At 48.0% G+C, this 143,012-nt stretch overlaps 3 protein-coding genes and 1 long non-coding RNA gene across 5 annotated transcripts; all 4 read right to left on the reverse strand.

The window, feature by feature from the left end:
* Positions 1 to 31,998: 31,998 nt before the first annotated feature.
* Positions 31,999 to 39,596, reverse strand: PSMA4 (proteasome 20S subunit alpha 4). The gene is made up of 9 exons (XM_047101122.1): positions 39,505 to 39,596; positions 38,152 to 38,177; positions 37,867 to 37,909; positions 37,308 to 37,470; positions 35,727 to 35,804; positions 34,898 to 34,986; positions 34,325 to 34,455; positions 33,479 to 33,602; positions 31,999 to 32,392 (listed from the first exon to the last, which is right to left on the reverse strand). The coding sequence occupies exons 2-9, from the start codon at positions 38,152 to 38,154 to the stop codon at positions 32,238 to 32,240; spliced, it is 786 nt and encodes a 261-aa protein (XP_046957078.1). The 5' UTR covers positions 38,155 to 38,177; positions 39,505 to 39,596; the 3' UTR covers positions 31,999 to 32,237.
* Positions 39,597 to 43,215: 3,619 nt separating this feature from the next.
* HYKK (hydroxylysine kinase) lies at positions 43,216 to 55,175 on the reverse strand. Its single transcript, XM_047101123.1, has 4 exons — positions 54,830 to 55,175; positions 53,649 to 53,788; positions 48,371 to 48,554; positions 43,216 to 44,622 (listed from the first exon to the last, which is right to left on the reverse strand). The coding sequence occupies exons 1-4, from the start codon at positions 55,173 to 55,175 to the stop codon at positions 44,162 to 44,164; spliced, it is 1,131 nt and encodes a 376-aa protein (XP_046957079.1). The 3' UTR covers positions 43,216 to 44,161.
* Positions 55,176 to 61,489: 6,314 nt separating this feature from the next.
* IREB2 (iron responsive element binding protein 2) lies at positions 61,490 to 109,802 on the reverse strand. 2 transcript variants are annotated; one of them, XM_047101107.1, is made up of 22 exons: positions 109,673 to 109,799; positions 108,366 to 108,455; positions 95,391 to 95,556; positions 92,981 to 93,118; positions 91,590 to 91,808; positions 88,448 to 88,517; positions 87,823 to 88,006; positions 86,955 to 87,094; positions 83,078 to 83,249; positions 81,155 to 81,255; positions 77,567 to 77,683; positions 76,348 to 76,507; positions 74,964 to 75,099; positions 73,753 to 73,837; positions 73,223 to 73,379; positions 72,430 to 72,554; positions 71,302 to 71,406; positions 71,065 to 71,207; positions 67,978 to 68,125; positions 67,770 to 67,892; positions 65,622 to 65,807; positions 61,490 to 64,515 (listed from the first exon to the last, which is right to left on the reverse strand). In XM_047101107.1, the coding sequence occupies exons 1-22, from the start codon at positions 109,689 to 109,691 to the stop codon at positions 64,405 to 64,407; spliced, it is 2,895 nt and encodes a 964-aa protein (XP_046957063.1). In that variant the 5' UTR covers positions 109,692 to 109,799; the 3' UTR covers positions 61,490 to 64,404. The 2 variants fall into 2 exon arrangements, 1 of the variants encoding a protein (XP_046957063.1); XR_006966011.1 differs by lacking the exons at positions 61,490 to 64,515; positions 65,622 to 65,807; positions 67,770 to 67,892; ... (7 more) ...; positions 76,348 to 76,507; positions 83,078 to 83,249 and having other exon boundaries at positions 77,598 to 77,683; positions 109,673 to 109,802.
* Positions 109,803 to 115,693: 5,891 nt separating this feature from the next.
* On the reverse strand, positions 115,694 to 134,287 carry LOC124527862 (uncharacterized). Its single transcript, XR_006966015.1, has 3 exons — positions 132,164 to 134,287; positions 131,074 to 131,604; positions 115,694 to 116,001 (listed from the first exon to the last, which is right to left on the reverse strand). It is a non-coding gene; the product is annotated as an uncharacterized LOC124527862 (long non-coding RNA).
* Between the last annotated feature and the right edge of the window lie 8,725 nt (positions 134,288 to 143,012).

The raw sequence follows: 143,012 nt of genomic DNA on the forward strand, positions 1-143,012 counted from the left end.
CCAGATGAGAATCATTGGTCAAACACAACTAGCAGGGGTAGAACTAGGACCCAGTTTGTTTTCGATTTTCTCAAAATAGTACTTTAATTACAAAAGTAATATATGATCATTGTCAAGATTCAAACCTGAAGCACATAACAAGTAGAAATTCTCATCCTCCTCCCCATATCCCTTCTTCCCAGGGTAAACACTGTTAAGTTTGATGTGTACACTTTAAAAAAAATTTGTAATATTTTTGAGAGAGAATGAGAAAGAGAGAGGGGAAGAGAGAGAGAGAGAGAGACAGTATGAGTGGAGGAGGGGCAAACAGAGCAGGAGACACAGATTCCAAAGCAGACTCCAGGTTCTGAGTTGTTAGCACAGAACCTGGCACGGGGCTCGAACTCACAAACCTAGAGACCATGACCTGAGCCAAAGTCGCACACCCAACCGTGTGAGCCACCCAGGCGCCCCCATGTACACACATTTTTAAATACACACGCCAAAGAGCAAATGTTTTCCTCTTTTTAAGTCCTGTGACTTCCTGTTTTCATCCAGTATTATACATCAATATAATCCTTCTCCACTCTTCCTTCTCCACTCCACTCTTCTCCACTCTTCTCCACTCTTCCTTCATAAGCCGCAAAGCAGTGTGCATTGTTAAGCTTTCACCATTGATGGGCATCTATGTAGTCTTCAATTTCCGGTTATTTCTAATAACACTCCAATGGGAAAAATGCTGTGTTGGCATCCTTGTACATCTATTTTTCCACACTTATACAAGGGTTTCTATGGCATTGACTTCTTAGAAGCAGAAGTGCTGAGTCAGGGGTATAACACATTTTAAATTTTGCAGAGTACTGCCAACGGCATCCCTTTCTTCTTCACAGGCAGCCACAAGAATGAAATACGATAATGCCCCTAAAGAGGCTTATAGAAGTGACGTACAATGTATTTACACATCCCTAGTTCATGGTTAAACCATTGCTGGGGCAGTTAATCCACTTTTCCAGGCTCCTTGTATTGTTTAACTTAACAAAAAGTAACTTGTATTCCTTTAAAAAAAAAAAAACAATAAACCTCTTTACAGCAGTCCTAGGAGGGTTATTTTAAGCAATAGCAAGATAAAGCAGTGAACATAATCAATCATTTTGTAAATGAGAAGAAATGTGTGCTGTATCCAACATTCTCAATGTGACAAGTAAGTATGCTTACCAATCACTATTTTAAGGATTACAGATGAAATGCAGAGGATTTTTTTCACTCCAGGAATTTCATTACATTTTCTATTGATTCTTATAACAGAATTATAGGATAAAGTTTCTCTGTAACTGGTAAGCTTTAATAAACCTAATTTAACATATTTCCCTGACTCTCGGAAAACCTGCAGTAAGAAAATGCCCTTAGACAGTGTTAAATTTAGGTCCAATCAATAGTTCTCAAGGAGAGAACACACTTTCACACAAAAAAGAAAGTTCGAACATCATCAGATCAAGTAAACGCAGAGTTCACTGTCTTAATTTGATACCCTAAACCTCTCAACAGGCAAAGATGTGTATTATGAGCTAGTGTGTTTACAGTATTATAAATTATAGCACCTGGTGGTATATGAGTTGCCTCAGTTTGCTACAGTCTAGATGACCTTGACTTCATTCTTGCAAATCTCCTCCTCAGAGCTCTCTAATTGTGAATGAACATTGAGGGCTAGAAGGAAACAGGGAAAAGTGAAGGCAGCTGCTATTTGTTAGGATGGAGGGATAGTGCTTGTTTTCTTGGCTTCCATTGGTCTTATGTTGTTTGGGCTATAGTTTACTCTAAATTTACTATTTCCATAATTATTGTCATCGGATCCTCTTGAAAATTCACTCAATTGAGATGAATGGAAAGCTATCTGCGAGCTTGCTAATCGGTGTGGAAATCTGACCAGCAGCACCACATCCCCTGAGTGCTCGTTAGAGATGCGAATCTCGGGCCTGCCTCCACCTACCGAACCAGCATCTGCATTCTCTCTTTTTTTGTTTGTTTTTGTTTCAGTTTTTATTTAAATTCTAGTTAGTTAATATATGGTGTAATATTGGTTTCAGGAGTAGAACTTAGTGATTCATCACTTACATACAACACCCAGTGCTCATCCCAACAGTGCCCTCCTTATTGCCCATCTCCCACCTAGCCCATCCCCCACCCATCTCTCTCCCTCAACCCTCAGTTTGTTCTCTATTGTTAGAGTCTCTTACGGTTTGCTTCCCTATTTTTAGTTTCTTCCCCTATGTTCACCTGTTTTGTTTCTTAAATTCCATGAGTGAAATTACATAGTATGTCTTTAACTTATTTCACTTAGCATAATACACTCTAGTTCCATCCATTTCATTGCAAATGGCAAGCTTTCACTCTTTTTTATGGAGATATATATATACGTTTATATACATATACATACACACACACACACACACACACACACACACACACACATATATATATATATAATCACATCTTCTTTAACCATTCATCAGTCAGTGGACATAGGGGATTCCAGTGCACATTGTTTGGGAAGCCATAGTCTGTAAGACTTACAGCAGTGATTCTCAAAGGGTAGGGGTGAGGTGAACAATTTTGTCCCTTAAGGCACATTTAACTATATCTGGAGACATTTTTTGGTGGGTGCTACAAGCATCTTGTGGATAGAGGCCAGAAACGCCACCTCACAATTTACAATGCACAGGATTATCTCCCATAAAAAAGAGTCTCTGACTTAAGAAAAAAAAAGTTTTGCCCAATTCCATATGTACACTGTTGATCATAAAATAAAGAGAAATAAAAATATCAAGGGTTCATACTGTGAGGTTCCAGTTCACGATAGTGATGTAGGAAGATCCTGCACTCACCTCCTCCCACAGACACACTGAGTCTACAGCTGGATATGGGACAATTTCTTCCCAAATAAACCTAAAGGCTGGCTGAGTTATGACTATACATAACGCAAATGAGAAGAAAACCACATCCAAGAAGGCAAGACAGCCTGGGACACGATCTTGCCATCAACCCCAACCCTGCAGAGCAACCCATAACCAGGAGAAAACTCAAAACCCAGAGCTTCCCCACAAGGAGCAAAGGATTCAAATCCCACATCGAGCACCTTAACATTTAGACCCTGCAACTGAGAAATGAGCCCCCAAACATCTAACTGAAAACCAAGAGGCCTCACACGCTGGACCCACAAGACTGTAACAATTTGGAAGACAGCTCTCATCAGGACCTGTGCAAGCAGACTCACCCAGTGCAGGGAGCAGCTCAGAGGCAGCCCATTGCCCAGACTTAAAGTGAAGGAGCCTCACTGGCTTAAAGCACTGTTCTGATGGGTAGGCATCTGATGTAACACACGCACCCGGAGTCTACTGGAATAGTCTCCAGGGATGCAGACTGCCGGGGGCCATCTTTGAGCTCTCCTGTTGTCGTGATGCAGAGCAACAGTACTCTCGTGCATGCACGCATCTGGTCTCTGTGGCTGCCACCCAGGGGACGCTTCTTGACTGCCTGGCTCTAAAGGCCAGTGGAGCCTGCTCTCCTGGTCCCGTGGGGCTGTGACAATTGGTGCCACCCAAAAAGTAGTTCATACTCCTGTCTGATAACCCTGATTTTTGCAGCTACTGACAAGGGACATCTGTTCATCACCTGGCTCTGGTGGCCAGTGGGGCTTGTGCTGGTGGGTCCTGCAGGACTGTAACCGCTTGAAAAAGAGTTCTCAAACAGCTACGACCCCCAAGCCATAGCAAGAGGCGACAGAACCGTGAGCTTAGTCTTCCTGTGAAAGAGGCCTACTAGCTAACCACCACGGCTATGGCCTGAGAGGCAGATTTCTCATTAAACACTCATCTAAGGGCTGACTGTGAACTCTTCCAGAGACCTCAGAGGGGAGGCACTATCTTTGCTCTCTCCCTCTGTTGCACTCCAGAGGACCAGTGTCTCATCTCCTGGAAGGAAGCTCTACATATGGCCGGTGACCTTTTACAGCTGGTGCCCAGTTTTTGCAGCTGCTGCCCAGAGGATGCCCCATGATCACCTGGCTCTGGGCAAGGGAAGAGGTGAAGAGTGTTGCATTCCTGGGTCTCATGGGACCATGGCAATGGAAGAGACAGTTCTTGGCAGACCACCACCCCTAGGGCACTGCCCAGACAGCAGACAGACAGAAAGACAACATGTTCCCCCAGTCTTTCTGTGAAGGAGGCCTCTTTGCCTCTCCCAGAGCTTTACCGTAAAAGACAGGCTTCAGGCTTAGCATACACCTAGTGGACTATGGATGCTCTTAAGGAACACTGGCTATGTACAACATCTTGGTTCTCTCCCTCTGCCTTGCTCCAGATGGCCAACATCTCCCAGAAAAGAGCTGGTACACTCATATGGAGCCCTGGTTTTTACAACTGTCACCCAGGGGATACTGCCAGATCACCTGGCTAAAGGGGCTAACTCTTGTGGTCCCACAGGACTATATATATTAGCATGCTTTTAAAAGCTGCTACCTGAGAGGCACTTGGCTGGCTCAATTGGTAGAGCCTGTGACTCTTGATCATGAGTTCAAACCCCACAATGGGCATATAGCTTACTTTAAATAACTGAATAAACAGATTAGTTAAATAATTAAATTAAATTAAATTAAATTAAATTAAATTAAATTAAATTCTGCTACCTGAGGGTCTGGCTACCAAACACTCTGAATGCAGGTACTAAGATCCTCCCCTTAGGTATGCTGACAGGTCTTGGGCACATCTTCACCTACTGGAAGCTATTAAAAATATAACAGGCTGCTGGGGCACCTGGGTGGCTCAGTCAGTTAAGTGTCCAACTCTCGATCTTGGCTCAGGTCTTGATCTCAGGGTCGTGAGTTCAAGCCCCATGTTGGGCTCCCCACTGGGCATGAAGCCTACTGAAAAATAAAAAACAGTGGCTGTAAACTCCCCTGACCTGGGGAAGGAAACAGACATCCCAATCCAGGAAGCCCAGAGAGTCCCAAACAAGCTCCAGCAGATTTTTCAGCAGAAACTTTGCAGGCCAGAAGGGAATGGCATGATATATTCCAAGTGCTGAAAGGGAAAAATTTCCAACCAAGAATATGCTACCCAGGAGATTTATCATTCAGAATTAAAGGAGAGAGAAAGAGTTTTCCTGACAAGCAAAAGCTAAAGAAGTTCATGACCACTATATCAGCCTTACAAGAAATGTTAAAGGGACCTCTTTAAGCTGAAAAGAAAGAGCACTAATTAGTAACAAAAAAATATATGGAAGAATAAATCTCACTGGAAAGATAAATATGTAGTAAAAATAGTGGATTAATTACTTACAAAGCTAGTATGAAAGTTACAAGACAAAAATAGTAAAAATAGCAATGTTTACAATAACTAATTAAGGGAAACCCAACATAAAAAATTGCAAAATGTAAAACATGGGCCAGGGAAAGAGTGAAAATATTGAGCTTTGGAATGGGATCAAACTTAAGTTGTTATCAATTTAAAATAGACTGTTATACACATAAGTTGTTTTATGTAAGCCTCATGGTAACCACAAAGCAAAAACCTATTATAAATATACAAATGGTAAAGAGAAAGGAATATAATATACCACTAAAGAAAATCATCAAACCACAGAGGAAGATAGCAAAAACAGAGAGGAACTACAAAACAATCAAATACGATTGTTACCTAATGATAAAGAGTACAATCCAAAAAAGGATGTATTAATATTTATTCACCCAACTTTGGAGGACCTAAATATATAAAGCTAATATTAACAGATCTAAAGGGAGAAATAGATAGCAACACAATAATAGTAAGAGATTTTAATATCCCACTTACATAAATGGATACATCATCTAGACATAAACCAAGAAAATATCAGCATTAAAGGATTCATTAGATCAGATTGACTTAGATATGTACAGAACATTCCATCCAGAGCAACAGAATACATATTCTTCTCAAATGCACATGGAACATTTTCCAGGATAGATCATATGGTAGACCACAAATCAAGTCTTAATAAATTTAAGAGGATTAAAATCACCTCAAGCATCTTTACCAATACAACAGCATGAAACTGGAAATTAATTACATGAGCAAAACTGGAAAATTCAGATATGCAGATATTAAACAGCATGCTACCAAAAAGCCAACGAGTCAAAGAAGCAATCAAAAGAGAAATCAAAAAATATCCTGAGACAAATGAAAATGGAAATATAAATATCAAAATTTATGGGATGCAGCAAAAACAGTTTTAAAAGGGAAGTTCATAGCTATAAACGTCTACCTCAAGAAACAAGAAAAGTCTAAAAAACACAACCTAACTTTACACTTCAAGGAGCTAGACAGGGTGCCTAGTTGGCTCAGTCAGTTGAGCATCAATCAGACTCTTGACTTCCTCTCAGGTCATGAAATCAGGGTTGTGGCATCAAGCCCTGCATTGGGCTCCATGCTGAGCATGGAACCTGTTTAAGATTCTCCCTCTCTTTCTCTGTCTCTCTCTCTGTCTCTCTCTCTCTCTCTCTCTCTCTCTCCCTCTGCCCCTCTCCCCTGTTTGTGCTCTATCTCTCTAAAATAAAAAATTAAAATTAAAAATTAAAAAAATGAGCTAGAAAAGATGAACAAAGCCCAATAATGAAGCTTAGAGAAGAAATAAATGAAATAATAAAACTAAAAAATAAAACAAAGACCAATGAAACTAAGAGCTGATTCTCTGTAAGATAAAACTGACAAACTCTTAGCTAGACTCACCAAGAAAAAAAAGGGAACCCAAATGAATAAAATCAGAATTAAACAAGAGATGTTACAAATGATACCACAGAAATACAAAGGATCACAAAAGACTGTTTTGAACAGTTATATGCCAACAAATTGGACAACCTAGAATAGATAAATTCCTACCAACATACAATTTACCAAGACTGAATCATGATGAAATAGAAAATCTGAGCTGACTGATAACTAGTAAGGAGATTGAATCAGTAATTAAGAGCTTCCCAAAGAAGAAAAACCCAGAACCAGATGGCTTCACTGGTGAATTCTACCAAATATTCAAAGAAGAATTAATACTAATTGTTCTCAAACTCTTCAAAAAAAAAAAATAGAAGGAGAAGGAACACTTTCAAATTCATCCTATGAGGCCAGTATTACCCCAATACCAAAACCATACAAGGATGCCATAGAAAGGAAAATTACAGGCCAATATTCCTAATAAACATAGATGCAGTAACCCTCAACAAAATATGTGAGCAAACTGAATCACTAACACCTTAAAAGGATCACTCAACATGATCAAGTGGGATTTATTCCATGGGTGCAAGGATAGTTTAAAATCCACAAACCAGGGGTGCCTGGGTGGCTCAGTCAGTTAAGCATCCAGCTCTTGATTTCAGTTCAGGTCATGATCTAGTGGTTTTCAAGATTGACCCCCATCAGGCTCTGTGCTGATGGCGTGGAGCCTGCTTGGGATTCATTCTCATTCTCTCTCTCTCTCTCTCTCTCTCTCTCTCTCTGCCTCTCCCCTGCTCATGCTCTCTCACTCAAAATAAATAAATAAACTGTTTTTAAAAACCCACAATCCAGTAAGGGTGCCTGGGTGGCTCAGTTGGTTGAGCATCCAACTTCAGCATAGGTCATGACATCATTGTTCATGGGTTCGAGCCCCACATCGGGTTCTGCACTGTTGGTGCAGAGCCTGCTTGGGATTCTCGCTCTCTTCTCTCTCTGACCTTCCCCCACTAGTGCTTTCTCTCTCTCTCTCAAAATAAATTTTAAAAAAATCCACAATCTAGTCAACGTGATATACCACATTAACAAATTAAAGGATAAAAATCACATGATCATCTGAATACAGAAAAGCACTTGACAAAATTCAATGTTCATTTATGATAAAAACTTTTACAAAGTGGACACTGAGAAAATCTACCTCAACATCATAAAGGCCATATATGACAAGCCCATAGCTAACACAAAACTCAATAATGAAAAGCTGAAAGCTTTTCCTAAGATCAAGAACAAGACAAGGATGCCCACTCTCACCACTTTTATTCAACATAGTATTGAAAGTCCTAGCCAGAGCAATAAAGCAAGAATAAGAAATAATGGGCGCCTAGGTGGCTCAGTCAGTTAAGCACTGAACTTCGGCTCAGGACATGATCTCACAGTTTATGAGTTCAAGCCCCACATCGGATGAGTTTGAGCCCTGCATCGGGTGAGCTTAAGCCCCACACTGGGTGAGCATAAGCCCTGATGCGGGTGAGCCCCACTTCTCCCTCTCTCTCTACCCCTCACTCATTTGTTCTCTCTCTCTCTCTCTCTCTCTCTCTCTCAAAAAAAAAAAAAAAAAGAATAAGAAATAAAAGGTATCCACATTGGTAAGGAAGAAGTAAAACTGTCACTATTTGCAGATGACATGTTATATATAAAGACTCCACCAAAAAAAACATAAAGTTAAGATTTAAAATCAGTTAGGTTTAGTTAAGCTGCAGGATACAAAATCAACACACACAAAAACATGTGCTGCATTTCTACATACTAACAGCAAACTATCAGAAAGAGAATTTTTTTTAAAAAGTCTCATTTACAACTGCATCAAAAAGAATAAAATACCCAGGAATAGATTTAACCAAGGAGATGAAACACCCATATTGAAAACTACATGACATTAAAGAAATTCAAGACAATAGAAATAAATGAAAAGATATTCCATGCTCATGGATTGAACACATTGTCAAAATGTCTATACTACCCAAAACAACACAATCCCTATCAAAATTCTAATGGCATTTTTCAAAGAAATAGAACAAATAATACTAAAAAAACATAAAAAAAAAACCCCGAATAGCCAACGCAACCTTGAGAAAGAAGAACAAAGCTGGAGTCATCATGTTCCCTGGATTCAAACTATATTACAAATCTATAGTAATTAAAACAGTATGGAATTGCCATAAAAACAGACACACAGATCAATGGAACAGAATAAAGAGTTCAAAAATAAACTCATGCTTACATGGTCAATTAATTTATGAGAAAAAAAGCCAAGAATATACAAGGAGGAAAGGACAGTCTAATAAATGATGTTGGTAACGGGCACCTGGGTGTCTCAGTCTGTTGAGTGTCTGACTCTTGATTTCCACTCAGGTCATGCTCCCAGGTTCTTGCGATCCAGCCCCATGTCAGGCTCTACACAGAGAGCGTAGAGCCTGCTTAAGATTCTCTTTCTCCCTCTGTCTCTGCCCTTCTCCCATGCCTATGTTCATGCATGTGCTTGCTCGCTCTCTCTCTCTCTCTCTCTCAAAATACATAAACATCTGGGGGGTGGGAGGGGGTGTGGGTGATGGGTACTGAGGAGGGCACCTGTTGGGATAAGCACTGTGTGTTGTATAGAAACCAATTTGACAATAAATTTCATTAAAAAAAAAATAAACATCTAAAAATAAATAAATAAATGGTGTTGGGAAAACTAGACAGCTAGATGCAAAGGAATGAAACTGGACCACTTCCTTATACCATGCACAAAAACTACCTCAAAATGGTTTAAAGACTTGAACGTAAAAGCTGAAAACCATGGGGCGCCTGGGTGGCTCGGTCGGTTAAGCGTGCGACTTCAGCTCAGGTCATGATCTCACAGCTCGTGGGTTTCAGCCCCACATCACGCTCTGTGCTCACAGCTCAGAGCCTGGAGCCTGCTTTGGATTCTGTGTCTCCCTCTCTCTCTCTGCCCCTCCCCTGCTCACGTTCTGTCTCTCTCTCTCAAAAATAAATAAATGTTAAAAAAAATTTTTAAGTAAATGTTAAGAAAAAAAATTGCGGGGAATCCAGGTGGTTCAGTTGGTTAAGCCTCCAACTTCAGCTCAGGTTATGATCTCACAGCTCGTGGGTTCGAGCCCCACGTCGGGCTCTGTGTTGACAGCTCAGAGTCTGGAGCCTGCTTCGGATTCTGTGTCTCCCTCCCTCTCTGCCCCTCTCCCATTCGTGCTCTGTCTCTCTCTCTCAAAAATAAATAAACATTAAAAATAATTTTTTTTAATCTGAAACCACAAAACTCCTAGAAGTAAATGTTGGCGGTAAGCTCCCTGACACAGGTCTTGGTGATAATTTTCTGAATCTGACACCAAAAGCAAAATTAACATAAGCAAAAATACGTAGAGCTACACAATACTTGAAAGCTTGTGCACAGCAAAGGGAACCACACATGCATAGAGAAAAATATGAATGGACTAATACCAAATTGTTAGCAGTTACTAGCTGGCACTTGCAGGTGTTGGTGTACGAGGGCAAACTTTCCAATTTCTTTTTTTTTGCATTAAACATGTTAAACTCCTTGGGAACGCAAGCTGGTGCAGCCATTCTGGAAAACAGTATGGAGGTTCCTCAAAAAACTAAACATAGAACTACCCTACGACCCAGCAACTGCACGACTAGGTATTTATCCAAGGGATACAGGTGTGCTGTTTCAAAGGGACACATGCCCCCCAATGTTTATAGCAGCACTATCAACAATAGCCAAAGTATGGAAAGAGCCCAATGTCCATCGATGGTTGAATGGATAAAGATGTGGTGTGTGTGTGTGTGTGTGTGTGTACACACACACACACACACACACACACAATGGAATATTACCCGGCGATCAAAAAGAACGAAATCTTGCCATCTGCAACTACGTGGATGGAACTAGAGGGCATTATGCGAAGTGAAATTAGTCAGAGAAAAACAAATATCATATGACTTCACTCACATGAGGACTTTAAGATACAAAAGAGACGAACATAAGGGAAAAAAATAATATAAAAACAGGGAAGGGGACAAAACAGAAGAGACTCATAAATATGGAGAACAAACAGAGGGTTACTGGAGGGGGTGTGGGAGGGGGGAGGGGCTAAATGGGGAAGGGGCATTAAGGAATCTACTCCTGAAATCATTGTTGTACTATATGCTAACTAATTTGGATGTAAATTTTTAAAAAGAAAATTAAAAAAATAAAATAATATAAAAGGTTGTTTGGAATCAAAATGTAAAATGAACTGTAGCATGCTTTGGATTTATCCTATAGACATGAACTTTAAATAAACAAAAAGAAGAAGGGGAAGAAAGGGAAGAAGACAAAGACAAAGAAGAAGAAAAGGAAAAGGAGGAGGAGGAGGAGGGGAGAGGGAGGAGGAGGGGGAGGAGAAAGAGCAGAAGGAGGAGAAAAAGAAGGAGAAGAAACAGAAGAAGAGATAAAAGGAGAAGGGGAGGAGGAGGAGGAGGAGGAGGATGACAACAAGAAAAAACAGAAGAAGAAGGAAGGAAGAAGGAAAGAACACTAAGGGTTCTGCTAATATTGTTAGAACTATTAAGTACTAATTTCAAAGAGGTTTGAAAATTCGCAATTTATCATTTTAATTCTGTTCACTTGAATATTTCATGTGTATTTGAGATTTTATGTTGTATAAATTTGTATTTTCAAATTCAAAAACTTTCACACTTTCTATGTTATATGTTCTGGTTCTAAAATAAGTCAATGCTGATTCAAAGAATAAAAAGTCCATACTATGCCTTAGGAAAAAAAAAAAAAAAACATGTAAACTCCTACTACAAAAGAATACTCTTTTCAAAAGTGAGAAAAACAAAAGGTAATGGTGTGGATGTAGCAATAGAGTACTAGCATACCCACATTCCAGGCTCCACCATATATAAAAATGGGGCAAAAAGCAGCATTTGAGAGGGCTACAGAGAAGTCTGTTTGAGGTGAGCCAGGCTGCTAAGACCTAGAGGTGGAGACAATGTTTTGTAGAATCCTGACCTCACTTTCCTTTGAGACTGTTATGCCTGGCATGTTTTTCTACTAAAGCCCCTACCACACTTTGGTGCAAATGTTTGTTTATGTAACTGTCAAAACATATTAGATTACACTCTTCAAAAAAAAAGTCCACGCTATGCTTTTTGTCAAAATTCAAATATTCATATTTAATTCCTATTTTTACTGGTAAAAGGCTTTATTTTATAATTCTACTTAAGAAAAAAAGAGTATACATTTTCTGAATTAAACACAGGAGAGATAAGATCATGCTTCCCTAAAATGGAAACTGACCATTTAAATTAAAATTTTAGTTAAAGACAGAAAAGGATCATTAAAATAACCTCTTCTATCCTACTGTCATTATAAAACTATACCTATCCTATTCTGGGGAGCAAACTTCTAATCAAACAAGTTATAAGCTTTTTTTTTCAAAAACTATTCCAATATTTACCAACTCACATTGTCAAGACATGCTTATTTACTATTAAATTTAAAATTACATCTGAAAAAATTAATTTCAATTCTTAAGGGAGAAGAATAATATTATTAGAAGAAAAATGTTCTGTCCTAAAATTACTATACTAAAAACCCATATCCTAATTATAAAAAATTACCTGCTAGATCTAATTTGTAGATTATAAATGGAAAAAAGCCCATTCTGACAAATGACTGAAAACCTTTCAAAGCAACATTAATAGACTACATTAATAAACTCAGCCACATCAGGAAATGTACAGACAACCCTACCTTCCAGGTGTTGGCACTCTAGCTCATAGAGCATGTTCAGTATTTGCAAGGAAACCAAAATAATTTTTAATTATAAATAGTATGAAAAGTTTGCCTAACGACCTGAGGCACCTAGAGACTCTTTTGGATGTAATCACAAAAGTAGAGATGACAGCCACTATGTGTGTTTCTGTTAGCTTCTGAAAATATTAATGAAAATAACTACAGATGAGAAGAAAAAAAATCTTTCATAGCTCTCATTTTCTACTAAATAGTTATTTTAGTTCCCTCTTAATGACAGAACTCAGTTACCATACACACTAAAAATAAAGTTTCAACCATTTAAAATGTCACACAGCTAAGAAATATAACTAATGACTATTTTCCATAAATCATTGTCCCAACCATGGTCAGGTCAGTTTAAAAGGCTTGTATTACCTTAATGCATAATTATTCTTTTTTTTTTTTTAAGTTTTTTTATTTTTAGTAATCTCTACTCCCAAAATGGGGGGCTCGAACTCATGACCCCAAAAGCAAGAGTTGCATGCTCTTCTGACTGAGCCAGCCAGGCGCCCCACTAATTATTCTTTAATATAGACAAAATTGCCTCTTGAGCCACTTTCAAACTCTGCAATCTTCCATTACCCATGTAAGTATGGCTGCTGGCAGACAAGACATTTTTTTTCCCCGAGGACTGGCTCACATAAAACCGTAAGAGTGACTACTAAAACTCTAAGATAAATATAAAAACAACAAAATGTAATTATAAAACTAATTATGACTGAAAGGACATAAGCGTCAACTACCACCTTCTCATTTTAAAGAGGGAGAAATAAAAAAATCAGCAAGGTCAAGTTACCTGCCCAAGGAAACAGCAAGCTAGTGGGCAGGTCTCCAGATAGTACTTTCTGCCACCCTACATTCAAAGGCGGTTACACACACATCCTATCAACATTTAGGAGCAAGTGTGCAATTCCATCATCCACTTAATATCACTGTGTCCACAAATGATCACTGACTAAGAGCACACAGAATCTTGGAACGTTAGAGCTAGTGCTGGGGAGCCATTAATGATCCCTCATCTTACACATGAGTAAACTAATACCCAGAGAGAGATTTTTACTGCTGCGTTTTCATCCACAAGCATTTACGGGACTCCTACAACAAGCCAGCTCTTGGAGACACGAAGATAAACAGGGTAAGATCCCAGTTCGCACTCTTAACTATAGAGAACAAACTGATGGTGACCAGAGGGAGGTGGGGGGAACAGGTGAAATAGGGGAAGGGGACTAAGGGTATACTTATGATGAGCACCGACTAACGTACATAATTCTTGAATCACTCTATTGTGCATCTGAAGCTAATGTAGTGTGTTACGTCAACTATACTGGAATTAAAACTGAAAAAGAAAGATCCCAGCTCTTAAGGAGCTCGTGTGGGGAAAAGGGAAAAGAGAACATAAAAGTAATACGGCATGAAAGCTACTTTAAAAGAGACATTTGCTAAGTAGAGTGCGGGCAGAAAGGAGGGCTTAATCAGCCCTGATTGTTTGACAATAGCACTGAACACCAGGCAGGAACACAGAGCTACTGGCCCTGGCTAATGCTTGGCTGCAATGTTTTATATTAAAACAGGTAAGGGGCGCCTGGGCAGTTCAGCCGGTTAAGCGTGGGACTTCGGCTCAGGTCATGATCTCGTGGTTCCTGGGTTCCAGCCCCGCATCGGGCTCTGTGCTGACAGCTCGGAGTCTGGGGCCTGCTTTGGGTTCTGTGTCTCCCTCTCTCGCTGCCCCTCCCCTGCTCGAGCTCTGTCTCTCAAAAATAAAAATAAATAAACATTATTTAAAAAAAAAAAAAACATAGGAAAAGTTCCACTTTCACCAAAAGATGCAGGGAAGCACCATTTTCTGGAACTGTCAGGCACAGCACCCGGCATTTCACACATATTACTTAATTCTGAAGATGACTCAGAGGTAAGCGATATTATCCCCATTTTTTGCAAAGGAAGCCAACCAAAACAAACAATACACCGGTCATAATCTGAGCCCAGGTCTGTCTGGCTCCAAAATTTTTGTATTTTTTTTTTAATGTTTATTTATTTATTTGGAGGGACAGCCTGGGCAAGCAGGGGAGGGGCAGAGAGAGAGAGAGAGAGAGAGAGAGAGAGAGAGAGAGAGAATCCCAAGCAGGCTCCGCACTGTCCGCGCAGCGCCCAACGCGGCCAAACCTACAAACGGGAGACGGTGACTGATCTGAAACCAAGAGCCAGACGCTTAACGCCCTGAGCCCCGCAGGCGCCCCAGCCCAGGGGTTTCTCCAAATGGTTCAATCACCTCCACGTTCTCTCTCGTCAGTCTAGGGAGGCAGTACATCCTGCAACAAATAATTCTCATCTTCCAGATCATTACTTCCTAGAACCAGAAATCAGCTTAAAAAGCTTAAGACAGGGGTGCCTGGGTGGCTCAGTCGGTTAAGCGGCCGACTTCGGCTCAGGTCATGATCTCTCGGTCCGTGAGTTCGAGCCCCGCGTCGGGCTCTGTGCTAACAGCTCAGAGTCTGGAGCCTGTTTCCGATTCTGTGTCTCCCTCTCTCTGCCCCTCCCCCGTTCATGCTCTGTCTCTCTCTGTCCCAAAAATAAATAAATGTTGAAAAAAAATTAAAAAATAAATAAACGCTAAAAAAAAAAAAAAAGCTTAAGACAAGAAAAGCCTCTCCCCATACCCAAATAACGTCTCCTCCAAGAAACTAACGCCTAAAAACCGAAACACTGATGTGAACGTCGGCGTTCATCTCCCCCAGGAGATCCTTACCTTTCCTGCGTTTAGACCACATCACAGGCGCTGCATCAACGGTCGTATTTTTCTCCAAGACACTGAGAGGACCCTGAAATGTTCTAAAGCACTTGGAGTCTGAACAAGTATTTGCTTTTGTCGTTTCTACCGTCCAAAGGGTCTGAACACGCACGACGCTCCGAGGGGCTAACAAGACCTCAGGGTGCGGGGGAGTGGGGGCGGCGGGGGCCGGCCGCCCCGCCTTCCACAACTGACCCCCGCCACCCTCGTGCGAGCTGCCGGGACGAGCGCGGGAGGAGGACGGCGGCGAGGGGAAGAAGACCAAATCTCAACGCCTGGGGCCAACCCGCAGACCTGCCGTGGACAAAGTCACAACGTGGGAAGCCCGGCCGAAAGCCCGAGGGGAACGATGGCATCTGTCCCTGAGAAAGTTGTACCGAGGTGTACGCTATGCACCCCGCAGTCCGCCGTGATGCGGGTCAGGGAACAAAACCCAAAGTGGCCTTCTCGGCATCTAAGTGGACGCATCTGGCCATTTAAACGGAAACTTCACTCAAGCCCCAGGAGAAAACCGCGCTCTGCGACCACGTCTTTCGGCCCCGAGCCGCCCCGCGACCCCCGGCCGCCCCCGGGACCCTGCTCTGAGGGCCGCCCTCCCGACGCCCAGGCTCACCTCCAGGCGCGCCGCCCCCCGCGCCGGCCGGGCCCCAGCGCCCCGCGACCAGCTGAAACAGGAGGAGGAGGCGGAGCGGGCGGGACGCGAGACCCAGGACCGCGGGCGATGAGCCCCACGCCGACATCGCCGGGACCCACGCGGGAACGCGGGCACACGCCTCACGACGGCCGCGCGGGAAAGGAACGCGGGCTCCGGAGGGTCGGAGCCGGGAGGCGGGCGGGAGCCAAGGGAGAGCGGACGCCGCCGAGGAGGGGCCGCTCGGCTCCTCAGACCCCGGCCGGCGAGGCCACCTCAGCGGCGAAGATTCCGGCGGGCTCGGGCCGCGTGAGGAGGCTCGCGCGCCTGGCCCCGCCCCTTCGCCCTGGCCCCGCCCCGTCTGCTCGGAGTCCCGCCTCCCTCCTCCCGGTCCCGCCTTTGGCCTCGCTCAGCTTCGAGCTAGAGCCCGCCTTTTCCGCCCCTGGCCCCGCCCCTGGCTGGCGCCGCCCCCGGGCCCGAAAGCCCGCCGAGAGGGTCCTGCGTTCAGGCCCGGGAAACAGAAGACGAGAGGACCGTGCAGCTGGTGGGCCGGCCGGTGAGACGTCTGGCCTCCGGGGACCCGGGCAGGCCCCCGCCTCCCTGTGTTCACCACCATCAACTAACGTCTGCGTTGTGCTCACCACCCGGGGAAAGCAAAAGAACAGACTGCGCCCAGCGGACTGGAGGAAGTTTCTGCCCCAGAACAGAGCTCTTGGCTGAAGCTCGGGAGGGGCGGGGGGGGGGGGCTCTCCCCCTGCCCGCTCCCTCGTCTCTGAAGCGAGGCGGGGGGACCAGAGGGCCCAGCCCAGACCCTCCTTCAGACGTCCCAAAAAATGAAGTGCAGCTCCTCAGCACAGACCGTGCCCACCATCCCCACCCCCGTGTAGCTAGCAGTGAACATCTGTAACCATAGCCCCACCCCCATGTGGCCAGCAGTGAACATCTGTAACCAGTGCTCCCCACCCATGTCGCCAGCAGTGAACATCTGTAACCAGTGCTCCCCACCCGTGTCGCCAGCAGTGAACATCTGTAACCATTGCCCGCCCCCCAGCCCCCGCAGTGTGGCCAGCAGTGAAGGTCTATAAAGATTGGTGGCTCCATCCACCAAACACGAAGCCACTTGGAAGGTGATTGGGGCTGACGGCTGGAGGACTGTCTCTAATCTCTGCAGACCCAACGTTTCATACCCTCTGTTCGTAATTGATTCGAAAGCTTCATTTGGCTGAAGAGATTCAGGCAAATTAACTTTAAACTTCCGTGGCAGAGCATTTCACTGATTCTTCACAGAAAGCTTTATGAAGCTGACACCTCTAACACTCCTTGTGAGCAGGAATTTGACACCAAGCTCCAGACTCAGTAAATCTGTTTAAAAACCTGGTTGTAAAGAATGCAAATGATAAAATTTAGGTAGGACTTTTTTCCTATGTCTAAGTACAACCAGGAACATGGAAACCATATCCAATGAAGCAACTCTGCCTAAGCCAAAGGGGCCACAGAAAAGGGATCCATAAGATGATAAGCAGGTTAGTCATTAATTACACTCCTGCATAGGAAGGAAGTCGTCGTCCCCTCACTGCAACTTTCTCTTTTGCTATGAACAATATATGGGGCATACAGACACTTATGCAATTCATCCTAACAGTGTTTGAGAAAGTCAAGTGTTATTCTACTTTTACAGCTGGGGGACTTGAAACAGAGTGGTTGGATAATGGCTGAAGGTCACAGTACCTGTCAGTGGAAAAACCAGAATTAAAAGGCTGTCAGCTCAGCCACAGCAAGCATTAATTGCAACTCCCGGACCTCCCTGGGGTATCCTATCAATAACCACAAGAACAATGGTTATTTACATAATCTGTGAAAAGGACTACTAGTTGTGAAAGCAAAGTGAGTAATCTATGGGGCGCTTTAAAATCCAAGCAAATAATTATGGAATATAAAGTATGCTTTTTGGATGGCTTTTTCTAGAAGGATATGCCAATTACCCCCAGTTGCCGGACGCAGTGGCTGCACCTGACTCGGATGAGAGGCATCTTCACACTGCTAGGAGACGTGGCTGACAAAAGGCATTAATACCGCAGCTACTGCAGCCACTAAGTCCCCTGACGTGGCATCTGTCTGCCAGATTTCTGAGCTTTGACCCAAGGGACTGCTGCACGGTCATCGCAGTGCACCTGCCTCCCAGACACACTTCCTCTGATTTGTGTGGGATTTGTATTACACTTCCCTGCCTTCGTCCATCCTCCTCCTCCCCTTCTCTGAACATCCACACCCACCCTTTCTTCCAGACCCGCCTCAAACGCCGCTCACCCCGTGAAGCACAGCCGGGTCCCCCAGCCACAGCCACGCCCGTCAAGTCCCTGAACACTTCGCTTTTATTTCTCTGACAACACTTCCTACTTCCCATCTTCTTCTCTATTTCTCCATAAATCTTCTGTCCTCTACTAGGTAATGAGCTCCTGGGACTAGAATCTAGGTTTATTCACGGTTACAATATGCACTACCAGTCAGTGCCTTGCCATAGAAAGTGGAGCTTAATCATTGTCCTATTAACCTCGCCAAGCAGCAGGGAAATGTAATAATTGAAGCACTTTTTAAATACACTTGCGCACTCGTTCTCAGGCAGGACAACAAGGGCAGTGTGTGTATTACCCTTGTCTGCCCTCTCCTCAGTCCTCTTAGCAGGCTCCCTCTCTTTCACTGCATGCTGGGAACTCCACACTCGCGCATCTGGGACCAATTTTCTTGTGTGCACACCCCACTCCCTGTGATCTTATGCATGTAGATATCTTCCACATGCTGACAATAACCAGATGCACAGGTGCTGATCTCACCGCTGAGCTCCAGCATGTCCCGCTGGGTATGGGACGAACATGTCACTTAGTATGTCCCAAACCATTCTCTCTTCTTTGTCTTGCTATCTCACTCAGTGCCATCACCATCCAACTAGTGACTCAAGCTGAAAACCTGGACAGCATCCTTGGTTCACGGCCCTGCTTCACTCAGCACGTCTAATCCCCTTTCCTTTCGTGCTGCTCACCTTGGCTACACCTTGACTCACGCCCGACTCCTCCTTCCTACTACTGTGGTAATGTCCATGCTTGATCTCCAGCTAAGACTGCTGCCCTGCACTCTCTAGCACATTCTGCAGATGGCGGCCTGAGTGATCGTCCCAACACAGAAGCCAAAGCCCAAATCCGTGCCAGGGTCCCCGAGTAGCCCCCGCTGCCCTCACCAGCTCCACACCATGCTCCTCCCCCTTGCAGGAACCACCCAGCAGTGTCCCCTCAAGGCCCTTCCCATAACTGCTCTCTCTGCCTGCCCTTCTCTCCCTACCGCCCACCTCCCCTGCTCTGCCTAATTCCTACTCCTCCAAGAGTGAGCAGAACTGTCACCACTTGAGAGACAAAAGCAGCCTATGTAAATTGGGTCCCCCACTCCCTCTGCCTGTTACTCTCTACACTTCCCCTCAGCACCCAGCACAGTTTGTAATTACACACCCTTCACTATGCGATTCCTCCAATAGAAAGTTAGTTCCCAAAGGGCAGCGGCTGTGTCTGTGGTGTTCACTAGTGTGTGCCCCGTACATGGAGCACACATAGATGCTCAAGATGTTTACTGGTTTAATAAATGATTGTTGGGTAGTTTGCCCAAGATCTCAGAGCAGGGACTCAAGCCCAGGCGACTGGCTTCAGAGACAACCATTCTACATGAAATTTCTCTTTCTGGGCCCCACCTTTTAAGCGGTGCCTTAAAACCTGGAGGCAGAAGAGGAAGCCTGTAGGGGCTCAGCCACTGGCCCAGTGTCCAGTAGCTGGCAGCCGTTACCTTTTATGGGGCAATTATTCTCTGATGTGCTTTTGCACTCACAAAACCCTTAAGCAAAGGGCTGTTGGTGCTTTGCAGGGCAAAAAGAGCACCTAGGAAGGGAACCAGGAGTCAGACAGGCCTTGTCATCTGCAAGTGGACTGACCCGATGAGTCGTCTTGCACACCGATGTTGTTGTTGACTTCCTTTCTTATAATGGGGTCAACTGAGCTAAATGCAAGGCCAGGCAGATTCTCTAAATCTCCCATTCAGCATTTCCACTGCAGTTTGGTGATAAATTCTGCTATGAGCCTTTAAGATGAAAGCCAAACTGAAAAGTTAATTAAAGATAAAAATGGATGCTGTCAATTTTCCTGCTGAAATTAAATGTTTTCACAGATTAAAGCAAAAAAAGCAAGTATTGATAGGGTATTAATATTCAATCCTTCAAAAGAAATGATACAAAAATAAAAGTTCCTTTTCAGGGGCTATTTCAATGGCTGTAATCAAAATGTAAAAGGGCAGACATATTTTAATATATGGAGCTTTAAGAAAGAAAAGTAATTGGCCATATTTTATTAGATTGTAATAGCTGAATAGTAGTGCATAAAATCACATATCACAAAAATATAAACCATATATATAACTGAGCTGTCTCAATAGACTTTAATAATAGCGCACGCGCGCGCGCACACACACACACACACACACACACACATTAAGGTACCCTGGACAAATATCAGCTCTTGTTACAAATAAAGATACTGTTTTCCACCTAAAGAAAGTGCAGTACAATTACCCATGCCCCCTAAATGTCATAACTTTTACATGTGGGAGTGATGAATCACATCATGAAAGAATTTTTCATTTAAAACAAACATAAACAAGGGGCGCCTGGGGGGCTCAGTCGGTTGAGTGTCTGACTTCGGCTCAGGTCATGATCTCACGGTTCGTGAGTTCAAGCCCTGCATCAGGCTCTGTGCTGACAGCTCAGAGCCTGGGTCATGCTTGGGATTCTGTGTCTCCCTCTCTCTCTCTGCCCTTCCTTGCTTGTACTCTGTCTCTGTCTCTCTCTTTCAGACATAAATAAACATTTTAAAAAATTTAAAAACATAAATACAAAAGGATATATCTTAATTAAATCCTCTCAACACACACAATGGTAACCATGTAGAGGTTCTAGATACGTTACTTAGCTTCATCGTGGTGATCATTTCACAATGTATATATTTATTAAACATCAAGTTGGGTGCCATAGATACTATTATTATATGTCAATGCTATGTCAATAAAGCTGCTAAAAAATAAAAATTTCTACAGTGAAAAAATACAAATATGGATTTCTGTAGATAAATTTCTTCAGCAGATTTGCAATTACTTAAATATACCTAAGCTCAACATTTGTATACTAAATAAGCACAACCCATTATATATAAATATTTATTGCATTAAGTGACCTCTTCTTCATAGGTGGCATATTAGTATAAATTTATAAAATAAAAAAAGTAAATTTATAAATATATAAAATTTATATATAAGTAAATTTATAAAATAAATAAATTTATGCCCTATTTTATTTTTATTTTTTAGGACAGTGTCTTTATTTTTTTTTGTTAAAAAAAATTTTTTTTAACATTTATTTATTTTTGAGACAGAGAGAGACAGACCATGAACAGGGGAGGAGCAGAGAGAGAGGGAGACACAGAATCTGAAACAGGCTCCAGGCTCTGCACAGAGCCCGACACGGGGCTCGAACTCACGGACCGTGAGATCATGACCTGAGCCGAAGTTGGACGCTTAACCGACCAAGCCACCCAGGCGCCCCTGTCTTTATTTTTTTTAATGTTTACTTATTTTTGAGAGAGAGAGAGCAAGTGGGGGAGGGGCAGAGGTAAAGGGGGAGAGAGAGAGAGAGAGAGAGAGAGAGAGAGAGAGAGAGAGAGAGAGAGAATCCCAAGCAGGCTTCCTACTGTCAGCGCAGAGTTGACGCGGAGCTCAAACCCACGAACTGTGAGATCATGACCTGAGCCGAAATCAAGAGTCGGACGCTCAACTGGACTGAGCCACCCAGGTGCCCCTATGCCCCTATTTTTTTTTTTAATTTTTTTTTCAACGTTTATTTATTTTTGGGACAGAGAGAGACAGAGCATGAACGGGGGAGGGGCAGAGAGAGAGGGAGACACAGAATCAGAAACAGGCTCCAGGCTCTGAGCCATCAGCCCAGAGCCCGACGCGGGGCTCGAACTCCCGGACCGGGAGATCGTGACCTGGCTGAAGTCGGACGCTTAACCGACTGCGCCACCCAGGCGCCCCCCTATGCCCCTATTTTAATGTCTGCAAGATACAATTGTAAATGTTCAATTCTGTGCAAAAGGTAGAATTTAACTATTCTTACCAAACATACAACCTGTATGTCACTCACTTTCTATTCAGGAACTGAGAGATCTTTATAGACACTGCTACATATATCAAAAATAAGTTCACAGGACAAATTATACTGCAGGTATAGACCACAGATGCTCCAGAAAATTGTGGCTACAACACCAACCAGGAGAACTGCCATCTTAGAATTTAGTTTAATGCTTGCCAATTTAATTGTTCCAGATTATTCCCACTCCAATCAAGGGATATTATGACATTCTGAAACTCAAAAGCACACAAAAAATTCAAAATTAAATAGATTTCACTTTCATTTGTAATTTGCAAACTGCCATATCAGGCTTTTAGGGAAATGAGGATGAAAGGAAACCAAAATGGAGCAGTTTCTAGAATATGTTTGGGGATCTGCTCTAATTATGCACCCATATTTATTTAGCAAGGGTGGACTTTCCCATCCAGCTTCACTTCCCAGACAATGCCAACTGATGTCAAGTTTTTGTATATGGAGGAGAAGCAAGACCAGATGAGCATCTTTCGGCAATTCAAAAAGCTCCCTCTGAAGGTTAGAGTAATGTATGACATGATTGTCCCAGAGAATTGATTATCTTTAACCTAATTCTAAGCCACCTGATCCAAGTCTCCGACAATCGGTTATCGTTTGGTAACTTCCAGTTCCACAGCTGTCTCACCTGAGATGCAATCTTTCCTTGTTCTTCTAGAACATGCCTGATTAATTTTAGGTGTTTTCAATTTTTTGAAAACTAAAGAAGACTTGAAGCCACCTGCATGCCAAAGGAAATTTGGATCCTTGATTACATATGATCTTCTCAGTCACTCCCCAGTGCTCTGGGATAACAGACAGGAAACACAGAAAAATGGTGGCGTATTGGGAAGTGCACAGCCTTTGGTCTTTGATATCAAACAAACATGAGTTTGGATTCTCGCTCTGTCACTTCCTAGCTATTTTTTCAACAGATATTTGGGAATCAACCACATGCCCAGTTTTGGGGATGATGTAGTGAACAAGACAGATACGTCCCTGCTTTCAGGGAACTTACTGCTTAGGGGAGGAAGGCAGAAAATAAAATAATTTCAGAATTTGCTAAGAATTCTTGAGGGAATAAATAGAAAGTGATGGGGTTGGGATGAGCGTTCTGGGGAGGTGGCCTCAGCTAGGAGACAGAGAAAACATCAGTCATGTCCGGTGCGTGTTGGGCGGGGGGGCATTCCAGATAGAGGGGCAGCTTGGGCGAGGCCCTAAGGTAGAAGAGAACTTGGTGTGAGGGCAGGACAGAGGTGAATCATCAAGATGGGGGAGTGAGGAGAGGTCAGAATGAAGAGAATGGGTTTCCTTCTTGGGACAACGGAGAGCAGTGGTGACTCAGGTTCATACTGAAAATGATCATATTGTTTGGGTGGGAGTCCTCTTAAAGCAAAAGAATACAATAGTATAAATATAAACTTGGGCACGAAATTGGATATTTAATTAGAATTTTAAAAGACTCAATAAACTACACATCTTTAAAAAGTTGGCGAATATTGCAGTGCCTAGAAAGCTACTGGGTTTGATGAACTGACACACCTATATTGTAATTTTTCTCCTGTTTTGCATTGAGAACTGAATCCTCAGCCTATAGTTCTGCACATCTGAACACTGGAAGAGTTTGCCATGCACTAGATTCTGACGCCAGCCGTCCAGCCTTGTTTCTCTCCCCCCGTCCAGACACTTCCAATGACGGCCATCACAGAAGAGGCTGTTCATGTGGCGACATCTTCCCGTCATGATGCTGAGTAGGCTGGCATAGAGGTTGGAAGGAAATGCCCTGGAGCTGTTTCTACACTGGGATGATTAGCAAAAGTGAGAATACATAGATTCCTTTATGGCCTTGACCACTGCAAAGACTGCAAAAAGGAGGGGACGTTTGGAAACAGACAGTGGCACTCATCAATTGCAGTTAAAAGATCTCACTTTTGCAAACTTCATAAGCAGGTCAGCATGAGAACACGTTGTTAGGGTCCTTCCCTGGGGCCTGGGAAGGGGCACACAAGTGAGGGGCTCCAGAGCTTAAGCTTCATTTGTATCCCTGTAAATTTGTGAAGTTCTCTGATGGGAAACCAGTGAAAGGGTCATGGCATGCGCTCTGTGCTCTGTCACATGAAGGTCACTCTACCAGTGAAGGCGGACAGATGTGAGAGGCACCACGGAAGCCCAGGCCAGGATGGCAGGGACAGCCTGGGGGCACTGGAGCTGTGTGGGGGCACAAGTCACTGTCCTTTTCCGAGCTTTCGTTTTCTCAGCTACATAATAGAAAGACTGCCCCTAAATCACCAAGCATGTTGTGGGCCCTCAATAACTGAGTGCTGTAATTATAATAAATGTTTTATAAGGTTATTATGAGAATTAGCAAATATAAGGTAACTGACACATACTGTTTACTTCACAAACGATACTTTCTGCTGTGGTATACAGAAAGGGTTTTCCGAGATAAGACGAGATCGGGCGCGTTCAGGATGGTGTGTCCGTAGACCAGAAAGGGTTTTCTAAGACTTCAAAATACTTTCGAAGACCAGTGAGAAGGAAAAAAAACATATTTTAATTTCTTCTTTGAGACTATTTTTTTGGAGACTATTTTTAAATAGATGGCCTGTAATTTGCCACAGTCCACCAGTACACTTACTCAGCATCTAAACTGGACCAGTGAGAGAGTTAACAGTGGCTAACCCTAAGGAAGATCATACGGGCGATTTCTATTCAATCTGTTGTGTATTTTCCAAAGCGAGCATATTATAATCAGAAAAGTAAGTCATTAGATTGCTCAGGACTCAGAAGACAATTTAATTTACCCTGGATTCTCTCATTCTGTATGATTCAGAATTTTTCAGAGAATGTTATTACATAAGGCTCTCGGTACAGAATCAAAGACTTGGCCTTTCCTAGTGTTAGGTATAAAGGAACTTAGAGAAGAAATTCTTCCTGCCAACATGAAAGGAATCAAAAGTCCTCTCCAACCGCGAGACCTACTTCAACAGTAACTAACAAATTCATATGCATTCACTCAAGAGTCAGTCCAGCTTCCATTTAGATGGGGCTCTTATAGGTGAAAATAGGGGAAGGCAGACTCCTTTTAAATGTGAATCACTAATGTGAATGTCTGGTACAAAGATGGATTAAAAATAAACCAAGATATGACCCAGCAATTCCACTTGGGTACATACTCAAGAAAAAGGAAAGCATAAGTCCACACAAAACTGGTACATGAGTATTCACAGCAGCCCCCAATCGGAGGCAACCCCGACGTCCGCCACCCGATGAATGAACAAGATGCAGTGTAATCACACGAGGGACATTTATTCGGCAATAACAAACACAGACTCCCGCTATTATTTCCCTTATCTAGTAAGCTGTGGATTTCCAACATTCGCCCAGCATCGGTGAGCCTGGCAGCGCTACAGCACGTGGAAGACGCCAGAAGCCCGCAGACCGGCTTCTAGAGCTGCATCTCATGAAACGTCCCGAACAGGCCGATGTGCACACACAGAGAGCAGACCAGCGGCTGCTTGGGGCTGGAGGACTGGGGTGACCACAAAGCGGCGTGGGGCTTGTTTGGGTTCGCAAAAGTGTTCTGAAACTGACCGGTGCTGGCTGCACGGCTCTGTAAGATAACGAAACCCACTGCAGTGAGCACTTCAGATGGGCGAGTTGCATGGGATATAAAAGCTACCTCTCAATAAAGCTGAGGTAACTGTTATTTATTAGTGTCCCTATAAATGTGTGAAAGAAAGGTAAGTATTCATCTAATTCTGAATTAACTCAAGAAAATTAGTCTGAACAAGAGAATTAAAGTTGCATAATTAATTTAAATAATGACTTACTTAATTATGTATTTATTCTGAGAGAGAGAGCACAAGCCAGGGAGGAGGGGCAGAGAGGGACAGAGAATCCGGAGCAGGTTCCACACTGTCAGCGCAGAGCCCGACGCGGGGCTCCATCCCACAAACCACGAGACTGTGACCCGAGCTCAAATCAAGAGTCAGATGCTTAACCAACTGAGCCACCCAGACCCAGGTGCCCCTAAATACTGACTTTTAAAAAGATACCAATTATGGGGCGCCTGGGTGGCGCAGTCGGTTGAGCGTCCGACTTCAGCCAGGTCACGATCTCGCGGTCCGGGAGTTCGAGCCCCGCGTCGGGCTCTGGGCTGATGGCTCAGAGCCTGGAGCCTGTTTCCGATTCCGTGTCTCCCTCTCTCTCTGCCCCTCCCCCGTTCATGCTCTGTCTCTCTCTGTCCCAAAAATAAATAAACGTTGAAAAAAAAAAAAAAGATACCAATTATATTTTTCAAATTATGATAAAGGTAGTAAGACCACAAATTTACTAGAGGAACGTGTGCATACTTAAACTTTTTTAAGAATTTTAATTCCAGTGTAGTTAAAATACAGTGTTTTATGTTCCAGGTATGCAATATACAGATTCAATTACTCAGTGTATCAAGGTAAGTATACTTTTTTTTTTTAACGTTTATTTATTATTGAGAGACAGAGAGACACAGAGTGTGAGCAGGAGAGGGGAAGAGAGAGGGGGAGACATAGAATCTGAAGTAGGCTCCAGGCTCTGAGCTGTCAGCACAGACCCTGACGCAGGGCTCGAACTCACAGACCACGAAATCATGACCCGAGCCGAAGTCAGTGGCTCAACCAACTGAGCCACCCAGGCGCCCCAAGGTAAGTATATTCTGAATCTCCTTCACCTATCTCACCTGTCCCCCCACCTCCCTCTGGTGCCTTCATTGTGTTCTCTGTAGTGAAGAGTCTGTTTCTTGGTTTCTTTTTTGCTCATTTGTTTTGTTTCTTAAATTCCCCCATACAAGTGAGATCATATGGTATTTGTCTTTCTCTGACAGATTTATTTCACTTCGCCCCATCCATGTTGTTGTAAATGGCACGGTTTCATTCTTTTTCATCACCGAGGACTATTTCATTGTACATGTACACCGTATCTTCTTTATCCATTCATCAGTCGATGGACATTTGGGCTGCTTCCATAATTTGGCTACTGTCGATAGTGATAGTGTAAACATTGGGGTGCATGTATTCCTTTAAATTAGTGTTTTTGGGGTGGAGAATATCTTTATGTGTATCATACTAACAAGAAATATACACGATTAAGAGCTTTGCCTACCTAAACACAAAAAACCCTTTGGTTATCAGCATTAAAAACAAAACTGTAAACACTAAAATGAGAAGGTGCTGTAACGCAGATGAGCTTCTAAGTTAAGTACTGGGACAGGAAACGGGACAAGGAGATGGGCAGAGCTCGGAAGAAGAAAAAAAATTTTCTGGAAGAGAAAGGGGGCAAAGCTGACATGGGTTCACTCGCTGTTTAGGGTTCTTTTCTACCAGCCTCCTCCGTTTCAGGCCGAAGCAACAACAAAAATGGAAGCAAGGTTAGGGACAGGTCACCGTGTTCTCGATGCCTTTTTAGCTCAGGGTGTAACTACTTTCAGGAGTCAGAGGCCTGGATCATGCCCTCCTCCTCCTCTCTCATCCTTCATTCCAGGGGCACTCCTCCTCCTCTGTCCCCTTTACCACTGAGACCCTCATCCTTCCCCCCATTTCTGAAGCCTCCCAGCTGGTCTCCCTCCTTGTCTCTTGCCACTTAATCCAGCTCCCGGACTCGAGTTAGAGCGTAACCTGGGTCCCTGATTCACTCAAATCTCTCACAGGATCTGCGAAGCTCTCTGGTCTCTTTGGTGTACATTTTTCCAACCTCATCTCTGGTCATTAATCATCTTCCCCCGACCAGCTCTGCTCTAGCTCTGCTCAGCTACAGGCTTTCCATAAATATGGGAAGCTGTCCCCTGCCAGGCCTTCACGCCCTCGCCGCAGTTCACAGCCACCAGGGGTCGAGCACGTGTCCACATTAGCAAGCGCTTGATTACAGCCCTGCCTGTCCTGCAAACGGCACATTAATAACTGAGAACGTGTCTTACTCAGCCACAAATTGCCATCACCTAAAATTACCAGGAACATGGTAAATAGGAATAGAAATGAAACTACTTTGTGATTTTTTTTTCAGAATGTGGAATATTTTTGCACTGCTAAGACAAATACTTTCATGGGGCTTTCAAAGTGCCAGACTGTAGAAATTTGAGTCTTGCTTATTTTCTGATTAAGAAAAACACGGAAGCCAAATTATACACAGGAACACATATCCCCCCCCACATGATTTATTTTTAAAAACACGATTTGTAACTCACCCAAATGAAATCAAGATTTTAAACCTTTAGCTCTTTGGTTTTCTACTTATTCCTATCAAGACTCTCCTGCATTGATTGTGCCTGTGAGAAAGAGCCCATGTTCTCCCGATGGTTGCTAAGCTACATTCGGGATGCACCAGGCAAGACCCTAGAAACCAGAGCTAAAAATACGCCACAGAGCTGAGGGAGAGATGAGGGTGGGAGAGATTCTAGGCTAGTCAGCCTTGGTGCAGGAAAAAACCAGTTAGGGCAGCCCCCGCCCTGCCCCCATCTTTTACTTTTCCCCCAGCATGAAATTACTTCAACAAAAGGGTGCATCCGTTAAGGTCTTTCCGTCATTAGGATAAAGTTCTGAAGACTTGATCCAGACGTGGTGGTAAACAGGCTGGGCTCTCGTCCCCTACAGCCTCTGCAGGGGCCACAACTATAGGAAGTGTTGGAGGGGCGGTCAGAGTATAGAAAACCCGCCACTTCTACTGACCTGGATGGAAAAGGAGTGCATTTTAGGATTTCACTCCAGCGAACCAAGGGCCACCACTCATTCGTCAATCCTTATTTGAAGCCTAACAGTTACGTGCCCATTTCCCTTCCAGGTACCGGAACGCAGCTGCCGAAGCCCCTGCTCCGGAAGCTTGCATTCCAGCGGCGCAGACAGACGGTAAGCAGTCGCTCCAGACGGTGACGAGGGCGTGGGGAACACCCAGGAGGGTGAGAGAGGAGTGTGTGGGGGAGTGGCTGCTCCTGACGTAGCCCAAGACCCAAGAAGAGGACGTTCGAACAGGAGGGAGCAGGCTATGCGGACGTTCCCAGGGAAGGGTGTCCTCAAGGCAGAGGGACTGGCAAGAACAGAGGCCCTGGGGCGGACGAGGCTTGGTCTCTCAGGGAACAGCCAGGCTCACCCGGACACACACAGTGTGAGGAGGGCGCACTGGTGGAGGAGAGGGCAGCAGTGGGGCCGGACACAGGACACCTGAGCAGGAAGGGCGGCCACCGCGGCATCTCGAGCAAAGCGGTATCACAGTGGCTGCTGTCCCGGGAACTGAAGGACAGGAAGGAAACGGAAGCAGACCAGTCACAAGGCTGCTGAAACCTGCAGCGTGGGACTATGGCCACAGGGTCCCTGCTGGGCAAACCATCTACCTGCATCTGTGCACAGCGGGACTGAAAGGGTCGATTTACATCACACAGCGGATCCTCATTAGATTCTGCAGTTGCAAATTTGCTTGTGACCCCAAACCCACGTCACCGCAGACGTGCAATGATCTGAATTGTCTGACGTGCGTGTTCCCAGCTGAGATCAAAAGAGGGGACACTGCCTCCGCGCCTCAGCTCTGGCACTGTAAACCAGTGTTTTTCTTTAGCTCTATTTTACGCCACAGTTTTCCCATCTTTGGACCACAATTGCGGTCGGTGATTGTGCTGAAATGCCCCTAAGCATAGTGATGAAGTGCTGGCTAGTGTTAAGTGCAGGAAGGCTGCTAAGCGTTACAGAGGAAATGCACTAGACAAGCTTCACTTAAGTGTTGCAGCTGTTGGCCCTGAGTTCAAGATTAATGAATTACCAACATGTATTAAGAGGTCTTTAACAGAGAGACATAAAACAAAGTTACGTATTGATTGGTTGACGCAAGTGTTGCGGCCAGAGACTCACAGGCACCTTCCGTGGGATCTCCCCAGGAGCCATGGTTCAGCACTTGCTGATTCAGTGTTCATAATGAACTTCTAGAACAAAGCTACTATGAGTAACAGCATCCAACTGTATAAATTAGAGTAAAAGGAAACCTAGGGGAGCCTGGGGCGGGGGGGGGGTGCTCAGTTGTTCAGGCATCGACTCGGTTTCAGTTCATGTTCTCACGTTTCATGGGACGGAGCCCAACGGGCTCAGCGCCGACAGCATGGAGCCTGCTTGGGATTCTCTGTCCCTCTCTCTGCCCCTCCCCCAGTTGCACATGATCTCTAAAAACAAAAACAAAGGAAATTTAGATTTAAAAAGCACTACGTCGAGGCACCTGGGGGGCTCAGTCGGTTAGGCGTTGACTCTTGGTTTCGGCTCAGGTCATGGTCTCACGGTTCATGGGTTCAACCCCCGCATCAGGCTCTCTGCTGACAGCACAGAGCCTGCTTTGGATCCTCGGTCTCCCTCTCTCTGCCCCTCCTCCACTCACATTCTCTCTCTCAAAATAAACATTAAAAAAAAAAAAAAAAGCACTGTCAAAGGTGGGCTGAAAAAACACCTTAGCATGAACACGAGGTTAGTGTGCACAAAGCACCCGAAATGGCTATTCCCTAAGAGCATGTGGCAGGGATTCGGCTGAGATTCCACGTCTGATTGCCTGACAACAGGCGAGATGGGTTAGCTGTGGCTGGGGGCGCTGGTTCTCATCCCTGGCAGAAGCCGCTGGTGGGAGTGGAGTGGAGGGTGGTATTTAAAGAACTGCTACTGTCAGGGCCCCACCCCAGAGGTTGGTTCCATGGATACGGAGTACAGCCTGGGCACAGGAGGCATAAAAGCTCTCCCAGGATTCTCAAACTTTAGTATGCGCAGAACACACAGTTTGTTAACGCCGACTGCTGGGCTCCACTCCGAGATTTTTACTCAGTCGTTCTGGGATGGGATGCCAGAATTTGCACTTCTAGTCAATTCCCAGGTGATGCTGACATGGTCCGCACAAGGACATAGCACTGCCCCACAGTACTTCCGTCAAAGAACTTTATCCTAAATGACAGCAAAACTCGGCAATGAGAATCCCTTGTGTCACATCTAAACTATTCTCTTTGGTTTCACTTTTCTGTGGCCTAATTTCTCTTGCACAAACCTTCCACGTGGCTTTGGGCAGCCTGCCCATCACAGGGTCCTCAGCGTTCCCTCCTTGTGCGCCCAACATCAATTCTGGCTTGGCCTGGCCTCACGTGCTTCCTCAGAACAATCCTGGAGAGGAGACAGGCCGTCCAGCCAGCCAGAGGAGTGTGCGCCCCTCTGTGAAAGGACAGCTCTGAGTGACAGACCTGCTAAGCCCACCTGGAGTGGAGGGGCGAAAAGCCAGAACACAAACCCCATAGATGAGAGGAAGGATAAACTGAACATAATGTATCTCGGGTACAGGGGTGAGATCTGAAAGGGACACACGGGCTTTGCGGGGACTGTTTCTGAGGCTGCTTAGTAGGGACACAGGGTTTCCTTTAATTATGCCTTTCATACTTTGTTAACTATGGGCACGCATGTGTGTATGTGTGTGCACGTGCGCCCACACAATTTTACGCCCAGGATGATTACCCATCAACAGCACAGGCTGGCACCACCAAGGGGAAGAAGAGGACTCTTGCATCACCGGATCTCGCGCTATTGGAGGCCAAGAGAGGGATGGCTCAACTTTGCTCAAGTTGGGCTACAGGGTCTCCAAATAGCAGGGGGACAACTAAGGAAATCCTGAGTGCACAATCCCGCCTTTCTCTTTGTATGAAGTTTACACGCCGTCAGTTGTGACATCTCACTAGAAGTGACTGCAAAGGCCGCCAGAGTACATTTCACTCGTGATCACCGGACCTTCAGGGATCACGGCTACGGAGAATATCTTCCTTCACCATTTCCATTCTTTCCAAGTTTTATTCCCCAAAACAAGGGTGGAGGGACTGGGGCGTCCGTGACGAGTAATCGTCAATACAAGATCTGAGTGGACAGAGACAGCAAGGACCCAAGCGAGCTGGTGCCATCCTGGTCTCCCACCACACAAGCCGAAACAAGTCAGAGCTTTCGCAGGGTGAAAAGGACAGCACGGACACTGAAATGGCCCCAGGTGAGTTACAAAACCCATGGTCCTTCCTTCTATTTTTCCTTTTCTTTCTGTTCTTTTTCTTTCTTCTCGCGCTCAGCTTTAGCTTCTTCTTCTTCGTGGTTTTTGATCAACTGCTCCACCTCTTTCTGTTTGAGGACTCTGATGACCGTCTTCCCGTTCTCTCTTGTTAGGGTGGCGATTTCCACTGGAAGTGAGCACACGCACTTGTGTTACAGGCGGGCACACTCGGCAAACAAACTCAACAGTCCCAGCTCTTCCCTGGAGCCGAGGCCCCCACTCTCCATGCCGTGTGCTGTGTACGATTCACGGGTACTCTGACAGCAATAAAATCCCTCCCATCTTGTGAAGTTCGTATCAACCCTTTCACTTAAGTGTCCCCCCTCTGGCCTATTAGCTGTGACGACCAGATGGAACCACAGCCTCCCTGTTGGAACCTCTGAAGGTGCAGAGAATCTCTAACCAGTGATTATACTCATTTTTCATGGACTTTCGAAACCTCTTTTTAAAACAAAGGCATGAAAAGCAGTTCCCATGACCACAGATGAGAAAAGTAAACTGATATACCAAAGAAGGAATTTTGAGAGCAGAGGAAATGGAGTACGACCTCCTTGAAATTGGTAGAACTAGACAAAAAGGGGGCAGCCTGCAAGTAAATTGCATTTTCTAAGGAACAAGAGGAGCTAAATTATCCTAAACAGAATCAATACATTAATTCACCATAGTTTTTGAAAAACATTACTTAGAAATATTGTCTTCTGTGGTTATATGATTTAAGCTACATAAAGTATTTAAAATTGCAAATATGGCATCACATGAGAGATCAGGAGATTCAAAAGAGCAAAAGTCATCCCTTGGATAAAGCATAAGATACATTAAAAAAAAAAAGCCTAAGATACATATGTATAAATACCTAATCACATGCATGTTCTTCATCATGTGTACGCACACACAGGTATCACCGTCAAGAAGCTGGTAAGACAATTATCAACTAAAAGTAGCACAACTCAGATCTCTAGCTATGAACACTGATAACATTCAGGCTCAGGATGTACTGTGGGATTACGGCCCCACAACTTCCCAGTGGTCTTGACCTTGGTCAAGTCACTTAACCCCACTAAGCCCTAGTGTCCTCACTTAGGACACAGGTATAAGGCCACCCAATTCCTAAGGTTGAGGTTTCAAAGAACTGTGACAAGGTGGCCTAACACAGGAGCCGCTCAACTGCTTCTCTCACACAAGCGAACCAATCAGAGGAGTGGACATCGATTACCTTTTTCAGCAGAGAGTTTACTCACATCCATGGTCTTATTTAGGACTTTGATAGCTAAAGCAAGTGCTGACTTCAAAGTCATTTCTCCTTCTTTGTAGTCTTGTTTTAACATTGACACAGCTGCCTATAAAACATAATGGAGAATCAACAAAGAATTTTCTTTAAACTCTCACATTTTTTAGGAATATCAATTAGTCAGAATAATAATGGCTGAATTATTACGGGCGTTATAAGCAACACACACAATTTCAATGGCAGGAGGGCAGATCCGGAACAGGTGAACAGGGCTGTTGGTGCTGTATGAATGGGATCTTTAGCCAGGACTCCCAGGACCTCCAAGGGACTTGTGATAGAATTCAAAGGATCTGAGAACTAGGACGTGGAAAAAATTACACCTTATTTTCACGACTTCTAACTGAAAATTAGCATTTCCAGGCACCTGGGTGGCTCAGCTGGTTAAGCGTCTGATTCTTGATTTTGGCTCAGGTCTTGGTCTCACAGTTTGAGATCGAGCCCCGCATCGGGCTGCTTGCTGACAGCACAGAGCCTGCTTGGGATTCTCCCTCCCTCCCTCCCTCCTTATCTGCGCCTCCCCCATGCGTGCCCTCTCTCTCAGAACAATAAACTTAAGAAAAAAAATTAGCATTTCCTTCCATTATAAACGTAGACAGTAAGTCCCAGTAGTAGCACTACCTGCGACTTCATTACCAATAGAAATTGAAGGTATTTGCATATCACATAAGGTTGTGGCAACTATTTTCAAATAGATCATGTTCACTGCTACTTCAAAATTATGGTGGTTATTAGATCTTTTGCTAGATTTTACAGCAACACAAAAATACTCACAGCACTATTATTTCCAATGCATGTGGCTTTCCATCCTCCGTAATTCCCGCTGGGGTCACTCTGGTAGAGCTGAAAACCGTAGTGCTTATCCCAGCCGATGTAAAGCAGGGACACGCCGAAGGGACGTTTTCCTTTAACAGCACAACAAACAGCATCTAGATCAGCACTGCTGCTACCTGAGCCCAGCGAGTGGCACTGGCCCTGCTCTGGGAAGTTAAGCATTCATAAACTGCCTTGTTTTCTGAACGCTGGTGATAAGCACTGCCTAACTTCCACTTTCATTTCCAGGATTTGGACACAGCCAAGAAAGGGAATAAAGAACAGAGGAGCGATGCTGAATTTCATTATTACGTAAAAAGCAATTTGTTTCCAGATTTGAAAATGGCAGCACGGCCTTTCAGTGGTCTATCAGCAAAACATATAACAATCTACATAGTGGAAGCCAATTAGTTCACGAAGCAGGGATGTATGAAAAGTGTTCTCTTATTTCAATTTCTTTTTACTACCTCAAAAAGGTCATTACTCATAAAATGGTTTAACTTTCTGGAACACGACTTCCAAAAAATTCAGTACCTCCAAACTGTGTATAAGCTTGTTTGATATCACAAAGTGCCGTGACCAACTGCTCACAAGGAATTGGCTCCTGATACTGTAACAAATACCTAGAATAAAGAAATTGGCATATTAACAACTTTCCCTAAAACACAGATACACTCTTAAGCAAAATACCCTCTGAAAAGAAATCTGTGCCACAAGGACACTAAGAGTCCATGTAATTTGAAGCAGGGAGGAGAGCATGGTAAGTAACATTTTACACCCTTGCTTTAAAAATTTTGTAATTTTTGGGGCGCCAGGGTGGCTCAGTCAGTCAAGCATCCGACTTCGGCTCAGGTCATGATCTCGCAGTTCACGGGTTTGAGTCCCACATCAGATTCTGTGCTGACAGAGCCTGGAACCTGCCTCAGATTCTGTGTCTCCCTCTCTCTCTGCCCCTCCCCGACTTGTGCTGTCTCTCTCTCTCAAAAATAAAGAGGGGCGCCTGGGTGGCGCAGTCGGTTAAGCGTCCGACTTCAGCCAGGTCACGATCTCGCGGTCCGGGAGTTCGAGCCCCGCGTCGGGCTCTGGGCTGATGGCTCAGAGCCTGGAGCCTGCTTCCGATTCTGTGTCTCCCTCTCTCTCTGCCCCTCCCCCGTTCATGCTCTGTCTCTCTCTGTCCCAAAAATAAATAAACGTTGAAAAAAAAAAAAAATTTTTAAAAAAAATAAAGAAACATTAAAAATTTTTTTTTTGTAATTTTCAGTTAATAGATTTTTTAACGTCTTCCACCTTTGTAAATAAGAGTTCTCCTTGCAAACATCAAGACTAATTTACGTACCACCAATTACGCTATTTATGACCATACCTCTGTGCAATGAGCCTCAGTTCATTAGTCAGGACATTAGCATCAGAAGTTATGCCTGCCACACTGCAAGCCATGTCCCTTGAGGAAAAGAAAGACATTGATGTGTGAGCAGGGAAATGTCTGGGAGGGGTATTCACAAGTACTGAGAAGTGAAGTTCTGTTAGAAATTCACCACGCTGGCTCCACAGCCACTACACTTTCCAACAAAAGCCACTTACGTTTCATCTTTATAGACTTTCAACTGACGTCATTCAACATAAAAAATAAATACGCCCTTAAATTTTTCTACAGACGTAGTTACCATCACTGCTCCGTGAACAGGGCAAGAGTAACACTAAGAAGCTGAAGTAAATCTCAAGAAGACTCATCCACAAAGACAACAAAGGTTTGGCCAGACAGGAAGACAGGCTACTTCACACCCTCGGGTAGCAGTGTGCTTTCCTCTAGGCCTGGCTTCACGGAGGTGAAGGAGAGGGGACTGGCGGGAAGGGTATTTTATAAGCCTGCCTAGGAGACCCAGGACTATGCTCACCCTGAGGGTGCACTTCCTTTCTCTGTCCCCATTCCCTGAGGTCTGCCCTGACTCTCCTACAGCCTCCACAACCTCGGTCATACCCGGCAAACCTGCAGACAGTGACTCCGTGGAGGGAGAACACTCCTTCGATGAGCGTATCAGAAAGGCCTTGCACCAGCGATCATCTGGCCCATCACCGAAGGGAAGGTCTGCTCTCTGCCAGCTGCAAAGCCCCGCACACCCAAGCGTACTGGAATCTCACTAACGTACAGGGCTTGGCTAAACTGTTCCCAGACCTCCAGGAGGGCTGCTGTTTGGTAACAGTCCATATAATTCAACAAAACTCCTGAGCAGTCACTCTGAACAACGCTTTGAGGGTCTGCTATAAGCCAGACACTCTGCTAGTTTACTTAGATTTATTTTATTTCACTCAACTGCCATAACCACTCTAGTGGGCTGAGACCTGGAGAAGTTAAACATCAGTGTAGGGTCACACAGAGTTTAACCAAAATTTGGGGCGCATGGGTGGCTCAGTCAGTTAAATGCCCAGCTTCGTCTCAGGACATGATATCACTGTTCATGGGCTCAAGCCCCATGTCAGGCTCTGTGTTGACAGCTCAGAGCCTGGAACCTGCTTCGGATTCTGTGCCTCCCTCTCCTCTCACTGCCCCTTCCCCACTCACGCTCTGTCTCTCTCTCTCTCTCTCTCTCTCTCAAAAAATAAACAAACGAAAGGAGAAGAGAAGAGAAGAGAAGAGAAGAGAAGAGAAGAGAAGAGAAGAATAAATTAATTAACCCAAATTTGTGTGACTACCAAGCCTGTGCTCTTATCACTACACAATGTGGTTTCTCCACTAAGGGCTTGGCTCTGCATTTAAAAAGAATAACACATCGTCCTGGGCCTCAAGGAGGTTTTAAACAAGGTAAATTAAAAACAAAAATTCTCAGAGGTAAAAACAACTGTTCAATTTTACTATGTCACATGGAATGCCTCCCAAAATATGTGCAATGTCACTTAAGTGAGAAAGGGAGACATTTTACATTCCCTTCCCGAAGATCTCACTTACTCATTCAGTTTGTAAATCTTTTCAGAGAAAAAAACTTCATCCAGAAGCTTGTGGATGTTGCGTCTCTCTGCAGCAAGCAAAACACCATCGTTGGCTAAAATCCCCAAGCAGGTGCCTGCATGTCCAATAGCCTCCATGGCATACTCAACTTGGTACAAGCGACCTACAAGACACAGGCAGTGAGTAGCGAAGCACTACTGGTCCCAGAGAATCAGCAACAACCCTGGCAGGCTGCAAACGAGAGGCCCACTGTGACCCCTCTGTGAGGCACGAAGCCAACCTGGTGACCATAATCAGTCCAAAGCACAAAAAGGACAAACAACTTAGCAAGGAGTAAAAAAAAGTTTGTAGGGGCCCCTGGCTGGCTCAGTCGGAAAAGCATGCAACTCCTGATCGCAGGGTGGTGGGTTCGAGCCCCACGTGGGCTGTAGAAAGCACTTAAATAATAAAACTTAAAAAAAAAAAAAAAAAAGTCTGTAGATTTTTTTTTTCTCCTTTCAGGTCAAACTCTTTAAAGACATTTTTTATTTGAAATAGATTAAACAATTTCCATTTTTACCTTCCGGAGAAAATATAGTGGTCCGGGAGTCATATCTTCGAGACTGCAAAGGAAAAACATACAGTTGACTCCTACCGCTGAAAGTAAGCCCATCCCTGCAAGCCCACAAACCATCTTATGAAACAGATGCTGGCAGGCAGGGCTCAGGGTACGGGAAGAAAGCGATAAGGAAGAAGACACCACTCCAGCTCTTTTTCCTTCCATTCCAATTTTCTCATACGCGTCTACGGGTGCAAGCAATAGGATTTATGAGGCAACAACTTGCTGGCATGTGTATCAACTCACCATGTTTTCTGAACTTTGTAAAATTCCTGTAAAAAGAAAGTAAGATCATTATTAAAAATGAAGTTTACAATTTAAAGAGCATTTTGTAACTTAAAAAAAAAATCTGTTTTGTTCACTCCCTTCCATCATCTAACATTTTCAGTGTACCAGGCGCTACGCTAGATGCGTACCAAATTTTGGAATACCAAAAAGGGTGAGACCAATCCCTTTCCTGAAGAGTTTACAGTCTGGCATTCAGGTGAGGGAGGCAGAAACAGACAATTATAAGGCAATGTGGAAACAGGTGCTAAGAGCACAGTAGGAAGCAGGATGGGGAGAAAAAAATCAAGAAAGTATACTCTGAGAAACAAATACAAAAAAAATGAACCCAAGTTAGAGAGACATGGGAGAGGCAGAAATAAGGCTAAGAACCATTAGGCCTAAGAGGAAAAGTAGAAGGGAGAAGGGAAGAGCAGTCCAGGCAGAGGAGAAAGCCTGCTCTAAGGGCACCGAGGCAGGACAGCTCCATGGGCAAGAGACAAACTGCTCAAGTTAAAAGAATCTGAAGAAGCTAGAGAGCTAAGTATACAGATGCACGCAGAGCCTTGAATGCCAAGGTAAGAGGCTGACGCTTTCTCCAGAGTGATTCAGAGCCCCAACTTAGAGCAGGTGGGGGTGGTAATCTTAGATTCCCCATTACCATTCCTGCAAAAGTCAAAATTGGGGCCCAGCGCGAATTAATGGAAATGCCAACCTTCAGACTGCAAAGTCCATTTTCCTAAATCCCGGAGCATCGGGAATCGAGACTGGCAAAATATGCTGGGATCAAGTCCTGAAGGGTTCACGGGCCCAAGTAAAAACTGTGAATTTTATCTCCCAAGCAATGGGGCTCAACTGAAAGACTGTGGGGTTAAGAGCCACAGGAGCTGGCTGGCATTTAGAAATATCACGGCGGCTGAAGAGAGACTGAAGAAAAGGTAACCAGTTACGAGGCTGTTACAACAGGCAGGTGAAAGGTAAGGACGGCCCTGAACACAGCCTCCAGGCGCGACAACTTTCGAGTACTGACCCTCCCAAGCGACACCTCCATCCCGCCTGCGCGACTACGACCCCAGCCCGGACCCCGGCCCCGACGTGCGCGTGAGATCCAAGTATGGACCCCAGCAGGGCCTCTGCCCGGACGCGCGCCCCCCGCAGCCGAGCCCCACGGCGGCCGGCCGGTCGCCGAGGAGGCGGGTGCAGAGTCATGGCACCAGGGCGCCTCGGTGCCGGCTGCAGGCCGAGAGCGCTCCGCCGCGTCGCTCGTGGTCCCTGCCCGCAGGGAGAGCGGCCAGGCTTCCGCAGACAAAGGCTCACCCAGGGGCAAAGGCTCACCAGAGGGACACGCGGAAGAGTGGAGACCTACAAGGACACTCTTCTCGCGGGACACAACCCGCCGCCGCCGCCACTACCAACTCCGAGTGGCCGCTGCCAATATGGCGCCCGCGCGTGCGCAGAGCGCCCCGAGACCCGGAAGTCCCGGGAGCGCGGCCGGCGCTGGCGGCGGGGGCGGGAGCGGGGTCCCCGCGGCTGGGGGCGCGGCCCGGCGGGGCTCCGCGGCCCCGACGGGAGGAAGCGTGGCCGTCGCGAATTCCCCTCTCTGAGCCCGGCGCCCTGTTTGCAGTGGTGACCGTGGGTTCCAGTTCCGCGAGATCCGCCGCAGGCCTGGGACGTGCGCTGAACGGCGCCGGGAGCCCCTGGGGGCGCCCCTCCCGGGCGGCCGCGCACCCTCGGGGCGGAGAGGTCGCGGGGCGGGGTGGGGGGCTCTGCTCGGGGCGTGGGGGGCCCGGGGCGGACTCGCCCGTCCTGCCGGCTTCCTCGGTCTCTGTGATTCTGTGCTGGTTCCCTAACTAACAGCGTGTTGGGAAAATAACTGGCTGTTTTGCTTTTAAGGTCACAGTAGCATCGTGCGGACCTGTTAATTGCTTAACTATTCCTGCCCTGTTCTCAAATGGTGCCACGCTCTAAGACTTGACCCTGCGTCCCACCTCCTTCCTGAATCTGTCCTTCCTTCCTTCCTGAATCTGTCGTCTTACTGCTGGCACAGGTGTTTCTGGACACAGAGCAAGTTCTGATAGGATTCACACCTTTGGGGAGAACTTTACCTTGGTCTCCTCAACCTTCTTCCTCGTGGAAAAGGATCCGCTGGACCACCCTAGTTAAGGCAATACCTACATCAACATGCATTTGTCTTTACTGACGCTGCCCTGTCCGTGTGTTCGTTACCCGTCTCTCCTCCCTGCCCTTCTTTCCATCCAGCTTCACTTCAGCCCCTCTGTAAACCACCGATTCACGCTTTAAGTTTCTTTGTGTTACCAGGTTGACCAGACCTGGGTTCACATGTAGTCATGTGCTCTTAGTCTCCTCCAGGAAGAGGCCCAGAGGACAGCGATTTTGTTCTCTTCCTGTTGGGTGAAAAGTTATTACTGGGGGGAATCTTCACTTTTAATTTTTTTTTTTTAACATTTATTTTTGAGACAGGGAGAGACAGAGCATGAACAGGGGAGGGTCAGAGAGAGGGAGACACAGAATCTGAAACAGGCTCCAGGCTCTGAGCGGTCAGCACAGAGCCCGACGCGGGGCTCAAACTCACAGACCGCAAGATCATGACCTGAGCCGAAGTCGACCGCTTAACCGACTGAGCCACCCAGGCGCCCCTGGGGGGATCTGCACTTTGAAGAGGAGGCTGCCTGGGAATGAGTTGTATTTTGAGGTCTTTCCTGTCATTTCTGCTTCCTGGGCACACGAGGACAGGAGCCAAAATGACAAAAGGCCCCACCCAGACCGGTGGTGCTCTGAGGGCATCCTCAGGTGATGTTAACTAACTCAGAACCACCGAGGATTCCTGCCACCTTAGTTCATTCTGTAGAATGAAGCAAGTGTTAGCTCAGAGTTTTAAGTGAGAGGCAGAATCTCAGGTCAACAGAAGGCAGATTGGTTGAGATAAAAAGGCAGAAGAAAGGATGAGCCTGACAAGTTTGGGATGGAGCAGTTCAGTCTGGCCAGAATAAATAGGACCAAAAAGGAAGTAAAGGCAGAAAAGCACCTGAGGTCAATTTATAAGAGGCCTTCAATGCCAGAATTTTTTTCGTCAGTAAGAGGGAGGATCAAAGTGATGTTTTAGGATGGTGAGGCCCCACAATCTCCCAGCCCACGTGTTCCTCTCACAGCATGGTGTGAATGCTTCCCATTCAGAGGTCCTGTGTCTCCTTGCCTTGAATCTGGGTGGGCCTGTGACTTAACAGTGGTCGGTCATAAAAGATGATATATTTCTGCCTTGTCCTCTTGGGATGGTCATTCTTAGAATGCAGAGAGGTATTCTGCCACAAGCCGAGACGAGGTCCCAGGATTACCTGCCAGGTATGTGAGTGAAGATTGCTCCAGAAAGTTTTAGTCCCCGTGAAGTTCCCTCAACCATCAAATCTCCCTTAGTGCTCAAGTCTTCCCGACTGAGGGCCAAGCATTTGTAGAGCAGAGACAAGCCATCCCAGCGCCTGTCTGAATTTATACCTGCAGAATCCATGAGATAATAAAATGATTGAGATCTAAGCCTACGATTAGGGTAAGTTCTTGGTTAAATTGTCACACGGTAGTATATGTAGCTAGAGTTGTTATCTGCCTCTAGGACAGTGGCTGTAGGTTGGAGAGATTAAGGATAGGAATATCGGAACGTAGGGTTCTCTTGCAGTACAAGAGGGTTTAAGAGCCTGGACAGAAAAAGACACTGGCAAGAGCAGAGTCTCTCTTGTGCATGTGGTACTGATCCCCAAATCTAGGAATGGGTTTTCTCCTCATGGGTCGAAAGGACCAGAGACTGGCACTTGTAGAAATGCACTCATTCCAGCCGTTTATTAAGGGTGTGCTCTGAGGGTGAAACTCAAGATTCAGTTCATTTTTTCTCGTCCCTAATTTCCTGAATGTCAAGCTTGATCAACAAACAAACAAAAAATGGGAGTGCCAGTCTGGCTCAGTCAGTTTGATCTCAGGGTCTTAAGCTCGAGCTTCACTTTGGGAGTACAGATTACTTTAAAAAATAAATAAAACAAAATCTTTAAGAAAAATACAATGCCTTAAATTGGGAAGTGTGAGTGCTTTCATGTAAGTGATCTCATTTGATCCCAACACAGTCGTGTTCACGCGCATGCGCTTGCATGGGGGGTAGGAGGAGAGGGTTGGGACCCTGGCCCTGGCTGTCTCTGAGCAAATCCCTCGTCTGAAAATGGGGATTAGAGGCGCCTGGATGGCTTAGTCGGTTTAGCACTGACTTTTGCTCAGGTCATGATCTCACAATTCGTGAGTTCGAGTCCTGTGCTGGGCTCTGTTCTGACAGCTCCGAGCCTGGAGCCTGCTTCAGATTCTGTGTCTCCCTCTCTCTCTACACCTCCCCCGCTTACACTCTGTGTGTGTGTCTCTCTCTCAAATATAAACTTAAAAAAAATTTTTTTAATGGGGATTAATCATAGCACTACTTCTCTCATGGGTTTGTTATGGAGACAAAATGAGATAATGCATGTAAAATAATATGACATAGTAAGAAATACAGGTTTAGTCTTCGTCCAGGTTCTGGCACAAAGCTTCTAGAACCCTTGTAATCTCCGGAATGGTAGGGGATAAACCCCTATCAACTACACACTAATAGGGTGACTGCAGAGGCAGGGAAGCAACAGCTATTCATATAGACTGAAAGGGACAGCTATTGAATGGGGGTTTGCATGGCAAGGGTTGTAGACTTGAGTCATCTTAGAGAACGGATAGTTAGACCCACAAGAATAAGTAAACAGACACTTAATAAATCACACTGAAGGGGACGTGCAGAGAAATCAGTGAAGGAAACAGTGGTATCATTAACATCAAGTATACAGTGAATGACTGTTCACCAACATCACATTTTCTCTTTTTTTTTTTAATGTTTTTTAAATCATTTTTGAGAGTGAGACAGAGCATGAGTCGGGGAGGGTCAGAGAGAGAGGGAGACACAGAATCCAAAGCAGGCTCCAGGCTCTGAGCCGTCAGCACAGAGCCCGACACGGGGCTCCAACCCTCATGACCTGAGCCAAAGTCGGACGCTTAACTGACTGAGCCCTCCAGGCGCCCCACCAACATCACATTTTCATATGTAAAGAGCCACAAATGAGACAGGTTTGGGGGACGTCTTAGAGACTTTCTTAGTATCAATCGAAAACTGACCGTTGTATTTGTGTGTCGGGAGTCATGGCCCTGCCTGCGTGCCCTCTCACCTCCTTGCAGGTCCAGTATCTTCCAGCATCGGTCTCTAGAGTTCCAGCTTCAAGTGTCCTCTCAAAGGCAGACTTTTTCTCAGGAACACCATCTGTGTTTCCTCCTAAGGCATCTTAGTCTCTGCCTTATCTTCTCCAACCTTTCTTTTAGCATACATGAATTTTGCAAATATTTTTTGAAACCATGGGGAAAGCACTGTATCGGGTGCAAAAGAAAAAAAGACAGGGGAGACAAAAAATTGTTTCACAGTCTCTGCCCTCAAATAGCTCTTGGGCCACGTGACTACGCAGCCATCATCTGTGATACCGAGTGATGTGCCATGGAAAAGACAGCACAGGGTTCTAGAGACACAGAGCAATAGGAGAAGTCTTCGCAGAATTGGTGATATGACAGTGAGGCCTCTGTGCTACACTCGGTAATTTAAAGTACGTGAACATGTCTATGTTTGTGTTCCTTTCAAAGCGTAAAACAGTCATTGATCTTGGGGCTGGAATATATACACCTTGTGAGATTGACTGAGTCAAAACATCACTCTGCGTTTTATACATGAGGCAAGCGAGACCCACAGAAAGACACGCTTGCTCAGGGGGCACTTTCTTAGACTTAAAAAGTGGTTGTGAGAGTGCTCAGAGGGTTCATGTGCACCGATCAGTTCTATCAATTCATTTTCCGCTGTGCAGGGAAATCCTTCATAGAATTAGATTTGGTCCTTCTGGGTTCTTCACCATCCAAGCTAATGTGAAATTTCGCCTAGTCACATGGCGATCCCAGAGTCGTAGGACCTGGCAGTTTGAAACCAGATTTCTTCTACAGCTTCCTGGCCCATGTCGAACATCTGCTGCAGGTGCTTCCACCCGGTTTTGGCAGTGATCATGAGATATTCTTTGTTCTCCGGGTGTAGCTGGCAAGAGTGTGCAGCTATGACGAGCGACTGACAAAAGCGACCGCACACGAGGAGGAACAAGGCGCCCCTCTCCACAGGTGTCAGTGGGATGACGCTCTCAAATCCGGCAAGGACGTGGCCTCCCACGTGTAGGGGACTCTTGCTCTCAATCATCATGTACATGATGGTGATGGCCACCTCAAACACATAGTAGCCGTAGCTCATGTCACCGAAGTCTAAAATCCCAGACACGTGATACGTGGCACCTTCAGGGGCTGACTTGATGGCCTCCACTAAAATGTTATGGTCATTAAGGTCTCCGTGATTGACACCTGAAAGGAGAAACATTAAGCCACGTGAAAACAGGTATTTAACCCCCAGTTCATTCTTCCCACTTCTCCTTTCTCGGGCATGGCCACTCAAGCAATGCGATGAGCAGTCAGAGGTAGAGCTGAACCCTATTTTCCCTGAAATAAAGTAATTTCCTCTGAAAAGGAAAAAAGCAGCTAAATTCGGTGGTTGAACTTGCCTTTGCTTCTGATCAGTACAAGGCCAGACAATGGAGGTTATAGTCACTGCGAACACCTGTTAGCGTAAAGGGAGAGGCAGAACCACCCCAAACCAGAAATGTTTAAAAAGAATACATGTATGTTTGTATTATTATAAGAGGAGTCTAGGGGTGCCTGGATGGCTCAGTCAGTAGAGCATGCAACTCTTGATCTTGGGGTTGTGAGTTGAAGCCCCACATTGGGTGGAGAGATTAAACAATATTGGAGAAGAAGAAGGAGGAGGGGGGGAGGCGGAAAGGGAGAAGGAGGAGGAGGAGGAGGAGGAAGAGGAGGAGGAGGAGGAGAAGCCGCTACCAAGAGTCCTAGAATGAACTAGATGTGTCTATTTTAACTTAGGATTTCCAAAAAAATTTCTTATGACGGGGCACCTGGATGGCTCAGTGGGTTAAGTGTCTGACTCTTGATTTTGGCTCAGGTCACAATCTCACAGTTCATGTTCCTTCCAGGAATGCGCTGAGTCGCACTTCCCTGCTCCTCAAGATGTTGGTGTATGGCCATGTGACTTTTTGGTCATTGACATATGAACAGAAGTGATGTCACTTTAGGGCAGAGATTTAAGGGCCAGTGTACAGTGCCCTACATTCTTGCTCCCCAAACTCTAGCAATAGTCCAATTGGTGAAAATCCCATCCATCTAAATCCCAAAGTGAGAATAGTAGAACAGAACTGTAGCCAACCCATGATAGGCATGCAGCCCGAGTTAGAACTAAACCTTTGTTTTTGTAGTCCACATGATTTGGGGGCTATTTGTTACTGCAGCATAGCCTTGCATAGCTGATACACAGTGTGGTATGGGAGGAGACCCAGGCAAATAGAACAGGGGAATAAAATGGAGCCCCAAAACATTTCGTTTATTGCAGAGGTGTACTGCAAAACAAAGAGAGGAAAGATGGCTTTTTTTTGAGAGAAAGAGAGAGAAAGGGTGGAAGTGAGTGAGGGGCAGAGAGAGAGAGAGAGAGAAGCAGGACTCACCTGAGGCAGGGCTCGTGTTTACCCAAAACGGGGCTCGTGATCACCCAATGCAGGGCTCAAGCTCATGAACCATGACATCATGACCTGAGCAGAAGTCAGATACTTAACCAAGTGAGCCGCCCAGGTGCCCTAGAAAGATGGCTTTTTAATAAATGTTGGTGGAAAAAAATATCAGCCATGGGAAAAATTCACACCATATGTAAATTCCCGATGATTTATAGACCTATTATGAAATGCAAAAGCTATGACATTTTAGTAAGATCATATAGGAGAATATCTTCATGACCACAGGGTAGAGAAAAATTTCTACACAAGACACACAACACTAACCATAGAGTAAAAGATTGATGTATTTGAAACCAATAAATTAAGGGTTGTTCATCAAAATATATCATAAAGAAAGTGAAAAGGGAACAGAATGGGACAAAATATTTGTAACACATATAACCACCGAAGGATTTGTATCCAGCAATCAATGAGAAAAAAATCCCAGTAGAAAAACTGGCAAAAGACTTGCATAGGCACTTCACAAAAGGGTTTACCCAAACGGCCAATAAATAGGGAAATGTATAGTAAAACCCCAACAAGAAATCATCACAGGGGTGCCTGGGTGGCTTAGTTGGTAGAGCCTGCAACTCTTGATCTTGGGTCGTGAGTTCAAGCCCCACATTGGGCATGGAACCTACTTAAAAAAAAAAAAAATCATTACATTCTATCAGATGGGCGAAAAGTAAAACATCTGATGATACCAAGGGTGTAGAGCCATGAAAACTTTCATCCTCTGCCGGCAGTAGCATAAAGTCGACATACAACCACTTTGGAAAACAGTTTGACATTATCTCGTAAAGCTGCATATAGACATGTCCTATGACCCAACAGTCCTACCCCAGGACCCATGACGTCACACACTCAGTAATCCAGATGAGAAATGAGGGTAGCTTGGAACAAGTGGTGGTAGTTAAGGTGGGGTAAAGTAGGTAAAAATGGGGCACATTTGAAGTTAGAGCTGGTAGAATTTGATTGGGTGTGAGGCGTGAGAGGAAGAGCAAAGTCAAGGCTGCCAAGTCCTAGGGTTGTGATCAGACCAACTAGTGAGTGGTGGGTACATTTTAATGAGACGAATATGAGTTGTGAGGGCAGATTTGAGGGCAAATCAACTCTGTTTTCCTGCTACCACCTCGCATTGCGTGTTTGATTTTTTTTTAAGTAGGCTGCACGCCCAGCATGGAGCCCATCATGGGGCTTGAACTCATGACCCTGAGATCAAGACCTGTGCTGAGATCAAGAGTCAGATGTTTAACTGACTGAGACACACAGGTAGCCCACCCCCTTGCATTATGTTTACATAAAGTAAATGCTATGGATTGAAATGTGACTGCCCCGCCGCCCCAACAATTCACATGTTGAAGCCCTACCCCCCAGTGTGGTGGTATTTGGAGATGGGGTCTTCAGGAGGTTGACGGGGTGAGATGAGGTCATGAGGGTGGGGCCCTCATGATGGGATTTATGCCCTGATAAGAAGAGACACCACAGAGCATGCCTGACACAGAGAGAAGGTGGCTGTGAGCCAGGAAAGAAACTGCCATGACGGCACCTCAGATTTCCAGCCTCCAGGACGGTGAGAAATAAATTTCCGTTGTCTACGCCCCCTGGTACTTTGTTAACGCAGCCCAAGCGGAGGCCACAAGGGACACATACTGCCTCGGTTAGGCTTGCTAGAAATGCCCCTTACTTTCTTGTCCTTTGACTAAGGCTTCACGCTCAGTCAAGAGGCTGGTTACACCCTAGAGAAACTGTTCTCCGTGTCCATGAGGAGATATGGACTAGCGTGCTCACCAGAGCCCCGTGATGTAGCAGAAAAAAAAAAAAAGGGAACCCACACAAAATTCTATTAACAAAAGAACAAACCAGGCCAAAAAAATTACAGTATGTTCGGGGAGCCTGGTGGCTCAGTGGGTTTGGCGTCTCGATTTTGGTTCAGGCCGTGATCTCACGGTTCATGAGATGGAGCCCCGCGTCGGGCTCCGTGCTGACAGTGTCGAGCCTCTCTCCTCTCGCTCGGCCCCTCCCCTGCTCACACTCACTCTCCCTCAAAAATAACTAAGTAAAAATTACAGTACATTGAAATAAATGGTGGTACGCACATACTCTGGAATACTATTCAGCAGTTAACAACGGTGAACTAAATGAACTGGAACTACAGGTCAAGTGGATCAATCCAGAGACAACACTGAATAAGAAACGCAGGTTGCAGGGGCACCTGGGTGGCTCGTCAGTTAAGCGTCAGACTTCGGCTCAGGTCCTGATCTCGCAGTTCGTGGGTTCGAGCCCCGCGTCGGGCTCTGTGCTGACAGCTCGGAGCCTGGAGTCTGCTTCAGATTCTGTGTCTCCCTCTCTCCCTGCCCCTCCCCTGCTCATGCTGTCTCCCTCTCTCTCAAAAATGAATAAACATTAAAAGAAAATTAAAAAAATAAATTTTAAAAATAAATAATATAAATAGCAAAAAAAAAAAATACTTATTTGATCAGAGGAATACTCACATTCTCGAAAATCACCTAACTTGGTCAGGACCTCGCCCTTGAACAGCTGAATGACCTGTGTGACGATCTCTCGGTTTCGGCTCTGGCCCAAGGCATACAGGTACTTCTCCAGAAGAGGAACGTTTTTCAGATTCCAAATGAAGTTTTCTCGACGAAGGCAACTTAACTTTGGGTGATGGAATTTCTAAATCAAAGGCAAGAAACTCTTTAGAGTCTGGAGAGTCGGAGCGACCGCTACCTCGAGCTCCACAAACCCCCCCAGTGCTGGTCCCAGGAGCACACAGGAGGGGCGCCACACTCAACAACTCGCCCCATTTAATCCCCCCACAAAACAATGACTGCATATTTGCACAGGACCTCGTAGCTCTGAGGGCACGTGCCCATCTCGCTTCACGCCCATGATGGTGTGTCAGGGATTAGCCACAGCCTACGGCAGGGCCGGAGGCAGTTACAGAGAACTCTATTCTCCCCACGTGACCTGCCGGCCCCTCGTCACCTCTCTGACTTCACCTTCTGCTGCTTTTGCTGACTGTCCTCCAACCACCCTGGCCTCCCTGCGGTTGGAGAACACGCCAAGCACAGCTCCACCTCGCGGCCTCTGCGTGTGCTGTTTCCTCCTCGTGGGATACTCTTGCCCAGACCTCCGTTGGTCCAGGGTCTTCATTGCTACCAGCTCCTTACTCAAAAACCACCTTCTGTGGAGGGCACCCTGACCACTCCATCTAAAATCTCAGCCCTCTCTCCAATGCTTCAGATCCCTCTTCTCTGCTTGTTTTTTCTTCTTAAGGTGCGGCACATATTGCTAACATCCACCATACTCCACCCTCGCGCCTGCCTGTCCTCCCTAGAACGTAAGCTCCACAGAGAGGAGTTTTGTGCTTGGTCCCCACGCCTGGAACGGTGCCTGGTGCACAAAAGACACTGCTCAAGCAGTATTTGCCGAATAAATGAGCATTCTTACAACAGAAAATTCTAGAACTGCCAGGGCCTTTAGATTTTGACCACTCTATCTGAGGTTTGAAATGGCTTTGACCATCGTTGCACAAAAGGGGAAACTGAGGTTTGGAGCAGGATAATGAGTTACTAGTGGGGGGCTGAGGGAGGGCTGACCTGTCCCAGAGTGGGGGGATCACCGGTGGAATAGTGTTTCTCCTGTGAGAAATACACTTTACATGACAACCCAGGATACTGCCAACACACAGAGAGGGGAAAAAAAGTCCATAAACGATACGTAGACTATTATGTGTGAGATATTCTGGTGTTCTCCATTGTATTCTATTTCTTTAAAAATGTGCCTCTAAATTCATCCTAACGTCCACTCTTGAGACCTGGGGTTCCAAATCCTTCCCCTGACGTCCCTGCTTTCGCCACCACGTCCTTGAAGTAGCCTCAGTTTCAATACCTCGCACAGGAGGTACTTTTTACCCTTGAACGGTTCTGCCCTCTTCCTTCTGCTGAGCTAAACTGTCTCAGCAATAGTGTCCCTGCCGTGGGCTGTCACTGGGACATCCGTGCCAATAGTGTCCCTGCCGTGGGGTCTCGCTGGGCCATCTGGGGCCGTCTGGAACACGGTCAGTGCTTCTCCCACATGACTGTCTTCCATGTACTCCCGGACAGGGCTCCTCCCCCTCAGAGCCTTCTCTTCTGCAGAGTCAACCTTTCTGGTTCCTTCCGTGAGTCCTCACATGACAGGGTTTTGAATTCCTGACCACTGGTGTGTTAAGTGCCACCGCAGATCACAAAAATACTCTGCATAGTAAGCACTAAAACACTGTTAGAAGCTGTGCCTTCTGGGGGGTAGCACTGGAACTAAGAATGGAGATGATAGGGAAGAGAAAAAAATGTTCATTTTATGCCTTTCAGTACTGGGTGAAATTTCAACCATGCCTATTTCTTACTTTCATTTTTTTGAGTTTATTTATTTTGAGAGAGAGAGAGAGAGAGAGAGAGAGAGAGAGAGCGCGCAAGCATGGGAAGGGCAGAGAGAAAGAGGAGAGAGAGAGAATCCCAAGCAGGCTCTGTGCTGTCAGCTTAGCACCTGACGTGGGGCTCGAATCCACGAGCCATGAGATCATGACCTGAGCCGAAACCAAGAGTTGGACGCCCAACTGACTGAGCCCCCCAGGCGTCCCTCTTACTTTCATTTTTAAAGAAAGTAAAATATAACACTCTTGCCGGGCTTCCAATGGAGCAACGGTCCACCCGGGAAGGCTCTGAGTCGGCTCCTAAAATGGTGGCACTGTTAGCCATGCAGCCCACAGGACACCCTCTCGGCTCCGGCAGGAGAAGTGGGAGACCACCCGGAATCCAGGCCAGGAGTCACACACGGCTGGGTTTCAACGTCACACACGGCTGGGTTTCAACAGGCTCTGCCACTTAATATCTCGGATCTGTTTCCTTGACGGTGAAATCAGAGTATCAACACCAGCTTCCCAATTGTCTCTGATAAACTAAGACACGAAACAAATCAAGACCTCATATGTAGCGGGTGCTCAGCAAAGGTTTATTGAACATGAATGTTGCAGCCAACGCGCCCGACTTCTCTGGCCTTTCTCTCCTGGCTCCTCGGTGCGCCACGCCGAGCTCCTGAGGGTTTCATCACTACTGCATTAAATGTAAACATCCCGACTGAAGGGCACAGATGGTTAGACTAGATAAAATAGCAAGACCCATGTACACACTGCTTGCAAGAAGGACTCGTAATATAGAGGCTGTGGGCATAAAGCAGCCAAGAATTTTTTCCACTCAGTCTCAGGAGATTGTAAATATCAAGTCTCTGGGACAGAGGGCATAAAAATCCCCTAAATCTTATTGTTGGGTGTTCCCAGCCCCGTCCCATCTCTTAGCTCCTGCTAAGTCTCCACCTTACTCTTCTCGCTAAAGCACCAGCCGGATGGAAAGAAACTGTGGGCAGAAGCAAGGAGTGACTCGGGCAGGCTGACCACAGTAGCCACAAGAGGGGCACAATGTGAGGTCAGTGGAGGCTGCTCTGCTCCGTCTACGGCAAGAAGCCTTTGCCGGCACAGATCTCAGCAACCACCAGCCCCCATCTCTGATAGTTCTCCTAGTTCTCCCCCTCTTCATCCCTCCTGTCCTCTGCTCCGGGCTACAAAGGCCACCTCGTGACTGATGTCAGGGGAGAATGCTGCCTACTTGTGCGCGGGGCTGTGACCCAGCAGACACAGGTGCGAACCCACGTCTCGCTCAGCCCCTCCCTCTCCCACAGGCTTCACATTAAATCAATCACTAACTTGGCTCTGTCTCCAAAATATATCTTGAACCCTTCCTTCAAGCTTGAGGAGACCTTCAAGCTCTCAATCCGCGTTTATCTGATTATTCATTAGCTCCCTAGATGCATTCCCTGCCTCCATTCTGGCTTTCTGCCAATCCATCCACCACACTGATCCACAGAGTGCTATAAACTAGAAATCTTTGCCTGTTTAAAAACCCTCCAAAGTCCCTAAGCTCCTCAATATCGTATATGCTGATGTATCTTATAATCTGACCATGGGATGTTTCCAACTTTATCTTCTGTCTCCCTCAGGCTTAACCCCTGTATTCCAAGCATAACGAATTACCAGAAGTTCTGGAACATGATCATTGTACCGGCATGGCTATTCGCATGCTCTTTCCTCTAGCTAGAAAGCCCTCCCTCCTTCTTCTCTGACTGATGGGTTCCTAACTTTTAAGAACCAGCTCATAAGTTGCTTCTTTTTTTTTTAATCCAGTCCTCCTTGAATACCTGCTATGTGTTTCACACTGTTAGACAGCAAGGGAAAAAGATGATTAAGGCATAAACCAGGGGCTCCTCGGTGGTTCAGTCAGTTGAGTGTCCGACTTTGGCTCAGGTCATGATCCCGTGGTTTTGGGTTCGAGCCCCACGTCGGGCTCTGGGCTGACAGCTCGGAGCCTGGAGCCTGCTTCGGATTCTGTATCTCCCTGTCTCTCTGCCCACCCCCCACCTCAAAAATAAATAAACATTAAAAAAATTAAAAAAAAAAACAAAGCATAAACCATCTCTTAAGAAGCTCACTGCTTCTGGGGCGTCTGCGTGGCTCAGTCGGTTGAGTGTCTGACTGATTTCAGCTCAGGTCATGATCCCAGCGTCATAGGATAGAGCCCTGCGTTGGGCTGCGTACTAAGCATGGACCCTGCTTGGGATTCTCTCTCTCTTCTTTTCTCTCTCTCTGCCCCACCCCCTGCTCACGTGTGCTCTCCCTCTCTCTCTCTAACAATAATAATAAAAAAAGAAGCTCACTGCTTCTCATGAACCATATGTAACAGGAAGTGCAAATATGCAATAATTACAATACCATATGCGGTAGACTGTTGTTCTGATGTCCCCTATGAATCATGCTTCCTTTATTCACACCCTATGTAGCTTCTCCCAGTTGACTTTGGGATTAGACACGTCACTTGCTTTGGCCAATGAGACACTAGCTAGCATGATTCAAACTGTCTCAATAACTCAATAACAGGCTCAATAACTGTCTGTGAACTGGGATTTGTCCCCTCGGAGCACTTTCTCGGAAACCAGCAGCCATGTTGTAAAGACGCTCAGCCATCCTGAAGGATGAGACACCATGTGACAAGCAGAGGCCACATGGAGGACTGAGCTCCCAGCTGAGTACAGCTGCATGAGTGACCCCAATCAATACCACACAGAGCAGGAGATCCACTCAGTCAACCCATGGAAACATGACAAATAAGTCATTATTGTTTCAAGCCAGTAAGTTTGGGGATGACTTGTTACACAGCACTAGCTGACTGGAACATAGCCCAATAAGTACAGTGATAGAAGGATGTCCAAGTTCAGAAGTAGCAAGAGAAGGAAGTGGTCAATTATGCACAGCACGGGAAGAGAAAAGGTCAGGGGAGATTTCACAGACCTGGGCAGAAAGGAGCCTTACTGTCATAAAATTCATGCATCTAAGACCCTATTTCCTTCATCACAAACCTTAGGAGGCACCACACATAAAAAGGGAGTCTGACACTGGGTCTATCTTTTAAGTAAAATAAATCAAAACTAGGGGCGCCTGGGTGGCTCAGTTGGTTAAGCATCCGACTTTGGCTCAGGTCATGATCTCACAGTTCATGAGTTTGAGCCCTGTGTCAGGCCCTGTGCTGACAGCTCAGAGCCTGGAGCCTGCTTCAGATTCTGTGTCTCCCTCTCTCTCTCTCTGCCCCTCCCTCACTTGTGCTCTCTATCTTAAAAAAAAAAAAAAAATCAAAACTAAACAAAAAATTCTTATAAATAAGATAAAACCGCAAATCTTACCTCCAGTGTCTTATCCAATTTGCCAGCTAGCCTTCCAATTTCATACAGTAGCTGGGGGCTGATGGGGATCTCAGCTATAGGCCTTCCTGGGAGGTAAGTCAGGAGCCTCACCAAGTAGCTTGCGATTTCGGAGCCACTATCTAGATGGATGGAAGGTTATATCCTGTCAATTATTCTCCAGAAAATGGACTTTCTGGCTTTGTAATTATTATCATAGAGAATAACAGAAATCACAGAAGAAGAGAAATGCATGAGCTAACCTAAAACCAGCCAGCAGGATTTTATGAAGCAGGACTGAGCAGATCGGCGCAGACAGAACAGACAAACCTCACAGCCCCGGAACCAGGCACTTACACACCAGCAGTGCTCCAGCCCCAGCTTTGCCGGCCTTAGCACTAAACATAAATTGCCTGGTCTGGCAAATGGACCTAAAACACGTTTTCATAAGTTTATAATTGAGGAAAGTGTGATATAGAGAAATGACAGTTTCAGAGGCTTCTTCAGGGGCAAACGGGGGGGAAAGCCTGTGTGTCGGGGCCTGGATGGGGCCTCACTTGTTTGGAGCCATGCAGATTATGACAGAATGGGTGATCGTATAAGAGGGAAATAATGGTCAAGATTTAACCTTTAACAAATTCCAGGGCTGAGCTGATTTCAGGCTGCTGCTTAGAGAACTCTACAGGTTCAGCTTAGAATTTTGGCAAAATTAGAGGGAAATGGGCCAGAGTCTCACAGACGAGGACTCCAGTCTTAGGAATATGAAGCAGTGGGTCCCAGGTTACCATACACAGAAATGACAGAGCTGAGATCTAAAATCCCTGATTTCTAGTCCTGTGTTCTTTCTTCCACACCACAGCACCAAGATACACAGCTGGTCTGATGAATAAAAACGTTTCATTATTTTTCTGTTAAAAAAATTTTCCCCTAACTCCACGTGTCCTTAGTGCCTCATCCATCAAGACCTTCCTAAGGGGAGGAGTTACACCAGATCCCAGCTCTAACCACTTCGGAATCAGAGCCCCTGATCTGCACTTGGGTGATGCTGTGGCCTCCCCCAGCCACTGAACAAATAACCACATCCACGCTGGGAGCTATAAACCTGTTCTTGATATTCCCACCTGTAGCCAAAATGCAGTAATGTACATGCACAGGCGATGACGAGCGACGTGGTAATTTCTTACCTGTGGACACAAGAGAGGTTAGGTTGTCTCCTTTAGTGCGACACACAGAGGCTGTTGGGAACCCAGCGGCTCTCAGAAACATGATGATGTGACTCTGAACTTCAATCAGCTCTGGAGTTTTGCTCGACTCAGTGTTGCTTATTTTGAGGACATACTCAGTCGGGCCATCTGTAATGTCTTTGGTTCTTGAAATGCATACGTGAAAGTTTTGGTCATCGTAGCTAGGAAGTGGCTGGATCTTGGAAACTTTTAACCCAAATACCGATTCCACTAATGCAGAGGCTTGGGTTTCACTGAAAGCGGGCTTGGTGAGAGCCTGTGACTGAAGATCATCTCCACGTGACATTATGTCTAGAGAAAACAAAAAAACTAGAAAGAGACATATAATGAATATATTTAATGAAGTGATGTTTCTTAAGACAGACCAATAATGTTGCTCAATATTGATTCTATAGTTCTTACTATTTAAAAAATTTTATTTTGATGTTTATTTATTTTTGAGAGAGAGAGAAACAGAGTGTGAGCAGGGGAGGGGCAGAGAGACAGGGAGACACAGAATCCGAAGCAGGCTCCAGGCTCCGAGCTGTCAGCACAGAGCCCGACGCGGGGCTTGAACCCACAAACCGTGAGATCATGACCTGAGCCAAAGTCGGACGCTTAACCGACTGAGCCACCCAGGCGCCCCAATATAGTTCTTATTATTAATTTTCACTCATAAAGTTAAAAAATCACATCAGCAAATGAGATAAACAAGTGGGTGTTTTGGCAGGTGAGTAAATTTCCTTGCACCACAAATTACTTTTAAACTCACCTTGCAAACAGAAGGTATGTTTCCAGGGACAGAATACAGATGAGGAAAGCGCCTGGTATCACCTCATCCAATTCCTGCTCTGCTCCCCCGCTTTATTTATGGGCAGATTTGGGTCCTGGGAGGTGAGAGGCCTCACCCAAAGTGACATACGATGTAACAGTAAGGACTCGGCTCTTGACACTCCTAAGCCAGGGTTTGGTCCCTTTGACTATGTTACCATCAGTTCGGGGCTAAAATATAAACTGAAACACGGTGGTCTTACTCTCCTAGCCCCACTTGGAATTCTAAGGCTCACCCTCCAGCTTACCACGCATGCTCCCGGTACGCCAGTGTGGGCTAGTGCGCAGAGCATCATGGGAGGCACAGGTGGCGATGTGAAAGCGCGCCTAGCGGGCTCTGTAACCCCAGAAAAGTTAACTCTGGCTTACAAATATCCGAACAATAAAAAACTTAAGAGCTATTCAAAACAACAAGTCATAAGGCAGTAAGTAATAAACGAAGGGTGCCAAAGAAACCCTGGGTTAAGTACAAACCTGACGTGTCTGAATTAACACTGAATGACTCCATTTACCTTAACTCGTAAAGAATACATTTTCTCCGGCTAAGAGGAATAAGGGCTTGAAATAAAAATGTTACGTGGGGCACCCGGCTGGCTCTGTCAGTGGTGCGTGTGACTCTTGATCTCGGGGTTATAGGTTTGAGCCCCACGTTGAGGGGGGAGGTGAGTAGAGACCACTTAAAAATAAAATCTAGAGTGGGGGCGCCTGGGTGGCTCAGTAGGTTAAGCGTCTGACTTCAGCTCAGGTCGTGATCTCACGGCTGGTGGTTTTGAGCCCCGCGTCGGGCTCTGTGCTGACAGCTCAGAGCCTGGAGCCTGTTTCGGATTCTGTGTCTCCCCTCTCTCTGTGACCCTCCCCCGTTCATGCTCTGTCTCTCTCTGTCTCAAAAATCAATAAACGTTAAAAAAAAATTTTTTTTTAAATAATAAAAAATAAAAAGAATCTCATGAACAGTTAGCTCTTATTGATAGAAATAAGAAGGTGTTGCTTCTGGCAGGGAGGTGGCAGGAGAAAACTTTCGGGAGGAAAATGTCTATATTTTTACTGTGCTTTGGTTACATGGGTGTATACATTTGTCAAAACTTAGCTTAAAACTTAAGTGAGCGTAAGATCTGTGAATCTCACAAAATGTAAGTTTACATTTAAAAAAAAAAAAAAAAGCCTGTGTGAGAAACTGGCTAGGAAGAGGGTTGAAGGGGCGTCTAAGAGCTTTCTCAGAGTCCCCAAATCACCATATGCCTGTTAGTGTGCAATCACTTCAGATCTATGAAACCCAAAGCCCAGCCCACCGCGGTGAGGACAGCGAGGTAAAATTCAGGGAGGCACACACAGGATGTGACCCCTTCCTGCCTCAGCCCAACACTGTTGCCTGATGACTCCAGCGATAACAGGAATATTCGTCTAACACGCCATTCCCCTCCGCGTCCCCGCCTTCCTCGACGCTCTTTCCCGCACTGATTTCTCCCACCTCCAAGCCTGCCCCAGCTGCTCAGTTTCCACCACCTGTTATAGTTCCTACGGTCTTGCTAATCACTTCTCATGTTTACTTTCTGACCAGAATATTTGCTTTCAGATTGTGTTCACTAAAGATGTTGTAAAAACGCCTGAATGGGGTTTCGAAACTTAATCTTTGCACCTGAAACCTCCGGGCACCAATATATCCTACCACACTGCGTTTGAGCTTTAAAACTACATGAGATTTTGAAATTCCGGACGAAACAGGGGAGTTATTCTGCATTTTCCCTCCTCTCCAGACGTTACCCCAGCGCGCCCTGCACACACCCCCTCCGATTCCTTCTGCGCTGTCCTCGCGCCAGGCCCCGTGCAGGTCTGCACCCCAGCACCCAGCCCAGCCCCACAGCGCGCCGCCGGGGATTCCGGTGGTCTTCCCGCTGCGGCAGGGGACTGGCGGGGGGCGCCGAGGCCGCGGAGGGGACGAGGAGGAGGGGGCTGCAGCCCCGGACCCCGCCCCTCCGCCAGGGGGCCCCCGGAGCCCCCAGTGCACCCCCAGGCCGGTGCCTCGGCCCAGACCCCTGCTCTCCCCGGTCGGCTCACCCGCAGCGACCCCGGGTCCCGAGAGGACACAGCTGACCCGCACCCCGCGGTCCTGAGGCGGCCCCGGCCAGCGCGAGCCTGCAAGCCCCAACTTCTGATTGGCGCCTCGCCATCCCCCTCCGCCAGTCAGTACACAGTGCTGGGGGGCGGGTCCGCCACGCCCCGGCCCGCGAGATCGGCTTCTGATTGGCCCCTCGCGATCCCCCTCCGCCAGTCAGCGCAGAGTGCTGGGGGGCGAGGCTCGGCCGCCGTCCGCACCGCCCCGGCCCGCGAGATTCGGCTTCTGGATTGGCTCTCCGCAGCTCTGTCCCGCCTTCCCTCGGTGGTGACCCCACTCAGAATCCGTCTACCTCTCACAGAACGGCATCTCTTGTTTCTGATTGGCTTTTGTGGGTTCTGCCCCGCCCCCTTACTGCGCCGGAAGAGCACCTCGCAGTCGGGTCGAGTCCCTCCACGGCTCAGAGCGCCGTTTCCACCAGACTTCGGGGTAATCTGCTTTCCCTTGCCTCGGCCTCCGTCCAGCTGCCGCCGGAGTCCGTTCCCGCGCGGCCCGAAGTTACCTCCCTAGTGCCGCGGGCCCACGCGCCCCTCCGCCGCGCGCCGACCCCACCACCGGCTGGACTCGGGCCGCGGCTCCAACTTGCACTCGCTCCCAGGCCCGCGGGCCGAGCAGCAGATGGAGGGGGCGAGAGGGCGGCCCCCGGCTTCCCACGGCTGGGCCCAGGTCGGGCCTGAAAACCCTGCAGGAAACCGCCGTGTGCCCGCGGAGTGGGGATCCCGGTGGTCGGGGGCGCCAGGCAGGACTTCTCGGTGGGTCGGAGCTCTGGCCTGCTGCGCGGCCTCGGTGGTTCTATGCCCCCTCTTGCCCCCTGCGGGTACCGCACCCCTCTCCGTGCGGGTACAGCATCATCCCCCCTCCCCCGTGTAGGTACTGCACCCCCACTTTGGGTACAGCACCCCTCCTCTGTGCGCCTACAGCATCCCCCGTGCAGGTAATGCACCGCTCCCCTGTGCGGGTACAGCACCCCGCCCCCACCCCGTGTGGGATGAGGGATGGGGATGACTGAACCGCCAGAAAATGGGGACAGATGAAGAGTCAGGGCTACTAGCTCCACAGTGGCCTTCTTTCCACCCACAGTGTCTTCTTTAGAAACACTGTATTTTGTCATTTGCCCTTTCATTTTGGGGCTTGAACTCACAACCCCAGGATCAAAAGTTGCATGCTCTAGGGACTGAGCCAGGCAGGTGCCCCCGCCCTTTCATTTTAAATGAGCATCTTTGTCTTTAATAAATCCTCATACATAAATCTTTTGTGCATTTCCATTTATGTCCTTAAAATACCCTGCTCGGTCCTATCATTGGGTCTAAGAGAATGAACATTTCTAAGGCTTTTCATATATGCTGCCAAGTCATGTTTGTCCTCAAAATGCCAGTACTGGGTATCATAATGTAAAAATCTCCACCAGTCTAATAAATGCCATGTCAATATTGGATGAACAATGTTTTTCGTCTCCACCTGGCCACCTGGGACACTTAAGTAGTGGCTCTTGGAGTTCAGTGATCAAAACTGGGAAGGAACAGAATGAACAATCTGTAGGCTGAGATTGCAGGCACGATTTTGTATCATAAGATGTCCTGTCACACATAATGGCCGTTTATGAAACTTTCTTTACAGTATATTGCAGGTTGTTAAAAATGTTCAAAACTCTGTGACCACACAATCGTCACCACACAGTCACATTTTGTGGGGATTACGTAATACAGCTGCTTTTGCAATACATGTTCCAATTTTGAAGTACACTGAACACAAGCCTAACGGTTTGGTATTTTGAAAAATTATCAAACAACTCACATGAAACCAAAACAAATAGGCTGGAGCTACACTAATTTATCATTTAAAACCTGGACTGGCACCAAGTGGAAACTGGCAACAGAGGCACGTTGTGAGACTCCCTTTGTGCTCTAGTATCCAAACCGCCAGCCTGTGCCTGTGTGGGATGAGCCTTTGTAATGCAAACTTCACAGAACGCTGAAATGGAATCTTCAGAACATCTCCAATCATGTGCCAATCTTGGTTCCTGAATACCAGATCTTAATAAACTTGACTCACTCACTTGGGTTGCTATTAAGAATGGTAGCAAGGGCAGGTATTTTTATTTTTTTTTTCATTTTTTAAAATTTACATCCAAATTAGTTAGCATCTAGTGCAGCAATGATTTCAGGAGTAGATTCCTTAATGCCCCTTCACCATTTAGTCCATCCCCCCTCCCACCACCCCTCCAGCAACCCTGAGTTTATTCTCCATATTTGAGTCTCTTCTGTTTTGTCCCCCTCCCTGTTTTTATATTATTTTTGCTTCCCTTCCCTTATGTTCATCTGTTCTGTCTTAAAGTCCTCATATGAGTGAAGTCATATTTGTCTTTCTCCGACTAATTTTGCTTAGCACAATACCCTCCAGTTCCATCCACGTGGTTGCAAATAGCAAGATTTCATTCTTTTTGACTGCCGAGTAATACTCCATGGTATATATTTATACCACATCTTCTTTATCCGTTCATCCCTCGATGGATATTTGGGCTCTTTCCATACTTCGGCTATTGTCGATAGTGCTGCTATAAACATGGGGGTGCATGTGTAAGGGCAGGTATTTTTAGACCAGTGGGCAGCTGACCATATTTACAAAACATCGCTCCAGGACAGAGGCCCACGGCCCTGGCTCCCAGCTCTGGATGACCTGATTCACGGGTCACGAACGAGTGGCCAGCAGAGGGAAGAGGTGTCACCGTCAGCTGACCCTAACATAGAAGCCGATGAAAACACAGCATCTCCACCCTGCATCAAGAGAAAGCCATTTCTGGGGCACCTGGGTGGTTCAGTCTGTTAAGGGCCTGACTTTGGCTCAGGTCACGATCTCACGGTTCGTGGGTTTGAGCCCCGCGGCGGGCTCTGTGCTGACAGCTCAGAGCCTGGAACCTGCTTCAGATTCTCTGTCCCCCTTCCTCTCTGCCCCTGCCCTGCTTGCACTCTCTGAAAAATAAACATTCAAAAAAAAAAAAGCCATTTCTTCCTATAATAGTTTATAGCATGAGACCACCAATTCAGTCCTAAGCATTCACTTTAACATAAAATACCTCCATAATGAAAGATGTATAGCATGACAGTTATGTGCTCAGGTCCGACTCCTTCACTACTATGTATTTAATGTTTACTTTATACATAAAGTGCTTTACGAGGCATAGACGAATCAGGGAGAACCAGAATCGGTAGGTGTAAGTTACATTTTCAGCTTGATATCAAGACTCAGTCAACAGGACAGGGTTGCTTAGCACAGCGGACAGTCTCCACCTCATGAATGTTCAAGAACAGGTTGCCCAGCTGGCTGTCACTTGTAGAAGGGATCCTGCTGCCACTCAGTGCAGGCTTCTCAAGTATAAAATGTGATTCCATGAACTTGTGTACCTGTTGAACAACCCCCAGATCGAGGTCAACTTCACCGATTGTTCCCACTGGCGGGCTATGCCCACCGCACACTGTCACCTTTTCATTCTCCTTGGCCCCGGACTAGAAAGGAAGGCTGGACAGAGGGACGAGGACGACCGTGGCTCACGCTCTGGCAGCCACACTGGGAATGACCAACATTTAGGGAACATCCTCAAAGAGGAATTTCTGGATGCCATCCTATTTAAGTTACGGTGTTTTAGTTCTAATCCCCACAAAACATTTCATAACAAGAGATGTGATAATACAATTTTCTTTATTAAAAATAATTTACAGCATCAATAACATATACACAATTGTCATCAACTGAACTTTGCCTCCAATATATTTTTATACAATACTTAACATTATTGAACTTAAAACTGTTACACTGTTTTGTTGGCTTTAAATAATAGACAATGATTTATAGTTACTTGAGATACGTGGTTTCATAGCCATATATGTAAAATTGATAGAAACATCGGCACTATCACACTTCAGGGGAAAAAGCCACTAACAGAGCCTAAATCTCTCCCCCTCTTTTTTACTCCAAGTCAAACTAAGACAGAGTCAACACCCAGGATCTCAGTACCTTCTCCTAAACCTAAAGGCAAAAGACAGGTGTCTTTTAAAACCACAGTAAGACGTCAGGTCCTAGCGTCGCGTCATCCTGTCACCCACCACCGGGAAGGCGGATGCACGCGACACGGTCACCATGTGCCGGCACCCTCTGCTCTGGCTTCCTCTTAGCTACGTGCACTCTGCCTTTGGAGCCAGGAGGTCAGCTGCCCAGCAAACACTGAGTCGCCAAGGCGACTGGCATCCCTCTCATTCAAGTGTCAGCCTAGAGGCAAAAGAGGTAACAGCAACCACCGTCACCTTGGAACCTTTCCAGCTGTGATAATGGCCAACTCCATGGCTGGACGGGAACCCCCACGCACTTTGCTGCACAGGAACAACGACCCCTGAAGGCAGGAAGTATGGCAATGGCAGGTGGCGTCATTTTTTTAAAGATGAAAACAATGCTGCTATTGGCAATACCTTTGACAACTGTACTTTAACTTACAACACTAATTTGCTGCTCTCGTGTGCCTATTATACTTCCTTTCCACAACACTGTGCATTTTTTTAAACAAAATTACTTAGAGATAGTCAACAAAGGAGGTAAATGAAACAACAAAAGCCAATAGATGTCACATCTTCGCCAACAGAGGATGCGGCCAGAGGCAGGACCACGGGGCGCACAGCCGGACTCTGCGCCGAGGGTGGCCACGCTCCAGAGCCTTCTGCCCGCCGCACGCTGGCGCGGGGCTGAGAGCCCGGACAAGGCGGGCTGGAAAGTGAGCGCTCGGTTCACAGTGACCACCTGTGTCATCGTGACCTTGTGTCTCGGCTGCCGCCGATGACATCCAGGCCTCTGCCCACAGCTACGTGATACGTGTATGTGTACGTGATACACAGCACGGCTGAAAAATGACACAGAGGTGTCTCCACGGTCTGGAGTCACCACTTCTTCCAAGCATGTAACAGGTACTTTAACATTCGATGTGTAAACCCTCCCTTCCTAATTCATGTTTTCAGGTAAATTAAAAACACATGCACCGACAGATACACAGGCATAATAAAATATCGCGAACACAGTATGAAAGTACCAAAGAAAAACAGTTATAAAAATTTAAATAAAGAAGAAAAATCATTCTGTCGGACTCCAGTCCATGTAATTGTCTACAGACAATCTGCAGAATATTTTGAAAAGATTACGACTGTGTGATTGTTCGTGTGCAAAGCTCTCCACGGTCACACCCGGCCTGGCGGTTTCGGCCCCTATTGACACGGCTCCTCCCGTGTGACAGGAGCCGCCCCCGAGCCCCAGCGGCCTCACTGGGTCAGAAGAAGAGCCCCATGTAAAAAAACACCTCTACAATTAAACTTCCGCCTGCTAGGTTCAGTTTCTTAATTTAAAAAAAGGCATAGGACTTTCTAGAATTAATTACCCAACCTTTTTCTGAAAAGTGGCCAAATGTCTTGTTGACAGAACACTCGCTGTGGCGAACAGACACGTACAGAGAGAAAACGGGATATTCAGACAGCAACAATTTAAGTGTTTTATCCTGATAGCTTTGGTTAAAACAAAAACATAATTAATAGAATCATGCATCCCAGATAAAATAAGGATTCAAAAAGACACAAAACCAATTTAAATAATTAAGAAATAACCAACATTTAAAATATTCTTAAGAGTTGAGCAACCATATAATTTAGGGTGGATAATTTAAAAGTCTAGAGGAAATAATTTCAGCATTTAACGATTAAGTAAAGTTCTCTTTAACAACTACAAGAGTGTGGAATTTTGGTTAATGATACCTAAAATAATAGGTTATAGGAAGTAACAGTATCACATAAAGTGAGCAAAACAATCTAATCCAATTAATATAATACCATCTGAGGCCGGCCGGAGGGTCACAGGAGCAAATTACTGAACGGTATGTGATCTGAATTTTCGTCGGTAACACGTGATGCTATACAACCAGCTCCGTCTTCGGGCCTGGAGGAACCCTTGGTAACACCGGACAGGGTGATCTGGTCAGGGACAGGTTCTGTCCCTTGTGGTTTGACTGGGACTAGGATAACCCTGGCTTATAGTACAAACATGAATGCCAACTACGTCCAGTTCAATTCTGAAAAGGAATTAATGTATCTGAAAGTCCATTTATGATCAGATTCCAATTTCCACAATTTTAGAGTCTAATCTGGCTTCTTACATTTCAACCCGCTGGTCTTAAACCAACAAACAGTAGTACACAGTTTTGTAGGTGCAAAACTAAACAAACAACTTCAGGAAGGTTATTCATATAAGAATCTTCAACGCAAATTCGAATTCTGCCTTTATTTACAAAATGGTCGGATAAAATACCCCCGTACTTACAGCCTCTCCCACAGCACACCTCACACGTTGATTTTAGCAATGTTAATAGCACCATTCGTATATTATTTAAAATCAGAAAGATTTCATTTCAGTCACTACGTTGATTCATACTCATTTACACCCACGGTGAGATCGGGGAGCGCACGGGACCGTCCGCGGCTCCACGGCCAAGATTCCTGGATCCAGCACAAAAGGCTTTTTGTATTTGCAGTTACCAGTTCGGAAAGGTATCTGTGTTGAGTAGATACTATGAGAATTTTCGTGCCACAAAGTTTAATAATCCTCCATGTTTGTATAATGTTACTTCCACATCATTTCCAAACGAAGCAATCACGCCGAATACTTTTCCAGTGCTTGTCTTTAAACAAACAGAAACATCTCGTGTGAGCGGTGAAACCTTCCACGTGTCCCTCAGACCAGCTGTCCTCACATTCAATGACTACACCTGCCAGACTCTGTCTGAGAAACCTCCTGCCTGGAAAAGACCTGACATATCTAGCCACGGGCTTCATGGCCAAGTAGAAAATCAGGTCATCTTACCCATATTTCTAAATGACAGTTACCGTATCATCCAGAACACCCAAATGACATAGATTTTGACTTATAACTCGAGAAATGTTACTGTTTACTTTATTTTTGAGAGAGAGACAGAAACAGAATGTGAGCAGGGGAGGGGCAGAGAGAGAGGGAGACACAGAACCCGAAGCAGGCTCCAGGCTCCGAGCTGTCAGCACAGAGCCCGACGTGGGGCTCGAACTCACGAACCTCGAGATCGTGACTTGAGTGGCTACTTAACTGACTGAGCCCCCCCCAGGTGCCCCATTCATCGACATTTTATATTAAATATTCGTTGCATGTTACATGGGCCACTTTTCTTTTTTTCTTACTTGTAAGGTCTGTGTTTCTCTAACCCTGAACACTCAACTCTGGCTTCTCCTGCAGCCACGTATAAGCCTGGATTAAAAGCAGATCAGGACAGGGGCGCCTGGGTGGCTCAGCTAAGCGTCTGACTCTTGACTTTGGCTCAGGTCACGATCTCACGGTTCGTGAGTTCAAGCCCCGTGTCAGGCTGTGCTCTGTGAGGCGCCTGCTTGGGATTCTCTTTCCTTCTCTCTCTGCCCATCCCCATTCACACACTCTCTCTCAAAATAAATAAATAAACTTGAAAACAATTAAAAAAACAGATCAGGACAGAAAGAGCGGACAACCAAGAAAAGGGAGCGGGCACATATAACTGGAAGCCCACGTGTCTCCTTTTTTTCTGGACCGTCTAGGGCTTTCTACTTTTCCTCATAGAATATCAACTACATTAACGTGGGTCTGAATAAACAGCAAACAGTCATCTTAAGCTACAATTTACGCTGACATTAGTATTCAATACACAATGATTGGTTTTTATTCAATTTACAACCATCTAGTTAGGTATACACCATGTAATCACGTACTTGAGGATCTTAGAGATACCTTTATATTTAACGTAACTCCAGGAGATAGTTCTTCAGGAAACGTTAAAGAAAATGTTTCTCTGCCAGAGAGGCCCAAGGAATCTGCATTTTCTCCCGGAAGGAACTGAAGCGGAGCTATGCCAACTCCAATCAAGTGGTCTTTGTGAATTTTTTCATAACTTTCAGCCAAAACAGCTTTCACACCCTGTAACAAATGTGCATTTTATTTCTTCCAATCATCTCTTGAACATTGCCTTCTTGGAGCATTTTAAAGGGAAAAAAATTCTACCTGTAGCCTATGAAACTTTTTTAACTGAACACTGCATACTAAAGGCCAGTAACGTATGAAAGTATTTACAGATTTTTATGTATCTTTAAGTAGCTCCTTAACTTCTACCCACCCCTCTGCCTTTCCAGGGCTGAGCTCGGCCAGCATTGACCAGAGCGAGAGCCCTGCAGTGGGGCGGCTGCTGGGACTCCGACAGGGCTCAGGAGGGTCTGTTTGATCCTGGCAGACCCCACGTGCACGCTCCCCAGCACTGGCTCTTAAACGGCCCCTAGAACACAGGGGTACACAAGGACGTCCCCACAGCAACAAGGAAACCGGGTGCGTGAATTCTGAACATGCTTAGAAGTTACAGGTAAGTGACTCGTTGAAACCACAGAAATCATCAAGTGTAACATTTAGAGAGTGACACTGATAAGGCTCAAGTCCATTCTCAACAACTAAAAACCTATTCTCTGGAGAAAATAAGCCGGAGAGGCTCTAGCTCCAAGTTGCCCAACTTTTCCACCGCTGTCCTCCTAAGGAGCTCCTCACGGACGCCCACCCCCAGCCATGACCTCCTCCTCGCCGCCCTTCCCAAACTTGAATGCCACAATCACAGCCCGTGGATCCGTTTAAGAACCATGGGTACACCGGGGCTTTCCACACAGGAGGAGTACAGTTCCCACCCCTCTGTGGCTGCTGTCACCCTGTGGAGAACAGGTGTCCTGGACTGAGGGGCACCGGGCACCGGGGCGGGGGTGAGAACAGCATCAGAAACGGGAATTAGCTGAAGTCTGTGCCCGGAGTGCTGCTCCTTCTTCGGGAAAACTGGCCTCAGAGAGAACACCTGCAGGCACGGACATACGGGGCTCTCCCAAGGAATCCAACCATCTATGCCAAGGCCCGACAACTGACAACACCCAGCCCGCGCCCCCAGCTTGTAATCAGTGTTTCAATGTCTGACCGAAGAGAGAGCCTAGGATCAAATACGAGGAAAGCCTCCAACAAAGAAAACGATGACAAAAGACTTCTGAAAAAAGGGAACCTGTACTTATAATTAATATTCATATTAGTTATAATTAGTAGCTCAGAAAGATAAGACAATTGGGCTCATTCCTACAACTATGAGTATTCACATTTTTAGGGGGGGAAATTAAAGATTCAAGAAGAATGAAGTGCGCGTGACCATGACAGCTATGAGGGCTGTCCTGACCGCCTCTGTGCGTGAGAGCCGGGCAGAAAGCACCTGTCCGGACCATCCTCTCCAGCGGACCCCCATCTGTGCTTCGGCAAAGACACAGGTGCACGAGAAATGGCCTCCTGGCAGGCAGCCAGGTGCCATCATCTCCTACTAGTAAAACCGGGCCGCTTGGCCCACTGTCTGAGTCTGTAAATGGAAAGGGGGCCCGTAAACTAGCAGTGGGCACACGTAATCCGTTACAGAGCACCCACCAGTTTCAGAACGGATCTCCTTTCCCTCTACCACACCGACTTCTTCAGGAAGCTTGATACAGGAGTATTACAATGCAACCAGGTTGAGTACAAAATGATTACTTAAAAAACCCCACGAATATGAGATCCAAATAAGCATGAGAAATCCAAATGAGCAAAATATACTTTGATAGTATGTTGCTGATAAAAGGGAACATCTGAAACTCAAGTTTAAGAAAATAAAACTTAAGGGGCGCCTGGGTGGCTCAGTCGGTCAAGCGTCCAACTTCAGCGCAGGTCATGATCTCACGGTTCGTTGGTTCGAGCCCCGCATCAGGCTCTGTGCTGACAGCTCAGAGCCTGCTTGGGATTCTCCCACCCTCCGTCCCTCCCCCGCTTGCACTCGGTCTTCAAAAATAAATAAATAAACTTAAAAAGAAAAAAAAGATAAAAGTTAAGAATCAATACCAGCAAATATGGTCCTTTGGCAGCCCAGTCTCTTGAATTTCCTGAACCATATTTCTTTCCTGCTAAAATAATCAGCGGGACACCTTCTTTCTGGTACAGCTCTGCCGCCTCAAACACATCTAGCTGTTTAGAACAAACACAAAAATCTGTAACACAAATTCGGATCTAGTAGCAAGCAGTTGCCTAAATGCTTTGTAAACGTCCTTACCGTCTGTCCCGATGGAAAATGAACTGTTTTGGGAGCCGGTTTCCCAATGAACTTATTGAACAGCTTGATGTTTGCAAAAGTGCCTCTCGTCATGACCGCGTCATTGCCCCTCCGGGCTCCATAGGAGTTGAACTCACGAGGAGTAAGGCTACAAGAGAGTCGTGAAGTGGGTTTCATTCCGGATGGGAAATAATCACGTTACTGATTTTTAAAACTTACTCAAAAACACTTCTTTTATGATGGAAAATTTTTTTTTTTTAATTTTTTTTTTCAACGTTTATTTATTTTTGGGACAGAGAGAGACAGAGCATGAACGGGGGAGGGGCAGAGAGAGAGGGAGACACAGAATCGGAAACAGGCTCCAGGCTCTGAGCCATCAGCCCAGAGCCCGACGCGGGGCTCGAACTCACGGACCGCGAGATCGTGACCTGGCTGAAGTCGGACGCTTAACCGACGGCGCCACCCAGGCGCCCCTATGATGGAAAATTTCAAGCATGTGCACAAGTAGAGAAAACAGCACGGTGAATGCCCAGCTGCCCATCATCAAACTATAGCAACCAACCCACTCTCCCCGTCTCCTCTATGATCATCCCCTATTAGACTATTTTGAAGCAAATTCATGTAACGTATATTAACACTATATACCTATTTTTCTTTGAAATATATAAACGCTCAAAAAATATTACTCAATACCGGGGCGCCTGGGTGGCACAGTCGGTTAAGCGTCCGACTTCAGCCAGGTCACGATCTCGCGGTCCGGGAGTTCGAGCCCCGCGTCGGGCTCTGGGCTGATGGCTCAGAGCCTGGAGCCTGTTTCCGATTCTGTGTCTCCCTCTCTCTCTGCCCCTCCCCCGTTCATGCTCTGCCTCTCTCTGTCCCAAAAATAAATAAATGTTGAAAAAAAAAATTAAAAAAAAAAAATTACTCAATACCAAAAAAAATAGCACAATTTCTTAATATCAATCAAACAGCCAGTCAATATTCCAAATGCCTCCAAATCAGGAATCAACAATTTCTCCAAAAAACGGTGGCTTGTATTGGCTTCCCTGCTGAGAACAGAGCACTCCTATGAAACCTCGCCTAAGTCGAAATGGCGTAAAGGAAGATTATCCACCTCTTTCCAGAAATTCACATTGTGCTGCTCTGCTTTTACCAAAGACCTACATGATATGTGGGTGATAACGGCCTTTCCCCATAAAAGCAAAAACCTTTAGATTTCTTTCAGTTAGAGAAAACCGGTACTACCATCGGTCCTTCATACAAGCGAAGTGCAACGCCAGCTTGCAGACAGCGGGACAGCAACACTAGGAAGCAGCAGACACCGTAACCTGGTCGCTATGGGTTTTCATTGCTGCTGGACTGGTCACAACACACGTGACCTTCTAGGCACAAGAAACGACTCAGTATAAGGAACAACCAGCAACCGACTTTTAGGAGTCTCTAACCTGGTTTCTTATGCAAAGGCAATACATTTTGTAAACCTGTACATTTAAATTTCTTACTTCAAAATAGAGATGATGAGAGTTTCGAAGGATCTTAAAAACAACTCTAACTGATGAGAACTACTGGATTAAATGCACTGACAAACTCATACCAGAAACTAAAAAACACGTAAAAGTTATGTATCTGAGAAGAGTGGGGACTTTCTTTTGGTGGATGCTATGTCACAATTGTGACCAAGAGAGAAATGACAACCAAAAAATATTTAAAAACTTGTATTTCACACCACTATAAATAAAAGCCATGTGTGTAACAAATGGATTCACCTTGATCAAGTTATATCAAATGGACTTAACAACTCCTACCAAAAAGTGGCTTTTTAAAAACATTATTTTTATTTTTTTTTATTGGGAGGGGCAGAGGGACAGGGAGACAGAGAGAATCCCAAGCAGGCTCCATACTCAGTGCAGAACCCAACACGGGGGCTTGATCTCACGACTGTGAGCCGAAATCAAGAGCCAGATGCTCAACTGAGGCACCCAGGCGCCCCCACAAAATGCATTTTAATTCACACCAAACTTAGTTAATCAGAAAAAATTTGAACACAAAAATATTTAAACACAAATTTCAAAATAGCACTGGTGAGGTTAGAGTAGGAGCTTTGCAGCATCACTACATGTGCAACCAAGCTATACGGCACTGACGTTTACACGATACTTTGACAAAAAGCCGGCTCTTGAACAGCTCAAGCATCTAACGCTAATCAGGCACCAGTACAGAAAATTCTGCCCTTACCAAAACTTTGTCTCTGGTGTCTGAACGGTTCTGGATAAGAGCAACACTGTATTATTAGTCATGTAGAAATGAAATAAAATTTTTCTAGGTTTAGATTTCTATCTCCTCTATCAGTGATGTTTACATCCCCTTTTAGTAAAAATATAAGCTCAAGGAGCAGAAATTCATTGTCTTTTGATCTGACACAGACCAAGCCTAGCTTCACGCACGCAAGTTTCAGAATCCACAAAACACAAAAAATTCTGCACTCCGGCAACGGGAGGTGTTCCAACCAAACCATCAGGCTTCGTGTGGTGGGTCAAACCAAGCTGACTGTCCGGCAAAGTAGTACTGAAAAGACAATTCTTGCTTCCAATCAGGTGTTAATTTAGACCACAAGGGCTTAACTTAAAACAGCAATTTCCATTCCTAAAGTTAAGAGCAAGAACAGGCCAGTTACTGCTGAAGTCAGGTACAGCGACAAGACACGTCTGTGGTGACGCCTGTGCAGCTGAGCCCTGGACAACAGGGGGGCTGGGGAACCGACCCTGCACAAAGTCAAAAGTCTGACTCCCCAAAACTTAACACCCTTCTGTGGACCGGAAACCTTACCCATAACAGAGAGTCGATGAACACCTGTTCTGGGTTGGATGCTTTCTCTCCACATTCTTACAAGGCAGCTAGAGAACAGGAAGTGCTACTCAGAGCATCACAAGCAAGAAAAAGAGACTTACGGTGCTGAACCATGTTTATCAAAACAAATCGGAGCTGTTCAAGGGTCAACTGTGTCTACCGGGCAAAGGAACGGGCCCAGTACGTAAACGCTCTTCGTCAGCGAGGCGGCTGAGTGCACGCCCGCGGCCACACACCTACCCTCTGTGGGTCAAGTACTTGGCCGCCGAGCTGCTCCTGGCGATGCTGCCCGCGGGTGAGATGTGATCTGTTGTCACGGAGTCTCCCAGATACAGGAGGACGTGGGCATTTTCAATAGGCTGGAGGGCAGCTGGCTCTTTGGTCTAAAAGGTGAAAACAGTTCAAGGCGTTTACTCCTGATGAGGTCTTTTAGTTCGTAACAACCCTGAAAAGATCAAATAGTAAAATCGTACTCACAAGCTTGTCGAAAAATGAAGGACATCTGATATAAGTAGACTTCGAGTCCCACGGGAACAGAGTGGAATCCGGTGCCTCTAAGCAGTTCCACCGCTTGTTTCCCACCTGTGAACGTGGTTTGGCGGGTGAACAAAGAGCAGAGAGAAAATGGAGTCACAGAAAAGAGGTTTATGAAAATGACTGAGAGAATTAAAAGGTACTTACGTTAGAATGACCAAAAAAAGGCCTTATTCATTTGGAAAGGAAGCTAAGATAGTGCATTCTATAAAATTAAGACATTTTCGGACAGAATGAATGAAAATTTGCTCAATGGATTCCAGCACTCTGGATTTTCATGAGTACCTGAAGACTAAGTTTTAATATAAACTGGACATTGTTTACAGAATCCAAACAAAGGTAGAGGATTTAGAAAGAGTCCTATGTGCAGCTAAAGAGAGACTGTGGTGGGCACACTGCTGGTCTTTAAGAACATCATCACGCGAGGGCCTAGGGGGGCTCAGTCCGTGAAGGGTCCGACTTCAGCTCAGGTCATGATCTCACAGTTCGTGGGCTGGAGCCCCGAGTGGGGTTCTGTGCTGACAGTATGGAGCCTGCTTGGGATTCCCTCCACCCCCCAACCTCTCTCTCTCTCTGCCCCTTCCCCATTCTCACATGTTCTCTCTCTCCAAAATTAACAATGAAAACTGTATGTTCAAAATCATGTGATTTTAATTTTTTTAAAAATATTTGAGAGAGAAAGCACAGTGAGTGAACGAACAGGAATACAGGGAGGGGCAGGGGCAGAGAGAGAGAGGGGGGAGAGAGAGAGAGAGAGAGAGAGAGAGAGGGAGAGAGGGAGAGAGGGAGAGAGGGAGAGAGGGAGAGAGGGGAGAGAGAGAGAGAGAGAGAGAGAAGGAGGGAGGGAGGGAATCCCAAGCAGGCCACGTGCTGACAGTGTGGAGCCCAACGCAGGGCTCGAATCCACGAATGTAAAATCATGACCTGAGGAGAAACTAAGAGTTGGATGCTCAACCAACTGAGCCACCCAGGCACCTCATAATTTGGGTTTTTATTACATTCAGAAAGACACATGAAATAAAGAAATACTGCCATTTATTAAACTATTTAAGAAATAGATGAGCCTCTTACCTCTATTTTCTCTTTCAACGTTTTAAACATGGGCAATATAACACGCTCTTCCTCCATCTGATGAACTTCCTCTCGACTGGGCCAAATATCCCGCAGGTAAATGTTCCTGCCGGTAGCGTCAGTCCCTGGTGAAAAAATTGTAATACGAAATTTGGTATAAAAAGCAATTCCCTCGGGGTGCCTGGGTGCCTCAGTGGGTTGGGTGTCTGACTTCAACTCAGGTCATGATCTCGCGGTTCATGGGATTGAGCCCCGCATCGGGCTCTGTGCTGACAGCTCAGAGCGTGGAGCCTGCTTCGGATTCTGTGTCTCTCTCTCTCTCTCTCTCAGCCCCTCCCCTGCTTGCGCTCTGTCTCTCAAAAATAAACAAACATTAAAAAAATTAAAAAAAAAACAAAAAAGCAATTCCCTCAAGGTGTTCACATCTTCTCACCAATCTATCATAGAAACCAAGTAAATTATTCAACACCAGAGTGAGTGCTTCAGACATAAGCAGCTAAAAAAACTAATTACTTGCACATTTTATTATTTATTTATTTTTTTAAAAAGTAAGCTCCACGCCCAACGTGGGGCTTGAACCCATGACTCTGAGATCAAGAGTGGCACACTCGACCCACTGAGCCAGCCAGGCACCCCTACTTCCACATTTTGTATTCTTCATGAGTACAGAAATGAAGAGTTGCATGATAAGATTTCCTGAAATAATTCAGAGTGGACGGTCTAAGAAGCATTTCAGAAATACAACGTGTGGAGGAAAGTGTGCGCAGGTATGTACGTAAAGGCAAAAAGATACCTAAGGGCTCCGTCTGGAAATCTATATTCACCGTGCCGGCGATGGCGTATGCCACCACTAGGGGTGGGGAGGCGAGGTAATTGGCACGCACACAATCACAAAGCCGACCTTCGAAATGTCTGTTTCCAGATAAAACTCCGCAAGTGACCAGATCACCCTGAAAAAGAAATGTATGTAAACAAATATATATTCAACTCAAGACATGGTAATCTATGTTTTGGATGATTTATGTATAGAAGCAATCGAAATATTGTACGTGTGAGGGCAAGAGAACCAAAAGCGTATTACCACAACTGTTATGTACGGAACTACCGAATCCTGTAACTGAACTAAAATAATTGCTTACATTACTAAGGGATTATTTCAAGGACCTAAAAATGATTTTTTCAATCATTTTAAGATGGACTCTTCCCAAGAGGTGCAAGGACTACAGAAATACAAATACATCAATATATATGTTTTATAATTTAATAATAAAAGACAGTTATGAAAACCCCTCTCCGTGTCTTACTGATCATGGATAATTTTACCTGTTTTATTGCATTTAAAACTGCTTCTGATAAGGGTGCTGTATTCCCCACACATGTTGAACATCCATAGCCAACTATTTCAAATCTGCATTTCAAAAAATAGATGTTATTGAAGAGAACATTCCAACACTTGTACTGAAAGCACAGGTCTTCATCTCCATCACTGTAATGAGATCACCTGAGAGAACGTTCCTGACCCTCGGATTACCCCGTGTCTACCTCTGTTTCACGGCTTCTGAGCAATCCAACCTGACCCTCAGGCATGCCACCTGTACTGGGCGCCCGAACCCCGATATTTAGAACATTCCTGAGATCTGGTGACCTAAATCCGCCACAAAACCTGCACCCTGCACAAGACAATTACCCAAATATCACCATCAGGGCTCTAAGTTGACCGTTTAAAAACTGATACTGTACTTCTATCCAAAGTCCTAAGAGGGACTGGTGGGAGGAGTGCAGCAAGGCCTCGGAAGGGACACCGTGACGGAAACCCCAAACAGTAAACCGCTTGATTCTCAACCAACCAAACTCAAAGAAAGTCTCTGACAAAAATCCCAAAATGACAGAACTAAAAACTTACAAGCAAAACCCTCAAAATTACTCTCAGCCGCTCTTCTAAAAGCACAATTTTTAAATTTATCACTCTTGCAAAGGAATTGATCTCTGTAAGTTAACAGGTTCCAAAATACACCCTGAAAACAGAGGAGGCCTCCGTTATTTTTTTTTTTTTTTCAATTTAAGAGTATGTAAGAAATGAACGAGTTCTCCATGAAGTTCAGGGACAGACGAACCTGTGCTTCACAGGGCCAATAACCTCACAAAACGCCAACTAAGACAACTTGCCCCAGTAATAATGCAGCTGGTATATTTCACTCTTTCCGAAACTGACCTGCCCCTCGCAGAAACTATGCACACTCGGTGCCATTCCTCAAACCACCCGTTACTTGGTCTCACGTTTGTCTTCCCACCCTTCAAGGAGCTAGAGACCACGCCTCCGACCTCTTGGCAGCTGACACGCTGCCTTGTTCCTGGAGTCTGCCCAGCAAATTTCTGCCGAGGGAGAAGGCATCAAAGACTGTGTGGGATCGGCAAGGTAACAGGTAGAACAAAGCGTATTTTTTCTATCTTCTCTTTGCCTATGAAAGGTTCTAACAAGTGGCTCCGATCACTGCTGAACACAAGGTCGATATAAATAGCAGACCGTCACTTACCCGAGCTTACTGAGATATGGTAATACTCCGCTCGAACTGAGGTAATGTGTGACCATCCCACTGCCTGGAGATAAACTTGTTCTTATGTAAGGGTTAACACGCAGACCAGCATCTACGGCCTTTTTAGCCAGAAGACCTGCACAGTAAACAATGGCGTATCAGGGCAGCACCCACAACCTCCAATTCGGGTGAGGGTAAAAGTCCGAATTCATCAATTCGCTGTCATTATTTTGCCCATCCTATTATGTTGATTTGTTTCATTTAAAACAAATAAGGGGCGCCTGGGTGGCACAGTCGGTTAAGCGTCCGACTTCAGCCAGGTCACGATCTCGCGGTCCGGGAGTTCGAGCCCCGTGTCGGGCTCTGGGCTGATGGCTCAGAGCCTGGAGCCCGTTTCCGATTCTGTGTCTCCCTCTCTCTCTGCCCCTCCCCCGTTCATGCTCTGTCTCTCTCTGTCCCAAAAATAAAAAATAAACGTTGAAAAAAAAAATTAAAAAAAAAAATAATAAAACAAATAAAAAACCTTAACACTGTAAATTATTAAGGTACAGCCTGATATCATGGCATCCTACACACACATACACACACACACACGGAAAAACAGGATACATAATTAATATGACACACACAGGTAATACCTATCACTAGCTGTACCATTTGTTTACTTTCTACTAAATGAACCATTTTAAATTCCCCCGTAAGAAATTAAAATTTCACATTTATTATACAGGAGTCTGTACAATTAATGAATTGTTTTATGAACATACAACTAATTTCATTTACAATCCTTGTCAATAATCTTTTACTTCCTTTACATTCTCAGTGGAATCTAGCACAGTGCTACGGTAAACTTCTAGTAGATTATCAAGAGATTTGTCAATTAGCTATACTTCTAAATTAACAGGAGAAGCAGATACAACCTAAAACTAACAGACATGTAAGTAAAAATAAAAAGAATTTACCTTCTGTGTAATAAAACTAATAGCATAAGTCAAAGTCAGTCTCTCTCTTTTTTTTTTAATATGAAATTTATTGTCAAATTGGTTTCCATAAGGTCAGGCTCCTTAAGACCCAATTAAAATCTCAGAAAGTCGGTTGAGTGTCCTACTTGGGCTCAGGTCATGATCTCAGGGTTCACGAGTTCGAGCCCCAAGTCGGGCTCTGTGCTGAGAGCTTGGAGCCTGGAGCTGCTTCAGATTCTGTGTCTCCCTCTCTCCCTGCCCCTCCCCTGCTCACACTGTCTCTCAAAAAATAAATGTTAAAAAAAAATTTTTTTTAATCTCAGAAAACCTCTCAATATCAAACACAGACAATGATATACATGCATAATCTACGACACAAACCATCACAGGAAAGGAACAAATGGCCGTAAGCGACGGCCTACCTGCAGCGAGCATGACGGACGGGTTGCAGTTATTGGTGCAACTGATGACCGCAGCAACGACCACAGACCCATGGCACAGCCTGAACTCGCTTCCTTCGTACTGAATACACACAGTATCGTTCTGCTTTTCAGCTGCAATCTGGAAGCCTTTAAATCCGACCTACACAAATGTGCACATAAATACAAATATTCTGGGTATGTATAGAAAAAAAGACTGGTAGAAACTACAACAGATTCTTGACAAATGACATTTAACACTTTAAGTTCTGACTATGCATGAGTGGTGTTGAAGCTGACATTCAGTAGTTGTAATTCAGCTGAAGCATGAATGTGACAGTCATGATGGAAGTCTGCTGGCACTCGTAACCACCCGGGATCCAGCTGTTTTTCTCTACTCCTTCCCACTTACGATAATCCTCAAGAGATGATGCAAGGCCTCTGTTAAAATGGCCCTGACAACTGGATTCAACGTGATCCTCTGGGTGTGAATGTGTGTGGAATGGATGAGACAAGACTGCCTATGACTTGGTAACTATTGAAGCAGGTATGTAGGAATCCGTTAGACTACTTTATTCCTGCACAAGTATGACATTTTCCGCAATAAAACAACAACATAATTTAAGAAATTATAAAAAGAGGGGCACCTGGGGGGCTCAGTCGGTTAAGCATCTGACTCGATTTAGGCTCAGGTCATGATCTCAGTTTGTGGGTTCAAGCTCCGCGTTGGGCTCTGTGCTGACATTGAGCCTGCTTGGGATTCCCTCTCTCCCTCTCTCTCTCTGCCCCTCTCCCCATTCGCTTTTCAGACAGAAAGTACAAACCCAGAAAGTCAAAGAGGTCACGTGCCATTCAGTTACATTTACCAGATTTTATGAGAATAACTACACAGTTCAGAAGTCGAGAACAGTGTGTCCAACAGAACTTTCTGTGAGGACGGACACACTCACGATCTGAGCTAACACTAGAGCACCATGACCATAGGTGGCTAATCAGCGCTTGAAGTGAGGCGACCAAGAAACTCCATCCTTAACTTGAAATAACAGAATCAGGGTCTGATCGGATCAAATGACCAACTCGCACATGGGACGCCAGGAAACCGAGGGGACTGCCAGTGCCAACATGCGAAAGCACAGTGGCCGACGGTGGTTCCGGGCCACCGGGTGGATCTTTACCCCTGAGCACAAGAGGCACAGACAAAGACAGCGGCGAGGAGACCTGCCTTTTCATTCAAGCAAGCCTGGAAGTCACGTTTCATATCCGCCACGGCAACTCTGTCCTGAGGTCTCTTTGGACCGCTGACGGACGGAACTATTGAATTCAGATTAATCTGGATCACCTAGGGAACGAGAGAGAAGAGGAAGACGAGGAATTAGAATCTGTTCAGTACAGACTGCAATTCAGCACTACTTTCTGAAGCGCAACAAGTCCGTTCGTGTTTGCTGTAACAGGACACACACCTCCAGAAATAAAGATCTGAAAACAACCCAATTTATGAAACTGAACATACAAGCATCTGCTAAAAGCAAGAGTAGCAGATCGGTACGCAAACCACCCCAACACGAATCAGCCGATCTACACAGACTACGGCGTCCCTCCCCATCTCTCTCCTCTGTCATCCAGATGCCTGATGATTAAGACAACGCCTGTGCCAGCCACTGATCTGCTGCCTCCAAGCTCCACATGCACCCTTCCTTGCTCTGTGACGATGAAGGTGGCTCAGGAAACACTGCTCCTTCCTCAACGTGCTCAACACAGGCTGCTGGAGGGACACAGCGGGACTTCTCTCTTCCTGGTCCCCAAGTATCTAGCTGGGCAGGCTCCCGTGAGACCATGCTTTTATTGCTTGGGTTAAAAAATGGTATTTTCTTAAAACCCAACCTCCCAACTAGGTTCCTACGCGTTTCTTCTGGCATTTCTACCATTTTCCTCTGTCCGTTTGGGTCTTATCAGTTTAAATGAAGTTTCCTACACTATGCCTTTCACCAAGATTTAACCGCCCTGCTTACCCTAATCAATCATAACTGCTACGCCGCTTTGCTTGTACATCTCTTCATGGACCCAGTGATTCTCATCTTTACATACTCAGCAAGTTTACCTTGAAATCAACATGCTAATGGGTTTTATTTTATTTTTTTAATTAATTTATTTTTTAGTTTACATCTAAGTTAGTTAGCATATAGTGCAACAATGATTTCAGTAGTTTCCTTAATGCCTTTACCCATTTAGCCCATCCCCCCTCCCACAAACCCCTCCAGTAACTCTCAGTTTGTTCTCCATATTTAAGAGTCTCTTGTTTTGTCCCCCTCCCTGCCTTTATATTATTTTTGTTTCCCTTCCCTTATGTTCATCTGTTTTGCTTCTTTAAGTCCTCATATGAGCGAAGTCACATGAAGTTCTCGGACTAATTTCACTTCGCATAACACCATCTAGTTGCATCCACGTAGTGGCAAATGGCAAGATTTCGTTCTTTTTGATCGCAGAGTAATACTCCATTGTACATATATCTACCACATCTTTATCCATTCATCCATCGATGGACACTTGGGCTCTTTCCATACTTTGGCTATTGTCGATAGTCGGGGTGCATGTGTCCCTTCGAAACAGCACACCTGTATCCCGTGGATAAATGCCTAGTAGTGCGACTGCTGGGTCGTAGGGTAGTTCTATTTTTAGTTATTTGAGGAACCTCCATACTGTTTTCCAGAGTGGCGGCACCAGCTTGCACTCCCACCAACAATGCAAAAGGAATTCTCTTTCTCCGCATCCTCGCCAACATCTGTTGTTGCCTGAGTTGTTAATGTTAGCCATTCTGACAGGTGTGAGGTGGTATCTCATTGTGGTTTTGATTTGTATTTATTTCCCTGATGATGAGTGATGTTGAGCATTTTTGCATGTGTCGGTTGGCCATCTGGATGTCTTCCTTGGAGAAGCGTCTATTGTTCATGTCTTTTGCCCATTTCTTCACTGGATTATTTGTTTTTTGGGTGTTGGGTTTGGTAAGTTCTTTGTAAATTTTGGATACTAACCCTTTATCTGATATGTCGTTTGCAAATATCTTCTCCCATTCTGTCGGTTGCCTTTTAGTTTTGCTGATTGTCTCCTTTGCTGTACAGAAGCTTTTTATTTTGATGAGGTCCCAGTAGCTCCTTTTTGCTTTTGTTTCCCTTGCCTCCGGAGACGTGTTGAGTAAGAAGTTGCTGCGGCCAAGGTCAAAGAGGTTTTTGCCTGCTTTCTCCTCGAGGATTTTGATGGTTTCCTGTCTTACATTTAGGTCTTTCATCCATTTTGAGTTTATTTTTGTGTATGGTGTAAGAAAGTGGTCCAGGGGCGCCTGGGTGGCTCAGTCAGTTAAGTGTCTGACTTCGGCTCAGGTCATGATCTCACGGTCCGTGGGTTTGAGCCCCGCATCGGGCTCTGTGCTGACAAGCTCAGAGCCTGGAGCTTGTTTCAGATTCTGTGTCTCCCTCTTTCTCTGACCCTCCCCTGTTCATGCTCTCTCTCTCTCTGTCTCAAAAATAAATAAATGTTAAAAAAAAAATAATAAAAAAATAAAGTAAAACCCTCAAAAAAAAAAAAAAAAAAGTGGTCCAGGTTCACTTTTCTGCCTGTCGCTGTCCAGTTTTCCCAGTGCCATTTGCTGAGGAGACTGTCTTTATTCCACTGGATATTCTTTCCTGCTTTGTCAAAGATGAGTTGGCCATACGTTTGGGGATCTATTTCTGGGTTCTCTATTCTGTTCCATTGATCTGAGTGTCTGTTTTTGTGCCAAGTTTTATTTCTTAAATTTGGTCAAGTCTTTAATAGGTCAAATTATTCTTTTTTCTTATACAATGCAAGGTTTTTCATTTAATTTTTCTTAATCTTTCCCTTTAGGTCTTTAAAAAAAAAAAAAAAAAAACATGGCACTACAATAAACAGAGCTGAAAGGGACCAGAAAACGAGGAGCTCACACAAGTGCGCTCCCTATGATCTGCTCTGGCCCTCCACACACCTAGGTGGGCTCACATATGCACCCAACAGTCAGCACTGTGCCAGGCGCACCAGGGCAGAGGGCACGGCACCACACAAAACTGAGCGTGCCTCTCCTCTTACTGGCATCCTGGCAGGGGAGACAGGCAGACACGTACAGAAATTAATACATTTCAGGCAAGGACACATGCTATGAAGAAAAATACAGCTGGGTTGAGAAAGTGGATAACCAGACCTATGACAACACCAAGTGCTTTTAGATGCTTACCACGCTCCTAGAAAATGAATTGTATTAAAATTCAGACTTCCCTGAAAGTAAATTTTACTTACTTCAATATAAATTTCCAAAAGGTAAGAAATATTGGCTTAGATTCATTATAAAATATCTTTAACATGTAAGACCATATAACTGTATACCCCTTTCATAACATATTTTTATAAATACAGACATTAACCAGATGCAGGCCTCATCAGAATTGGTATTTTCAGAGGATATCTGACTCTTTTCATAAAGTAGAAAAAAAATTAGGTTTGATAAAATGTTGTAAAACTACTGAGTAAAATCTAAGCAGGGTCATAAATAACATTTACTCGTTAAATGTTAAATAATGATAGCTGACACTGAGCACTTTCTGGGTCCCTAAAACCGTTCGAATACATTTCTATTTAATCCCTTAAGAATACCTTCCTATTTTAGAGGTGAGGAAGCTGAGGCAGAAAGGCTAGATAACATGCCCACAGCCGTCCTGCCGGTAAGTCCCAGAGCTGGTACTCAAACCCGGTGGCTAAGCTGCAGAACACACACCCTGACGGCGACAAGGGGCCCCTCTGCACACACCTGGGAGTACTCAGGTTCTCCTGAGTTCTTCTGGTCATTTCGAAACAACTTCACAGCTTTAAGGTATGTTTCCATCGACTCGAGTTTGGCTTTGTCAAAACCTAAAATGAAGATTAAGAACAACAAAAATACAGTAAGAGAAATCTTTGGAGGTGCTCAATTCCAATGATGAGTAAGAAACAGACATTACACATTACTACTCAGAACAGATTTCTTTACAAACTACCACTTGATGTTGTTCTCAAGAGAAGTAAAAATTTTGCCCTTGGTGAAAACTCTGCTTTATAAAACACACACCAGTCCCCCTTTAAAAGTTACTCAGAGACAAGATGAGAAATACGGAGCCAATTCTAGAAAACTCACAAAAAAAGTTTGCAGAAGATAAATCGATAACTACGCTGAATATAACAAATGATCACCCACCACGAAGGACACTCATTACTTTTCCTAAAAAAAAAATACGAATAATCAAAATGAAAAAATAAGTGAATGTTAAGAAAGGGTTCACAGAGCAGTGAGAGAGATCTAACAGGATCTTCCAGAAATCAAAACCATCAGATGGTTAGCAATAAGAGCTCCAGTTAAATATTTGGGCAGCTCTCAGCCAGCATGACTAGAAGTAACCGTGGCCAGCTGCATTTCCAACGACTGATGCAACAGCACACACCCAAACTGTGGGCTCACAACGTGCCAATGACAGCCCTCCATCAAGAGGCAGAGATCGGCCCTTGAAACTGAGCCACGGGACTCTCGACCGGCTGGCAAACACTCTCTCCCAGGTCAGCCGCCCTTAGAAAGCCACCATGTGAGTGGGCCCAGGTTACATGGAGAGAGCACACATGGAAGCTGTGACAGTCCCCGCTAAGCACCCGCTGATGGCCAGCATTCAGTGCCAGACAGGCGAGCTCGCAGCTGTCAGGACTGCAGGCCTGAGCCGCCAAGTTTTGCGTCTGACACCCTAGACCCCACGGAGCAGAGACAGGCGGCCTCTCCGTCTAAACCGCGGACTTGCTGAAACCACGCGGCCACACGTGATTATTGCCGGTTTGAGCCACTAAGCTTCAGCATAATTTCTTACGGAGCAACACATCATTACTACACAACTCATATTAACATGTAGGAAGGAGGCATCTCAACCATCTCACTTTCAAATGTTCTAACAAACCCAGTTTAGAGAAAGCTCTGCATTCGGTAAGAATCGTTCCCTCCAACGTTCCAAGTGACCAAGTGTCCATTTTGCCATTTGACTTACGAATTTATAAAATCTTCCCCCCAACTGAAGAATACTAGACCTCACCCCCCAAATACCCTTCTGACGAGAGATTAGTTCAGCAATGGCCTCTTAAAAAGGGAAGTGGACCACATAAAAAGGAGAGCCGGGGTCTTAAGAAACATGAGCACATCCTGGTCTTACAGGTATTTCTACATTAAACTGTCAATAGAAGACGGTCAAACGTCTTGCTAATCAAGCTACAAAAAAGATTTGGAGCCTGTAATCCTAGGCTGCTTTTCACAAGATTATGTGCTTAGTCTTCAGACAGGGCACCGGTCCCCAGCCTTTGTGTGGTGGCTCCTCTGTTCCTGTTAAGGGGACAGCTGCACACATGCACCAGCCTGACTTCCACTAAACTGCAGCCTTTGTCCCTAAGAAGGGTGTGGTAGCCGTCATTCCTGGAACAAGTGAGGTAAGGATCTGCAGTTTGAGTAATTCCTTTAAAATACTGTGGACGGGCCACAGGGGACCAGGTTTTGAGAACACAATACTCTTTCAAGAATGTGAGGCAGTTTATTTGAAAGCCAGTTTCAACATCATAATTTCCTGAATATTCAATAACCTGCACAAGGTAGTTGTTTATTACAAGTTATTTCAGACAAACACACTGGAGACAGTAACACGCTTACCCTACCGATCTGTCATCTTACCTGTATGTTCTAAATGTTTTAATGTCACATTGTCAACAGGGAAAAAGCTGAGGGTAGCACCGTACTCTGGACACATGTTTGCTATTGTAGTCCGATCCACTATAGATAACTGTGAAACTCCACTTCCAAAAAACTCAACAAACTTTCCAGCCACTCCTACTTGCCTGAGGTGCTATGTAAAGGGATACACAGAAACGCACACAAAATTAGTAATGAGAAGATTGGCAAGGATTCTCTGAAAACTGCAAAATCTAATGTTTAACTCCTACCAGTGACAGTGAATGAAAGAGGTTCTCTGTTGTTCTTACCAAACATCAACTCGTTCTGGGTCTGCAGGTATTTTAAGCAAAAAGTCAACAGAAGAGTGGCCCAGTGTCACTGTCAGGCAGGGTCAAAAGGTCTTACAGGCTGAAAATGGCTAAGATCCACACGTGCACGTCCCTGAAACGGAGGTGCACTCTGGACTCGGCGCGGCTGTTAGCTTGGCAGCCCTCTTTCTTTCACAGCAGCACGTAAAACCGTGGTGCTTCTAAGTGCGGATGGCATCTCGCATTTAACGGAACACTAACACACTGATAAAACTGTGTATTTAAATACAAAAATATGGGGCGCCTGGGTGGCTCAGTCGGTTAAGCGTCCAACTTCAGCTCAGGTCGTGATCTCGCGGTCTGTGAGTTCGAGCCCCGAGTCGGGCTCTGTGCTGACAGCTCAGAGCCTGGAGCCTGTTTCAGATTCTGTGTCTCCCTCTCTCTCTGCCCCTCCCCTGTTCATGCTCTGTCTCTCCCTGTCTCAAAAATAAATAAACGTTAAAAAAATTAAATTAAATACAAAAATATGTACTGGCTATAAAAATTCTTCAAATTCTAACCTTGGTCCAAATATTTACAGCTTCATTAATTATTGGTAAGTTTCATTCTGACAGGACGTCACATGTGGCTTCAAACTTCGTTCCTTGTCAAGCCATGTTTGTGAGTTATCACCAAACAGCAGCAGCCTCAGCCTGGACGAGGACAGCGCCCAGGGAGGGAACTGGGGACAACCTTTAACCCGTGAGTGATACTCAGTCCTAACGGTCTAGAGGTGCTGGGGGCCACTGAATCCAGACTCTTTCATAAAAGGCTAAGATGCTTCTTTACGTTGCTGGCTACAGTTGTGAGGATCCGAGCAACACAGGGAAGATACACCAAGGCAACCGCTATGTCACCAAGTCAATGAGGCACAACAATATACATGTGGAAAACAATACACGACTCATCCTATAAAAATCACGAATAGAACAGAACCTCAAAAGAGAAATACAGTATTTAATAAATGAAACATACATGAAAGATTTAATTCTTGTATCAATATACCCAAATTTAAAAACATATAATACTGTTACAAGGAACAAAGCCAGGGGCGCCTGGGTGGCTCAGTCGGTAAAGTATCCAACTTTGGCTCGGGTCATGATCTCATGGTTCGTGGGTTTGAGCCCCGTGTTGGACTCTGTGCTGACAGCTCAGAGCCTGGAGCCTGCTTCAGATTCTGTGTTTCCCTCTCTCTCTTCCCCTCCCTCACTCATGCTCTGTCTCTCTCAAAAATAAACATTAAATAAAAAAAAACAAAAAACAAAGCCAGAGGGGTCTAAAAAGTGGCATTAATTTTCAGGATGTCCAGAGGAGAGTGTGGATTTCTCTAAATCCATAATGAGATATTCCTTTTCCTTTAGAAATGACCCTGCAATTCTCAATTTAGCTTCTTGATCTTCTGGGGCCATACACTGAATCAATCATTTCTGCAAGGTGTCAGATTTTTCCTAATTAGGGAAGAAGGATCAACACTAAATGCTAAGAAGGAAGCAGGACCATTTTCTTCTTCTGCAGAGAATCTCGAAAGCCTTCAGACCAACAATCTAACCAGACAAGTGGAGGCTCCAGGATCTGAATTGGAGCTATAGGTGGGATATTTCCCATGTGCATTTATTTAACAGAATGGACTTAATCATTAAAATAGAATTAGTCAAGGGGCATCTGGGTGGCTCAGTCAGTTCAGCGTCCCACCTCGGCTCCTGTCATGATCTCGCGGTTCGTGGGTTCGAGCCCCTCATCAGACTCTGTGCTGACAGCTCAGCCTGGAGCCTGCTTCAGATTCTGTGTCTCCCTCTCTCTCTGCTCCTCCCCTGCTCGCACTGTGTCACTCTCAAAAATAAGCGTTGAGGGGCGCCTGGGTGGCGCAGTCGGTTAAGCGTCCGACTTCAGCCAGGTCACGATCTCGCGGTCCGGGAGTTCGAGCCCCGCGTCGGGCTCTGGGCTGATGGCTCGGAGCCTGGAGCCTGTTTCCGATTCTGTGTCTCCCTCTCTCTCTGCCCCTCCCCCGTTCATGCTCTGTCTCTCTCTGTCCCAAAAAAATAAATAAACGTTGAAAAAAAAAATTTTTTTTTTAAAATAAAAATAAAAAAATAAAAAAAAAAAATAAGCGTTGAAGAAACAATTTTTTAATAAAATAAAATGTAACTAGTCAAAACCAGAAGTCTAGGGGGCACAGCCCGGGTGGCTCAGTTGGTCGACTGTCCGACTTTAGCTCAGGTCATGATCTCACAGTTCACGAGTTTGAGCCCTGCATGGGGCTCTGTGCTGACAGCTCAGAGCCTGGAGCCTGCTTCTCATTCTGTGTCTCCCTGTCTCTCTGCCTCTCCCCTGTTCACACTTTGTCCCTAAACGTTAAAAAAAAAAAAAAAAATTTGTTTTCAAAATCAGAGATTTACGGGGCGCCTGGGTGGCGCAGTCGGTTGAGCATCCGACTTCAGCCAGGTCGCGATCTCGCGGTCCGTGAGTTCGAGCCCCGCGTCAGGCTCTGGGCTGATGGCTCGGAGCCTGGAGCCTGTTTCCGATTCTGTGTCTCCCTCTCTCTCTGCCCCTCCCCCGTTCATGCTCTGTATCTCTCTGTCCCAAAAATAAATAAAAGTTGAAAAAAAAAAAATTTAAAAAATCAGAGATTTAGGATGGACAGTTACAAATTGCTGTTCACTAGGAAACTCTAGAGTACATGTACTAAATGCACGCAGCCAATATTTTTAAAATTCAGATGAAGTGTTTATAAAATCCTTCTAAAGTGTTTAAACAGCCAAGAGAAAATCTTGACCCTCCCACACTTCTACAGTCCGTATGATCCAGTAGAATAGTTTCTCAAGGGCAAATGATTCATTTAAGTATTAAAAGAGATGCGGGGGGCACCTGGGTGGCTCAGTCGGTTGGGTGTCCTACTGCAGCACAGGTGATGATCTCACAGTTCATGAGTTCAAGCCCTGCACTGGGCTCTCTGATGTCAGCACAGAGCCTACTTGGGAGTCTCCGTATGCCTCTCTCCCTGCCCCTTCCCCGCTCACACACGTGCGCTCTGTCACTCTCTCTCAACCATTAAGAAATAAATAAAATTTTTAAAAGCAGCATTCAAGGAGATGCAATTATTTTCCTAAATACGATTTTCTAATCCAGAGGCAACAAGCGCTTACTGAGGCAACATGGCTGAGAGCCCAGGGCCGAGGGCCTGGCCGGCCTGGTAGGGGCCTTGCTCCACCTCCCACTGCTCGGCCCAGTGTCCCTTCCGCGAGTCACTGAGCCCAAGGGTATGTCCATTTTCTCAGAATGGAAATGGGGACAGTCCTAGGACCGACGCCACAGGCTTGTAATGAGGAACCCATGAGTCAACGTGTCACGTGAACGATGGTCCAACACCCTAGACAAAGCGAGGGTTCCCGACCGCTGCCGTGATTGTGAGGACAGCTGCAAGGCCACGGCCAGGGAGGCCAGAGCCCTGAGGATGGGGCAGCAACTGCAACCCTGCTCTCGAGGGGCCCCTGTGCTTCACGCCCACTGAGTCACACAGGTGCCACAATTACCTTCGTGATGCCAAGAACAACATCTATGGACGTAACAAAAGGGTTTGACGAGCCAGTTAGCTCACATCCCACCACCTCCGGTAACGTAAGAGAAACGGGCAGGCCAAGCATAACTGCTTCTGTCTCGATGCCTCCGACCCCTGAAGTGACAAAGACAAACGTTAGCGCGGCACAGTTCAACTGTGGTTCTCTCTGGGGCACCGAGCACTCTGAGTGCTTGAGGAGCTGGTCTGACCACACTCGCTCTTACTGTGCACGTGGACCCAAGTCCTAAGGAATGACTCCACTCACGTGGTTGAAAAAAATTGGTGCTCACCTTCCTATTAAATTCAGTAAACAGTCTTTATCACGCTAAGTACCGCGCTAGGCTCAAGGCATAGATATGAACGGAACCCAGAACCGCCAACCTCAAGAGGCTCCGTCCAGTGACAAAGACTTCTCGACCCGGCAAGGAGGGCATGCGCCCTGCCAGAGGGACAGCCTGGGCAAAGCCACGAGGCGTCCAGTAAAAGCACAGCCCACGCTGGGCAGTAAACACTCGTGTGCAAGACACGCGTGCACGAACGGCCGGGAGCAGTCACACGGGCCTAGAGCACAGGCCTAGGCCGCATCGCCTTCACAGACAACGCTCCGCCACGGCTGCTCCACAACAGCAGTGCCCGGCCGGGCGCCGCACACCGTGTTCATAAACCCTCCCTGACGCCACACTGTCCGCAAAGGCTAACACTCGTTTTTGTTGCTATGACAGATGAAGAAACAGCCTCGAAGAGGCCACAGAGCCCGCCGACCTGCTACGTATGCTCTTTTGCAGTGTTCCTGAATCATCTCCCCCCACCCCCAAATTAAATATATTTAGTCATCTACTTACCCCACCCCAGAATCCCCAATCCATTCACCATGGTTATATGAGAGTCTGTGCCGACGACGCTGTCCGGGAAGAGGAGGTCTTTTTCTTCGAAAACCACTCTTGACAAATACTCTAAGTTAACTTGATGAGCCATCCCAGTTCCGGGAGGGATTACAGCCACATTCTTAAAAACTCTTGAACTCCACTATATTATGTTTGCATTTTAAAAAATCCAAGCGTTAGTACATCACCTTGTGCTCACAATCAAAATGCAATATTGACACAAAAAATACTTTACTGACGTTCAATATGGTCAAAGTTGATAGCATACACGTAAAAACAAATATGCAAATACTAACCCTAAACATATTCATTTTGCAGATTATTAAATCAAAATTAGGTCAAAGAAAAATGATCTAGTAAGTCCAGATAAATGGTAGTTTTCTGTGTCCTAGGAACCACAGTGAATGACAGTCACTTAGTTTTTATCTTGTTTTATACACTGGGGTTTCCAACAAGATCTTATTTGAAGGAGGAAAAGGGATCCACTGCTACAAAGCATTTAAGAACTACTAAAGGACATAAACACCGTACTCATCACTATTTTATAAATTTAAATATAAAAATTTCCTCAAATCATGTGTACCTTGAAAAATTGAAGCCTCTCTCGATTTCTGCCAAATTCTACTTCTTGGTTTTTTAACACTGTTTCGGGTCTAAAAGGAAGAAAAGCCAGCATTACACGTATGTATTACACAGAAGACTTACCCTGTTTCTAAGAATTCATTCTCATGAGCACACACACATCTTAAAAACTCCTGGAACAGCAATTTACCAGAGAGACTTCTCAGAATCAGCTGCTTTCTCGCAACACAGAAGTTCTGTTTTAAACACCACACCAGAAAGCTATTCCATCCCAGTGTTCCGAACCGTACTGACTCACTGTGTGAGCTGGCTCAACGTATCAAAAAGAACAGAGCAACCTTTGCTGGATTCCCCTCAGCAGGAAGAGGGAGGGCAGTGGTGTGGCCTGCACCCAGCACGTGCACTTCCCTTCCCCCCGCTGGGCCCCGGTGCCAGCACGGCCGGGCGGCGTGGACTAGTGTGGCACAGCGGTGACCACGGTGCGACGCCACTTCGCGCCTAAGAAACTTTCAGCAAAAACCTTGTATTCAACTCACCCAAATTGGAAAGTTCTATCTTATGTAGAAGTATATGGACTATAAACGTATCTTACATGAATTATTTAAACTAAGAGATAAAAAACAATCCACCTCCAAACAGTAAACACTGTGCCACTTTTAGAAAGCTATTTTTATCTAACGGACATTTAAAAAATGATCTCTAGGGGCGCCTGGGCGGCTCAGTCGGTTGAGCGTCCGACTTCCGCTCAGGTCATGATCTCACGGTTCGTGGGCTTGAGCCCCGCGTCAGGCTCTGTGCTGACAGCTCAGAGCCTGGGGCCTGCTTCTGCTTCTGTGTCTCCCTCTCTCTCTGCCCCTAACCTACTCACATTCTGTCTCTGTCTCTCTCAGAAATAAACATTAAAAAAAAAAAAATTTTTTTTAAATGATTTCTAGCAGTGTTAAGGTACTTCACCTGCCAGCTGGCGATTGTTAACTAGAGTATCAATACGACTTAAATTATACACGTTCTCCAGGGTCCAGAAAATTACAGTTGTTTGTCAACTTAAAAAACAAACAAACAAAAAGAAACAGGGCTCCTGAGTGGCTCAGTCAGTTGGGTGTCCAACTGCGGCTCAGGTCATGATCTCATGGTTCATGGGTTCGAACCCCACGTCGGGCTCTGTGCTGGCAGCTCAGAGCCTGGAGCCTGCTTCGGATTCTGTGTATCCCTCTCTCTCTGCCCCTCCCCTGCTCACACTCTGTCTCTCTCAAAAATAAACAAACTTTAAAAAAAATTTTTAATAAAAAAATGAGTAAACATTAAAACCAAAAAAAACAGACAGGCGCCTGGTGGCTCAGTCCGTTCAGCGTTCGACTCTTGATCTCGGCTCAGGTCACGGTCTTGCAGTTCATGAGATCGAGCTCTGCGCCGGGCTCTGTGCTGACACTGAGGAGCCTGCTCAGGATTCTCTCTCTCTCTCTGACTCTCCTCTGCCCACAGTCTCTCAAAATAAACATTTTAAATTAATAAAAATAAACAAAAATAAGTAAAACAAAACAAAGGTCATGTTGCTACATGGTCACTCGAAGCCACAGTGCATGTCTATGTGCTTCTTCTCAGGGCTCAGGGAGCACAGCTCAGTTCCCACAGCGAGCAAGGCTCCAGAGCACCCCCCTCGTTAGCTCAGAGCCGGACTTCGAGTTAGGCGGCAGTTTCAAGGGCCAAGTGTACACTCTCAGCTCTCTGGCTGGGCCTGTGAGAAACACCTCCCTGGGACACCGACGTGCACAGAAGAGCCACTATGTTCATACGGCCAGGGACCACAGTCAGCCCATCCGAATGCTGTATAATCTGGACTCAAAATTGAGGGGAAATGTTACAACAGATTGGATTTTTAATTAAAAACAGACCATCTCAGCACTTTGTACTGTGCCAATTACAAAAAGGCAGTCCAAAAAAAATCAATGGTGTTTGAATCAGGAAGTCTTCCTTTTCAGGAAACTGATTTCTGTGTAAGAAGAGATGTTAATCTCAAAAGTCAACCTGTATCTCACCATCAGGACAACTAGGTAGCAGGAACAAGGACTGATTACATAAAACTGTCATAACCTGATGGCAAAGGACCCACAGATCATCCTGAATTCTTAGCAAGGAAGAGGTCACTATTGACTGGAGGCCTCATTAAATATTGAGCGCCAACTTGTACAACTACCAAGAATTTGAAAGATCCAATTTAACGTATTAGTGGTGCTTAGGATAAAGTATGTGTGGATATTATTCTTAGCTATTCTAAATCTTAAATGTGTTAAAATTTTTAAAATTTGAAAAAGTATGCCATTTTTTTTTAACTAAACTAAAAAAAAAAAAAATTTTTTTTTCAACTAGGCTTCAAGCCCAGTGCGGAGCCCAACGCAGAGCTTGAACTCACGACCCTGAGATGAAGACCTGAGCTGAGATCAAGAGTCAGACACTTAACCAACTGAGCTACCCAGGTGCCCCATAAATTAAAAAAATGTTGACAGTCTCTTGACAATGGGGTAAAACAACTCTTAAAAGAGTTAAACTTTGAAAATTTCATAGCATATAAAAACTGAGGTATAGTTTTTTTAAAAAATTACCTATTAGGAAATTTTATCAACTCCTAAGAACAGAATTCTTTCCTGGGTAGGTCCACTACTTCCCATGGCACCATATAGGCGATTATTTACCTCAGAAGGCTCAATAAGTTTGTAATCTACAACAATCATAATATTCTTAACACTGAGCTCTTTATGCGATTGGAAAAAGCAAGAAGTCTGAAACTATAAATAGGGAATTCACAAAAGAAACATGAACGTATAGTGAGCACACAAATGGTACAAATTTACTAAAATAAGAAATTCAAAGTTTAAGATGAGATCCCATTCTTCTGCCTACATTACTCACAAAAATTAAATATATTTACAGAAAAACCTTCAGAAAGGTTCTGTTCTTCCTAAGGAGAAGTAGGTACTGGTCTTCAGAGACTACCATTTTAATTAACTTTGCTTCTCTCAGCACAACAGGAAACACACGTATGGAAGTGAGGCTACATAACAGGGACAGAAGGGAAGGAGACTGGTGAGATTTCCTTAACTAAAACATAACCTGGCTCGGATCAGTATGTTTAGAAAATCCCATACTCAGGCACTGGTTGCAAATGAAAAGGACATAGGATGGGTGTGTTCTCAATCTGCGAAGAAAATTTTCCTGAGCTCCGGCCTGGTTCTCCAGAATCACAGGATCCTCGGCAGGCGGTCTGGCCTCTGCAGGGAGCCTTCTTAGGCTGCGCTTTGAGTGGAGAGAGCTTTCCTGCTTTCTGCGGCTCACCACCTCCAGGATTTGGAGCATTCTGTATTGCACTAGCATTCCAAAAGAGGAAACAGAATAAAACCATCGGAAAGTGACACAAATGTAGCTTTTCAAAACGCACACAGTTTGGCAATGGTATGTGGAATTAACTAAATGTTGTTCAATGTTAATACAGCATTTAATTCAGCTTTCAAAAGCAAATCTCAGATTGCAAAAATATAATAATAATAAAATAAAACAAAAACAAAAAACTCAAATAGGTCATTTAAGTTTACGGAGATGACAGCACAACTCTGCATGCCCAATAAAATCATTTCACACACTTCCGTAATAATCGAGCTTCTAGCAAACACCTAACTAGGTCCTTTTCCCATCTATTAACTCAAGAGCAGCACAGAGCCACAGTGCTAATCTCAAGGGCGAGAGCACTCAGGGGCTGGGACAATCCCGTCTCGCTACCAGGTTCCAGGGGGTGAGAAAGCAAAAGCCAGCACATCGCAACACAATCAGGTCTTCTCCAGTTTGACCTTGGTCACAGGGACCTTTCACACAGAACATATGTATTTCAGGGGAAGGAAACAGAGTTTTAGCAAGCTCTGTGATTTTAATCACCAATTACCTAAAGACATTCATGGTTCACATCTTTAGATTCTCTCTCGAAGGCCAAGTAGGTTAAAAAACAAAAGAAAATGAAGATGAATTCAGATGGGCACTCCACAAAGCAGGTTCTAGGCTCAAACGTTTCTATCAAAAATGGCAGAATTCGGGGCGCCTGGGTGGCGCAGTCGGTTAAGCGTCCGACTTCAGCCAGGTCACGATCTCGCGGTCCGGGAGTTCGAGCCCCGCGTCGGGCTCTGGGCTGATGGCTCAGAGCCTGGAGCCTGTTTCCGATTCTGTGTCTCCCTCTCTCTCTGCCCCTCCCCTGTTCATGCTCTGTCTCTCTCTGTCCCAAAAATAAATAAACGTTGAAAAAAAAAAATTAAAAAAAAAAAAAAATGGCAGAATTCTACAAACATGAGTATCATTTGAAATTCAGACTGAGTTAAAAAAATTCACCAGTACGTACACTTCACCAGCTTTTCCTTTCATACATGAGTGGATACTACCTCGCGCCCCGTACTCAGGCTTAACTGTCTCTACTCCCCTTCTTCTCACCACACAGCCCCACCGGGCTGGCTGTCGATTAACTCGCACGGCTGTCTGCACAAGTATCTGCTCTTACCATTTATTGAAGTCAATCTGTAAAGAATGGTCAACTGTGAGATCTGTCGGACGGGCAGGGTGGACTTTCTTAGGGTCGCCTCCAAGAACTTTCACTGCCTCCCTCATAGCAGCAAAGTCCACCATTGCTGGTATTCCACTACAAAGTAAAGAAATGAAAATTATGGCTCACGCTCTTCTTTCATATGCTCAAATAATACACATCTATTCACTTTTACATTTGAAAGTATCCCTTTCTGGTTTGCATTCGTGTTAGATCGTGTACTTGTTACCCAAAGTTAGACGTATCCTGTTTAACGAGAATTAAACATTACCTGAGAACTTGAGTGCTTGGGGGCAGACACACCAAAAATAACGAGACATGATTTTTAGAGACATAAGGCAATTTCGAGAACTGTCTACGGAATTCTCTCCCTGTCTTAAATTCTGACACCCCGCTCCCTCCCTTCGCCCTGGCCCCATGCCCTTCCTCTCAGTGCCTGTCTACTACTCCAAAGCTCTCCACGAGACATACGTATCTCCGGCTGACCACACAACAAGCATTCACCACATGCCTTCAGTGTGCCAGACACCAATGACACAGGCTGGTCAGAGACAGCGCCTCCTCTCAGGAGTCCGCACAACAGTAACACAAGGACTAATACGGCAGCAAACAGAGGGTACGAAGCAGTGGCACACGAACCAGACTTGGGTGGGGGTGAAGGAGATGTTCTTAATTATCTAGCTAACTTCTATACCTCCCTTGAAACTCAGCTGAAGGTTAACTCTTCCAATTACTAATCCCTGGACACCCAGATCAGGCAAAGTCTTTCAAGCCGGGGTCAAACGTTTTCGCTTGAATTCTAGGTGTGACGGAAACCCACTAGTATATGGGGGCATGATGCGACCCTAGTTAACATTTTTTTTTTTAATTTTTTTTTTTTTTTCAACGTTTTATTTATTTTTGGGACAGAGAGAGACAGAGCATGAACGGGGGAGGGGCAGAGAGAGAGGGAGACACAGAATCGGAAACAGGCTCCAGGCTCTGAGCCATCAGCCCAGAGCCCGACGCGGGGCTCGAACTCCCGGACCGCGAGATCGTGACCTGGCTGAAGTCGGACGCTTAACCGACTGCGCCACCCAGGCGCCCCCCTAGTTAACATTTTTAATTAAATCACAATATGCTGTGCAAAGACAACTACCGACTCGGAAGTGTGCAAGCAGGGACACAGGCTAGAGACTGTAACAGCTGTAGTCCAGGTAAGAGAGAACGGGGCCAGGACCAGGATAGTGGTGGAAATGGTAAGAGGACACGTCTGAAAGGTAGAGTCCGTGGAACTTGTGGACAGCGTGGATTACACACAGTGGGAAGAGAGGGGTCAAGGTCAACCCCTGGATCTCTGCCCTACATGCGTGGAGGCTATAGGGCATTTCCTGTGACAGAAGAGACCTGGAAAGGGACAGGTGTGGCTGCTGGGCAATCAATCTCTGGATGTGCAAAGTCTGACAAGCCACTCACTAGCTAAAGACAAGCAGGCAGTTCAGCAAAAAGAGTTTTTCGACAGAGTGTGTAAGAAACAAGTGCCTAGGGGCGCCTGGGTGGCGCAGTCGGTTAAGCGTCCGACTTCAGCCAGGTCACGATCTCGCGGTCCGGGAGTTCGAGCCCCGCGTCAGGCTCTGGGCTGATGGCTCGGAGCCTGGAGCCTGTTTCCGATTCTGTGTCTCCCTCTCTCTCTGCCCCTCCCCCGTTCATGCTCTGTCTCTCTCTGTCCCAAAAATAAATAAACGTTGAAAAAAAAATTAAAAAAAAAAAAAAAGAAAGAAACAAGTGCCTACTTTTTAATGAATTTATTTAGTTTAGAAAAGACAATTCTTTAAATTTATAGACTGATCTTCAGAATCAAAAACTGCAGAGCCAACCATCACGGAGTTTGAATTTTAAGAAGGAAATGTTCAGAAGGCCTGGATGGCTCAGTCGGTTGAGCGTCCAACTCTTGATTTCAGCTCACATCCTGATCTCATGGTTCATGGGCTCGAGCCCCTTATCAGGCTCTGCACTGTCAGCTCAGAATCTGCTTGGGATTCTCTGTCTCTCTCTCCCCCTCCAACCCCCCTCCCAGTGCATGCTCTCTCTCTCCCTTTAAATAAATACTTTTTTTTTTTTTTTAATTTTTTTTTTTCAACGTTTATTTATTTTTTGGACAGAGAGAGACAGAGCATGAACGGGGGAGGGGCAGAGAGAGAGGGAGACACAGAATCGGAAACAGGCTCCAGGCTCCGAGCCATCAGCCCAGAGCCTGACGCGGGGCTCGAACTCACGGACCGCGAGATCGTGACCTGGCTGAAGTCGGACGCTTAACCGACTGCGCCACCCAGGCGCCCCTAAATAAATACTTTTTAAATAAATAAAAAGGAAATGCTCTACCACTCACGTAAAATCTTGAAGAAGAACACGGGCTGGGAAAAAGGGCACTTCAACATTGCGTTGTTTGGTTTTCCAGTCTAAGATGTTCATGACATCCTGTTCTTTCATCAGAAAGCCGTCACAGTTCCGCACAGCAGCTTCCAACAGGACCCGTATTGAGTAAGGCAGGACATCTGATTCAGGAGAGAAGATCACTATTAACAAGGGAATAGTCTTACCTACGTACTGTAAAAATCACAACAGCAAAAAGTTAAAGACAGGGATGCGCTGTTTTCTCAATTAAAAAAAACTGAGTAAACACGGAGGAAAACACTGTTCACGTTAATACCAGGCTTTCTATAAATTCAACTTTCCTATATGTAAGCCAAGGTTCTGAAGAAACTCTTCATACAAGAGTTGCACTGATTTGGGTACACGAGCCAGACAAGTATCTAATATTCAGGGAAGACCAAGAAAAACTGAAAAGCACAGAAAATCAGAATTAAATACAATAATTAAAACATCCCTAAACTGTGTAAAAGTCTTTTAACAAATTTTTAAAAATTCCCATTGAGGGGCACCAGGGTGGCTCAGTTGGTTAAGTATCTGACTTTTTTTTTTTTAATTTTTTTTTAACGTTTTATTTATTTTTGAGACAGAGAGAGACACAGCATGAACGGGGGAGGGGCAGAGAGAGAGGGAGACACAGAATCGGAAGCAGGCTCCAGGCTCTGAGCCATCAGCCCAGAGCCCGACGTGGGGCTCGAACTCACGGACCGCGAGATCGTGACCTGAGCTGAAGTCGGATGCTTAACTGACTGAGCCACCCAGGCGCCCCTCTGACTCTTATCTTGACTCAGGTTGTGATCTCACAGTTCTTGAGCCCCAGGGCAGGCTCTGTGCTGACAGTGTGGAACCTGCTTGAGATTCTCTCTCTCGCTCTCAAAATAAATACACATTTAAAAAAATAATGTAGAAAGTACTTTTGTTACTATGGTTAGAAACCAAAATTTTCAAGAGTAATGATACAGAAGTATAAAATCAGAGTAGCTAAGTTGAAAAAAAAAAACACCTTACATTTCAATTGGAATCACAGATATAAACTCATCTTTTTCTCTTTCTAGAAAAATATGTATTTCCTAGCTCTGCTCAGTGCAAATGCCCCCAACAACGATGATCCAATAGTAATGCACCCCCAACCATTCAGCCTGCTGTATACTAAATGCTATTTTCCCAACTGGAAGAAGACACCCGAGTTCCTTGGAGAAACGGTCAGTCCCGCGTTTGGGAAAGGGCACGGACAACGCGGGCCCAGGACATCCTGTGTCAGAACCAAAGGAAGCAAAGGAAACTGATGAGTCAGTTTGATAATCAAAATGAACAATGACAGAAACTGCATCAAATACAAAAACAGCCCTTAGTTCATAATGACTCTTCAGCCGTGCAAGCTGCTAGAGAAGTCATTACCCTAAAAACTCACAAAAGGGAGAAAATCATTAAGCTCGTCCTTCCTGATTTCAAGTAACCAAATAGTTCATGAAGACCAAGTCCCTCCATGCAGAAGTAAAGCTAATAAAAACAGAAGGGGAGTGACAGACGTCGACAACGCCTAACGAGCAATCTGGACAAGGCTCCGGGGCTCGGGGATACGTGAGCGGAACTCACAAGGGACCAAGCAAGTGGATGTCAACTATGACTGCTTAGCATCACTGAAAGCAGGACGTTAGAGAGAGACATCACCTGCCTCCTGATGAGAAAACACAAGCCCCAAGTGACAAGGGTTCTCGCAAAAATGCATACGTACACAAGCCTGATCCAATCAGCCAGCCAGCCCTCACTTCCAGTCAACGGGAGACACAGCGGTGGCGCCAAAGTGAAGTGAAACCATGGAGAAGCCATCAGCCAAATCCAGAACGCAGTCCCTTCTACAGAGGAACAAACATGGTTTCTTCCACATAAAGATGGCGTGGAAAAAGGAAAGAGGAAAATTATAGACCAAAGGAGATTTAAGAGATGTAATAACCAAATGCTATATGTGGCTCCGATTTGGACACCGTGTGAACAAATCAACTGTAGAAGTTTATTTTTGAGATAATCAGGAAAACCTGAATACGGACCAGGTTTTACGTCATATTAAGAAATTTCTGTTAATTTTGTTAGGTATAATGAAGGCGCTGAGTGTTATTTAAAAAAAAATTAATGTTTATTTTTGAGAGAGAGAGAGAGACAGTGTGAGCAGGGGAGGGGCAGAGAGAGAGAGGGAGACACAGAATCCGAAGCAGGCTCCAGGCTCTGAGCCTGACATGGGGCTCGAACTCATGAATCATGAGATCATGACCTGAGCTGACGTCAGACGTTTAACCAACTGAGTCACCCAGGAACCCTACTGAGAGTATTACCTTTTAAGGTCCTTTTCAAAGGTCAGAGATATAGGTTACACAATAGTGAAATATTTTAAACAAAAGATCGGCAAAATGTCAATAGGGAGCTGACAAATACATACTGGGTTACTGTTTTCTCCCTACTTTTAGGATTGAGATTTTAACTCCATAAGTTAGAGATAAAGAAGTTGTAAGGGAAGAGACAAGGGCCACACAGCCAGAAACACAAGACTGAGAGCCAGTATCCGCTCTTACTATAGGTCTGACCTGAGGACAGGGACTTGAGTGGATTCGTGTTCTGCCTGACAAGAGAACACCAGACACCTAACAGAGATGTGGGCATCAGGCTCACGTGCAGCCCTCAACCCTACAACAAAGAGTAGTTCTGGAGAAATGTTAGTTCTCATCCTACCTCAGTCAGAAACAGAACAAAGTCCCCCAAATCAAGAGGAACTGCAGGGGAGAAAATTTTCTATTAGAACATTTGGAAATAATGAGAAGGGAAACATCACAAAAGCAAATACACAAGATCAGTCTTGGATACGGCTAATTATTCTGGAAAAACAGTATCAGGAATATTTTTTGTTTGAAGATCTTCATAGAAAGCATTTAATCACATTTGTAACAACATATGACAAACTCCAGCGAAGTATCTCCATTTCCCTTGAAACCCACTGAGATAATAATAAAGAGATAAAATTATGAACAGAAACAAAAAGAGAAGCAGAACCGAACACATTTACGAAGACAGCGCAGGGACGATGGACAGACCCAGAGGAGGGGCAAGGTGAGCACTGGGCCGCAGGCAGCCCGGGCCTTCCCAGGGGCAGCGTGAGGGGCTCAGAGGCGATGGGACAGAGCTTTCCGAGCTCCCAGTGAGGATGGTCTCCGACCTAGAGCTCTCTGCGCAGGCCAGCCCTCAATCAAGTGTGCAGGCGGCAGATGCCGTCCTCCCCAGGGGAACACAAAAGCACACAGTCCGGGATGTGGGTCTGTAGCAACAGGTAAGAATGGGGACCCTTCCGGGCCAGGCTGTGGCCGTGCAAGTCACTTGACTTGCGGTCAGTGTCCTGTGGGGCAAAGAGCAAGGCCGGGGGGGGGGACGCTGCCAAGAGGAGGGGAAAACTGGGGAGCGGGTGGTTCAGTCGGTGAAGTGTCCGACTTCAGCTCAGACCATGATCTCGCAGTTTGTGGGCTTGAGCCCCACATCAGGCTCCGTGCCTGTTTCAGATTCTGTGTCTCTCTGTCTCTCTGTCCCTACCCTGCTCATGCTTTCTCTCTCTCTCAAAAATAAAAAAAAATAATAATAAAAAAATTTAAAAAACAAGAGAGAGAGAAGGGGAAAAATTAATTGCCAGACCACCTAAGGGTAGGGTAGAGGGTAGAGTTCTTCTGGAAGTTGTGGAGAGGAATTATTGACAAAGACTCAGAAAACTCAGTGAACAAAAAAAGACCATCATTACTTCCAGGAAAAAATACAAAGTCGCAAGAGACGAGACTCAGTCATCACCTGCTACGTGGCCTGGCCGGAACATTTACAGCCGTGATAACCTAAGTGTGGACTACAGACTTGGCCAAAAATTGTAACTGTAATAACTAAGAAGTACATGGGATATATGGAAAAGAAAAGTGCCAACAGAAAGTTAGTGAAGTCTAAAACTGGAAAATCAAAAAACAGGGGCACCTGGTGGCTCAGTTGGTAGAGTGACTCTCGATCGCACGCTTGGGAGTTTGAGCCCCACATTGGGTGTAGAAATTACTTAAAAAAAAAAAAAAAAAAAACTTTAGAAAAAAAAGAAAAAGAAAACAGCTATATAAGCAAGGCGATTTAGTAACGTGGAGGAGATCATCGTAAGAAATAACCATGGGAACGAAAGATCTCTGCAGAGCAGAAATGGAGGGCGGCGCAAGGGTCTACTGTTTAGTCATAATCTTAGCGACCTCCAGGTTTTTGATTCATCGTTCATCATTTGAACGTTAACATTAAATTTAAAAGCAGCTGTCAAATAAGAGTGCTTTAAAAACAAAAGGAGTCACAAACATCAACTGGCCAATTGTCACTAACAAGCACTAACTTGCAAATCTGCCCGAATCTGTGGTAAGTACCAGCGGCCGACTGTGAGAAAGACAGACGCATCCGACCCGTCCCTCCGACAGAAACAACTGCTCATTTCTCCCCGGCCTCACTTCCAGCTGGTCCCCAAGACGGTACTAGGATCTCCCCCCCCCGCCACCCCTGCCGGCATCCACTGTCGCGCCACCTTCCACACCGGAGACCGGCTGTTGTGTGAGCGGCAGAGCGTGGCGGAGGCGACAGCACGGACTTCAAAGGCCACCTACGAAAGCGCTCCAGCCTCGGCCTTGCTCTCCCGGACTCACTCGGGGGGGAAGCCAAAGCCCATTCCGAGGGCAATCCCGCGGCAGCGAGGAGAGGCCCGGGGCCAGCGAGTGGGGCTGCACTGCCCCGGGGGCAAACCCTCCGGCCCCAACCTCCTGAGAGGCCCCGGCCGCAACCATTCAACCGAGCCACCCTCAGGTCCTGACCCCCGGGAGCCAGGAGAGGTTGACGCGTGTTTACACACGTCGTCCTTTAGGCACAACGCTTTCGGGCTGTTAGGCAGTAAAAGGTCCTACAATTCTCTTCCTCAACTACTCTCACAACGTCACATGCAGTTACTTATTTAGGACCCACCAAGGAGAGGTTGAGGCGCTCTGCCTACGTCATCTCGTTCAATCCTCAAAGCGAGCCTCTAGGTAGACAGCCCAGAGCCAGAGCCAGAGCCACAGCCACAGCGGGTAGCCTAGCTGGTGTGGAGACCCGGGTGCAGACGCTCTAGTTAACCCCACACCCCCCTGTGAAGCAGGTGCAAAGTTCAGGAAGGCCCCCAGGGTCTCCTTCCCTTTCTCCCTACGCCCTCCACGCGCACACTCCTGCTCCGACCAAACCATCTTTAATTAAAGTCCGCGCACCTCAGGGCCTTTCCGATCCCCACTCACCCGGGCGGTTCTGCAACACGGTGGAACTTCACCTTCTCTGTCCCCCGCGCCGCCCACCCACGGACCCCCTCACCTTCGCACTTCAGGCCCTACTCGCTTCCCAGACCCCCACTCACTCGCCCCTTCGTTCTTTCATCCTAGCGGCCGCCAAAATACCAACGTGTCCTTCGGGCAGCAAACCCCACACCACTTTCCTAAGAACTCTTCTTTCTGTTTCAAAAATAACATCACCGTTGGGGCGCCTGGGTGGTTCGTCCAGACGGTTGAGCGTCCTACGCTTGATCTCGCCTCAGGTCATGATCTCAGAGTTTGTGAGTTGGAGCCCCGTATGGGGCTCTGCGCTGACAGCGCAGGCTGTTTGGGATTCTCTCTTTCTCCCTCTCGGCCCCTCCCCTGCTCACACTCTCTCAAAATAAACTTAAAAAAAATAATGTTGCTGAGGCATATTTTGCCCATCGTGAAAATCACCTTCTCCAAGCACACAATTCAATCCTAGATTTACTGAGTTGTACAATCAGCACCTGTTCTAGAACATTTCATCACTCCATCGGCCCCTCCCACCCATTGGCAGTCCCTGTCCTCTCCTCTCCCACCTCAGGAAACCACACAGCCACTTCTGTCTCTAGCTCTGTTGTCTCTGGCTCATTTCATACTGACAGAATCATACAATCAGGTCTCTTAGGGTGTCCGGCTTCCTTCACTGAGCGTGCTCCCGAGCGCGTCCACGCAGTAGCACGTATCTGGAGACAATTTCTTTTAACTGCTGAAGAGTATTCAAGGTGTACATGCCAAATTTTGTCCATCCGTTCACGCACTGAAGGACAGTTACGTCGTTTGCAATTTTTAGCCATCGTGAATAACGCCACTCGGATCATTTGCAGATCTTTGTGTGGATAACTGTTTTATTTCTCTTGAGAAGATTCCTAAGAATAGAATTGCTCGGTCATATGGTAAATGTATGTTTAACATTTTAAGAAACTGCCAAGCGGTTTTCCAAAGGGGCTGCACCACTGTACGTTCCAGCAACGTACGAAGGTCCTTCATCTATTTTTTATGGAATACCCATTCCAGGGGGTGTCAAACGGCTCGATGGGGTTTTAATGGCGGTGACACGTGAAGGAGGGAGAGAAAAAGAAACCCACAGTAACGGGATAAACTGGAAGCAGCGTGAATACGTGCTGCAGCCTCGGCTGGGTCCTCCCTGTTCACCCAGAGGTTCTGCCGCGTCTCTCGTGCCTGTCTCCCCGACCTCCCCAATAATCCGCACGTCATCCACTCTCCTCGTCCAAGACCCAGCCCCACACCCCACCGCAACCCGTCCCGCTACACCCACGCGCACGGCCACCTGGGGTTATTCCTGCCCCAAGAAGACGGCTGCGCAGCTCCCACTAAGTGCCAACCTCTCTGGAGGAGCTCTGCCTCCCGTCCCTGTGGGCACACCTCAGCACCCTGAGTCATCCGTCACCCTGTCTCCTTCGCCTGCGATCTGGCCCTTTCTTTCGGGTTCTTCCAATGAACAGCCTCTAGCTCCAGGTCACACACACACACACACGGCCTCCAAGTACTTCCTTCTTCAAACTCTCAGTGAAGCTTTCTGAGAGTCACTTAGATTCCCAACGTCCACTTGTCTAGACTTCCACACACCGTTCAGCCCACGCCAATCCGATTCCTATCCTCAAACGCCGACAAAACAGCCCCTCTCAGCAACACTCAACAGGGCTACTCATCCCTCCCTCCTGAAACTCCCCCCGACTAGTTCAACACCATCCCGCTCCTCTGTGTCTCCCGCCTCACATTTCAGCATGACTCTCGAGCACACGCAGTAATAGTTCCAGACTATTCTTTAAACAACGGTGAAACAGTGAATAGCCCTGGAAGACAGACAGCGCCTCCTTCTGGAGCAAAGGGCAGGCACGCCTACTCTCCATTACAACAGACCTGGGTTCCCTAAGTCCGAGCTCCCTTTTTGTAACACCACCATTCCGCGTGCGCGCATCACCTGGCCCTCTTCAGGGTCACCTGTAAGAACGGGGGCCTGCATGCTGGTGCTATGGATCCTGCTTTGCTGTGGGTAATAAGCCACCCGTTGTCTCTGAGAGTCTCGTGTCTTCCGTCAGCATCTATGAAAGTACGTCAGGCTAACTTGTTCACTTGAAAGGAGGGTAAATTTTAGATCCTTTCCAGTCCTTAACACCTTCTGGCAGGACTGTGTTTCCTGGCCAGACTCTACTCCTCTGCCTGATAAATATATATATATATATATATATATATATATACGTATGTATACACACAATATTATATATATATATATACACACATAATATTTATTTACGTATGTATGTATGTATGTATGTAAAGCAAGCTCTGGGTACCAACATGGAGCTCAAACTCACAACCCTGAGAACAAGAGTCACATGCCTGGGGCGCCTGGGGGGCTCAGTCAGGTAAGCGTCCAACTCGTGATCTCGGCTCAGGTCGTGATCTCATGATTCACAGGATCGAGACCCGTGTCAGGCTCTGCGCTGACAGAGGGATTCTCTCTCTCTCTGAATAAGCAAATAAACTTTAAAAGAGTCACCCGCTCTATTCGCTGAGCCAGCCGGGCCCCAGTACTTTAGACTGCAGTCCAGACTGAGAAAGAGGGCTAAGGGGGTGGAGAACCCACTGGAGTAGCTAGGGGGTGGACCTAAAAACCCTGGTCAAGGCCAGAGGCCTGGACCAGTTCTACGAAGTCTTGTAACCCCCTCAGATCTGGCAACAGGATTAAGTCCTATCTGTGTCTGATTAGAGTCAAGGTATCGTTTCTGTCTCTAACTAGTACTAGGCGGGACAGATTTCCAATAAAGAAGTGTGACCTTTAAAACGCACGCGCACACTACTGCCATGAATGAAATTTAAGAAGGCAGAGAGAAGATTCCTGCTTCTTCAAGACTATTTTCGCCCACTAACTGACAAGGTGGAGAAAATAAGAAAAGCAGCACCTACTATGGAGGAAAGCGCACACACGTGCACTGTCCTCAGGCACCCCTGGCAGGCACACAACCCGGCACCAGCTGCTAACCCAACAGACACGCTCTGTGACACTGCGCAAACCGCCACCCGTGGTGCGGACGGCCCTCTGTGTCCCAGGACCTCCCTGGCTGCCGCGCGCGAGCGAGAGCCAGGGCCGGACACGTCAGTGACCTACAGCCTGAGGAGAAAAAAATACCCTAGGACAATGATGTCCCTGTCCCAGGGATTTGCAATCAGGACCCAGAGTGACCCGAAAGGTGTTAAGAGCTAACCTAGAGACTGAGGCTGCCATTTGGGGCCACATCTAAAGTTAGCGGGCAAAGGACGCTGGGTTGCAATGAAGCGGGGGGGGGGGGGGGGGGGGGGGGGGCAGAAGATTTGAGGGGGCAGAAATCTGAAGCCCTGAGAGGAAAAATAAAGAACTTCCTCAATTCTGGCCCATGTGCATTTTCTTCAGATACAGCCACCTTTCACCGGCCAGGGAGCTCTGCACTATCACGATAAATCTTTCTTCGCTTGAGGTAGCAGGGGTCTGTTCTGTGCCACCCAAAAGGCCAAATCTAGAACACAAAACGTCAACAAAAGCAAAGTTAAAATCAACAGGCCCTTGGACAAAATGTGGAGGGGGAGTGAATATGCAGCTGTACCTGAACAACAGTCAGGTACAAAAGTCGTAACAAAAGTCATGTTAGGTAAAAGTAACCCTCAGAAAGTTCTGCACCGTGCGTAAACTTTACAAGCAAACTATTTTGCTGCTAAGCCAACTCACAGCCCTTTCCAGAGTCCAGCGCAGAGACAAGATCAGAAAACACGGACTTGTGTCCCTTCTAGCAAGAGAACTACTCCAGCAACAGACCTGTGACAAGCCAGACAAACTAGGTTAAAACCATAGGCGGAAAAAGTCAGCCACGGGTACAGTCTTAACTGGCTGGTAAAACAATCATAATGTAATGACCGGCAGCGGCTACAGTGGGCATCACATGAAATGAGTAAGTGGGCTACAGAGACAGACGACTAGAGGGTAGACATTCAAAAAGAAACACAGATAAAAAGACTGGCAGCCTTCAAGTGACAAGAACAGCCTCTGGCTTTAGAAATCCTGGTTCCCATGAGGACTGACGGCTTTCTTCCTTCGTCTTTGGATGTGTGGAAACCACATCTTTCCTTGAGTTTTTGTTCCTTAAATCAAGGGTAAAGCCTGGAACACGCAGTACACAGTGAAAAAGAAAAATGCTGATGAAGGTGGAGGGAATGGCACGCTTTCAAACCAATGAAGCTAATGACAAGCTTGCATCAAAATTTAAGTATCTCACACACACACACACACACACAGCAGCTTTATTTATAAATAGGGAAGAGCTGGGAGAAGCTCACCAAACTATTTGGCATTCACACAGGCAGTACGGTGCAGCCGCCGGAGGCTGCTGAAGAGTATAGGTATCCTTGCTACCTGAACTCACGCTCCCAGACTCAGAAACCGGAGGATCAGATAGCAAGGGATACTCGTATTCCAAGGCATGGAAAGATGCTCATGATACAGCAAGTAAACAAACAAAAAAGGGTTACAAAACCACACACACCGTATTTCTCTTAAAAGTGGCACATTTACATGTATCTGTACCCACAGGTTAAAATGACAGTTTCTGCACTGCCTGAAGTGTTGCCTTCTTGCGTTTCTCATACCCAGTCTAATTTCTCATAAACAATAAAAACTCTCCTAAAAAATAGGCTTTTTCAGAGGCTAGGTTAGGATGTGGAAAAGTAAGCCTCGGCTCTACTACAGGACGGTAGTGAAGCAGTCAGGAAGGGAAAGAGGGCGAATGAGCTGGCCTGAAATAAAGAAGGGGCCCGGGGCTCTACTCCAGCCAAACACCCCGTGCTCAGCGACAGCCGCTCTGAAACGCTCACCACCGCCAGGCCAGTCTTTGCACTGTCCTCCCCCTTCCTCAACACTTCCCCTTCCGTTTGTTCTACTAACTGCTGACCGTTCTCACTCCCTATGTGCTGACTGTCCTGCATGACCCGTCTGTTCAGTATTAACTCAAGTCCTAGTTCCTTCAGAAAGCAGTCCGACCGTCCCAGGGAACAGTGATTTCTCCCCTCCTTGGAAACATCCAGAGATCTATGTAACAGAGTTACTCAAAATCTCGAAGGCTGTAGTCTGTGCATCGGAGCGCCTGAGAGGCAGCTCCCGATCACTAAAAAGGCGATTTGCCAAGGAACTTATAGAAGATCGAAGTGAAATCAATGTGCAGGATGTGTCCACTTCCATAAAGACACCATGAGTATAAACCTGGGAAGCAAAAAGATCAAACGGCAATAAAACAAAAAAAACCCCACAGAAGTGAAGTCATTTATGTTGTGCTCTATGGAAAGACAGACGGAGTAAGGAAGAATCCAGGCTGGCTCACTCCCCAACCACTTCAACCCTTTCTCCCTTGCTGCATCTACTGTAAAAGCTGGAAAGCCACCTATTCTGACCTTCAGCCTCCCCGAAGTGGACAGGGGTCACCGACCTGGCCAAGGAGATACAGGCAAAAGCAGAGGGCTTTTCTCCCTCTGCTGCCCTTCAAGCTGCCGAGGACACGGACAATGTCTGGAGGTGCAGCGGCTCTTTGTGACCAAAACAACGAAGGCAAAACAGAAAAAAAAAGAAGCCTGGATCCTTGCTGGCACTGGTGCCATAAGGTCCCCGTCTGCCCAAATCTAGAGTTCCTGTTACACGGGAGAAACCACCTGTTTGCTGAAGTCACCGTACAGCAGGTTCTCAGCTCGACGCAGGCATTCCTGACACAGCACGCAGGGAGATCAGGAGAGGGGCTCGCAAGAGTTAAGTCATTACAGCTGTCATGCTCCACCTGGCAGGTATCAGAATGAGGGACAGGAGCAGAGAAGACCATGGTCCCAAACCCCGGTGACTACAAAGCGGGGTCCCCAAGCACATCTCTGGAAGGCCATCCAACATGGTCCCTCCAGAAGTGCAACAAAGACTCTTTGTTCTGATGATAAACAAGCAAAACAACCCTCCACTGAAGCGACTCCTCTCTTCCCAAGTCACTTCTTTCCGATTTTATTCCCCCAAGTGAGGACTAAGAAGGTACTAATTATTAATAAACCTTTCCTAATAACCACTCCATGAATAAAACAGAGCCTTAATCCCATGGAAATAAAAACCAAATTTCTGTTTTGAAGGCATTTGTATTTACAGGTGTTTTATTATTTTTTTCATGGTTATAAACACCTCGGTGTTCTGGAACTCAGTTATCCGGATGGCCACGAAAACTTATCTTCCAGAGGAAATTTAGCTTTTGTGTTATTAAGCATTCTCTTTCAAAACATTTTAGTTATTTTTGATAGTTTCCTACTGTTTGTCTGCATTTTGGAAATACAGGCCATTTTCAAATGGGCACATTCCCACAAATTATCCACAGAGAGAATTCATACTTAATTTTTAAAATATCCGCACATATGTTCTTTCAATCATTAAGCTATAAAATATGGGTTAAGAAACTTCTAGGCCAGAATCACTAGATATTTGAAAGTAAAGGGAAATAGAAGATCTTTCTTACACATAAGCACTTTAGCCGTTCCCTATTCAAGATTTACAAATTCACCATCACTGAAAGAATAAAAGAAATGTGAATTAAAGACATACGACACTAAGAAAACCACCAGCCTCTCCTAATACAAACCACCGCACCCAAAGATGTAAGGTAAAGGGTACTGCTCCCATTTTGGAGAACCTTTTATTTTTAAAAGGCAACCTGGTTCTAAGACAGGTTTCTTCTCCAAAAATTGAAATATTCTCATGATGTACACGAAAAACTGCCAGTGGCAGTCTACAATATTTAGACACATCAAAATCTACAGGAAAATCACAAAAGCAATCTTCTTAAAGACTATGAGAAGAAAAGATTAAAAGAAAAGCTCCCTCCAAAATGCACTGCAATAGATTTCGCATTTATCTTTTCAGTAGTTTTCACTGAAAAATCCAAACAAACAAAAAACACTCTTCCAAACAGGTCTTCTCTTCATTGGCTGGTTCAGTTTTCAATTGTCCATAGAGTCAAGACTTCCATCAGATACCCTAGGGTTGAGGCAAATTCAGTCTTCTGAGCTCTCAGTGAAGGGTTTGACCGTGGTCAGGCACCTGCAAAGGTCTGGCAACGGTGCTGGTGCACAGGCCAGGGCAAGCCATGCCCTGGAGAACAACTCACATCAGCGGGCCCTGTTGACGGTTCCGATTCAAGTACAGCAGGTAAAGAATGGTGGGCACTGTTCACGTGAAAAACTAAAGCATGGGTATGATAGGTATAGAATATCATCAGTCAGGTTTTTTTTTTTTTTTTTTTTTAAATAGTTTCTCTGCGGAAAAAAAACCCACTGCTAAATGAACTTACATTTTTAAATGAGAAGTTAAGGTATGGACTTATACCCTCCCTCAAACAAAAGTCCCAACAGGAGATTTTAAAATGTTACAGGTATGTGTAGGCTTACCTGTTACAACATGGTGGGAGTAAATTTAAAATTTCTTCAGCTGAGCTTAACAAATGCAGTTTTATTATTGGAAACTAAATCCCTCCCCCCCACCCCGAAAATTTAAGCAACATTACCATACTTGGTGCCTCCAAGTCTAGGTACATTGAAGAACTTCTTACGTGAGCTGTCATTTAATGTTTCGATAAGGTACTCAAAGGCGTATCCTGAAAAAAAATTATAGTTTCATGAAACACAGCTACTAAGTACCTTAATACAAAGTGAAAACAAACAGAAACCAGCTTTGTCCATTAAAATCTTCTGCAATGGTGGAAACGTTCCATATTTGCAGTGTCCAATAAGGGAGCCAATCAGCCACATGTGGCTACCTGAAATGCAGCCATAGCCATGGAGGAAATGAATTTTAAAACTTAATTTTAATTAATTTCAACCTAAATAATCACGCACAGCTAGGGTCCACTGTATTGGACAACAAAGTTCAAAGCATGATTCTTATCACATAAAAACAGCTGAAGTAATGAACTCCTAAAAGGTGGCAACAAAGAATACCCAGAGAGAAGAAATAAGAATGATTTAAATGATGTACAGGCGTTTGTTTGGGGGAGGCCCTGTCCTGAAAAATGCTAAGTACAGATAGAACACTCTGAGAACGCCACAATGACAAGCGTTGGGGTTTTTTGGTTTTTGTTTTTTTGTTTTCAAATAATCGAAAGAGATTTTTACAGAGTGTTGGGCAACATGGATAAAATCAAAACCACACGAAAACAAGAAACTTGTCCGGTAAGACCCTGCCAGGTCTGCAGACCCAAAGTACAAACGAACAACAGAATTTCCCCCTAAAGGAGAGTGAAGCGAACCAAGAAGTCAGAGACCCGGGGGTCTCCGCGGAGCGTTCCCAGCTCGCAGCGTTCCCGGGAGCAGAGCCTGCGGATCTTTTGTGCAGACTCATCGCGGTGGGTGGGCAGGACCCTCGGCGTTAGCACCCCGGCCCACTGTGGGAGCGGGAGCGCGTCCTCCCCCGTGGAGGACGAAGACGGGGGGGGGGGGGGACCCGCGCCGCAGTGGGTGCTCCGGGACCGGCCGACCGGAGCCCGGCCTTGACCGCTTCCCCCTCCCCCCACCACCACTCCGGGCCGGAGCCCGCGGCACAGGGAGGGGCTCAGCCGAGCGGCGGGGGTCCACCCGCGGAGGCGCGAGCCCCCGGCAGGGAGACCCCGCCCCCACCCCGGCTCCGCGGACGGGGGCGGCCGGAAGGCAGGCGGCCCCTCCCGACCCCGGAGCCGCCGAGCAGCGGCCTCGGGCAAGCGGCGGGCCCCGCGCAGGCCGGCCGGCCGGGGCGAAGGCAGCGGGCCCGGGGCGCGCGGCCCGCCGGCCAGGCCCGGGCGAGCGGAGCGGGGAAGCGCGGCCGCGGGCGGAAACTGACCTGCAGCTGGGGCGTCCATCGCCGGAGACCATAGTATCCCTGCGGGGAGGGGGCCCGCGGGGGAAGGCGGGGGAGGCCGGGCGGGGAGAGGGAGGAAGGCGGGCGGGCCGGCGGGGGAGCAGGAAAGGGGCAGTCTCGCGCAAACACCGCGAGAGCCGCAGCGCCGGGCCGGCCAGCGCTCGCGGGATTTGCCGCCCAACTGTCGCGAGATCTTCGGACGAGGAAACAAAGAAAGACAAGGGGGCGGGGCTCCCGGAAGGCGTTTCTCCTGGCCCCGGAGCTAGAGTTACAGGGTTGTGGCCGCCTCGGGTGTCCTACTGGGCTTGTGGGGTCGAGCGGCATGCGGGTTCCCGTGGGGAATCCCGGGAAACCCCGGGACACCAGGCGCAGGAAAGCCGCCTTGCCCTGCACACTGGCCTGGCTTCACCTGGGCGCTCAGGTGGAGCCCGCGCGCCTTCCAGGAGCCCCGGCCCGGCCGACTGCGGAGCGAGGTCTCTCCCTGCGTCCCTCCGCCTCCGCTCCTCGGGCTCTTGGCCCCCTCGGCCGCCGTACCAGCCTGTGGCAGCCAGGGCCCCGGAAAGGGCTGCATGGGCTCGTCCTGCCTCCCTCGCCCCCCCCCACCCCGCTACGGCCCCCACCCCCGGAACTGCCGGGTCCAGGTCGCGTGGCTACACGTGCTGACCTCGGTTCTCCAGCCTTCCTGTCCTGAGGGGTGCCCTTTCTCTGCCCAGCTACTGAACGTCGGGGAATAAACAGACCCCAGGGCCCTGCTCTTGCGCCCCTTCTCTGAGCTCCCTGACCCACCTCACCGTGTCCCTTCCATGCTGATGCTTCCCAGTCCACCTCTAACCCAAACACAACCCCTAAGCCCAGAGGTGTGTATACTAGTACCTACTGGACTCGTCCACAGACACCCCAGACAAAATCTCCAAAACTAAACTCCTCATTTCCCCCCTAAAACCTACTATTGTTTTTGTACTGCCTGTCTCACTAAACGTACCACCATCCACCCAGTTGCCCAAGCCAGAAACCCGCCTGTCATCCTTGACCTCTGTACCTTTGATCCATGACCCAAGACCTGGCCATGAGTTTATTCACCTCTCCAACCATACTCCCCTGCTACCACTGGGGGCTAGATTTGAACGTTTCCTGTCTGGATGACTGTGACAATCTTCTCAAAAAGAACCCAGGACATGAGTGCTATTGTAATCTCCCTTTTCATGATGATAAACTCAGAGTTAAGTAACTTACCCAACATTATCCAGCCGCCAAGTGCCTCAGGACTTGGACTCAGTTCAAATGGAGGAACAAGTCTACACGTTTAACTTAGTCCTTCATGATCTGGTTGGTATCTCATACCTATTGTTCATACCCTTTTTCAGGGAGCTGATTTAGGCAGAATCGCTTCTCTGTCAGTGCAATAATTCAGTGTACATTAAAACTATACCCAAATTACTTTTATTTGTAAATGGGGTTAACTTTTAGGCTCAGATAATTGTAGCAAATGTGTTATTATTTGTGTGTGTGTGTGTGTGTGTGTGTGTGTGTGTGTGACCCATCCTAAACATCTGGGAGTGTGTTCAGTGGGGGAGGTTGTCTGATTCTTGTGCAATTCTGTCCTGTGGAGCGCAGGTAATCTAACATTCATTAATTGCCAAAAGTGTGCCTCCACCATGGTAACAACCAGGAACACGCTCCCATTTTCTGAATGTCTTGCTGAGAAGAACTAACTTAGATCAATCACCATGTGTTTGTGGCTGGACACACTGCCTTTCTTAAAAAAAAAAAAAATTATTGAGATTCAATTCACCCATTTTAAAACCTTTGTGATAATTGTAGATTTAAATGCAGTTGTAAGAAGTAATAGAGACTCGCATAGTCTTCACTCAGTCTTCCCCAATGTAACAGTACAAAATCAAAATAGGAAATTGACATTGATACATTCCTTTGGCCTCATTCAGATCTCAGCAGTCTTGCATCGTCCACTCCTTTGCCAGGTGTACGTGATTTTATCACCTGTGTAGACTCGTATGACCATGGCCATACTGAAGATACAGAATGCTTCCAAGGATCTCTCTTGTTGCCCTTTTAGAATCATAGGGGCTCCTGGGTGGCTCGGTCGGTTAAGCATCCGACTTTGGCTCAGGTCATGATCTCACGTCCGTGAGTTCGAGCCCCGCGTCGGGCTCTGTGCTGACAGCTCAGAGCCTGGAGCCTGTTTCAGATTCTGTGTCTCCCTCTCTCTCTGCCCCTCCCCTGTTCATGCTCTGTCTCTCTCTGTCTCAAAAATAAATAAACGTTAGAATCACACCCATTTTCCATCTAGGCTGCACTCCGTCATTCCTGAGCCCCTGCTCAACCACGAATCTGTTCTCCATTTCTATAATTTTGACATTTCAAGAATGTTATACTAATGGAACCGTACTGTATATAACCTTTTGGGGTTGACTTTTTTTTTTTAAGTGTATTTATTTTGAGAGAGAGACAATGCAAACGGGGGAGGGGCAGAGACAAAGAAGGAAACAGAGAATCCCAAGCAGCCTCCATGCTGTCGGTGCAGAGCCCGACGAAGGGCTTGAACTCACAAACTGTGAGATCATGACCTGAGCGGAAATCAAGAGTTGGATGCTCAACCAACTGAGCCACCCAGGCACCCTAGGCTTTTTTTTTTTTCTTCCACTCAGCATCATTCCCTAGAGGTCCATCCAGGTTGTTGTATCATTAACTTGTTCCTTTTTATCGCTGAGTAGTATTCCCTCGTACGACTGTTCCACAATTTATCCATCCCTCGTTGAGAAACATTTGGGCTGTCTCCCATTTGGGGCTATTATGAATAAAGCTGCCGTGAGCACCTACGTGCAAGTTTTTGTATAAACGTACATTTCTATTTCTCTGTAATAAATGCCTAAGAATACAACTGTGGAGTTGTAATTGCATATTTTGTGTTTAAAGAAACTGCCAAACTTTCCTGAAGTGACTGTACCATTTTACATTCCTACCCGCAACATATGAGTGATCCACTTCTACATTCTTGCCAGTGTTTGGTGATGTCGCTATTTTTTATTTTAGCCATTCTGATAGGTGTGAAGTGATAGCTCACGTGCCTTTAATCGGTATTGCCCTAAGGTCTAGTGAAACTGAATACCTTTTCATGTGCTTATTTGACATCTCTGTATCCTCTTTGGTGAAATGTCTGTTCATGTCTTTTGCCCACTTTGTAATTAGAGTGATTTTTTTCTTTTCTTTTTTTTTCTATTGACTTTTGAGAGTTCTTTATACATTCTAAATGTAAAGTCAAAATGTGGTCTTTTGTCAGACATGTGGTTTGAAAATATTTTCTCCCAATCCGTAGTAATGTTCGTTGCTTTTTCTCCCTCACACACTGCTTTTTGGGCAGAATTGGAGTTTTCATTAGCAAGGAAGAAGAGGAAATAACTGTAAGACTGGGAACCCCCAGTGTCCGCCACATAGCACTAGCCTATACCCTCCACGAGGGCACACGCCTTATCCGTGTTATTTCTTGCTATGTCCCCAGCATCTAAAATAGTGCCTGGCACAGAGTAGGTACCAAATAAATGTTTGTGGAATGAATGAAATGACTTGTTCAAGGTTGTACAACGGGCAGTACCAGATTAAAAAGAAAAGCTAGTAATTTGGTTCTTCTTTCAACATTTAGAAAATATGTATTCAGTTTTTATTTAGAAGAGAGATGAAGAAGTTGACAGGGAAAGAGAAGAGGGCCTCCCCTAACAGGCCAAACGCTGACAGGAACTGTCCGTTGATCCTTCAGCCGGCCCATGGGAACCTCACCTCTCTGCATCAGTCCAAGCATTTTTTCCAACCACATCCATATTCTTCAAAGACAATTTTGCACAACACATTTTTTTCAAGTTTCCGTTCTACGAAGATGTCTGGCGCTACATCGGTGTCCTGGGCAGGATCATCCGTTTTTTCTTTAATTAAACTTTTTATTTGGGAAAAAATAATTCAAGGACACAGGAGTTATGAGAAAGTTACAATAGACTTTCTTACACACGTCACCTAGATTTATTTAGTGTTAACATTTGTTACGTTCGCTCTACCTCTCTCTATGTATTTATATATTGCACAATAAGATCCCCAATATTTGGGGCACTTGTTTATTTTTCAGCTTGAGGTGTAGTTGACGTATAACACTGTGAAAATGTAAGGTGTACAACGCGACGATTTGATACACATATATATTTGGAAATGATCACTACTGTAAAGTTCATTAACACATCCATCACTTCACATAGTTACCTTTTTTGTGTGAGAACTTTTAAGATCTATTCTCTTAGCAACTTTCAAGTAACAATAGAGTATTGCTAAGTATAGTCACCCGCCCTCGTGATTTCTTATTCTCATTCTTCCTGAACCACCCGAGAGTAAATTACACAGATGACAAGCCCTCAGCCCTAAAAACTGCACCGTGTATCTCCTAAAAGCAAAGAAGTCTCTTACGCAGCTACAGAGACATGATCACCTTCGGGCAAGTTAACATTTTATAACGCTATTCTCTAACTGATAACACATATTCAAAATTTGCCAGCTGTCCCAATATTGTCCTTTCTAGAAACTTCTTTTAATAATCCAGGATCCAATCCAAGATCAAGCATTGCATTTCGATGTCACATCTCTTTTGTCTCCCGTAATCTGGAACTTTCCCTCTGTTTCACTTTCCTTTACGGCACCGACACAGTTAACAGTAACGGCCCCCCGTGGGCTCGCCCAGATGTTTCTTCAGGATTAAATGTCGCCCATGCGCCTTTGGCAGGAAGGCTGCATGAGTGAGGTGTCCATTTTACCGCATCATATCAGAAGGCACCTGATTTCATTTAGTTCCCATTTAGTAACCAAGCCATCTCTTATCTAAAACCAGGTCAGCTATCAAGTGTGAGTCTGTGAGGTTCTAGAGCCCAGGTTTTTACCCATCGGCAGCTTTGTGGCTTGGCACAGTTTCACTTATTGTGAGGGGGGGAGTGGAGGCCCCCACGCCTTTCTGAATCTTCTCAGGATGGCCTCTCAGTCGCTGAGTCCTGAGTCCTGCTTGCTCTTCCAATCTGCGTTTTAATTCTACACAGGGAGAGGCTCTTCGGTTCTCCAGAGTTCCAAAACAAACGCCGTATCTTGAGAAACCAAAGCCATGATGCGCAAGAACACCTGTCACCCGTGGCTCACCTTGGAAGCCAGTGCTGAGTCTGACTGCCGGCCGCAGCCCACGAGATCAGAAGGGGCCGTTGTACACGGGGGCCGGTCCTGGTCCTGTGTGTTCTGCCCATGTGGCCAAGCGGGATGCAGTGAAGGTCTTCTCCCCTTAGCCGCTAAGGTTAGACCACACATTAAAACGTTTTAGAAACTCACAAAAGCCCCCGTCTATTGCCAGTATGTGGTAAAGACTGTCAGTGAAGTCTTGCAGAACACTATTCCTTGCAGCTGTGATAAGGTATAAAATAAATAGGAAAGGTGACTCTTTCTCCTAAAGGAAAAGACAGAATTACCATCAGTAAAATGAGGAGGAGCATAACCCTCAAAAATACTGTTATGGGTTAAATCGCGTCCCTCCCAAGTGCATACGTTGAGGTCCCAGCCCCCGGTGCCTCAGAATGCGAACTTATGGGGGAACGGAGTCCCTGCGGGTGGAATTATCTAAGAAGAGATCCCATCAGAGTAGGGTGTGCCCTAGTCCAATGGCTGGGGTCCTAAGGAGAGAACGCAGGCACACGGACACACAGAGGCAGGTGGCCACGTGAGAAAGCGGGGCTCACACACCGAGAACACCGCGCGGGCGTGAAGGCGGGATTGGGGTGGTGCATCGACACACCCAGGAGACCAGGGGCAGGAGCAGGCTGTCCCTCCCAGCCCCCCGGAGGACGCAGCCCTGCCCACCCCTTGGAGTCCGATGTCCGGCCTCCGGGAAGCACCCCCCCCCCCCGCCCTGTGGTGCTCTGTTTTGGGGCCACATCAGGGAACTGGTAGAAACCTTCTTGGAGTACCCACAGTGTGGTGTAGATGATGCGGCCCAGTGGTCAACCCAGCCAGCCCCAAACTCACCGTGTCGCCGTCCCCAAAGGACTGACTCCACCAGGCTCAGCTGCGGATTTACGGTTGAAGGAAGTCTTCTCGTTCCAAAATTCACCTCATACCTGTTCCTGCTCCAGGCACAGGCTCTGCTCTTTCCTCTGTCATCAAAGAAACCATAAGGTCCTACCGCGTCAGAATTCCTAAATACCTCCTTTACTGCTGCCTCCGCTTGGGCTGGGGTCATCTCTCACCCGGACCAAGTTGATGACATTTGGCCGTGTTCTGACCTAAACAAAAAGGGTTTTATATGGTTCGACCCAGTAGTGATTTCCTAGTGGGTCTTCTTGCCCTGCTGCCCTGATCACCCTTTACAGCCCTCAGAATATTCTTCTGAAAGGCAAGTCTGATCATGTCGGCTGAAAATCCTTCCAAGTCCCCCCCAGTACCTGCAAGATAAAAATCTGAATCTCCTCCACGGCAGCTGAGGTCCTTCTGGACCTGACCCTCCCCCACTCTGCAGTCTTATCTCCTGACGCGAGTCCTGTCCTCACAACACCCTTCCCACACAGAACGAGCTGCCCTGGGTCTCCCTGGAAACAAGCTGCACTGACCTGGATTCGTGCACGCTGACCGGCTGACATCTGGCCGGCCTTTCGGAACAGTAGAGGCTCCTGTTTGTGAAGCATTCACTGCTCGCGTCCGCGCCCTGCTCCCAGCCTTGGGCTCCCGCTTTCGTGCCCTCCTAGCCCCCAGGGCTTGCCCCTCATAGCACTCAGCTCACCGGGCGGTAATTCCGGGTTTACTGTCTGTTCACTCGCTGCACTGTGACTCCCTGAACACAAGGACCAGGTTTTTACCCTCCCTCCCTTCCTCCTGGCACAGGGCCTGGCACATGGCGACAGCTCCAGAAAGTCCCCTCGAGTAAGCAAATGGATGCGTGAATGAATGAAAGAAACCCGATCGTGCATCTGTAACGCTTCCCAAACTTGTGCAACAGGCAAGTTAGACATAAATGATTCAAATTGCGAAAGGATTACTCTTTAAAAAATAACTTTCGGGGCGCCCGGGTGGCTCAGTCGGTTGAGCGTCCGACTTCGGCTCAGGTCACGATCTCACGGTCCGTGAGTTTGAGCCCGGCGTCGGGCTCTGGGCTGACGGCTCGGAGCCTGGAGCCTGCTTCCGATTCTGTGTCTCCCTCTCTCTCCGCCCCTCCCCCGTTCATGCTCTGTCTCTCTCTGTCTCAAAAATAAATAAACGCTAAAAAAAAAATTTTTTTTTTTTAAATAAAAAATAACTTTCTAGGGGCGCCTGGGTGGCTCGGTCGGTTGAGCGTCCGACTTCGGCTCAGGTCACGATCTCACGGTCCGTGAGTTCGAGCCCCGCGTCGGGCTCTGTGCTGACGGCTCAGAGCCTGGAGCCTGCTTCCGATTCTGTGTCTCCCTCTCTCTGTGACCCTCCCCCATTCTCTCTGTATCAAAAATAAATAAACGTTAAAAAAATTAAATTAAATTAAATAAATAAAAAAATTAAAAAAATAACTTTCTACAGGAATTCTGTAAGCAGCAAGCTATCCTAGTGAATTGCAAAAGATGACTTGAATTTAAAAATTCAATTGATAGAAACTTGACTCTTGGATGGTTGGTACCTTGGACACTTCAGTTCGGTTCAACCACCATTTAAATATCATCTGTCACATTCCAGAATAGCGAAGCGGAAAGTACCCGCATTTGAGGAGCTCATTAATAGATGTGCTAATACGGGTGCCAATAAAAATCATAATGGCTAACGCCTGTCCAAACTAGTGAAGCGCTTTACACGCCTTATCTCATTGAGACCTTTGCAGCAGCCCCCTAAGGCACTAGTTAGGGTGTTTCTAGCTACAGGAAATATGCAGCTCAGACTGGCTTTGTGCATTTATTATTTTCTAATGTTTTTATTTATTTTCGAGAGAGAGAGAGAGTTCGTGAGCAGGGGAGGGCAGAGAGAGAGGGAGACACAGAATCTGAAGCAGGCTCCAGGCTCCGAGCCGTCAGCACAGAGCCCGACGCGGGGCTCGAACTCACCAGCCGTGAGATCTTGACCTGAGCCGAAGTCAGGTACTTATTGAAGTACTTCTATTTTCTCAGGAGCGTGGGTATCAGGGCAGCTCCCTTCCAGAATCAGACGCAGGTTAGGACAGCTCCAGGCTGATCTCTTAGTCTAGACGGGACACGGGCCCCTTGACAATGTGTCCAAAGAGCCAGAAGACAGTGCTACCAGGAGGCACAAGTGTTTAAACTCCAAAACCTTGTGGATAGGGTATTTCTCAGCCAGCACCGTGCACATCTGTTATCCATTTTCTGTTTCTTCTGCCCCAACTACTATGATTTTCCTTTGGGCAAGTCAATCCTTTCCCACTCTTCATTCACAGACCCACCACTGGACTCATTATCCGGCTCAGGAATCAAAGCAACAAAGCACAACACTTTTGCTGACAAGGGAAGTTTCCTTTTCTCCTCTAGAAGTCGTGGGGAGTAAGGTTGTGACATCTGGAGCTGCTGCAGCCATTTTACCACCATGGTGGTGAGCCCAGAGCCATGGGGTCCACTGTGCAGAAACTAAGAATGAAAACAAGAGTGTGGAAAACAGAATAGATGGAGAAAAACTGGGTCCTGCGTGTTAATCCTTTTAGCCTGTGGATCAAGCCTTTCCTGTTCTCCACAAGAACTTCCTCTAAAGTTTTTTTTTTCAGTTATGTGAGCCAATAAACCCCTTTATAGTTTAAGCCAATTGGTGTTTTAATTTGTTTTTGGTAATTTGCGTCAAAAGATCTAACACTACTTACTAGCTGTGCAATTTAGGGCAAATTGCTTAACTTCTCTGAGCTGCACTTTCCTCAATGGTAAAGTCGGAACAGTAACAATGGCAATGTAGATCAATTCGTGCTGTAAAGTGTGTGTGAGGGTTGTGTTAGTTTTCAGCAGTGGCTGTAACAACCACAAATTTAGTGGTTTAAGACAACACGATTTCATTATCTTGTAGCTGCGGAGGCCAGAGTTCTGACACAGGCCTCACCGGCTAAAACGGAGGTGTCGGCAGGACTACGTTCGTTTCTGGAGGCGCCAAGGGAGAATCCATTTCCTTGGCTTTTCCAACTTCTAAAGGCCGTTCTTACTTTCTCGGCATGCACCCTGAAGGCCCAGGGGTCCCCGGGGCCTCTGCTTCCAGCCTGACATCTCCTGGATTCCTCCTGCCTCCCTCTCTCACTTAGAAGGAGATTATGATTCCCCGGGGCCGCCTGGATCAGCCGGGATAATCACCCCTTCTCAAGGTCAGATGATTAGCAACCTTAATCCCCTTGCCCTGAGGTACGCACGGGTCCAGGGATTAGGACACAGACATCTTTGCGGGGGAGTCAGAGGGGACTGTTCTGCACCACAGGAGTCTCCCCCGTGTGGACACATACCCAGCACTCCCTGAATTATTCCCACAGAGTCTGAAGCACAGACGAACCCACTTGGGGGGACAAAGTTTCTGAGGGAAAATGATGCCTAAGTTGGGTCCACTTTAAAATAACGTCTGCCATTGATCAAATACCTCAGACACGGTGCCCGACAGTTTGCATAAAGTCTTTGCAATCTTCAGTAGATTCAAACTGAATTCCAGACACATAAGTGAAGTTAAATACAGTAATATTGGGGCGCCTGGGTGGCGCAGTCGGTTAAGCGTCCGACTTCAGCCAGGTCACGATCTCGCGGTCCGCGAGTTCGAGCCCCGCGTCGGGCTCTGGGCTGATGGCTCGGAGCCTGGAGCCTGTTTCCGATTCTGTGTCTCCCTCTCTCTCTGCCCCTCGCCCGTTCATGCTCTGTCTCTCTCTGTCTCAAAAGTAAAATAAACGTTTAAAAGAATAAATAAATAAATACAGTAATATTAGCCCTGTTTCTCAGATTGAAACCCTGAGGTTCAGAGATGGGGGCTCTATGATCCCTCTCTGGCTGGCAGGATGGAGAGGATTTGACCAGGGCAAAAGAAAACACGAGGTGGGACGACCGGGGTTGGGGGGGGGTGGGGGAGTCAGGAAAGGCCCAGAAGGGGACTGCGGAGGACAGCCCAGGAGAGCTATCTGGGGAGAGTGAGGGGATCTGACGCAGAAACTACACTCCACTTGGGATTTTATCAGCTCTAAACTGTCAGCAAGAAGGGGGCCTGGAACCCCTCCAGCTCCAGTGTTGGGCTTTCTCTCCAGGCCGGCTCGGCTCCGCGGTGAGTTATCCCGCCAGACGGGAGGGCCGGGCCCGCCCACACCCTTCCTCCAACGCAGGCACCGCCAAGTCAAGACAGAACCTTCAGGACCACCCCTCAGTTCTGCCCGAGGAACAACGCCGTTTGCGCCCAAAAACCCCAGCGAGGTTTTTGGGAGGGACGGCGTGGGTGCGATGCGACGCGGAGCCTCTGGGGGGCAGCAGCGGGGCCTCTGTCCCTCCCAGCGACGGAAGCCGAGCGGCTGAGGACGGAGCTCCTGCTGGGCACCGGTGGTTACACAGGAAAGGAAGAGCAAGGCAGTGAGGCTCCCAGTCGTACCCTCTAACATGGTAATAAAAACAGATTTTTTTTTTTTCACTCTTAAGACACCCAAAGGGCCCTTTCAGAGCAGCCGTCCTGCCAGGCACGGGGTCTGCCCAGCTCAGAACACCGCAGCCTGGGCTGCACCAGACGGGTCAGGCTTAGGGGCGAGCGTTTGCTTTGGGAGCCGTTCATCTGAGGCTCATACGTTAACCTCTGGCCTTCCCTCCCCAAACCCCAGGCGCCCTGGGCCTTGGCCCCTACAAACTTCCCATGTGTCGCCCTGATCTGCAGTGGCCTCCAGTCTCAAAACACCCTCCCGAGGGATTCTGCTAAGACGGAAGCAAATCCAGGAATTCGGTCCTCAGAGTAGGACGTTCGGAGGGAGGAAGCCGAGCACGTACACGTGGGTTTGCCTCTAACAGGCTATGATTTTGCTCCGAATGCACAACCCAGTTCACCAGTCCTGAAGGTTGGCGTACCTGCCCGGTAGAATCCCTCCCAGGCTAAAAGTCAGTGACTCTGCAGCAAACCCCGTGGACGGGCTCCCGTGATACCTTCCTGAACCACACAGGCTGAACCACTAACGGCCGCATTTCCAAGACTCCCTTGCCGGCTGGGATCTGGTCGTGATTTCTATTTTGAAACTCTGACTCGGAGCTGAATTTTGTGGGAAACGGGCATCCGTTTGCTGGCACGGCATGGGACGGGGGCGGCATGGCTCCGGAGACTTCCAGCGAGGAGAGCCTCGAGACGGCCACATACAGCTGCCTCGGTGGCCCAGCTGTGCGGGTGGTTGCGTGAACGGTTCCCCAAGTCCCAGCGGTATCGGCCAGGGCGGCAGCGCAGCCCGCGTCCAAGCAGGAGCCCGGCCCCCGGTGGGAGCGACTCCCCAAGGCCCGAGGGGGCTGCCGACCAGGCCGCTGGGGCGCCAGAGGACACCCAGGCTGCCGCCATCCGGAAGCTTCTAGGGTTATCCAGCCCTCGCAATGAGGATGCCACCTTGGTCAGAAAACGCAACCGTGGCTGGCACTCCGGGGCCGCGCGGGGCCTGCTTCGGTGGATGCAGCGGGCGCCAGGTGCCTGGCTCCCCCGCACTCCTGAACCTCGTGGCTGGACGCTGGGACCTCTGCGAGGGCGGCGGACAGACCAGCAGGTGCAGGGAGCCAGGCTCCCCCGCGCCTCACACCCAGCCGCCCCGCTCCCGGGGAGCCCGGGAGACCCTGGCGCCAGCTTTGGAGGAAGGGGGACCCCGACGCTAAGCACCGTCCACCGCCCACGCCCCTCCCGCCCAAACCACCTGGGACAGATTCAGGGGTCAGGCGTCTACGACCGAGAACCCTGGCCCACAGCTCCTATCGCTGGTGGCAGGCCGTCTGCCTTGGGCAGGTGCCTGTCCGGCACGGGACAGGCCGACTGGGGCACCTTCGCTTCTCCGTTGAGCTGAAGCTGTGTCCTTGCCGCTCTGCGTTCGGGGACCCGGCAGAACCAGTTGGCTCCCGTGTCCCCCTGCGTGCCCTTCAGGGATCTAGGGACGCTGACGGAGACGCCCCCAGAGCCGTGCTCGGCCGAGCTGCCCCGGCTTCCCCACGGAAACTGCTGAGGACGTGCAGGCTCCGAGGTACAACCGCAGAAGCCGGGGCCGAAGGGGCGACAGGGACCCACCGCCTGCGTCGGGAGGACCGTGTTCGGTGTCTTAGCGAAGGCAACCCCCAGGCGGCTGTGGAAAGCGATCCATTCAAAACGTACTATGAACAGTCCACGAAACTGGTCGCCAGAGGGAGTCGGAGGCAAGAACCGCCAGGACGACAGTGCCTTCCGCCAGCCTTTTCCTCCTCTTCCCCCAGAGCCCAACAGGCCCCTCGTCACCACCCCCCACCGCCTCATTAGGGACAAGTGCCTCAGGAGCCAGCAGGTGGCCCGGCTCGTCATCCCACCTTTCGGAGAAGGGCACCGAGAGGTCAAGTGACTTTGTTTCACATCCCGCTAATTAAAACCCTCTGTGGCTGTTCCCCCCGCAAGTCCATGGGCTCCCGGGAAGCCGAGTCAGTGACTCTAAAAGCCCAACTCGCTCACTGACTGCTGTGACACTGCCAGTAAGGAGAGGGGGTCAGAAAAGAGGCAGGTTCCCCGCATTTTTGTTTTGTATGACTGTCAGAGGGTTTGGTCAAAATAGATTAACTGCCTTTGGCAGAATTTGTTTATTCATGATACTTCTTGACTTCCTACGTTGGGTAAGTGTTATGGACAATACAGCGACTGAGAGCTTGACCCCAAGAACCAAACAGTCCAGCTGGGCAGGGCCGAATGCGCGGGCCAGAGGAGGAGAGAGCCGTTCTGGAAGGGCAGGGCGCTGAGGGACAGGAAAAACAAAACCAAGGAGTGGGCATTCATTCCTCACCCTGGGAGCAACCCTGAGGGGCCGGCCCGGAGCCCTGGAGGCCCTGCTCCTTGTGCCGGCTCTGGCTCTGCTCCCCAGCCTCCCCGCAGACTCTGGGGCAGCCCCGTGTCCTTCTGGTAAATTCCATCTTGGCTTAAGCTCACCTGAGTGAGCTCTGGCTGATGAAGAGAACTTTCTGAGTGAGCAAAGTCCCGGAGAAAGACTAGGCCCTTCAGGGAACAATGGAGCAGATTTGCAATGACCAGGTGTGAGCCTCCAAATTTTCCTTTCATACGAGGCCCTTGCCCCGATGGCTACACATTTAAAAAGTGTCCTGCTGTGGTATACGCTGTCGCCCTAGGGGGAAGCTGGGTAGAACCTCCCCGTATCGTTCCCCAAACTTCTGTACATCTGTAGTTATTCGAAAGCAAAAGTTTTTTGGGGCGCCTGAGTGGCTCAGTCGGCTGAGCGTCCGACTTCCGGTCAGGTCGTGATCTCGCGGTTCGTGAGTTCGAGCCCCGCGTCGGGCTCTGTGCTGACGGCTGGGAGCCTGGATCCTGCTTCCGCATCTCCCTCTGTCTCTCGCGTTGTCTCAAAAATAAATAAACGTTAAAAAAAGAAAGCAAAAGTTTTTTGTTTTGTTTTTTAAAAGCTCATTGCGGTTGCTATTACTAAAGGAGGCAGCGTCTGAATTCCCGTCTCCCCTCCTAAGGGGAGTGAGTGGGAAAGGCGGAAGCCAACACCAGACGTGTCAGTTAGACCCGAACCACGGGGGACGGGGGGCCGTGCGGGGAAGTGGGGGAAGTCCGGGGCCTGAGGCAAGAGTCAAGCAGCTTCAGAAGCGGGGGCGAGGAGGGCAGGGCTGGGGTGAGCCTGTGGGTCTCCCGGACCCTGAGCCGCCAGGAGCCGCACCCCTCCAGCCCCCGTCCCCACAGGTCTAGTCGAAGTGTCCCCGCAAGGTCCCAGAGACGCTCATCGGGCCACCTCACCCATCCTACGCAAGCTGTGAGCGGCGCGTCTTGTACCGCGGGCCCCGCCATCCCGGCCCAGCCCGGCCGCTGCTGCCATGTCCGGACCCAGGGGCAGGTGCGTCACTAATTTTGATGAATCCTGCCCAAACGGCCCTCTGCGAGCACACTGGGTGTTCCCACTTCTGCGATCTCGGGGTCGTTTCTAGAAAATCAGATTATCGAGCTGGTATAATTTACATAGGACACTAGGGTGGCCTGAGTCACACTTTCCCCTTTAACAAGGGGGGCCCTATTTGATATGTTTTGTTCGTTTTTGCTCTTTGTTGTTTTGAGAGCGCGTGCACACGCTAGGGTGAGAGGAGCAGAGAGGGAGGGAGGGTCTCTGTGCTCAGCGAGGAGCCCATCTCAGGGCCCGATCTCACAACCCTGGGATCATGACCTGACCCCAAATCAAGAGTCAGATGCTCGACCGACTGAGCCACCCAGGCGCTCCTCTACCTAATACGTTTATATGATGGGATGATGTTAGGTCCTTCAAAGAGTTGTGTGTCCTGCTCGACGTCTGACCGTCGCACACGTGCTGCGTTTGTGCTCCTTCTCTATCCCTGTTAAGGCCCAGCAGTTTGTCACTTGGGTCTTTACTGGTTTTGAGGCCGAGACTGCACGCGCTTCCTGTCCGTCGTCCTGTCCCGTGCCCACGGTCCCATGAGGTGGTCGTAACTGTCTCCGTTCCAGGGGTAAAGAAGCAGAAGACACAGCGAGCCAGTGGCATCCACCTCTTGGTTTTGGCCGGGGTCGTGATCCCAGGGTCACTGGGCTCTGCACTGAGCATAGAGCCTGCTTAAGAGTCTCTCTAGGGGGGCCTGGGTGGCTCAGTAGGTTAAGCGTCCAACTTCAGCTCAGGTCATGATCTCGCGGTCCGTGAGTTCGAGCCCTGCGTCGGGCTCTGTGCTGACAGCTCAGAGCCTGGAGCCTGTTTTGGATTCTGGGTCTCCTTCTCTCTCTGTGACCCTCCCCCATTCATGCTCTGTCTCTGTCTCAAAAATAAACGTTAAAAAAAATAAAAAAAAAAAAGATTCTCTCAGGGCACACGGGTGGCTCAGTTGGTTGGGCATCTGACTTCGGCTCAGGTCATGATCTTGCAGTTCGTGGGATCGAGCTCCGCGTCGGGCTCTGTGCTGACAGCTCAAAGCCTGGAGGCTGCTTCGGATTCTGTGTCTCCCTCTCTCTCTGTGACCCTCCCCCATTCATGCTCTGTCTCTCTCTCTCTCTCAAAAATGAAATAAAATCAATAAATAATTAAAGAATCCTGGTCTTTTGAGCCCTGGCCCCTAATCTTCTGACTCCCAGGTCTGGCTTTCCAGACTTGGAGCCAGATCGCCAGGATTTGCACCCCAGGCGCCATGAGTTGCTCTGAGACATCGAGCAAACCCCTTGCCCTCTCTGGGCCTCTGTGCGATGAATGCTGGAGTTGCTAATTTCAACGGCCTGGGTGGAAGAAGGGGCAGGAAATAACCCAGACTGAGCAGACCCCGATCTCGTCACTGCCCTTGAGAACGAGTGAAGCAAAACGCGGGCAAAGCAGGACCCCCCTCCTCCGGAACGAGGCAGCCGCAAGATGGCGCAGCTCCGAGCCCCGGGGGGTGGGAGGTGAGGGGGGGGGTCCATTTTCAAGTGTTCATCCAGCGCGTGCAAGGCAGCCCAGCCTTGTCAGGAGGCGTCCCTCGTCCCAGGAACACATTGCAAAGGCAGGTGGAAGTGGTTATCCTTGTTGAGAGAAACGGGGCACAGGAACTCGTTCAGAGGCCCTGCGAGAGGGTGAGAATGAGAACCAGACTCTGCAGGCTTTCGGGCTGCTGTGTAGTCTCAGATCCCAGGGCGGGGGGGGGGGGGGGAGGTGCATTTTAGAGGCAGGAGAACGAGGCGTGGACGCTCGAGTGTCTTGCTCCAGGTCACAGAAGCTTTAAGACTTGAACGCAGGTCTCTCCGTTCGGTGTCACCGCTCCCCGTCTCCCCACGCCCCTGCAACCAGCCAGTCTGCTTTGCCCACCAGCCCACCAGACAGGGAGGCTTGGGAACGCCCAAACCGCCGGGGAGGAGACATTCGAGTCTTGCTAATACCTCTGCCAGGCCTCATGACTGGCCTTTTATTACTTGCACATTGAAGATGTCGTTGCGAACATTAACTCTGGACGTTCAGCTACAATGACTGTTTTGCTCCACAGTTTGCTGGAATCTGCAGACACAGAGCTTTGCTATAAAGGGGAAAAATGGAAAATTCCAAAGATGTGGTTCAGCCCGGAACACATGATTTTTACCCGAAGCTCGTAGAACATCCCTCCATCCCTTCAAGCCCCTCTCATCCGTGGCAGCACGTGCACTTTGTCTCGTTAGGGAAGCGTGGCGAGCAGCAAACTCTCAGCCGCGTGCTCCTGGTGGATCACAGACGGGGGCCGTGCTCCGTTGCCCACGCGCTGCTGCACACCGGCTCAGCCGCCCCCGTCCCCGCTCTCCGGGGCCCCAGGCCGCTGAACCCGGGAACCAGGGTTTGGCCTTGACTGAACCAGACACAAAGGCTGAGTCCCACGGCTTTGGAGTCCACGTGAACTGGTTCGAATCCCAGCTCTGCCAGCGGCCGTCGACCTTGGGCAAGTCGCTTCGCTTCTGAGTTTCATTTTGTTCATTAGCAAAACATGAACCATAACAGTGAGGACATTACGGGGCCGTTGAGAGGATTAAATGTGGTAACATATATAATCGGATTAGCACAGTATGAAACTCAGTAAGTGATAGTGTGGTTATTACACACGTTCACCAAATCTACGATGCGATCGGTTGTGAGAGGCACTGTCATTTTATGTACCACACACAAGAAATTACCAATTTAACTATGGCACAAGGCTTTCTTATGAGGAATTTTTATCGTGTACTCATGAAAAACCAGTCACAGTTATGCAGACATCAGTGTCTGACGATATATCACTTTTATACACACATAAACAAATGTAAGCATAACGAATTCACTTCAGAAGGGTACAATTCTCCAGAGTCAGTTTTCCATTCAGCAGGACTAACGACCATATTTTCACATAACGGTATGAGTATCACGTGCTTCCTTTTTTTTTTAAGATTTTAACTTTTTTTTTAAATTTTTCTAAATCTTTATTTCTTTTCGAGAGAGAGAGACAGAGCGTGAGCAGGGGAGGAGCAGAGAAAGAGGGAGACACAGAATCAGAAGCAGGCTCCAGGCTCCGAGCTGTCAGCGCAGAGCCCGACACGGGGCTCGAACCCATGACCTGTGAGATCATGACCTGAGCCGGAAGTCGGACGCTCAACCGACTGAGCCACCCAGGCGCCCCAAGATTTTAACTTTTAAGTAATCTCTACACCCAACGTGGGCTCAAACTCGCAACTCTGAGATCAAGAGTCACACGCCCCCCCCCCCCCCAGCCAGCCAGGAGCCCTGACACACCCCATCGCAAAAGGGGTCTTCTCTACCGTACCCAGAATCTCCTTCCCAGCCACCAATTGCCACCCCCAAGGCCGAGTCTGGGGGCCACCCGCCAATCGTGACTTCAAGGTGCAGCCTGAGTCCAGAGGTTCAAAGTGGGGAAAGTGTGCATTGAGAATCCACAACACGTGGCCTTACCAGTGTGTTACAATCAGTCATGAAGTGCATTGGGAGACATTTGTAACTAGCAATAATTAGGGCTTTGGAGTCCGTGAACGGCCTCCCTGCTCCGGGTATGACGTTCCTCTTCTTCAGAGTTACTGTTCCTACCAGGACACAGTCTCCAGGTGTCCTTCACTGGTGTAAATTACCAACACGTTTACTCCTCACGACAACCAAATGAGGTAGATGTAATTATGATGCTCATTTCGCAGATGAGGAGGCTGAAGCACAGAGAGGTGAAGTCATTTGCTTGAGGTCACACAGCTAGTCTGTTTCTGGAGTCTTCGTTCTTTTTTTTTAATTTATTTTTTATTAAAAAAAATTTTTTTTTTACATTTTTATTTATTTTTGAGAGGCAGAGAGAGACAGAGTGTGAGCGGGGGAGGGCCAGAGAGAGAGGGAGACACAGAATCCGAAGCAGACCCCAGGCTCTGAGCTGTCAGCACAGAGCCCGACACAGGGCTTGAACCCACGAACCGTGAGATCACGACCTGAGCCGAAGCTGGACGCCCAACCGACTGGGCCACTCAGGCGCCCCTGGAGTCTTCGTTCTTAGCGACTACACCAGGGTTTCTCCATTTGGGCCCTACTGACACTGGACCGGACGAATATTGCGGGGGGCGGGGGAGCTGCCTGTATCGCAGGCTGCTTAGGCTCTGGATGCCGGCGGCACGCCGCGTCCGCCCAGGTATAGAAGCAACCGTGTCTTAGATGCTGCCGAGTGTCTCTTGGGGGCAAAATCGTCCCAGTGGAGAAGCACCGCATTACAGCCGGCCCTTTCCGGCGGCCACTGGGGAAGCCAGACCCCAGGCCGCTGCAGGGCCTTCCCCTCAAGTTCTGAGATACCAGGAGAGCCCGAGATTCTGGGCACACCCTGCTCAGTCTCCCGTGCACCGCACAGAGCACAGGCCTGCAGACGGCCAGTGCCGTGGTGTCTGAGGCAGAGCAAATGGTCAGTATTCGGGACAAGGGAAGTCCAGAGAATCCAAGGGTGCACTAGATGCAAGTGAGTCAGCAGCCTTCTGGAGAAGGTGACCCCCTCGTCCTTCCGACCTCTCCTCCTCCTCAGGGACGACGGTGGGGAGGGAGGCACAATCCTTTCATCAGCTTTTTACCCTCTTGCGTTCACAAATTTACACGCACCAGGGGCGCCTGGGCGGCTCGGTCGGTTAAGCGTCCGACTCTCGATATCGGCTCAGGTCACGATCTCACGGTTTGTGACATCAAACCCGTGTCGGGCTCTGTGCCGACAGCACGGAGCCTGCTTGGGATTCTTTCTCTCCCTCTCTGCCCCACTCACGGGCACGTTCTCTCTCTCAAATAAGTAAATAAACCTCAAAAAAATCTATATGCAACTATGGTAAGGATGTAGTACGGCTTTCTCTATTTGTAAAGCTATACAAATAGGATCTTAATTTTGTGTCCTACAGCAATTTTGTTTGACTCGGTATGTTTTAGAGATCCCTCCATAAAGATACAGATAGCTTTAATTCATTCCTTCTAACTGCTGTGACGTATTCTATTGTATGGCTTCATCCCACTTGGTCATTTTCCCGTTGGTTCGTTTCCAGTTTTGTGTGACGACCAACCCTCGGTGGGGACCCTGCGCACAGAGGTTTGCTGCGTGCGAGCTGCGCTCTTAGCTCACCTCACGGACGGACCCGCAGGCCCACAGGGAAGGCCACGGGGACCACGTGCTCCGGCTGCCCAGGTGCCGCCAAGCCCTTCTCTGTTGGGTCCGTAGCCGTGTACGGGCCCATCAACACACGGCCAGTCAGCCTTCTCCGCGTCCTTGCCAACCATCCTGCCAGCCTCCACCGTTTTTGCCCCCCTGGGAGGGGGGCTGTTCCCACCGGGGGCAGGCCAAGCACGGGGACAGGCATCGCGCATCACACGTCTCAGAGAGGAAGAGGCTGAGGGGCGCCTGGGTGGCGCAGTCGGTTAAGCGTCCGACTTCAGCCAGGTCACGATCTCGCGGTCCGTGAGTTCGAGCCCCGCGTCGGGCTCCGGGCTGATGGCTCGGAGCCTGGAGCCTGTTTCCGATTCTGTGTCTCCCTCTCTCTCTGCCCCTCCCCCGTTCATGCTCTGCCTCTCTCTGTCCCAAAAAAAATAAATAAACGTTGAAAAAAAAATTAAAAAAAAAAAAGAGAGGAAGAGGCTGAGAGTCAATGGGTCCATGAGAACAGCCGCGTCTGACCGCAAACATCACACTCAGGTTAAAAGTCGATGAATTGTTTAACGAGCCCTCATAGTAATTCACCTCGGCCGGTGAAACGCAAAGTGCTCTTAAAGCAAAGCGGTCACATCAACCGCTGTGATGAAAGCGGTTGCCAGCGGACTCCGTAACTGTGGTCCACAGCCTGCCCAGCAGGTCCCTGTGGGTTGCCTTGGCGACGGAGTAACAGTGAACCCGGGGGGGGGGGGGGGGTCTGCCATCCTCTACACGGCGCTGCCTGTGGGGGAGGGCAGGTGGGTGACGGCCTGCGTCCCAGCCCACTGGGAGGAAGCCAGGGTTGGCCCTGTTTCGGGACAGCCTCCTGCCCCGGGTCTTTCAGACCTTCCTGGCTCACTGCCCCCCACCCCAGAGTCACAAAGGTTGGGCCCGGTTCCACTCCTGGCCCAGGATCTGGCTGGGGGCCAGATGCCTCCTGAGGTTGGTGTTGGGGCAGGACCTTGCAAACTATCAAGTGCTGTAGGCGGCAGGTTAGGTGGGGGGCAGTGTGGCTCAGTGGGGGAGGCTCCAGTCTGGCCTAGTCTCCACCACTTAACCAGCTGGATAACTTCAGGAAGTCTCCTCCTGGCTCTGGGCCTCAGTCTCGCCATCTGCGAATTAGAGCTTTGGACTCGACTGGCCTTCCTAAACCGTGTCCACGGATGCTCGGCCTGCTCCACGACGAAAGGGCTCCGTCGCCCACGCCCGGGAGACCCTGAATATGCACACCCATATGGCCCTGGAGGCCCCATCAAAGGTAGCATTTAAGGGTTCTGAGCCACCTTGCAGGAAAGACACTCGGTATTTCCCAAACATCTTTGGCTTTGGAACCCTTTCTCTGTGGAATGAATACCATTTTGACATCTCTGAAATCAAGGATACGTCTCACAATTGATGTATCTTAGCGGCTTTGAAATACGGTCTAATAACAGCTAATGTATATCAGCTAATGTAGATGCTGGTACAAAATATTTAACATGTTTTTATTTACTATTCCCAGGGATCCTGTCAGTTAGGGACTACTGTTATCCCCGCTTTGCAAACGGGGAAACAGAGTCACAGTTAAGCGGCTCACGCAGAACCACGTAGCTAATAAATCGTGGAGTTGGGCCTAAGCCCTGGTGACCCTGAACACTTAAACACAGGTAACCCTGCCCTCTCAGGTCCCTTTAGAACCAGGCTGTGATTCAGTGCCCACGAGGGACATAAGGCCTGGGAAGTACCGTGTCCTATTAGAAAGGGCAGAACCGTATGCGGGTACTTGTATCGCAAGGCAGGACGGCAGGCCCATGAGGCCCTCAGGTTAGTGTGGGAGTAGAGGGAGCAGAAAACATGGCGGTGGCAGGGGGGACCCCGATGGGGCCTCCCAGCGAGGGGCGACATGAGGTGACCTCGCAGGGCGGAGGCATCAGGCACCTGGACTAGGTGACGCGAGGATCGCATCCTACGCTGTCGCGCTCTGAGCCGGCAAACTGCTTCCCACCCTGATGGTCCTAAACGCACGCCCACGAGGAAGCGGGCAGGATTACCGTCACCCACGAGAGGTTGCTGGGCCCCAGGGAGACAGAAACTCAGAAGTACCTTCTTGCCACTGTAGTCCAGGGGCGCCTGCGGGACCGTTCTCCGGAGTCTGCAGAGAAAGCGCGGATGGTACTTCACCTTGGGAAGACAGGGCCAACCCGTCCGTGAAGATGGCCATCGCGAGGGCACACACTTCCCTTCCTCTCTCTCTCTCTCTCTCGCTCGCTCTCTTGCGTCGCGGTAGAAGCTGGTGACTGCCACCGGGGTCCTCACACCCTGCTTCCCGGAAAGGACCCGAGAAGGGCCTCCGAGTCAAATCAGCTGTGTTCCTCACGTGAGGGGGAACCCGCGGCCCGTGGTGTGCGTACCAATCCTGCAGGCCTTGTTAAGATGCAGAGTCTGAGTTTGTAAATCTGGCTGAAGCCAGAGATTTCTGCACAGCAAGCTCTCAAATGATGCTGAGGCGGCTGGTCCCGTACTCTGAGTAGCAAAGGTGTAACGCCGGCCGCAGAGCCTGGCGTCGATGGCGGCCTCTTCCTTCCCCTCAGCCGACTTTGGAGAGCCACCCGCTTCTAGTCTTACTTTTTCCACCTGTAGAATAGTAAATATCTATCAGTGTTCAGTAAATACCAAAATATTAGTGGAAACCTAAAACGGCGGTACCTACCTAAGGGAATTGTGGGACGAATTCAATGAAAACGCACATACGGGGTACTCAGCCCGGAGCCCGGCACATATCGACCCTCACAGACAAATACCGATCCACAGCCCCTGTTAAAGGGGGTGGAAAGGCCAGTCTGGTAGAATCCCCAGCTCGGAGGGGGATGGGGACGAAAGAGATTCCCTCTGGTGTCGTGAGGGTGAGACGTTCCTATCTGCCGGGACACCTCTCCTATAATTCATCTCCGCTGCTCTGCGGTTTCCTCCAGAAAGAATGGGACCCTGGGTGACCCTGGGCACACCTGACGACCGGTCCGGCCGCCCGTCTCTGCAGCTTTGTCTCCTCATGAGCGTCTCCGCAGGGGGCACTCCGGCCTGCCCAGCGTCCCCTTAAATCACCCCTGCCGAGAGGGCTGAGAGCAGCCTCCCCCAGCCGGCCCAGCTGGCCCCCGTGGAAGGGGAGTAGCAGCTGTTGGGCTGTTTGTCTTACCGCGACCTGCTTTCTGCACAGCGTCTGCATTGGGCATCTTTGCAGGCTCAGAAGCCATCAGGGTTTTTGGTTGGTGGTGGTGGTGGTGGTGGTGGTGGTGGTAGGGTTTTTTTTGGTGACCCTTTCTGGGAGTGAACTGGATTCATGAAGATCCGAGGACAGCTCTCGCCTGCGTCTGGAGAGGCATGGTCTCCTTCTCGTTCATCCTCGTGTTCCTGTCTCTCAGACCCAGTCACGCTCAGACCAAGGAAGTCCAGGGCCGGAGCTCAGGGGCGGGCCTTGTCCGGCCAGAAGGCACATGCAAACGCCCTGAGGTCTTGTCAAACTGCAGGGTCTGATTCAGTAGGTCTGGGGCCAGGCCTGGGATCCTGCATTTCCAACAAGCTCTCGGGCGGTCTGATGTTGCTGGTCTGTGGCCCACACTGTGAATCGTCCGTCGGTTCTCCAACGTTATCGCACGTCAGCATCACCTGCTGGTCTGTGTGAAACACGGATCGCTGGGTCCCACCCTCAGAATTTCTCATTCTGTAGGCCTCAGGTGGGGCCAGGGAATCTGCATTTTTACTAATGCTCGGTACTGGGATTCTCCGAGCTCTGTGACTTTTCCCAGAGGCCTCCAGTCCCGACTGCCCGCCACAGTTCAGTCCTGCCAGGAGCCTCTGTTCCGTCGTCTGTGATGCTGGCAGAGCCCCAAATTTGGCCAAACACACCCTTGTGTCCCTTACACTCTGGCTTGACTTGCCTCACACCCTGAAAGTTGCTGGCCTCCTTTTCCCACGCGCAGCCTCTCCTGGTCCTGACCCGGGCCCACCACACAGCTCCCGCTCGAGTCTTCGGATCTGTGTCACCGCTCTGCCGGCCCCAGACTCCCGGCCGTGGCTGCCCTGGGCGAGCAGTCCAGTCCTGCCTGCACGCTGGCCCACTGCCCTGAGGGACCCTCCTCTTTTCCTGGTTCCTCTAAGGGCACCAGGCAGCTGCCGGGGGCCTGGCATGCAAGGCTGTACCCGAGGGGGGCAGTGACCACGGAACTAATTAAACCCACATGGACACAGGGTCCCGGGACTCAGGGGCCTGCCTGCTCCCACCGCCCCCAAGTAGAGCTCCCGAGCTGGAAGGAATTAGTTTGACCCACTCGACTGAAGCAGTTACTGAGCCGGTTGTGTAATGCTTTGTTTAGCACGATCGGCTTCTGGCCCCGGCCCAAGGCCCCGCTGGACTCCGGCCCCAGCCCACCCGTTCCTTGAGCCTCACGCTGGCCAGGGCCCCCTGGACGCCCCAGGCTGGCATCTTGTGGCCAGCTGCCCCGAACTCCTTCACCTCCCCTGACAAACCCGGGGGCAATCCCTCGGACCTTCCTCTGGAGCCCCATCTCTGAGAAGCTTTCTGTTTTACAAACTGGGTCTTCCTGCCCCGAGACTCTGTTTGTACAGTTTGAGCAGAAAGGAGCAGGCTTTTCAGGGCCCTGCCCAGCAAGACGAAGGGACCGCCTGAGGGCCTGGTGGCCATACCTCTGTGACTAAGAGGAAGCTTTGCCTCAAAGACGCAATATTCTCCCTTCCTTGCTAGAGTTCCCAAAGTTCCTCCTAACCTTGTACGACAACTCCTGCCTCAACTGTCCCACATCACCTTCCCCGAGCCCAGCACGCTGGGAGGGCTGAGGCTTGGTGTCCGGCTGGCCGGGGTACAGATCACAGCTCCACTGCTTTCTAGCTTTGTTACTTTGGGCAAGTGACTTAACGTCTCTGGGCCACAGTTGCCTCACCTGCAAAATAAAGAACACGGTTCCTAGGACTAGTCTAGGGGTTGAGAGGTAACGGCCCCAGGACAGTGACCGCGCTTCGGGCTCTTACCGGTTACCCCCACCCGACCCAGCACCCAGCAAGAGGCTTCAAATGGCTCAGCTCTTGAGATGGGGAGTGAGCACGTGGGGTTCCAGGCTGGCTTAGTTCTCTCGTCACTCTAATCTGAGGGGGTGGCAGGGGGCCTGAGACCTAGGCCTGGCCGAGTCCCCCCCAGCCTGTGTGACACCAGGCAGCCCACTCTCCCTCTCTCTGCCCTGGTGGTCGCACCAGTAGGAGACAGCTTGACTGTGACGCTCAGGTTCTCTACAGCCCTCTGGTTTTAGAGCAGGCACCTGATTGACTCAGTAAGCACAGCGGGGCTGCTGCGGCCTGTGGAGGCCCCTGAGTCCCTGCCCTCCCCGCCCCCCTCCCCGCCTGCCCCCATAAGGGCCCAACAGGTCTCACCCCAGGGCCACCGTCCCCGCCCGGTCTCCATCACACGACTCCCCGGCCTGACCCGTCTCACCCCAGGGCCACTCTTCCTGCCCCGTCTCCGTCACACAACTCCCTGGCCCTACACTTCTGAACTGGGCTATTTCGGAATCTGTGCTTTTCCTCTTTCTCGTCTAAGTGCAGCTTCCTGGTGAGCCCCACGAAGTCAGAGCAGCCACACCTTCCAGAACCGGTAGGTGGTCCCTCCCCAGTGGGCTTTTAATCACTTCCCGGATTCCAAAGGCTCATTATGTGAAATCCAAGCTGGAGGGCCCAGCGGGTTTGCTTCCCCTATCTGGGCTGTCAGCGGGGGCTTGAATTGTTCTGGGGCTGGGAGGCCTGAGGCCTCTCCCCATCCTGCCCCGCTGGGGTCTGCCCTCTGGTGCACCTGCCAGCCTCCCGGCTACAGGGTGGAGAGTTTGACTTGGGCCCGACCCTCCCATTGCGGGTGGGGACTGTGGGGCAGAAGAGGGGATCCATCCGGGGAGGACTAGTTAACAGCTTGCTCGCAGGACCAGAAATGAACTTGAAATGGGTGTAGACAGCATCCCACCATCCCTTCTAGAAAGAAGCACCAAACAGCTCCTGCAAACGCAGAAGCAGGTCTGTGGGGGGGTTCAAAGAATCCCGCCCATAAAGAAAGACAACCTAGAGAGGTTGGCAAATGTCATCCTCTGTTCCTTCCCTCTGTTCCCTCTGTCCTGGCTCTGAGCCCCTCCTCCTGCCCTCAAGTTCTGGGTAGAAATGGGTATTTGGGGGGGGCACGTGGGAGGGCTGAGGCTGAGGAGGGCTGTCGTGCTCCCACTCCCTCCTGCAGGCTGGTGCTCACGGATGGGAAACACAGCCTCCGCCCTGGGGCCACACAAGGCCCAGCACACAACTGTGAGGGTCTTTGCTAAGTGCCCCCACAAGGTACAGAGCACCAAGCAGGGGCTCGTCCCTCCCGGTGAGGGTACCAAGGGTCCTCCCCAGAAGCCCCAGGGTGCCTGGAAGGGTGGAGGTTTCTGCAGCTGGAGATCAAAAGGAGGGAAGGACAGGTAGTGACAATGCGAGGGAACAGGATGTGATCAAGGAACAAGTTCAATACGAATTAACCAGGACAGATTCCCCTTTTCTTAATAGCTGTGTGGTCTTGGGCAAGTCGCTTAAGTTCTCTGGGCTTTCTTGCTTCGGGTTTACAACGCACAGAAAGCAGAAAGCCCCTGCGAGGTACTTCATTTGTAGAGCAGTGAACAAGACAAAGTCCCTGCTCTTGTGCAGGGGGACCTTAACCCTCACCCTAAGGAAGGGAGAGGAGACAGTTTAAAACAGGAGATCGGGGAAGGCCTCACTGCTAAGATGACAAGTGAGCCAAGACCTGAAGGAGGTAGACCTGGAGCCATGCAGGTACCTGAGGGAAGGGCTGTCTGCGCAGAAGGACTAGGGAGTGCAAAGGCCCCGGGGTGCTTGCGGGCATGGTTTGTTCAAGGCCCAGTGAGGAGAACCACATGGCTGGAATGGAAAGGAAGAGCAGGGGGTCTCCATGGAAACTGGCTCCAGAAGGATATATGAAGCTGGCCTTTCCGCCAGGGTTGAGTCCCATTGTGCGACCAGAAACAGCTTGATTAGGCTGCTTAGCAGGAAGCACATTCAATGCCGCCATCAGCATCTGGCCGAGGGCCTAGGGTGCCGGGTGCACCTGCGGGCAGTGCTTGGCTGGACCAGCTGGCTAAGCCTGAGAGCTTGCTTCCTGACACGCCGTGGGGGTTCTCAGGTGCCCCTGCCTCTGACCCAGAGGGCTCTGCCGGTGTCTCTGGGGTGGGCGGGGCGGGGTGGGGGCTACAGCCCTCATACCTCTGTTCCCGTGACCAGGCCCCCACCCCGGGGTCGAATCCTCAGCAAGGTGGCGCGACAGTGCGCGGGGAGAACATCAGACATCTTAACTGGGTCCCCGTGTCCCCCGTTCCCGACATTTCCTTCTGCCCCTCGACCCTCACTCCGTTCCACCGCGGAGAGGATGTGTCCTGTGCTGCTCCCGGGGAGAGATGACGCACCAGAGCCCTGGGGACAAAGAGGGCGAGACCCCGGGGGGTGACTGAGGGGTGGTCTCAGCTCCCCGGAGGAGAAAAGGCATCACAGCCGCGGGGTGGGTGGGAGGCAGAGGGAAATGAAAACTGGGCGCTGGGGGCCCACGGACGGGAGCCCGTGCTCTGCCCCTTCCAGGTCAAGTGCCCAGCGTGGACTGGGTGCGTCCCGACTGGGGTCCGGGAGAACCTTCCCCACACTCTGCGGCCACCGCCCCACTGTCCCACGTGCCTACAGGTGACCTGAACAGGACCTGGCGTCTGGGAACCGAAAGTCCAGGCCACCGGGAAAGGGTGCAGGTGGGGGTGACCCCATCAAACCCGGGCACACAGAGGAGTGAGTGTGGGTCACATGCAGCGTTTGTCCCAAAGCACTGCACGCGCACCGGCTCGTCGAGCCCTCGCAGCAGCCCGGTCGGGCAGACGCGACTGTGAACTGTCTTACAGACGAGGAAACTGAGCCTGTAGGAGGCTAACTTACTCGCTCAAGGTCCCAGGGCCAGGAAGGGGACGCTGGGAGCCGAACCCAGGCAGCCTGGCTTCAGGACCCGCTCTCCTCCCCACCCTGCTTCCCGCCGTGTTGCCAAGGCCAGGCTGCCATGGAGATGATGCCCACGCGGACCCCTGACCGCCCTGAGGGCCAGACTGCGTGTTGCACCCCAGCCCCGTGGCTCTCCAGGCGCTTCCTCTGCTTCGGTGCGGTCGGACAACACAGGGACGGGAGATCCCAAACTGACCGAGATTATGCTTCCATCGCCTGCTAGAAGGAGGCTCCTCAGTGAAATTTAGTTCGGCCGTAGATTAATGAAGACTTGGTACACTAAGGGTCATTCCTGTTGAAACAGCCACCCAGTACTTACGTGCTACTTCCTGCTATGCTGCTGCTCCCACCACAGTCACCACCATCGGGCCACTGGCCATGAGATGTGCCAGGAAAGTGCATCACCGTCCAGGGGTAAAGAACAAAGATGGACCCACGACTGGGCATGTGGCTTCCTCTTCCCCAGTCAAGGGTTTCCAGTTCCTGGATTGGGCCATTCCCGTGGGCGAGGCCCCGTCAGAACGGCCGCGGGCATCAACACCCTGCTCGCTGACCCAGCCCGGCCTGTCGTACGCTCTCATCTGGAAGGAGTGAAGGCAGCAGAGAACTCGGGTCGCCTGACGCAAACCCTTTGTGCAATCGGAAGGAAACGGGCGTGACTTTTATGGACATTCCACTTCTCGTGCAAGAGGCCAGTGGTCAGTCTGGAGAGAGCAGATCATTTGCAGAAAAGGGGCATTTCTGCTCGGGCTGGATTCATTCATTCTCACGTCACCATCCCTGGACCTCCCCGGGACCCTCAGCTCCCTGCAGATGGGCTGCGTGTGTCAGCTCAGTGGTTTTAGAAATTCCAACGGGATGACTTGGATGCCAGCTTCATTCCTTTTTTCTCTTTCTTTTTTTAATGTTTATTTATGTTTGAGAGAGAGACAGCGTGAGCAGGGGAGGGGCAGAGACAGGGAGAGACAGAATTGGAAGCAGGCTCCAGGCTCCAAGCCGTCAGTGCAGAGCCTGACGCGGGGCTTGAACCCAAGGACTGTGAGATCATGACCTGAGCTGAGGTTGGACGCTTAACCGACTGAGCCCCCCAGGCGCCCCAGCCATATTTATTTCTTACAGGGCACGGCCACAGACGCAAGGACACATTTTTTAAAAATTTTTTTTTTCAACGTTTATTTATTTTTGGGACAGAGAGAGACAGAGCATGAATGGGGGAGGGGCAGAGAGAGAGGGAGACACAGAATCGGAAACAGGCTCCAGGCTCTGAGCCATCAGCCCAGAGCCTGAGCGGGGCTCGAACTCACGGACCTCGAGATCGTGACCTGGCTGAAGTCGGACGCTTAACCGACTGCGCCACCCAGGCGCCCCAAGGACACATTTGACACATCAAAGAATACTGGAAGGGAACTTTGACAGTCACCACCCTGTTTCAGTAGGTGTGAACTCACAGAGGCAGGGGCATCGAGCGTTGGCCTCCACCATGTAGCACAGGGGCATCGGGGACAGACACACAGTCTCCCCTCATCTCCCTTCCTTCTCTGTGCCCCTGACTCTGCCATTCAGCCACCCTGGTCCTTCCTCTGCCCCCGTGGACTGCCAAGTACTGTCCTGCCACAGGATCTTTGCACACGCTGTTCCCTCAGCTTAGCTGGTCTTCCCTCCTCCTGCGTTTGCCTGGTTAACTTCTCAGCCCAGTCAGCACATCCCTTGGGGAAGTGGGCCCTCCCTGACTCATCAGCCCCAGGACAGATTCTCATTATTCTCCAAAGCTCTCCTTGTTTCCTCTGTCACAGTGGTCATTTCATACTTTTCCATGTGAATGTCTGTCCCCCTCTGCACACTGTCACCACCACTGCCTTACAAGTATGGAGCCGGGGGACTGACGTTCATCGGGCACCTGCTACTGTGTACCAAACGCTGAACCACCCTGAAAACCAGGCATTGTCCTCCTTTGGCAGTCAACTGAGGCCCAGAGAGGAGAGGAGCCTTGCTCAAAGCCACAGGGCTTTGAGCGTGGTAAGGGCCAGAGTCAGGCTCTTCTGACGTGGCCACCAGCTGCATACCTACTGGTTAGCGGAAGGGTTAAGCTTACTTAACAAGGGGAACAGACGGCAGGGACCTTGCACGGGAATCCACAGACATCAGGCTCTTGTGCCAATGTGTCTGCAGTCTCCGCCCGCCCGAGGAAGGAGGCTGCTAGTCGGCAGCCTCAGGCCAGCCCCTCACTGCTCAGCCGGACAGGGAGGGGCCCTGAGCTCTGAGGCGGCCAGGAGGGAGCTTCCTGGGCCCTGGGCTCCGTGCGGGTCCCGCGCCTCTCCCTGTGATGGCTACAGCTGGCCCCACGTTCGCCAACTGCACGTTGGGAAATCGCCCCGGGTCCTGGTTCACAGAACTGCCGGAAAACGACAGCTCCGGGTCCACATGAAAGGCATTCTTGGAAAACCTCCCCACCCTCCCTCCTTCCCCTGCCCGAGCTCTTTGTGCCGTGCAGGGTTCGTGGGGAGGAGGGGGCCGGGGTTCTCTGCTTTATTTGTCCAATGTGTGCAGAATCAACTCTGAAGAAGAATTTCCCTTCTCCCCACCTCCTCGGGAATTAAGATGGTCAGAGCAGTGGAAGCAGCAGACAAAGGGCCTGCGAGCTCCCCTCCATATTCCAGACCCCCGAGCCAAAGAGAGGGGGAGGGGAAGGCGGTCGCGTCCCCACACACTGCTTCCCCGCCCCTTGTCTCCCACACTTCCCACCGGCACAACTCAGCAAGACGCACGTACAGCAGTGAGCCTGGCCTCGCGGAAGAGGAATAAACCCGTGGAAGACCGAGGACTCCACCTGCACAGAATACACATGGTCCTCAAGCATTTGCTGCCTCGCGGAGTTTTGTCTGCCCTCGGCCACTGCAGGGGAGCTGGGACCGAACACACACTTCGGGGGTTAGATTCCCACACCTTCAGCCTGGACAGCAGCAGTTCACAAAGCTTCCTGGGATGATGTTCTGGACCCACGTTCCCTGTGCCACAGACCCTGGCCACACGTGGCTGCTGAGCCCTGGAAATGTGGCCAGTGCGACTGAGCAACGGAATTTTTTATCTCATTCAATGTATTTAAAAATGTTAAGTTCACTTAATTATTTTGAGAGAGAGCGAGAGCAGGGGAGGGGCAGAGAGGGAGACACAGAATGTGAAGCAGGCTCCAGGCTCCGAGCTGTCAGCGCAGGGCCCGATGTGGGGCTCGAACTCACTGAGAGATCAGGACAGGAGCCCAAATCGAGAGTCAGACGCTTAACTTGGCTGAGCCATCCTGGCGCCCCTAATTTAATTTAAATACCCACCAGTAGCCAGTGGCTGTCGTGTTGGACAGGGCAGTTCTGGCCTTACTCGAGGTGTGGTCCCGGGACCACAAATCAGCATCCCCCCACCCCAAGAACCCCAGACCTATTGAATTGGAAGTGCAGTTTAACAAGGTCCCAGGTGATTGCTATGCAGATTTTAACCTTTGAGAAGTGATCTCTGGAGTACAGCCAAGAACGAAGGAGGGAGGGAAGGGAGGGAAGGGAGGCCAGGAGCCAGCTGGGGGGGGGGGGGTCGGTGCGGGGAAACAGCTCTCCTGAGCCCTCCTACCTCAAGGAGGAGGTCTGTCGGGCTTGCTGGTACTTACTGTGGACCCAGTTCCAGCCGCTTTGGCCGCGGGACTGGCTTCCAGCCTGCAGACTGGAAGCAGCTGGATGCAGATGAGAGCGTCTGATGCCACTTATTCAATCAGCACGAAGTGCCACGTGAAGTAAAAACGTGGCTGCCAGGACCACTTTGGAAGGCGAGGTCCAGAGCCTGTCTCCAAGGCCGCGCTGGAGTCTCCTTGTGGGAATTCTGCAAGCCAGGGCAGCGTTCCAGAATTCCGATTTTAAGGACGCGTTGGTGTCTGCTATAATGAGACACATGCTACAGACCGATGAAATTTAACGTTCGAGCTGAACGACAGAAGGTTTTATTTATGGGCAAATTTTACGTCTCCCTGCAGAGATGAGTTAGCACACAAGCCCTTCCCACTCCTGCAGGTCTGACATCGCAGGGGACAAATGGGGACGAGGGAGGTGTTTGTCTCTCAGCCTGTGGCAGGCTAGCAGGGAAGGGAGTTAAACAGGACCAGATCATGAGGTTGATTGATGAGGAGGGCAGCATTCGAGAATTTTTCTTACAACTGTTAAGAGACCACGGGCAGGTCTGGCTGTGCTGGGGAGGGTTCCCAGTGCTCACAAACGTATCCTTCACTGATAAACTTGCTCCATCACTTCAGGAGCCCGTCGGCAAGCAACGGTTGAGCTCTGTGTGCTGGGCATTGTTCTAGGTGCTGGGGGATTGAAAAGTACAAACCAAATCGGAGGGCTTGCCCTCAAGGAGCCTGGGTCCCAGCGGGGCTTAAAACTGCACACTAGGAACTTCCAGAGTGAGCAGAGAGGTGCGGCAGTGGTCAGAGAGGGCTTCCTGGAGGAGTGAGATGAGTGAGTGAGGAGGCAGGTCCTGAAGGCCCCAGGAAGGAATTCCAAGGAGAAGCAGGGGGCTGGCGTGGTGGGGTGGTGGGGTTTTATTCCAAGCAAAGCAGGAAACCAGTGAACGCTCGTGTCTCCTGAAGAGGGGTCTTCTCCAAGGCTCACTCTGGCCGCCACGCAGAGGAAGGACAGCAGCTTTGGGGAGGAGGCTGGGGTCTCCCAGAGGCCGGACGATGGAGGCAGGGAGGGGGTCAGAGGGGAGGTAAGAGAGGGAGCAGACACGAATTGGATGCGTGGGCAGAAGCGGAGCTCTGTTGTCGGAGCCACGGGTGACCCGTGAAGGAAGTCAGGGCCGGGCAGGCTGAAGGAGAGTTTTAGCAGTATTTCTGTAATCGGTATTTCTGCAAGTTGGAGATGCCGCTTCAGTACGCAAGACGAACATCATTTAGGAAGGTGGGTAGGGTCCGGAGCTCTTGGACTGGAGTTCTGCAAAGGTGGTCATCAGCACATCGGCACACGGAGGGTGTTTGGGGGCTGCAGGGATAAGACTGACGACGGCGGTGGCACAGCCACTGCTGAGTCTTTGAGAAGGCTGGCCTTTGGCCCCACGGAGGCCACAGTTTGGGCATCTGGTTACGGCACCGATTCAGAACACTGCAGCTGGTCCAGGACGGAGTGGGCGGTAAAACAGAAGAGCGGGGACATCAAATCTAGATGAGCTCTGGGGACATTCTGCTGGGAGAGGGGAGACAAATGGCTTGATTGTGGCGTCGAGGAGAGCACCCCAGCCGAGATGGGAAATGGTAGTGCAGGATGAGAGCGGACAGTTGCGGGACGGCGGGACGGGAGCCAGGAGGTGGCTCATCTCGGGGGCAGGAGCGCCTGTGGGAGAAGACACGGGGGGGGGGGATCGGGAGGAAGGAACGTGTGACGGGCGTCCAGGGAGCTGCAGATGTCCTAGGGCCGCAGGGAAACGTTTACTTGGTGACACTGAGGGCCCGTTGGACATCTGGGGTCACAAGACTGAAGTGTGATTACTGGGGGAGACGGCGGCTCTGGGAGAAAGGAACGTGGTCGCTTCTCTCTCTTGGGCCCGCCTGCACGTGGGGGGTCTGCCCTGATTCTTCTTCAGCGGAGAGAGCGCGTGGCCTGTGCTCCTTTGGCTCCCGGGTGCTGGTTGGTGGTGAGGGTTGGGAGGACGGAGACGTGTGGGTGGGACAGAGCTGCAACTACCAGGCATTTAGAGCAGCGCCTGGCAGCAAAGGCCTGGCTGGTTCTCGGAGGAGCTGTTGGTGATGGGGTGATGGGACGGATGTGGATTTGGGGTGCTGGCTTCAGACGCTGGCACTGGTTGGCAGTGATAGCAGGTGGGTGTTGGGCGTTGGCACCGGGCTGTTGAAGGGCAGGGGTTGCTAGGGGTGCGCAGAGCGTGAGTGGCCCTGAGGGACAAGAGGGCTCGCACTGTGAGGAACCACCCAAACTGGGTGATTA

This window comes from Lynx rufus, unplaced genomic scaffold (assembly GCF_022079265.1).
Source record: "Lynx rufus isolate CCGP_SWC_20201006 ecotype Redwood Valley unplaced genomic scaffold, mLynRuf1.p SCAF_57, whole genome shotgun sequence".
NCBI classification, from domain to species: domain Eukaryota; kingdom Metazoa; phylum Chordata; class Mammalia; order Carnivora; family Felidae; genus Lynx; species Lynx rufus.

Coding starts and splice junctions, on each gene's coding strand:
- PSMA4 (XM_047101122.1), bottom strand. Junction 34,987..35,726: donor CTGAGGCTCATTGCACAGAG/GTATGGTCATAA, acceptor TCTTTATTCTAG/GTATTTGTTACAGTATCAGG. Junction 33,603..34,324: donor GCATTGGAAATAATAGTGCT/GTGAGTATTTTT, acceptor TATGTTTTATAG/GCAGCTGTGTCAATGTTAAA.
- IREB2 (XM_047101107.1), bottom strand. Junction 93,119..95,390: donor GTTCTTCTTCAAGATTTTAC/GTGAGTGGTAGA, acceptor TTTACTTTGTAG/TGGAATACCAGCAATGGTGG. Junction 71,208..71,301: donor CTTCATTTTTCGACAAGCTT/GTGAGTACGATT, acceptor TTCACCTTTTAG/ACCAAAGAGCCAGCTGCCCT.
- HYKK (XM_047101123.1), bottom strand. CDS start 55,175: ATGTCACGTGGAGATGATCTTCAGTCACAGGCTCTCACCAAGCCCGCT. Junction 53,789..54,829: donor AACCTCTCTTGTGTCCACAG/GTAAGAAATTAC, acceptor CCATCCATCTAG/ATAGTGGCTCCGAAATCGCA. Junction 44,623..48,370: donor GTTAGGTGATTTTCGAGAAT/GTGAGTATTCCT, acceptor TTCTCCTTTCAG/GTGTCAATCACGGAGACCTT.